General features: G+C 48.7%; 3 protein-coding genes and 1 pseudogene across 12 annotated transcripts; 1 reads left to right on the top strand and 3 right to left on the bottom strand.

The window, feature by feature from the left end:
• Nucleotides 1–30,699: 30,699 nt before the first annotated feature.
• Nucleotides 30,700–66,113, bottom strand: PPCDC (phosphopantothenoylcysteine decarboxylase). 8 transcript variants are annotated; one of them, XM_063698717.1, is made up of 6 exons: nucleotides 66,064–66,113; nucleotides 61,226–61,432; nucleotides 46,136–46,231; nucleotides 45,158–45,286; nucleotides 40,979–41,147; nucleotides 30,700–33,952 (listed from the first exon to the last, which is right to left on the bottom strand). In XM_063698717.1, the coding sequence occupies exons 2-6, from the start codon at nucleotides 61,409–61,411 to the stop codon at nucleotides 33,777–33,779; spliced, it is 756 nt and encodes a 251-aa protein (XP_063554787.1). In that variant the 5' UTR covers nucleotides 61,412–61,432; nucleotides 66,064–66,113; the 3' UTR covers nucleotides 30,700–33,776. The 8 variants fall into 8 exon arrangements, with proteins under 8 accessions (XP_063554787.1, XP_063554786.1, XP_063554788.1 ...); XM_063698716.1 differs by lacking the exon at nucleotides 66,064–66,113 and adding an exon at nucleotides 63,958–65,317; XM_004056539.5 differs by lacking the exon at nucleotides 30,700–33,952 and adding an exon at nucleotides 39,973–40,562 and having other exon boundaries at nucleotides 66,064–66,108.
• Nucleotides 66,114–66,417: 304 nt separating this feature from the next.
• Nucleotides 66,418–67,185, bottom strand: LOC134757270 (small ribosomal subunit protein eS17-like; annotated as a pseudogene).
• A 1,024-nt stretch (nucleotides 67,186–68,209) lies between these two features.
• Nucleotides 68,210–94,237, bottom strand: SCAMP5 (secretory carrier membrane protein 5). 3 transcript variants are annotated; one of them, XM_055363798.2, is made up of 8 exons: nucleotides 94,066–94,188; nucleotides 81,996–82,063; nucleotides 77,864–77,918; nucleotides 76,904–77,032; nucleotides 72,967–73,123; nucleotides 71,746–71,847; nucleotides 71,182–71,299; nucleotides 68,210–70,929 (listed from the first exon to the last, which is right to left on the bottom strand). In XM_055363798.2, exons 3-8 carry the CDS (start codon nucleotides 77,868–77,870, stop codon nucleotides 70,735–70,737), a joined length of 708 nt encoding a protein of 235 aa, XP_055219773.1. In that variant the 5' UTR covers nucleotides 77,871–77,918; nucleotides 81,996–82,063; nucleotides 94,066–94,188; the 3' UTR covers nucleotides 68,210–70,734. The 3 variants fall into 3 exon arrangements, with proteins under 3 accessions (XP_055219773.1, XP_004056582.1, XP_063554785.1); XM_004056534.4 differs by lacking the exon at nucleotides 81,996–82,063 and having other exon boundaries at nucleotides 94,066–94,237; XM_063698715.1 differs by lacking the exons at nucleotides 81,996–82,063; nucleotides 94,066–94,188 and adding an exon at nucleotides 92,432–92,451.
• A 37,242-nt stretch (nucleotides 94,238–131,479) lies between these two features.
• RPP25 (ribonuclease P/MRP subunit p25) lies at nucleotides 131,480–133,646 on the top strand. Its single transcript, XM_004056529.5, has one exon. It carries the CDS (start codon nucleotides 132,366–132,368, stop codon nucleotides 132,963–132,965), a length of 600 nt encoding a protein of 199 aa, XP_004056577.1. The 5' UTR covers nucleotides 131,480–132,365; the 3' UTR covers nucleotides 132,966–133,646.
• The last annotated feature ends 8,464 nt before the right edge of the window (nucleotides 133,647–142,110 follow it).

Below are 142,110 nucleotides of genomic sequence, written 5' to 3'. Positions count from 1 at the left end.
CCTCCCCATCCTTTTCTCAAATCTCATTGATTCACATGCCAACTCCTAAACCAATCTCTGCAAAGAAGACTAGCCTACACCAATCAGGATTTACCCCTTGAGCTGGGTAGAATAGAATGATTTTCCTGAGCCCCTGGGAGGAGTGGGACACACACACAAACGGTGTCTCTGCCAGCAAGAAAGAAAGAGGTGTACAGACAGAAACTTGATCTAGACAACAGCGACTGCCTCAGAGCCAGCGGCCCCAGAGGGTTAAGACAAAGAGTCCCTGTGCAGAAGGCAAAGATTTACTGTTAAGTACAATGGCTCCAAGGACATTTCCAAGGAAGTCAGAAGGATTGAGAGCTTCTCTCTGCCCACTTCCCATCCCCATCTCCAAGACAACTGGGCTGGACAGGTTGGAGACCTGCAGGCTAGCGCATAGCCACCCCTGGTTGGCCATGAGGTGGAAGCTAGCTCCAGAGCTGTTTATGGAGCCCATTTGAGGGCCTCCCATCCCTCCTCACATTTTAAAAATAAATTAGGACATTTTATTACATTTTCATAACTAATAAAATTAGCAGGCCGGGTACGGTGGCTCACGCCTGTAATCCCAGCACTTTGGGAGGCCAAGGCGGGCAGATCACCTGAGGTCAGGAATTCGAGACCAGCCTGGCCAACGTGGTGAAACCCCGTCTCTACTAAAGATACAAAAAAATTAGCAGGATGTGGTGGTGCGCACCTGTAATCCCAGCTACTCAGGAGGCTAAGGCAGGAGAATTGCTTGAACCCAAGAGGCGGAGGTTGTAGTGAGCTGAGATCGTGTCACTGCACTCCAGCCTGGGCGACAGGGTGAGACTCTGTCTCAAAAAAAAAAAAAAATTAGCAATAATTTATCTTTTTTTTTTTTTAACATGAGGTTTTGCTCTGTGGCCCAGGCTGGAATGCAGTGGCGTGATCAGTCACTGTAGCCTTAACCTCCCAGGCTCAAGCAATCTTCCCACCTCAGCCTCCTGAGTAGCTGCGACTACAGGCATGTGCCACCATGCCCAGCTAATTTTTTGATATTTTTGTAGAGATGGGGTCTCATTACATTGCTCAGGCTCGTCTCAAACTCCTGGGCTCAAGTCATCCTCTCATCTTGGCCTCCCAAAGTGCAGGATTACAGGCATGAACCGCTACACCTGGCTGCAATAATTTCTTAACATCATGTGATACCTTGTCTCATGTCACATTTCTCCAAAATTTGAGTTAGAGCGGCTTTGTTAAGACCATGATCTAATCAAAGATACGTATTTTAAAAATAGCTCTACTGAGGTATAATTGAAGTACAAGAAACTGAATTATTTGAAGTGTACACAAGTGTTCATAAGTGTTGACATAGGTGTGCAAATCATTACAATCAAGATGATGACCACGTGCAGGCCAAGAGTGATAGGTCACGCCTGTAAACCCAGCACTTTGGGAGGCCAAGGCAGGTGGATCACCTAAGGTCAGGAGTTCGAGACCAGCCTCACCAACATGGTGAAACCCTGTCTCTACTAAAAATACAAAAATTAACCAGGCATGGTGGCAGGCGCCAGTAATCCTAGCTACTTGGAAGGCTGGGGCAGGAGAATCTCTTGAGTCCAGGAGGTGGAGGTTGCAGTGAGCCGAGATTGCACCATTGCATTCCAGCCTGGGCAACAAGAGTGAAACTCCATCTCAAAAAAAAAAAAAAAAAAAAAAGATGACCACATCTATCAGCCCCAAAGGTGCCCTTGTACTTCTTTGTTAATTTGATTCTTCACCCACCCTGCTCCCAGGCAACCACTGGTCAACTTTCTATCACCACAGGTTAATCTGCATTTTCTAGAATGTCATCTTATATTTTTATTTATTTATTATTTTTATTTTATTTATTTATTTATTTATTTTTTAGATGGAATCTTGCTCTGTCGCCCAGGCTGGAGTGCAGTGGCACGATCTCGGCTCACTGCAATGTCCGCCTTCCAGGTTCAAGAGATTCTCCTGCCTCAGCCTCCTGAGTAGCTGGGATTACAGGTGCGTGTCACCACGCCCAGCTAATTTTTTATATTTTTAGTAGAGATGGCGTTTCACCATCTTGGCCAAGCTGGTCTTGAACTCCTGACCTCGTGATCAACCTGCCTCGGCTTCCCAAAGTGCTGGGACTACAGGCGTGAGCCACTGTTCCCAACCTATTTATTTATGTTTAGACATGAGGCATTGCTCTGTTGTCCAGGCTGGAGTGCAGTGGTATAATCACAGCTCACTGCAGCCTCAAACTCCTAGGCTCAAGTGATCCTCCTGCCTCAGCCTCCTAAGTAGGTGGGACTGTAGGCACACAAACCACACCTGGCTAACTTTTTCCTATTTTTTTTAGAGACAGGGTCTTCCTATGTTGCTCAGGCTGGTCTCAAACTCCTGGCCTTAAGCGATCCTCCCACTTCTAGGATTTTATATAAATGGAATTATACAGGATAAGCTCTTTTTTGTCTGGCTTCATTTACTTAACATAATTGTTGAGATTCATTCATTTAGGGATCCACACCATACACACTAGTTCGTTCTTTTTTATTGCTGAGTAGTATTCCATTGTGTGGATGTTCCACCATTTGTTTACCACCCACTTGTTGATGGACATTTGGATTATTTTCAGTTTGGGGCCATTGCAAATAAAGCTGCTATGAACATTGATGTATAGTCTTTGTATGGACATATGCTTTCATTTCTTTTGAGTAAATACCTAGGAGTGGAATGGTTGGGTCACATGATAGGTGAATAATTAATCTTTTTTTTTTTTTTTTGAGACAGGGTCTGATATTGTTTGGCTCTGTGTCCAAATCTCATCTTTAAAAGATGAGAGTCAGTGGTTCCAAGATGGCCGAATAGGAACAGCTCCACTCTACAGCTCCCAGCATAAGCAACACAGAAGACGGGTGATTTCTGCATTCCCAACTGAGGAACACAGCTCCTTGCAAGCAACGGAACAAAGCTGGATGGAGAATTACTTTGATGAGTTGAGAGAAGAAGGCTTCAGACGATCAGTAATAACAAACTTCTCCGAGCTAAAGAAGGATGTTTGAACCCATTGCAAAGAAGCTAAAAACCTTGACAAAAGATTAGACGAATGGCTAACTAGAATAAACAGCGTAGAGAAGACCTTAAATGACCTGATGGTGCTGAAAACCATGGCATGAGAACACCATGATGCATGCACAAGCATCAGTAGCTGATTCGATCAAGTGGAAGAAAGAGTATCAGTGATTGAAGATCAAATGAATGAAATGAAGCAAGAAGAGAAGTTTAGAGAAAAAAGAGTAAAAAGAAATAAAGCCTCCAAGAAATATGTGACTGTGTGGAAAGACCAAATCTACACCTGATTGGTGTACCTGAAAGTGATGGGGAGAATGCAACCAAGTTGGAAAACACTCTTCAGGATATTATCCAGGAGAATTTCCCCAATCTAGCAAGGCAGGCCAACTTTCAAATTCAGGAAATACAGAGAATGCCACAAAGATACTCCTCGAGAAGAGCAACTCCAAGACACATAATTGTCAGATTCACCAAAGTTGAAATGAAGGAAAAAATGTTAAGGGCAGCCAGAGAGAAAGGTTGGGTTACCCACAAAGGGAAGCCCATCAGACTAACAGCTGATATCTCAGCAGAAACTCTACAAGCCAGAAGAGAGTGGGGGCCAATATTCAACATTCTTAAAGAAAAGAATTTTCAACCCAGAATTTCATATCCAGCCAAACTAAGCTTCATAAGTGAAGGAGAAATAAAATCCTTTACAGAGAAGCAAATGCTAAGAGATTTTGTCACCACCAGGCCTGCCTTACAAGAGTTCCTGAAGGAAGCACTAAATGTGGAAAGGAACAACCAGTACCAGCCACTGCAAAACCATGCCAAATTGTAAAGACCATTGATGCTAGGAAGAAACTGCATCAACTAACGAGCAAAATAACCGGCTAACATCACAATGACAGGATCAAATTCACACATAACAATATTAACCTTAAATGTAAATGGGCTAAATTCTCCAATTAAAAGACGCAGACTGGCAAACTGGATAGAGTCAAGACCCATCAGTGTGCTGTGTTCAGGAGACCCATCTCACGTGCAGAGACACACGTAGGCTCAAAATAAAGGGATGGAGGTAGATCTGCCAAGCAAATAGAAAACAAAAAAAAAAGCAGGGGTTGCAATCCTAGTCTCTGATAAAACAGACTTTAAACCAACAAAGATCAAAAGAGACAAAGAAGGCCATTACATAATGGTAAAGGGATCAATTCAATAAGAGCTAACTATCCTAAATATATGTGCACCCAATACAGGAGCACCCAGATTCATAAAGCAAGTCCTTAGAGACCTACAAAGAGACTTAGTCTCCCACACAATAATAATGGGAGACTTTAACACCCCACTGTCAACATTAGACAGATCAATGAGACATAAAGTTAACAAGGATATCCAAGATTTGAACTCAGCTCTGCATCAAGCCAACCTAATAGACATCTATAGAACATTCCACCCCAAATCAACAGAATATACATTCTTCTCAGCACCACATCGCACTTATTTGAAAATTGACCACATAGTTGGAAGTAAAGCTCTCCTCAGCAAATGTAAAAGAACAGAAATTATAACAAACTCTCTCTCAGACCACAGTGCAATCAAACTAGAACTCAGGATTAAGAAACTCATTCAAAACTGCTCAACTACATGGAAACTGAACAACCTGCTCCTGAATGACTACTGGGTACATAACAAAATGAAGGCAGAAATAAAGATGTTCTTTGAAACCAATGAGAACAAAGACACAACATACCAGAATCTCTGGGACACATTTAAAGCAGTGTGTAGAGGGAATTTATAGCACTAAATGCCCACAAGAGAAAGCAGGAAAGATCTAAAATTGACACCCTAACATCACAATTAAAAGAACTAGAGACGCAGGAGCAAACACATTCAAAAGCTAGCAGAAGGCAAGAAATAACTAAGATCAGAGCAGAACTGAAGGAGATAGAGACACAAAAAACCCTTCAAAAAAATCAATGAATCCAGGAGCTGGTTTTTTTAAAAGATCAACAAAATTGATAGACCACTAGCAAGATTAATAAAGAAGAAAAGAGAGAAGAATCAAATAGACGCAATAAAAAATAATAAAGGGGATATCACCACCGATCCCACAGAAATACAAACTACCGTCAGAGAATACTATAAACACTTCTATGCAAATAAACTAGAAAATCTAGAAGAAATGGATAAATTCCTGGACACATACACCCTCCCAAGACTAAACGAGGAAGAAGTTGAATCCCTGAATAGACCAATAACAGGCTCTGAAATTGAGGCAATAATTAATAGCCTACCAACCAAAAAAAGTCCAGGACCAGATGGATTCACAGCCGAATTCTACCAGAGGTACAAACAGGAGCTGGTACCATTCCTTCTGAAACTATTCCAATCAATAGAAAAAGAGGGAATCCTCCCTAACTCATTTTATGAGGCCAGCATCATCCTGATACCAAAGCCTGGCAGAGACACAACAAAAAAAAGAGAATTTTAGACCAATATCTCTGATGAATATCGATGCAAAAATCCTCAATAAAATACTGGCAAACCGAATCCAGCAGCACATCAAAAACTTATCCACCACGATCAAGTGGGCTTCATCCCTGGGATGCAAGGCTGGTTCAACATACGCAAATCAATAAACGTAATCCATCATATAAACAGAACCAAAGACAAAAACCACACGATTATCTCAATAGATGCAGAAAAGGCCTTCAACAAAATCAAACAGCCCTTCATGCTAAAAACTCTCAATAAACTAGGTATTGATGGGATGTATCTCAAAATAATAAGAGCTATTCATGACAAACCCACAGCCAATATCATACTGAATAGGCAAAAACTGGAAGTATTCCTTTTGAAAACTGGCACAAGACAGGGATGCCCTCTCTCACCACTCCTATTCAACATAGTGTTGGAAGTTCTGGCCAGGGCAATCAGGCAGGAGAAAGAAATAAAGGGTATTCAATTAGGAAAAGAGGAGGTCAAATTGTCCCTGTTTGCAGATGACATGATTGTATATTTAGAAAACCCCATCGTCGGCTGGGTGTGGTGGCTCACGCCTGTAATCCCAGCACTTTGGGAGGCCGAGGTGGGCGGATCACAAGGTCTAGGAGTTTGAGACCAGCCTGGCCAATATGGTGACATCCCATCTCTACTAAAAATACAAAAATTAGCCAGGCGTGGCTGCTCGCGCCTGTAGTCCCAGCTACTCGGGAGGCTGAGGCAGGAGAATTGCTGGAACCCAGGAGGTGGAGGTTGCAGTGAGCCAAGATGTTGCCACTGCACCCCAGCCCGGGTGACAGAGTGAAACTCCATCTCAAAAAAAAAATGTACAATTATGTATTTTTTACTATAGTCACAAAGATGTGTAACCATCCCCACTATCTGATTCCAGAATATTTTTATTACACCAAAAGAAACCTGTATCTATTAGTACTCAGTCTTCACTGTCTCCTATCTTCATACCCTAGCAGCCACTAATCTACTTGCAGTCTCTAGAGATTTGCCTATTCTTGGCATTTCATATAAGTGGAATTATAAAATATGTGGCGTTTTGTAGCTGGCATCTTTCACTTAGCATGATGTTTTCAAGATTTATACAAGTTGTAGCATTATCAGTATTTCATTCATTTTAATGGGCAAATAATATTCCATTGTATGGATATATCACATTTTGTTTAGCCATTCATCAACTGATGAACATTGGCTTATTTCTGCTTTTTTGCTATTATGAATAACACCACTATGAATATTTGTGTACAAATTGTTGTGTAAATATGTTTCCATTTTGGGGGGCATATACCTAAGAATGAAATTGCTAGGTCATACGGTAACACTATATTTAGCCTTTTGAGGAGTTGCCAGGCTTGTCCAAAGCAGCTGCACCATTTCACATTCCCATAGCAATGTATGAGAGTTCCAATTTCTCCACATCCTTGCCAACACTTGTTATTGTCCATCTGTTTTATTATAGCCATCCTAGTATGTGTGATGTGGCATCTCCTTGTGGGTTTGACTTGCATTTCCCTGATGGATAATAATATTTACAATCTTTTCATGTGGTGTTGTCCATTGGTATATCTTCTTTGGAAAAATATCTGTTTAAATCCTTTGCCCAATTTTTGAGGTATTTGTCTTTTTAAGCTATAGTTGCTATTTTATATTCTGGATACTAGTCCCTGATCATATACATAATTTGCAAATAATTTACCTCATTCTCTGTGTTGTCTTTTTACTTTCTTGATAGTGTCCTTTGAAGCCAAAAGATTTCCATTTTGATGAAGTACAATTTATCTATTTCATCTTTTGTTGCTTGTGCTTTTTCTGTTGCATGTAAGAAGGCTTTGCCTAACCTAAGATCATGAAGTTTATGATTACGTTTTCCTCTAAGAGTTTTAGAGTTACAGCTATCATATTTAGGTATCTGAGCCATTTGCAGATCTGAGTTAATTTTTGTATATGGTCTAAGGTAGGGATCAACTTCATTCTTTTGCACGTAGATATCCAGTTGTCCCAACATCAGTGATTTGATGACAAGATATTTTTCTCCATTAAATTATCTTGGCACCCTTGTTAAAAAATCAATGGAATATAAACGTATGTGTTTACTTCTGGACTTTCAATTCTATTTCATTAATTTATATGTCTGTCCTTATGTCAGTACTACACAATGCTGATTGCTGCAGCATTGCAGGAAGTTCTGAAATCAAGAAGTGTAAGTCCTTCAATATTGTTCTTCTTTTTCAAGATTGTTTTAGCAGTTCTGGGTCTGCTGCATTTTTATACAAATTTCAGAATCAGTTTTTCAATTTCTGCAAAAAGAAGCTGGGATTTTGAAAGTGTACTACTACATTGTAAGTGTAGACAAATTTAGGGGGTATTGCCATCTTAACAATATTGTCTTCCAATCCATGAATACGGAATATCATTCTATTTACTTAAGCCTTCTTTAATTTCTTTCAATGTTTTGTAGTTTGCAGCATATGAATCTTGTGTGGTTTTTTTTTTTTTTTTTTTTTTGAGACGGACTCTAACTCTGTCTCCAGGCTGGAGTGCAGTGGCACAATCTCGGCTCACTGCAACCTCCACCTCCTGGATTCAAGTGATTCTCCTGCCTCAGCCTCCCGAGTAGCTGGGACTACAGGCATGCACCACCATGCCCAGCTAATTTTTGTATTTTTAGCAGAGGTGGGGTTTCACCATGTTGGCCAGGATGGCCTCCATCTCTTTTTTTTTTTTTTTTTTTTGAGATGGAGTCTCGCTCTTTTGTCAGGCTGGAGTGCGGTGGCACGATCTCGGCCCACTGCAACCTCCGACTCCCTGGTTCAAGCGATTCTCCTGTGTCAGCCTCCCAAGTAGCTGGGATTACAGGCATGAGCCACTGCGCCCGGCCAATTTATCCTTTTTTATGCTATTGTAAATGGAATTATTTTCTTAATTTCTGCAAGCTTGCTAAATTTATTATCTCTAATAGGTTTTTGTGGCTTCCATAAGATTTAATAATTATTTCCATAGAACAATTGTATTATCTGAGAATAGAAGTAATTTTACGTCTTTTTCAACAGTGATGCCATTTATTTCTCTCATTTTGGGGCAGGAAGGGAGGATCTAATTTGCGTGGCTATTATTTCCAGTACAATGTTGAACAGGTGTAGTAAGAGGAAAAATCCTTTCCTGCTGATCTTAGGGGTCAGACAGTTTCAGTCTTTCACCATTAGGTACTATATTAGTGCAGGACTTTTTGTAGATGATCTTTATCAGTTCAAAGAACTTCCTTTCTATTTCTAGCTTTCTGAGAATTTTTATCATATAAGGTATTGGATTTTTTTCAAATGCTTTTTCTGCATCACTGACCTGATTTAAAGCTTCAATCTTTTATTCTATTAATATGGTATGTAACATTGATTGATTTTCATATCTTCAGCCAACCTTACCTTCTTGGGAAAAGTCCCAATTGGCCATGTTGTAAATTCTTTTTCATATGTTGCTGTATTCAGTTTGATTCTATTTGTTTTGAAGATTTTTACATCTATACTGACAAAAGATATTGGTCTGTAGTTTTCTTCATTTTTGTCTGTCTGTTTTTTCTTGTGATGTCTTTGTTTTGGGTATCGGGGAATTATTGGCTTTGTAGAATGATTTGGAAAGTGTTCTCTCGTTTTCTAAGTTTTGAAACAGTTTATAAGGAATTGTTATTAATTATTCTTCAACTGTGTCATAAAATTCACCAGTGAAGTCATCTGTGCTTGGGCTTTTCTTTGTGGAGAGTTTTTTGATTATGTATATTGATCTTGCATACTGTGATCCTGCTAAACTTGCTTGTTAGTATTCCTGGTTTTGAAGTACGTTCTTACAATCTAGCAGTGTGAGTCTTCCTAATTTGTTCTTTTTCTCAAAATTTTTTGTGGATATTCAAGTTTCTTTGTATTACCATAAATATTTTAGAATCAACATATTGATTTTTATGAAAATCCTGCTGGGCTGCTGATTGGGATTACGTTAAATCTACTGATCAAGTTGGGGAGAATTGGGACTTTAAAATATGGATTTTTCTGTCTCCAGGTGGATAGTGTAAAAAAGCAAAAAAGAAAAAATATATATATTTTTTCCAACCCATTGCCTCTATTTAGGTCTTCTTTAGTGTCTCTTATCAATGTTTTGTTGTTTTCAGCATGTCAGTCTTGCATGTTTTGTTAGATTTATGCCAAGTATTCCTTGTTTTTTATGCTATTTAAAATGGCACCATTTTTAAAATTCTCATTTTAACTGGGCATTCCTAATATATAGAAACATAGTGATTCTTCTCTGTTGATCTTGTATCTTGTAACCTTGATAAATTTACTTATTAGTTGTAGCTGCTTTTTTGTAGATTCTTTGTGATTTTCTAAATAAACAATTATGTATTCTACTAACAGAGACAGGTTTATTTCTTCCTTTCCAATCTGTAAGCCTTTTATTTATTTTATTATATTTTTCTTGACTTCTAGCCCTGGTTAGGACCTCCAGTTGAAAGCGGAATGGGAGTGGTAAGGGTGAACATCCTTGCTTGTTCCTGAACTTAGAGTAAAAGACTTCGGTGTTATTTTTTGTTGTTATTGTTGTTGTTTTTTGAGACAGAGTTTCACTCTTGTCACCCAGGCTGGAGTGCAATGGTGCGGCCTCTGCTCACTGCAACCTCTGCTTCAGCCTCCCGAGTAGCTGGGATTATAGACATGCGCCACCACAGCCGGCTATTTTGTATTTTTAATAGAGACAGGGTTTCACCACGTTGGCCAGGCTGGTCTCAAACTCCTGACCTCAGGTGATCCACCCGCCTCAGCCTCGCAAAGTGCTGGGATTACAGGCGTGAGCCACCGCACCCAGCCGACTTCAGTCTTTCACTATAAAATACTACAGTAGATATAGGTTTTTTGTGGATGTCTTTCACTGAGTTGAGGAAGTGCCTTTTAATTCTTAGTTTGCTGAGAGGTTTTATCATGAGTAAATGTTGAATTTCTCCCATGTCTCTTAAATTCTTTTTCATATTTCACCTTATTACCTTTCCTTGTTGAATTCTTGGTAATTTCTTAAGCTCTACTTTTCAATTTACTATTCTGTCTTCACCTTTGTCTATTCAGCTTTTTCACTTGTCTTTTGAGTCTTTTTATTTTAATTATTGCAGTTTCATTTGTAGAAGTTTTATCTGGTTCATCTTTAAATATGCCTAATTAGGCTGGGCGTGGTGGCTCACACCTGTAATCCCAGCACTTTGGGAGGCCGAGGCAGGCGGATCACTAGGTCAGGTGATTGAGACCATCCTGGCTAACACAGTGAAACCCCGTCTCTACTAAAAATACAAAAAATTAGCCAGGCATGGTGGCACACACCTGTAGTCCCAGCTACTCGGGAGGCTGAGGCAGAACGGCCTGAACTCAGGAGGTGGAGCTTGCAGTGAGCTGAGATTGCGCCACTGCACTCCAGCCTGGGTGACAGAGCAAGACTGCATCTCAAAAAAATAAATAAATAAAAATAAATAAATAAATATGCCTAATATTATTCGTTTCTTTCTCATATTTTCAGTATCTTTTTTCACTTCATTAAATACATTAAAATACTTATTTTCTATTCTGTGTCTCATCATTCTATCTTATGCAGTATTTGTGGGTCTCACCCCACTATTTATTTATTGTTTCTGCTGACTCATACTCCTTGTGGTTTGTTTCCATATGAACTTATTAATTGTTAATTATGAGGTCATGTTTCTTGTAATTCTTTGTGGGAATTCTTTGAATCTGTGTTTAAAATATATTATTCCAGAAAGGCTTTTTGTTTGCTTTTGCCAGGCACCTAAAAGTACTTCCAACTCAGAACCACTTTAAACATTTTTTTGGCTTAGGGTTTTTCTGGTCATACAGGGAATATAATTTTGGGCTTTTCTCTGCATGAATGTTGGCTTTCAGACTTCCTTTTTACCCTGTATTGCTTCTCCAGCCACAACTAAGTGGATACAGCAAAGTCTTCTGTAGGTGAGTTTTTTTTCCCTGTCTCTCCCCTAGGGTATTGACTTCTGAGAAGTCCCAAATTTGGAGGAGAGGAAGGGTCCTACCTCCCAGGACCAGACTTCAGGCCTTTTCTCCTCTTTCCTGATTAGTTTTGGGTCCCCTAAAAGCAGAGCCTCAGACAAAGGTTTTTGTGTAATTAATTTGGGACGTAATCCCAGGGAGTAGGAGTGAGGGCTGGAGAGAGAAACAAATAAAGAGGGAAGCCCGGGACAAGGTCGCATTTTCAAGGGGACCTCTGATAGGTGCTTGATTCCATAGGATCTTCCAAAGAGTCTTATGAAATGGGAGATACAAAAAAGACACATTGAGTATTTGCTTGTGTCACTCATTGGTCAAGAGTGGCCTCACAGACATGAACTCCCCTGAACTTGGGGTCTGCGCATGCATACTGGTCCAGGGGATTCCCGAAAGCATCCTCCCTGTGTGACTCAGACAGGAAGGGAGGGGTGGGCCCCATGTGCCCAAGGTGAGGCAGCACCTGCATGAGGCCCACAGAACACTCATCACCTCAGCAGTGGCCAGAATCAGAACTGGGGCCAAGCGGACTGAAGTGGTGCCCAGGAGGTGCCTGGCACACTGGCCATTTACAATCCAGGGCCTCAGGAAGCACAGGCCCGGGTGCAGGCTCACCCTGATGGGGTCATGCTCTTGTTATTCTGGCTTCTGACTGGTTCCCTGTTTAACATCCGTTCATCTGTGCTTTCACACAGACATATTTGATGTTTTATTCAGCATTTTTAGGAAGGGATTTCTCTATTCAATTAGTCTGCATGTGTCTGGATACAGAAGTAAATAGTCAATATTTTCAAAATGCTTCTATATGCATTTTAATATTCCTTTAAAATTTTTCTGAGTATTGAAATCAAGCATCCCTTTCTGGAGTTCCTATAATCCACTTTTGTGCCCCTAAACAGGCCAGTCAATAATAACAACAACAACACGGCAGGTCCCAGCTTTTGAACACCTACTATGTGCTGCTGTTATTGACTATATTACATTTCTATATGCTATAAACCCAATAATAATTGACATTGTTTTATACAATTGCTTTTTACAATTAGTTAACAGAAAGAAGAAGAAATATGTATTTATACTGTCTTTTATACTTAATTACCAGCACTCTGTTTTTTCGTATGGTTTTTGAGTACTGTTGGGGGTCACTTACTTAAATTCTGAAGAACTTCCTTTATTATATCTTGTAAGGTAGGTCTGGTAGCAACCAATTATGTTTATTTTTGCTTATCTGGAAATGTCTATATTTCATTTTTCTTTTTGGAATCTAGTAATGGCAACAGTGACCCATCTAGAGTGGCCATTGCCAAGACACCAGCTGCAGCAGGGAGGCATGGTCCTCACCTCTTGCTCCACAGAGCAGGCAGGAGCCCTGCCTTCCTGGGCGTGGCTGCAGCCATCCTAACCAGACTGAAGACTCAGGCGTCCCTGCATTCTTGAGGGACTAGAAAGGCACCCCTTGCTTTGCAGGCTCAGAGGTGCCTGCTCCCACTGCCTGGCTTCTCCCTGCTGTTGGCACCCACTCCAATCTTGGAGCAATGTTGGGACCAAGCCCCGACACCATGAACAGCAGCAGGAAGTGGACCAATTCCTGGGCAGAAGAAAACAGGTCCCCGGTGAGGCCCCACCTTCAGGTCAGGGAAGGCCTGAAGGCTGGGGACCAGGCTGCCAATCCCACAGCTGGAGTAAGAACTGGTGCCTTTTCCAGGCCACCATGGCTGCCCATGGACCAATCATTGCACACTTCCTCCCCTCTGAGGCCCATAAAAGCCCCAGGCTCAGCCAGAGCTGAATAGACAATGCGATGACCAGCTGCAGAGAAGAGCTACCCTCTCCAGGGCCTCCTCTCTGCTAAGAGAAGCAGACATCAGAGTGACCTGCCTGCAGAGGGGAACCACCCTCTCCAGGGCCTCCTCTCTGCTGAGAGTTGAACACTCAACGGACGACCTGCCTACAGAGAGGAGCTACCCACTGTGGGTCTCCTTTGAGCTGTTCTGACACTTAATAAAGCTCCTCTTTGACTTGTTCACCCTTCGCTTGTCTGCATTCCTCATTCTTCCTGGACACAGGACGAGAACTTGAGCAAAGGTGCCACCAGCCACAGGTTTCTGGCCATAAAATCGAAACCCCAAATATCCCATAACACTAGTTTTCCTGGAAAAGACTGTTGGTTGACAGGTTATTTTCAGCAGTTTGAATGTGTAATCCCACTGCCTTCTTCCCTCCATTTTTTCTGATGAGAAGGTGGCTGTTATTGTTATTGGGATTCCCTTGGACATGACGAATCATTTTGCTCTTGTTTTCAGTGTATTCTCTTTGTCCTTAGCTTTCCAGAGTTTTAATAGAGTGTACCTGAGTGTGGCTCTCTACTACTTGGAGTTCCTTAAGATTCTTAGATGTGTAACTGAGTGGTTTTCATCATTTTTGAGAAATTTTCAGCCATTGCATCTTCAAATATATGTTGTCTTCTTTTCTTTTTCTCCTCTTTCTGATACTCCTATTGTATATATTTTGGTGTACTTCATGATAGCCCACATTTCTCTAAGGCTATGTTCATTTTTCTTCATTCCTTTTTCTCCTCGTTCTTCAGGTGGCATATTCTCTATCAATCTATCTTTAAGTTCACTGATTCTTGCTTTTGCCCGTTCAAATTGATTACTGAACTCCTCTACTGGATTTTTCATTTCAGTTATTGTAATTTCCAACTTTGGAATTTCCATTTTACTTTTTCTTATACAATTTCTATTTCTTTGTTGATATGCTCTATTTCATGAGACACTGTCATTATACTTTACTTCTTTGTCTTTTTTTTTAGACAGAGTCTCACTCTGTCACTCAGGTTGGAGTGCAGTGGCATGATCTCAGCTCACTGCAGCCTCCATCTCCCAGGTTCAAGTGATTGTTGTGTCTCGGCCTCTCAAGTAGCTAAGATTACAGGCATGCACCACCATGCCTGGCTAATTTTTTTTTATTTTAGTAGAAATGGGGTTTCACCATGTTTGCCAGGCTGGTCTCGAACTTCTGACCTTAAATGATCTGCCTGCCTTGGTATCCCAAAGTGCTGGGATTACAGGCATGAGCCACTGTGTGCACGCATAATTTTTATATTTTTAGTAGAGATAGGTTTTTGCCATGTTAGGCAAGCTGGTCTTAAACTCCTGGCCTCAAGCACTCTGCCCACCTCAGCCTACCAAAGTGCCAGGATTACAGGAGTGAGCCACCAAGCCTAGCTTTTTTTTTTTTTCCAGACAGTGTCTTACTCTGTCACCCAGGGTGGAGTGCAAAGGTGAGATCATGGCTCATAGCAGCTTCAAAATCCTGGGCTCAAGCACTCCTCTTGCCTCAGCCTCCCAAGTAGCAGAGACTACAGGCATGTGCCACCACATCTGGATAATTTTAAATTTTTTTTTTTTTGAGACGGAGTCTTGCTCTGTTGCCCAGGCTAGAGTGCAGTGGTGCGATCTCGGCTCACTGCAAGCCCCGCCTCCCAGGTTCATGCCATTCTCCTGCCTCAGCCTCCCGAGTAGCTGGGACTACAGGCGCCCACCACCACGCCCAGCTAATTTTTTGTATTTTTTAGTAGAGATGGGGTTTCACTGTGTTAGCCAGGATGGTCCCGATCTCCTGACCTCGTGATCTGCCCACCTCGGCCTCCCAAAGTGCTGGGATTACAGGCATGAGCCACCGTGCCCAGCCAATTTAAAAATTTTCTGTAGAGATGAGGCCTCTCTATGTTGCCCAGGCTGGTCTTGACTCCTGGCCTCAGGCAATCCTCTCAGCTCAGCCTCCCAAAGTGTTGGGATTACAGACATGAGCCACCATGCCCCTCCTTCCTTTACTTCTTTTTTCTTTTTTTGAGACAGTCTTGCTCTGTCGCCAGGCTGGAGTGCAGTGGTGTGATCTTGACTCACTGCAACCTCTGCCTCCTGGGTTCAAGCAATTCTCCTGTCTCAGCCTCCCAAATAGCTGGGACTACAGGCACACACCACCATGCCCAGCTAACCTTTGTATTTTTAGTAGAGGCAGGGTTTCACCATGTTGGCCAGGATGGTCTCGATCTCTTGACCTTGAGATCTGCCCGCCTCGGCCTCTCAAAGTGCAGGGATTACAGGTGTGAGCCACCACACCTGGCCTCCTTTACTTCAAGTGTGGTTTCCTTTAGTTGTTTAATAGCTGCTTGGAAGTCTTTGCCTGCTAAGTCTGACATTTGGACCCTCTCAAAGGCAGCTCTGTTGCCTACTTTCTTCTTGTGTATGGGTCACATGTTACTGTTTCTATGCATGTCCCATAATTTTTTGTTAAAAATTATAATTTATAATATACTTATATATAGTATATACATAGTTATATATTATGCTAAAATAATATATATTTATAGTATAAAATATATTAACGTTCGCCAGGCATGGTGGCTTGCGCCTGTAATCCCGGCACTTTGGAAGGTCAACGTGGGCGGATCACCTGAGGTCAGGAATTCAAGACCAGACTGGCCAACATGGTGAAACCTCATCTCTACTAAAAATACAAAAATTAGCTGGGCCTGGTGGCACCACCTGTAATTCCAGCTACTTGGGAGGCTGAGGCAGGAGAATTGCTTGAATCCAGGAGGTGGGAGCTGCAGTGAGCTGAGATCATACTACTGCACCCCAGCCTGGGCAACAGAGACTTTGTCTCAAAAAAAAATAAAATAAAATATATTAATGTTTCAGATAATAAATTGTAGCAACTCTGGATACTAACCACTACCCCTCTGCCACATGCACGCAGCTTCTTGTTTTTGTTGTTTGCTTATTTATTTAGTGGCCTGGCTGGACTATTTTAGGGAAGTTTATTTCCCGGCTGTGTGCAGTTTCTGACGTCATGCCTAAGAAGCCACAGCCTTGTGCGTGTGTACTGTCACCCTGGAATGACAATGGCTTTAAGATGGCTTTCTTTGTGTCTGTTCTTGAGCTTTCTGTTAACCTGTATATTAGTATCACACAACTGTTAGCCTCTACTAACTGCTGACTGGTTCCTCTATTGTTTTATAATCACTTGGGCATAAATTTCTCCACAGTCTGATCAAATTAAATTCAAGCCCCTTTGCTCTGTTGCCCAGGCTGGAGTGTAGTGGCACGCATATGGCTTACTCCAGCCTCGACCTCCTGGGCTCAAGCAATCCTCCTGCCTCAGCCTCCCGTGTAGCTGGGACCACAGGTATGTGCCACCGTCTCTGGCTAATTTTTTTTTTTTTTTGAGATGGGGTCTCACTTTGTTGTCCAGGTTGGTCTTAAACTCCTGGCCTCAAGTGATCCTCCCACCTTGGCCTCCCAAATTGCTGGGATTACAGGTATGAGCCACTGCATCTGGCCAATAAATGTTTATTTGCCATATGGCCTTAAGAAAAATTCCAGAGAATGTGAATGGTTGTTTTTAAAATTATTTTTCATCAGTTATGGTTGTTTTGTCTGCAGAGCTCCTCCTGCCAGCATTCCTGATGTCCTCTCCCTAAAATCTTCTCTTTAATCCTAGTGTTCTAAGATTTCACAATGATGAGCCTTGGTGAGAGATTTTGCTTTGTTTTATATACATTCATTTTGCTAGGCACTCAGTAGACTCTCAATTAAGCACTTCGGTCATTTCCGAAAACGTTTATTGTGTTTTTAACTCTTTATCCCCTATTATCTCTGTCCTCTTTTTCAGGAAGTTGAATCAGTCAGATGTTGAATCTCAGATTGATCTAATTTTCTTATTTTTTGTATCCTGTTGTTCATCTCTGAGTCTTTCTGTGTAACTTTCTGAAAGGTTTCCTTGATTTTATCTTTCTACCACTCTCTCACATTTTAAATTCTTGTTCTCTGATTGCTCCCCCTTCTATGGCATCCAGTTCCTGTTTTGTGGATGCAATATATCTTCCAATCTCTCTGAGATGATCAATTACAGTTTCTTCAACATTTTCTTCTGCTCTTTGCATCATCTTTGTTTCCTCTGAGTTCCATTTGTTCTGCTGTTTTGGCCTCTCTCTTACATGTTGGAAGCTTCCCTCAAATCTTTAGAGAAGCTGAGCATGATGGTTCATGCTTATAATCACAGCTACTCAGGAGGCTAAGGTGGGAGGATCACTTGAGGCCAGGAGTTCAAGACCAGCCTGGGCAACACAGCCAGACCCCATCTCAAAAAAAGTCTCTGGAGAGGGGCTCCTTGGTGTGGGACAGGACATCTCGCCAAGAAAGCATGCTTATGGCCCCTAGAGAGTACATTCCATGGAGGAGAAGGAGCCAGCCTTGGAGTTGGATACACCTGGCTCAAAATCCAGCTCCATATCTGCCTGCTTTTTTATTCTGATTGGATAACTCCCCTGAGCATCAATTTCCTTCTCAGTAAAATGAAGATAGTAAGACATCCTGTGGATCACACAAGAGCAAGCAAGCGCTTGTCAAAAAATAGACACTCCAGAAATGTTAACTTTTCAGCCTTCCCCTTTCAGAAGTTGAACTAAGGTACTTCAGTTCATCTAAGGTACTTACCACCTGCATTGACCATTGATGTTCATTTCTCTTCCTTCTCTTTCCCTCCCTCTTTGGCCTCATATGCTCAAGGCCATGCCTCTACCAATCATGGAGGGACAGACCATCTCTGATAATAAGACTTTGCCACCATGCTGCCTTAAGCAAGTGGTTAAGAAGACATATGTTGGTGTCTGGGATCCAAGGCCTGCATCGATCACCGAAATAGCAGATGTGATGTAAAAACAAAGATTTATCTAGCAGCCCCAAGCCTGGTGTGAGACCCCTATTTACTACAGTCAAAGAGGAGACAGGAACAATATGGTCTCCAGGACTCAAGAGTCCACCCAAGGGAAACCCTCCCAGTGACAACTGGGATCTGGACCCCAGAAAAGGGTTCTTTCTCTCCCCCTCAAAGATTTGGAGGGTTGTGCCTTAGAGCAGAGGAAGCATCTTCTAGTCTTCTGGCAGCCTGGAGACCTAGCTCTCCAAGACAGCTGTTGGACTTTATGCACCATACACCCATGCTGCCCTGCTTTCCCACCCACCTCCAGCCACCTGCCATCCCCATCTTGCTGCTCAAGTCTAGGCTGAGACTCTGTTCCTTTGGTGGTATCATCTCCCTAGCTGGGCCTTGCACCAAGGAGAGGGAAGGGACAGGTTCCAGGGAAAGGGGGAAGCCAGCCAAGGAGGTCTTACCCTCCAGGTGAGAAGCTATGCATTCTGACCTCTCCCAGAGCATTCTGCACCAGGCGCCTGACTTCAAAGGCTCCCCTAAGCACAGCCTGGCCCCATTCCTTCAGATCTCTGAGCCTGCCATGGTGGTCACTCAAGACAGGTGTCTCTGGGTCTGGGATGGGAGTCTGGGCAGAGCTATGCTGCAGCCTGTGTCCACTGGGCAGGGCGTCCATACAAGGAGTTCCACACTCCTGAGCCCTCTGCTAAGAATGTCTGCCTCCAGCCCTGTGCATATCATTCCTGGGGTGGCAGGTCACCTGAGCAGAACCAGCACACTGGGTGCTCAGGGATCCTGTGCGCTCTGGTGACCTCATCCTCCATCTCTGTCACCTCTCCCACATTTCTGAGGGACAACTGGGCACAGATTCTGGAACACTGTGAGTGAACTCTAAACCCCTCCATCGAATGGGCCTCAGGGGCACTTCCTACGAGGACTGCACCATGCTAGGTTGGCAGGGTGAAACAAAAACAGCAAACAGGAGGGGTCCCGGCCCTCTAGCTAGTTGGAATGTAAGGCAATTATCTGCCAAGTATCCCACAGTAAAGCTGTGGGAGCCTAGAGGACAGAGCTTTTTGGGAGAATGGGCCTGAAAAAGTTCTCGAGCTTGATCTGGGTGGTGGTTCACAGGTGTGTGCACCTCTAAAAATCCATCACGCAGGCCAGCCAGGTGTGGTGGCTCTCACCTGTAATTCCAGCATTTTGGGAGGCTGAGGTGGGCAGATCTCTTGAGCCCAGAAGTTCGAGACCAGCCCGGGTAACATGACAAAACCCCGTCTCTACAAAAATTAACTGGGCATGGCGGCACAATCTTGTATCCTAGCTACTCAGGAGGCTGAGATGGGAAGATCACCTGAGCCCAGGAGGTCAAGGCTGGGTTGCAGCGAGCAGTGATTGCACCACTACACTCCAGCCTGGGTGACAGAGACAGACCCTGTCTCAAAAAAAAAAAAAAAAAAATCCATCACGCTGTACACTTAAGATGTGTGCACTTTACCATATGTGTTATACTTCAATTTTTTAAAAAAACTGTAACTGGCCCTGGTCTCAGAACTCAGCAGAGAGTAGACAGGCCAAGCTGGGAGTGGAAGGTAGGCGGCAGGACCTCCAGGGAAGCCAGCTCTGGAGGCCCGGTGATGGCAGTGGGAAAGAGCCATGGGCATGGGTTGGAGCCATTACCAAGAAAGAAGGTGAGGGCCTGGGGACTAACATAACGTCAGAGACAGAGGCAGCCAAGAGTGAGAGGTCTGGGGTATGAGAGCCAGGGCAGCCTTCTGTTTGGGGAACACCCAGAGACGACTGGGAAGTCCCAGTATGCACACAGTTGAAGGGGAAGTGGAGGAGGGATGTGTTGACTTCTCAAGTTTCGAATAGGTGAGGACTGTATGGCTGACAGTTGGAGGGTCCAGAGCACCAGAACACACTCAGGACTCTGAAAGGCAGGCCCCCGGAGATAACTTCAGAGGGTGACTAGCAGCAGCCAGCCCATGGGCCTGAGACCACCACTATTCCCAACACCTGGTTTCCCCCAAAGCAGTCTGAGCAGAAAAAAGACCTGAGTCCACCCCAGACTAGCCTGGGTCAGCCCCACCATTTGTGAGGTCCAAAATCCTGTGTTTGGTGGACATGTGTGGTGAGTCTCCAGCACGAAGGTGGAAGGGAGGGAGCACACAGTAGATGCTCGAGCAATGGCAAGGACTGATTCTAGGCCACCCATGAAGCTAAGCAGGGGCCCTCTTCACACCTCTGGTCCTCCAGTGTCTCCTCAAACATCCCCAGAGCAGGAGGCTCACTCCCTCAGTCACTCCCTCCATTTCCATAAGCTCTAGGTGCCAGGACATTTTCCTTCTCTGGGGCTGAACTTTGCCTCCAGGTCATTTCTCAGAGTTCTAGGATAGACTCTTGTCCCCTGAGGCTGCTCTTCCCTGCTCATCCAGGCTGGCTTTTGCAAAGCCTTCAGCATGCTGGCTCTTCTGCAGATGTTGGGCAGCAGGGGCCCCAAAAGGACCACAATCCTTCAGATGCAGTCTGAGCCAGAAGGAGGAAAAATCACCTCCTTTGACGTGCATGCTATACCACTATTAATGCAGCCCAAGCTATTAGCTAAGGAGGCTACATGCAGTGTGTGGTTATCATTTAGCTGATGGGAAAAAGAGGGAGTTCTTGTTTCCCAAGTACCACCTTGGCTTCCCAGAGCCTCTCCATGATCCCCACCCAGTCCCTGCCTCATTGGGCCCCTACCCAATCTGCCCTCCTTCACCCACTGCACTCTGCCCCACTCACAAAACTTTTATGTGCCCCAGCCAGCTCTTCCCCTTCCCACGTTTGCACATGTAATAGCCTGGGTCTGAAATGCTCTGGTTCATCTTCCCCTGGCGAACTCCTGGTCACTCATCTTGCTTCCACTCACCTCCTCCAGGAAGTCTTTCCTGAAAACCCCTGTCCTTGCCTAAATTAGGCTCCAAGGTTATCCCCTCTCAGTACCCCGTACTTTTCCTCCATGGTGCTTATCGGGGTGTCTACTCTTCCTTACCTGTGGGCAGCTATCTCAGAAAGGCCCCTGAGGGCAGGGAGCATGTGGATTCTTTTCCCCACTGTGTCTGCAGCACTGGGCACAGTGCCTAGCACAGAGCACATGTACATACAGTAAAGATGGACTGAGTGGACCTGTAAATGAGGCATCCTTGTTGATCTGGTTATGCAAAGCCCTCGACTGCTACACCACTCCATCCTCCCCAGGCTGAGCGAGAGGATGCAGTGTCAAGAGAGTGTGCTTTGGGGCCGGGCACAGCGGCTCACACCTGTCATCCCAGCACTTTGGGAGGCTGAGGCGGGCGGATCATGAGTTCAGGAGATCTAGACCATCCTGGCTAACACGGTGAAACCCCATCTCTACTAAAAAATAAAAAAAATTAGCCGGGCATGGTGGCAGACGCCTGTAGTCCCAGCTACTCAGGAGGCTGAGGCAGGAGAATGGCATGAACCTGAGAGGCAGAGCTTGCAGTGAGCCGAGATCAGCCACTGCACTCCAGCCTGGGCAACAAAGGGAGACTCTGTCTCAAAAAAAAGAAAAAAATTCTGGCAGTTATTTGGCAGGGAGCCCTTGGACAGATGTAGTTTATTCTTTAGGGGTCTCCAGCTTGGAGTTACCCACCCCATGTTTACTGTCCAGCCCTGAAATTGGGTAGTCCACCATATATTATCCCAGCTGGGGTAGGGTGATGCCCTACTGTAACCTGTATTTGGTTTAGGGCAAAGATATTTATCTGCCTGTGAGATCTGTCTCTGATTTTTTAAATTTCCACAAGGTAAAACCTGGCAGGCATTAAATCTCATAGTCTGGGGTGCTACTGTTTTGGTCACATTAATCACCAACCTGACTGGGTAGAGAGGAGTCCGCTGCCAGTTTCCATTTTGACCTTCTGCTCTTTGTATATTAGCCCATCCCAGCCATGTTAATTTCCAGAAATGGGGCCAGCTCATGTTTTCTTTTTAGATTTTTCTTAGAGTTCACTTTAAGGGTTCCTTAAAGTTAAGAGTTAAAGTTAGACTTAGGCATTTTCCACTGATCTTTTTCCCTCCCTTCCGGGGTCTCTTTTACCAGTCCCTTGACTCGAATATAGTGAGTCCGCCTCCATTCAGCTGTTTGCAGGGCCATCTCAGTGGTCAGGGGCACTTGATAGGGACCTTCCCAGCTTGGGTGGAGCTTGTCTTATTTCCAAGTCATAATCAGCATGAAGTCACCAGGCTGGAAGTGGTGAACCACAAACTTAAGAGGTGGAGTTTGAGTTAGAAGTCTTTTTAACCTAAGGGATGACAGGGTGGAGGATATGGCCAGTATATAATTTCTTAAGAATTGATCCTTGGTTTCCATAGTAGGGAGATCTGTAGCTCTGCCTAAATACAGGAGCCCATATAATAACTTGTAAGGGAACAATCCCAAGTCTTTTATTGGAGCTGTCCTAATCCTGCAGAGTGCTATTGGGAGACATTTGGCCCAAGCATTTTAGTTTCTAAGATTAGTTTGGTGAGATGCTTTTTGAGAGTTTGATTCATTCTTTCTACCTTTCTAGAGGAAGGGGGATGCCAAGGGGTGTGATAATCCCATCTAATTTGTAAACCTTCCATAATTCCCCTTAACACCTTTGAGGTAAAGTGGCTCTCATTGTCTGAATCAATATTTTTCACCAGGCCAAATCTAGGTGCAATCTGTTCTAATATAATTTTGACCATATACCTGTGGTGGCTGTTGGGAGGGAAAAGGCTTCCACCCAGCTGGAAAGGTGATCTATGATCACCAGTAAATACTTTCGTCCTTCTACTTTGAGCATTTTTGTAAAATATACTTGAATGCTTTGAAATGGTCTTAGTCCGGGAGGTCTTCCTCCTGTGGCCTGTTTTCTAATTACTTTTTGGTTTATCCTTTGACAAGTTACACAATTTCCACATACTTGTTTAGTGAGGGTATAAGTCCCTATACACCCATAATTCCTAATGTTATAGGAGGCAGAAAGAAATTTAGGTAGACAGGGTAAAGTGAGTCCCCGGCAGAAAACTTTCCTTCTATTAAAAAGCAGCTCAGAAATAGCTCCCTTTCTAACCTCATGCAGTTCAAAGAAATTACTTCTCTTCTAACAAACGGCAGCCTGAAAGCTCAGCCTGTAAATCACAGATAAAGAGCTCAAGCACAGAAGGAGGGGGGTTGGGGGGGATCGAGATTGGGGGGAAGTCTCCTGGGTAATCACCAAACTTCACTCTCATACAATGGGCCCCAGTAAAAAGAGTGGGCCTTAATAAGCACATTCCTTTCCCTTTAGGCACACTAAGATAGGGAAGCTAAAAGTGGACTGGGGTGTGGGGGTGGGTGCCTGAAGCTGCAAGATACGTGGAACAGACACAGACACTCTCCCTTCCAGATAAGTGACACAATTAGGTAAAGGCTGATAGAAACTCTGCTCTAAACAGATAGCACATCTGGTCACAACCAAATCATTGGGCCCTAGGAGGATAAGACATCCCCTCCTCACTAGCCCCCTCCTCATTAGCCCATTTATGAAAACTCTGACATTTTTATTGCAACTTGGCAACCTGCTCAGGACCCCCCCTTCAACGCAGAGCTGCTCCCTCCCCCGGCCACGAAATTCCTACTCCAAACCCACTCCACCTGTGCAACCCCGATCTCCCCAGCTGCAAGACCAAGAATCCTGGCATCCACCCCAGCCAACAAGGCTGCCTCACTAAGTATTGCATTACACAGAGCCTGGGGTCCCCAGTGACTCCCTTTGTGTACTATAGACATTAGTTCTTTTATCAGGGGTTTACTCACACTAGCTCTCTCACACTGTCTACCTTTATTTCAGCTGTCTGCTCCTGCTCTGCAACTCCTGCCACCCCCCAACCTGCAGCTGCACTTCCTGGCCCACAAGGCCAGCTCTTAGTTACAAAGTTAACTTTTAAAAGGCTTTGCCTTACTGGGTTCTCTGAACTTAATCTGGAGTTTGTTTTTTTTTCATCTGATCTCTGGCCTCTGCAGGAATGCAAAGGGAGTTTTCTCTTTTTCTTGTTGAATCTCGAATGCCTTTGAGACATTTTGTGTCCTAGGAGTGGGCTCCTTGACCCCTTTAACTATCAGTTCTCTGAGGTCCTGCATTTGGGCCTGGTCCCTGGGATCATTATTATCCATTTGGGATTGACATTTGGAAGTTTTTTGTTCGACTGTCAAGACTTCTTGCCTAGGAGGGTGTTGCCTCTCCCAGATAGTCATGGCCACTCTCCTAATCATTCCCTTTTCTTCTCCTATGAACAGGATATTTAAGATAGACATCATTTCAGCCCAGGTGTAAAAGCTGGGTCCTATGAATTTGTCCAGTTGGTCTGCTAAACCGAGGGGATCTTCTAGGAGTGGTTTCATTTCCTTCTTGAAATTCCTAACATTAGTACTTGTAAGAGGAGCATTTACAAAGCCAATCTCTCCCTGTCCCACGAGAACTTCCCTAAAAGGGAACATGCTAGATGCCTGCTGTGTGGAAGGGATAGGGAAGTTTTCAATATCCCTCTTACACTGTTCTATTTTTTTTTTTTTTAATTTGGATAAGGATTTAAAGGAGTAGTTGGTTCAGCTTCCCCATGGTCTCCAGGTCTTTCTTCCTCTAACCCTCCTGCTGCCCCTTGATCTTCCTGTCCCCTATTTTGTGAGACATATGGAGGGGGCATGCATGACAGGGGGTCCCAGGGCTTTTCCCTGGGTGAGGGCTTTTTACTAGGCTCTTTTTCTTCTTCTTTGAAGGGAAACATGGGGGCTAATTCCTTGATCCAGCAGAGAGCATAACATCTCTTCTTGTGAGGATGGGGTTTTATCATTCACATAGAGAATTACAACTTGGCACACCCAATCCTCATCTGAGCCAAACTTGAGCCAAAAGCCTGAAGGCTTACAAATGGGGTCTTTGGGCCAGATAAAACAGCAATGCTTTATTATCTGTTGCTTTTCCTTGTCCCTGGTTCGAGGGTTGTCCCTCCAAACCTGCCACATTCTCCCCAAAGGACTATCTGGGGGAATGTCAGAGGAGTCTCTTTGGCTCCCTCTTTCCTTTGTCCCCTAGGCCTAGAATTCCTGTTTCCCATTTTCAGTCAGTCTCTGTGTCTGAGTTTCCCTGTGTACTCAACCCCCCTTTACTGGAGGTTTCTTGCACACCCCGAGAATCGCTTCATCTGTGTCCAGCCATTTCCCTCTCGGGAGAACAGAACCACGGATTAGGACTCCGCGCTCACTCTGTATCTAAGATACGTCTCAGTCACACACACACTCAACCGCCGAAAATGCCCAACCACCAAGGCAGTACTTACAGTCCAATTTTCCACCTTGGCTCACACACAAGGTTGCCTGGTTGCCACGATGACCGCTTTTCTCCCTGTGTCACCTCAACTGTCTCCTGAATAAGTCTTGGGTTTGTCTATGGCTTCTGTGGGGAGCCGGGATGCCCGACAGAGCAGGCCACCTAAATTGAGTAGGACATGTCTCCCCTCTTGGCCAGAGTCCCACTCCATGCAGGCACAGAGATCCCAGACAGGCCCCCAGGTTGTGAGAAACATGCTCACCTGTCCAAACCCAAAGAATGGACTTAGAGGCATGAAAAACAGTTAAAGTGAGACTTCTAATAGTGGCCTTGCAAGATCAGGTGTCTTGCAGGCAGGCACGCCTGGGACAGTCACAGCAGGTAATTTATCCCTTAGCACAGAAGTCCTTCCCCCAGTTCCTCATTGGTTGAGTACTATGGGGTTACAATCTTCCCGGATATTGCCTACGTTTTCTTGTCCCCCTTATAAGATTATACCCCATCCCCTTCCCCACTTAAGTTTAGATTTCCCAATAATGAAACTTTTTTCCCTTTTATGAGCTGACCCCTCCTCTATATTCTGTTCATTTATTGTGACCTTCTAGATGCATGAGCCCTGTGGTTTGTTACATTTTCAGGCTGGCTGCCAGTACTTAGATTTATCATGCCTTGAAAACTGACCACTTGAAATGTTTTCTCACAGGCCAAGCATGGTGGCTCATGCCTGTAATCCCAGCACTTTGGAAGGCCAAGTTGGATCGTCTGAACTCAGGAGTTCGAGACCAGACAGGGCAACATGGCAAAACCCTGTCTCTACCAAAAATACAAAAAAATTAGCTGGGCATGGTGGGACGCACCTGTGTTCCCAGCTACGGGGGAGGCTCGGGTGGGAGGATCACTTGAGCCTGGGAGGCGGAGGTTGCAGTGAGCCAAAATCACACCACTGCACTCCAGCCTGGGTGACAGAGTGATACCCCATCTCAAAAAAAGAAAAAAAATGAATGAATGAAAGGAGGTTGTGGATGTGTGGGGACAGTGGGATATGGGATATGGAAACTCCCTGTACTTTCCACTCAGTTTTGCTGTGAACTTAAAACTACTTCAAATAACCTTACTAATTAAAAAAATTAATAAATGAATGAACACATATGATCAGCCCTTGCTTATGCAACTTTGGCTTGCAGAGGCCTCAGGCCATTGTGCTTGTGTGAAGTACCGCAGGCAGACTTGTCCCCCTGAGAGCCAGCACTGGCCCAGGCCCAGGTGCGAGCAGGTGCTGTGATCCACCTGACTGGATGACTGGTGGCCTATTTCCTACCCATCTGCCTGTGATGTCATAAGTCAAGGTGATTCCAAAAGCCATCTGAGCTTTGGCCTGTGCCCTCCATTTTCTATGCTGTGGCCACTGGTCCACTCTGGAGGGTCAGGCTGGCTTGTGAATGGAGCAAGAACCCCTGAGGCTTACAAATTCTGCATGCATGCATATGCTTGCACACCTTCTGCTGCTAATCTGGAGTATTCCTGCATCCCAGACCACCACGATTCTCTGAGTTCCAGAAAGACTGAGCCAGGGCCATGGCAGAATCTATAGACCAGAGGGGACAGTCCTGGCTCCAGGATACCTGCCATTCGATGTATCAGTGTTCCTGTTCTCCAATCATAAAAATGGGGCAGCTCAGGGCATGACTTCTATCCTAGAAAATTCCCAGGCAAGCCTCTGCCTTGGTCACGCCTTCCTGGAAGCCCAGGACGATCCTTGTGGAAGCCTGGGGGGCCTCTACCCCGCCCTAAACCCCCACTACACACTCACCTTCTCTTGCAAGCCAGCCCTGGGAGAGGCTATACGGAGACTTCAGGGATTGTCTGGTGACTGGCCTGTCACCCTCCAAGACCCAAGCTTCGTTCCCTCCAGCTGGCCTCCTCCTCTGGTCTTCCTCCAATGGCCCTGGGCCTTGGAGGCAACATGACTCACAGAAAGAGCAAGGGCTTGGAGCCTGCCAGAGCTTCCTCACTTACTAGATGTGGGACCTTGAGAAAGTTAAGTAACCGGTCAGGCGCAGTGGCTCACGCCTGTAATCCCAGCACTTTGGGAGGCCAATGCAGGTGGATCACCGGAGGTCAGGAGTTCGAGACCAGCCTGGCCAACATAGTGAAACCCCGTCTCTACTAAAACTACAAAAAATTAGCTGGGCGTGGTGATGCGCACCTGTAGTCCCAGCTACTCAGGAGGCCGAGGCAGGAGAATCACTTGAACCCGTGAGGTGGAGGCTGCAGTAAGCCAAGACTGCACCCCCAGCCTGGGCAACAGAGCAAGACTCCGTCTCAAAAAAAAGAAAGTTAAGTAACTTATTTGAACCTCAGCGTCCTCATTTGTCAAATTCTTGCTCTCAGGAGAAATGGCCAGGGGACAACAATATCCACCTTAGGGTTGCTGTGAGAATTAAATTGTAAATGGTGGCCATTGCTTCACAGAGCATGGCTTCCTTCTGGTGCTCTGTGAGTAGTGACCATACATGCTGGTTTGCCCAGAACAGTCCAGTTGATGCCTATTGTCCTGGCATGTTAATTGCCCCTTTTCACTCTCAGAAGTGCCCAGTTTAGACAAAATACAGTCAGCCTGTGTTTCTTTCTATTCCTAGCTCAGGTCCAGCCTGTGTTAGCAGCACCACTATTTCTACTTTCCCCTCTAAGAGGCCATGCTTGGTTTGTGGTTAGGTTGCTGACACACCAGGGGTTTGGTCTAGGTCCTGCTGTTGGTCACACAAAAAGCCAATGACTGAGACACAGGATTGCCAAGGAAGAAGGCTTTAATTGAGTGTTGTGGCCAAGGAGATGGGAGCTCAGTCTCAAATCCATCTCCCTGGCTAAAATTAGGGGTTTGTACAGCAGGGAAGAAACGTAACAATGTAAGGGAAAACAGGAACTCCTGAGGGGTAAGGAAGCAATCATGATAATGAGGGGCCTGGGTCTCATTGTCTGGATGCTATGCTCTGTGAGTTTTAGTTCTTTCCTACTTTTTGAGAGGCCTGTTATCTCACTGTCTGAATCTGGTGAGTTTCAAGCTTTAAGACCAGATGTGTCAATTTCTGTTTATCAGGAAAAGCTGTCTATGGAACTATTGGGTCAATTTCAGTTATATCCTTCCTTCTGGGCCTCAGGTTCCTCTTATTATTATAATTTTTTAGAGATAGGGTCTCCCTACGTTGCCTAGGCTGGAGTCAGTGGCTATTCACAGGCACAATCATGGCACACTGTAGACTCAAACCCCTGGGCTAAAGCAATTTTCCTGCCTCAGCCTCTGAGTAGCCAGGATTGCCCGTGCATACCACCACACCTAGCACAGGTTATGTCTTTTTTTATTTTTTATTTTTTGAGACAGAGTCTTGCTCTGTCATCCAGGCTGGAGTGCAGTGGTACAATCTCTGCTCACTGCAACCTCCGCCTCCTGGGTTCCAGCGATTCTCCAGCCTCAGCCTCCTGAGCAGCTGGGATTACAGGTGCATGCCACCACACCTGGCTAATTTTTGTATTTTTAGTAGAGACGGGGTTTCACCATGTTGGTCAGGCTGGTCTCGAACTCCTGACCTTATGATCCACCCACCTCGGCCTCCCAAAGTACTGGGATTACAGGCGTGAGTCACTGTGCCCAGCCACTTTTTTTTTTTTTTTTTTTTTTTTGAGATGGAGTCTCGCTCTGTCACCCAGGCTGCAGTGCGGTGGCAGGATCTCCACTCACTTCAAGCTCCACCTCCCGGGTTCACACCATTCTTCTGCCTCAGCCTCCCGATTAGCTGGGACTACAGGTGCCTGCCACCATGCCTGGCTAATCTTTTGTATTTTTAGTAGAGACGGGTTTCACTGTGTTCGCCAGGATGGTCTCGATCTCCTGACCTCGTGATCCGCCCGCCTTGGCCTCCCAAAGTGCTGGGATTACAGGCATGAGCCACCGTGCCCAGCCGCCCAGCCTCTTATTTCTTAAATGGGAATAACAACGCCCATCTTGAAGGATGTTTAGGAGGCTTAAATGCAGGGTCTGGCACAGGCCAGGAGCCAGATAAACCTGAGTTCCCTTCCACAGCCTTCTCTCTCTTCCCTCCATCATGCCAGTTTCCCCCAAGCATGGCACACCAGAATTCAACTTCTCCCCTGCCAGGGGAGCAATTTCCAGAAGTTCCAGGTAACGTATCAGCTCCCAAGCCAGGGCCAGGCCATGGTCTCTTCTGAGAGGAGGAAATCTTCAGGGCCAGGAGCGGTGGCTTACACCTGTAATCCCAGCAATTTGAGAGGCTGAGGCAGGAAGACTGCTTGGGTGTGGTGGCTCTCACCTGTGGTCCTGGCTACTCCTCTGGTGGCTGAGGTGCGAGGAACACCTGAGTCCAGGGAAGTCGAGGCTGTATGTGAGCCATGATCGTACCACTGCAGTCCAACCTGGATGAAAGAGTAAGACCCTGTCTCTTAAAAAAATGTTATTTACTTTTTTTTTTTGAGATGGAGTCTCACTCTGTCGCCCAGGCTAGAGTGCAGTGGCACGATCTCGGCTCACCGCAACCTCTGCCTCCCGGGTTCAAGCAATTCTCTGCCTCAGCCTCCTGAGCAGCTGGGATTACGGGCACTCGCCACCACGCCCAGCTAATTTTTTATTTTTAGTAGAGACGGGGTTTCGCCGTCTTGGCCAGGTGGGTCTTGAACGCCTGACCTTGTGATTCATCTGCCTCGGCCTCCCAAAGTACTGGGATTATAGGTGTGAGCCACCGCACCTGGCCAAAAACATTTTTTAATTAAAAAAATTTTATGTCTGGTCAGGACCTAGTTAAAGTTAAAAAACTTTCTTTTTTTTAATTTTAAAGAGAGGGCCGGGTGCAGTGGCTCACGCCTGTAATCCCAGCACTTTGGGAGGCCGAGGCAGGTGGATCACGAGGTCAGGAGATCGAGACCATCCTGGCTAACACGGTGAAACCCCGTCTCTACTAAAAATACAAAAAAAATTTGCCAGGCGTGGCGGCCGGTGTCTGTAGTCCCAGCTACTTCGGGAGGCTGAGGCAGGAGAATGGCATGAACCCCAAAGGCGGAGCTAGCAGTGAGCCGAGATAGCGCCACTGCACTCCAGCCTGGGCGACAGAGCGAGACTCCATCTCAAAAAAAAAAAGAAAATTTAAAGAGAGAAAGAAAGGATCTTCAGCATCCATGTGTTCATGTTCAACTCATGTTGGCTGCTTCCAAGTCCATCGCTGTGGCTGGTAACATTGTTTTGCCTACACAGATGGAAGGCACCTTTGAATTCACCTTTGAACGCTCCTTCCTCTTCCAGGAATCCAGAGGCCTGAAAGGGAGTCTGCTGGGCCTCCAGTCCCTAAGGACCTGCTGTCTAGGCTAGCAGGCAAAGCATCACCATGTAATCTCAGCAGATAAAGCCACCATGAAATGAGCCCATTGCAGCAAGGGAATGACATGCTCCCAGATTCCACCTGGATTAGCTGCATGTCCTCCAAAAGCCCTGAAGCTCACATATCTGCCTCTTGTCCTCACACCCACCCACTCCCCACATTCCTTTGCTATGAGACAACTGGTAGTTCTTCTGGCCTGATCATTCCCATTGCCTTGCCGCAAGGGGTACCAAACCTGGCTTAAATATTGTAGAATATTGGTTCCACCAGGAAGCTCTCAGTGTAAACAACTTGTCAGTTATTGGGGTTGATTTCTTTGCTCAGAGGCAGTTGCGTGACACTTAGGATTTTCATCCTGCCCTAGAAACCACAATAGATGAAGGAAGGAAGCCATGAGCAGAAAAAGGTAATGAAGGAGCTGTCCAGTTGGGACTGAAAGGGCAGGCATCTGGGGATGTTGATGTGTGGTGGAAGGGGTGTTTCAACTGATCCCAAGGAGGTAAATGCAAATAAGGGTAGAAGTCCTGTGCAGGAGCCTGTTTGCAGGTAGCTGTAGGGCAGAAAGAGAAAACCCTAGCACACTGCACTGGCTGTGTGGCCCTCAGTTTCTTGTCTATGAAACAGCTACATATGCTAATTGACTCCATCGTGAAGCTGTTATGTGAGGAGGGTAAAATGAGATTAAAGAAACACTTTGCAATATGGAGAACATGTAACACGTACCCATAACCCAAGTCTTATCTAGGGCTCCACACAGTTCAGTCCTGCTCAGCTGCACTCAGAGAATCACACATTGCAAAGGGCTTTAAAAAGAACCTCAATCACAATTGTTGCAGTGAGCTGAGATTGCGCCACTGCACTCCAGCCTGGCGACAGAGCAAGATTCCATCTCAAAAAAAAAAAAAAGAATCTTGGCCGGGCGCGGTGGCTCACGCCTGTAATCCCAGCACTTTGAGAGGCTGAGGTGGGCAGATCACAAGGTCAGGAAATCGAGACCATCCTGGTTAACACGGTGAAACGCCGTCTCTACTAAAAATACAAAAAATTAGCTGGGCGTGGTGGTGGGCGCCTGTAGTCCCAGCTACTTAGGAGGCTGAGCAGGAGAATGGTGTGAACCCGGGAGGCGGAGCTTGCAGTGAGCCGAGATCGCGCCCCTGCACTCCAGCCTGGGCGACAGAGCGAGACTCTGGCTCAAAAAAAAAAAAAAACCAAAAAGATTCCTTCACTCCTCCGTTTGTTCCCATCTTCCCAGTTCTGTATCTCAATCTGTTTTTCTTTTTTTTTTTTGTTTGAGACGGAGTCTTGCTCTTGTCATCCAGGCTGGAGTGCAATGGCACGATCTCGGTTCACTGTAACCTCTGCCTCCCAGGTTCAAGTGATTCTCCTGCCTCAGCCTCCCGAGTAGCTGGGATTACAGGCGCCTGCCACCACCCAGCTAATTTTTGTATTTTTTAAGTAGAGACAGGGTTTTGCCATGTTGGCCAGGCTGGTCTCAAACTCCTGACCTTGTGATCCACCCGCCTTGGTCTCCCAAAGTGCTGGGATTACAGGCATGAGCCACCGCCAATCTGTTTTTCTAATCCCACACCACAAAGTGCCCAGGAACCACAGGACAGATTGTTTTTGTTTTTGTTTTTTTTTGAGATGGAGTCTCATTCTACTGCCCAGGCCTGAGTGCAGTGGTACGATCTCAGCTCACTGCAACCTCTTCTTCCCGGGTTCAAGCAATTCTCCTGCCTCAGCCTCCTGAGTAGCTGGGATTACAGGCATGCACCACCACACCTGGCTAATTTTGTATTTTTAGTAGAGACAGGGTTTCACCATGTTGGCCAGGCTGGTCTTGAACTCCTGACCTTAAGTGATCTGCCCACCTTGGCCTCCCAAAGTGCTGGGATTACAGGCATGAGCCACTGCGCCTGGCCACAAAGACAGATTGAACAATACTGTGAGATCAGGAGAGAGAAAAAAACTATACTATAATAAGCAAAGCAAAATTATTTTTCGTGGGTGGGGCTGAAGATTGCTATAAATCTTGCACCAACACACACATACAGTGTCATTTAGTCTCCCTCCCTCCACTGGCCACAAGGACAGTGGGTTGTTTTTTGTTTGTTTGTTTGTTGGATATTGTGTTTTGTTTTGTTTTTAGTACACACCACCTTTGGAAAAGACTGTGGTTTTTACAGTTTATAATGGTGTTGATTTTTCTTCACATTGTTACTTTTGTCACCCCTTTTCCAGAATCAGGGGTGTGGTCAAGGCCTTCAGCACAACCTAGATTCCCCTTCTCAGCATCCTGGCTTCCTCCTAGACTCCAGCTTCTCAATCCAGACCCAATTTGTTCTGCACATACCGCCCCGCTGATCTTGACCGCATGCCACACTCACCGTGTGCCTCCCCTACTGAACAGCTCCCAACCTCCCCAGCACGTGGAGCCGGAGTTCCTCCCTGGGTGTCCTACATCAAGCACATAGCAGCATGTCTTCACCCTTTGTATCCTTGGTCCTCCTGTAAGCCCCAGCCCAAGTTCTGTTCCGTCCAGGGGACCCATCCTGACTGCTCAATTCTGAAGTAGAGTCCATGCCACACAGTCTCACTTTCATTGTTTGCTGTTATTTGATCACTGTGAATCTTTCTCCTATAAGAACATAAGCTCCTTGAGATCAGGGATCTCAAAGGTTTATTAAAAGCACACAAGGATACTCAAAATTCATTTTCCTCTGTTAGCTTGTGACAAGAAAAGCAGACCCATTTCTACTCCAAAGGTCTTGATGAATATCTTCAGGCCAGGCACCATGGCTCATGCCTGTAATCACAGCACTTTGGGAGGCCAAGGCAGGAGCATCACTTGAGTCCAGGAGTTCATGACCAACCTGGGCAACATGGTAAAACCCCATCTCTGCGAAAAATAAAAAATTAGCCGGGCATGGTGTCATGTGCCTGTAGTCTCAGCTACTGGGGAGGCTAAGGTGGGAGGATCAATTGAGCCCTGGAGTTCAAGGCTACAGTGAGCTGTGATTGTGCTGCTGCACTGCAGTCAGCCCAGGTAACGGAGTGAAACCCAGTCTCAAAAACAAAAAGAAAATTTCCAGATGCCTCTGCCAAGTCTGTGTGTTTGTTTGCAGTAACTCCCTGCCATCATTTTTAAGAACTTCCAGATAAAGAACAGAAAGAGGCCAGGCTCACACCTGTAATCCCAGCACTTTGGGAGGCTGAGGCAGGTGGATCACTTAAGGCCAGGAGTTCAAGACTAGCCTGGCCAACATGGTGAAACCCCGTATCTACCAAAAATACAAAAATTAGCTGGGCCATGGTGGCAGGTGCCTGTAGTCCCAGTTACTCGGGAGTCTAAGATGGGAGGATCACTTGAGCCCCAGAAATTCAAGGCTGCAGTGAGCTGTGATTGTGCCACTACACTCCAGCCTGGATGACAGAGTGAGGCCCTGTCTTAAAAAACAAACAAAAAGAGCAGAAAAATCTTTTTATATTTTTATTTATTATTATTAAATTTTTTAGAGACAGAGTCTCACTCCTCACCCAGGCCGGAGTGCACTGGCATGACCATAGCTCACTGCAGCCTTGGACTCCTGGGCTCAAGCAATCCTCCCACCTCAGCCTCCTAAGTAGCTGGGAATACAGGCATGTGCCACCATGTCCAGTTAGTTGTGTTTCTTTTGGTAGAGATGGAGTCTCACTGTGTTGCCTAGGCCTGTCTCAAACTTCTGGTCTTAAACTAATCCCTCTGCCTTGGCCTCCCAAAGTGTTGGGATTACAGGTGTGAGCCACTGTGCCTGACCACAAGGAACTCTTTTTAAAATGTATTTATTGATTTTGTGGTAGATAGTATATTCATCTGGCCCAACAATTAAAAATGAAGTCACCTCCTATCTTTTTTTTTTTTGAGAAGGAGTCCTGGCCTGCCTCCTATCTTTGTTTCTCAGCCACTCAGTTAGTTCCCCTGCCAAGAGAAGAACAATAGACAATGTTTTTCTCTGTTTATCTTCTTAAAGGCATTTGATGCACACACAAGCCAGTAAGAATATATCCTCCTTTTCTTTCCCCACCCCCATTTTTTCTGCACAAGCATGCATGTGACATTCTTCTGCACCTTGCTTTTTCTGTTTAACAATGTACCTCAGAAATCTTCCCAAATCAGCTTCCTCAACACTTTGTTTTATGGTTGTGTAGAGTTCCAGTGTATGAAGGAACACTAATTTATTTATCCAATCTCCTGGCTGTTAGATAGTGAGGGTGTTTCCGGTCTTTTAGCACCATATGCGAGGCTGCAATAAATCTCCTGTTCAGACATAATGTCATACAACTGAGTGTATCTGTGGGACAAATCCCTAGAAGCAGAATTGCTAGGTCAAAGGATAAGGTGCATATGTAATTTTTTTTTTTTTTTTTTTGAGACAGAGTCTTGCTCTGTCACCTAGGTTGAAGTGCAGTGGTGCAATCTTGGCTGACTGCAACCTCCACCTCCCAGGTTGAAGCGATTCTCCTGCCTCAGCTTCCTGAGTAGCTGGGATTACAGGCATGCACCATCACACCCGACTTTTTGTATTTTTAGTAGAGACGGGGTTTCGCCATGTTGCCAGGCTGGTCTCAAACTCCTGAGCTCAGCCAATCTGCCCGCCTTGGCCTCCCAAAATGCTGGGATTACAGGCGTGAGCCACCGTGCCTGGCCTGGTCTTTCAGTACCATATACAAGCCTGCAATAAATGTTTATACATAATGTCATAGAAGTGAGTCTATCTGTGGGACAAATCCCTAGAATTAGAATTGCTGGGTCAAAGGGTAAGGTGCATATGTAGTTTTGATAGATACTCCCAGATTGTTCTCCAGTGAAGTTGCCATCAATTTACGCTCCTACCAGCAATGCATGAGGGCACCAATTCCCCACACCCCCGCCAGTCTAACAGGCAAAAGTTTTAGGTCTAGCTTGATTTGCACCACTCTCCTCATGAATGTGGCTGAGTAGCTGTTTAAGGGGCCCTTTGTGTGACTGGGTTTTTGGTTTTGTTTTTTGTTTTTAATGTGAATTCTTCGTATCTTCTGCTCACTTTTTAATGCGTGTTCTTGGTCTTTTTTTTCTTTTTCTTTTTTTTTTTTATTGAGACAGAGTCTTGCTCAGTCACCCAGGCTGGAGTTCAGTGGCATGATCTCAGCTTACTGCAACCTCCGCCTCCCGGGTTCAAGCAATTCTCCTGCCTGAGTCACCCAAGTAGCTGGGACTACAGGCATGCACCACCATGTCTGGCTAATTTTTTGTATTTTAGTAGAGACGGGGTTTCACCAGGTTGGCCAGGTGGGTCTCAACTCCTTGAGCTCAGGCAATCTACCCACCTCGGCCTCCCAAAGGGCTAGGATTACAGGTGTGAGCTATTGTGCCCGGCCCTTGGTCTTTTTATCATCAATGCATAGGAGCTCTTCATATATTAGGAGAATCAGCCCTTTGTTTATGAGCTGCAGATAATTTCCCCAGCATGTTGTCCTTTGACCTTGACTTTGGGTTGTTGCTCAGTGAACCTATTTTTCTATAGTCAAATTTATCAATCTTTGCTTTTGTGGTTGCTAAATTTTGTCTCTTGCACAGAAAGGAGCAGGAACCAATAGCCCCAACACACACACCACTTTTTTGATCAGTACAAGCTTGGAGTGACTTGCTGGGTTCTGTAAGGAACAGGACAACTCCCGCTCTCCAAGAGAACCCAATGTTAGGAGGACACAAAGTAAACTGACAATTACAATTCTGTTGTAATAAATAGTGGTGGCCGGGCACGGTGGCTCACTCCTGTAATTCCAGCACTTTGGGAGGCCGAGGCAGGAAGATCATGAGGTCAGGAGTTCGAGACCACCCTGGCCAACATGGTGAAACCCTGTCTCTATTAAAAATACAAAAAAAAAAAAAAAAATCAGGCCAGGTGCGATGGCTCACGCCTGTAATCCCAGCACTTTGGGAGGCCAAGGCGGGTGAATCACGAGGTCAGGAGATTGAGACCATCCTGGCTAACACGGTGAAACTCCGTCTCTATTAAAAATACAAAAAAAAAATTAGCCGGGCATGGTGGCGGGCGCCTGTAGTCCCAGCTACTCAGGAGGCTGAGGCAGGAGAATGGCGTGAACCAGGGAGGCGGAGCTTGCAGTGAGCCAAGATCACGCCACTGCACTCCAGCCTGGGCGACAGAGCAAGACACCGTCTAAAAATTTAAAAAAAGAAAAAGAAAATAAAAGCTGGGCGTGGTGGTGCATGCCTGTAATCCCAGCTTCTCAGGAGGCTGAAGCAGGACAATTGCTTGAACCTGGGAGGCAGAGTTTATAGTGAGCCGAGATCGCACCACTGCACTCCAGTCTGGGCAAAAGAATGAGATTCCATCTCAAAAAATAAAAATAAAAATAAAAATAAAAAATAATAGTGGGAAGCACCATGGCAACCTGGGCAAGGAGGCTGCAGTTGGCCAGGGAAGGCTTTCCAAAGGAGGTAGCACCCAGGTACATCCACAGGCATGTGTGGGAGTCAGTCTTGTCCCAGTAAAAGCAGCAGCATGTACACAGGCAAGAGGCCTCACCAGTTCAAGGTTGTCCAGTCTGGCAAGACAATAGGGAGCCCTTCAGGGTTGGCATGTGGTAAAGGGCAGTGCTAGAAGGGTAGGCAGGAGCCAGATCACAAAGGGCCAGGTGTGTACTGCCCAGGAGTCTGGGCCTGACCTGAGGCAGTGGGGAAGCAGTAGCAGCACCTGACCAGCGGGGTGCAGGAAGGGCTGGAGGCGGCCCAGGGTGGAAGCTGGGCCTTGGTTTGGTGGCTTCTGCCTCCCACCCAGCAGCATCCACAGCAGCCTTGAAGGGCTCATGGCTGCCACAAAAGAGTGCACATTTCAGACCCAAATGTTCTATTCTCTTAACTTCCAGAATTCTACAAAAAATCATCAGGGAGGCTAGAATCTTCTCTGAGAAACATTTCTCCCCAAGATGAAGGTAACTTCAAGTGCTTGGACCCCTCGTGGGGAAAGCAGTGATTGTCACTCCCCACTCAGCACCTCCTTGGCAGATGGGGCCAACTAAATGCAGCACCTGCTCCTCTTAGCTCCAGTCTGGCTCAGGGAACAGCTGGGCTCTTTAGGCCCAGCCCAGACCCATTCATCCAGACCCCCCCCTTCAAAATGGGCAGCAGGGATGCAGGACTGCTGTGGGTGGGAGATGGAGAGGCGAACCCCCAGGGACAGGGGCCTCCAGCTGGCCTGAGTCCACAGGGATGTATGTTCCCTTCTAGCCAACAAGGCGCAGTCCTGCTGAGCAGCCACAGCTGTTTTCAGAGCTCTGGGACAGTGGCCTGTGAACTTCCCTGCTCCCATGGCCTTTTCACACAGGCACTTTGTGGTTGATCTCCCTGGGTGACTGCCTTCCCTAAAACCCCTGGCATAGATCCTCGCCCACGATGAATACTCAGAAAATGGTATCAGTTTCTGTTAAAATTGGGAAGCGGCTGGGCGCGGTGGCTCACGCCTGTAATCCCAGCACTTTGGGAGGCCATGGCCAGCAGATCACTTGAGGTCAGGAGTTCGACACCAGTCTGGCCAACATGGCAAAACCCATCTCTACAAATAATACAAAAATAAGCTGGGCGTGGTGGCGGGCACCTGTAATCCCAGCTACTCAGGAGACTGACGAGGGACAATGGCTTGAGCCGTGATCGCGCCACTGCACTCCAGCCTTGGGGAAAGAGCAAGACTCCATCTCAAAAAATAAATAAAAATAAAATTGGGAATCCTCACCATTTACTAGTGGGTTGCTGAGGGAGAGGAAGGGCAATGTGGACAAGAAGGAATTTGGAAACCCTGTAAATGGACTTTTGGGACCATCTCCGGGTTTCAGTTACCCAGGTTCTCCCCATGCCCCATCCCCAAACGAGCCAAAGAAGTTGGTTCTTGATGCTACCATTTTAGTTATAGTTTATTTCGTGCCCTAAGGCAATTTTATCCCAAAGGGTCACCTGGTGAAGTCAAGTGCTGTTGAGATAAAGGCTGTGGAGGCTGCTGGAGCATTGATTCCAGCCAGCAGGCTTCCTGGTCCCCTCAAGGCACCTCTACTCTCAGTGCTCTCAGAGCCCACATGGGATGTCCCTCACACCTGGCCTGGAAGCCAGAGGGCAGGAAGCCAGCCTCAGCCTCAGCTCCAAATACGCAGACAAGCCCTCCCTGCTGCAGCCACACCAAATGGCAATTAAGTCAAAAGCTGGGTAGCAGAGGGTTTCTGGGCCAGAGTGCATGGTGTCTCTGGATCTACTTCCCTTGGTCATGTGTACTGGGGGGTAGGGAGGCACAGACACCCAGGCCCCTGCCTCAGGTCCAGCAAAGCTGAAAGGATGAGAACAGAGGAAACCAAGAAGCAGGCAAGAGGCCTGGGACCCAGGGCAGGGTCAACCCTCCTGGCTGCTTACCTGTCACTTGCATAAAGGGATGTGTCAACTTAGCATCCAGGATTTCCTTTTTCCCAAAATGAGACAGGGCATTGCAGTAAATGCTAGGAAAGCTCTCTGGCATATATGCGTGCCTAGTTTTAACTTCCATTGATTTGACATTTACTACGTTCCAGGCACTCAGTGGCATGGGTATTCTGCACACATAATTTCACTGAATCCTCTCAACAACTCCCTGAGGGTAGGATAACAAGATAGCTGAGGTAAGTGAAGGTCAGGAAGGCTAAGTCCTGAACCAAACTGCCACTGCTAGTAAGCGGCAGAGCTGGGATTGGAACTAGGGGCTGTCTGGCTTCAAATCTTTATCCTTAACCACCATGTTATACGAGGACTAAAGAGTGCCGGTGAGTTGTCAACCCAGACCCTTCCCCAGCCACACCTGGCAACACCCCCTGATCTCTGGGACCACAGTTGGGTTGTAGGGAAAGAATGGAGTCTCCTAAATGGTGATTTTTCTTTATTTCCCCGCACCTTCAATCTCATGGCATGGTCTGCAGGAAACCTCAGAGTCCTGCCAACTCGCAGGCTTCGCTGATTGCATGGCACCTGGGCACCCCGCCAAAGAGCTGAAACTCCCAAGGCTCAGCCAGGACTCTCCAGCTGTGGTGTTTCTAAAAATCGTTCTGGGTGAGATGTAGAGCTGAGTTTTCCCAGTCGCTCAGTCCTCCTCCCGTGAGGACAACACTGCTTGCTCTCCTGGCTTGCCTCACCCATCCAGGAAAAGGTGGGGAGGGGCTCTAGGCAGCGGCCTCTCCTGGTTGAAAGAAACTGAGACCTGGGCCTTCCGTCCAGTTTAACCTGGAGCAGTCCTGGCCCCTGGGCAGACTCAGAGCAGGCCCCCCATTCAGCAAATGAGGGTATCCTCCTATTTTGCCAACATCCATCTTCACCGACTTGGCCTGAACCCATTCTGAGTACAGAGGGACATCCATGACAGAAATCCCAGGTCAACTCTGCTGGAAGCCACTGTGCTGGAAGAGGACTTCTTTCACTTTGTCCATGATGGTCCCCACTTCAGCCATGGCCCCCAGACCTGGGAGCAAAATTCCGCTGTGGCCAGACAGGCCAACAGTGCCTGTAGCCCTGCAGACCCCTGCCCATTGCTCCGAGTGCTCCACCCAGAGCCCAAGGCCTGAGAGGGCAAGGTCTGTCTTTGCCTGAGCCAGACACATCAGATCTCTCGCGAGATCCTGGGACTCGTTCCAGTAGCCATCCTTAACTGCGTGTGGGCTGCATGCCAGGGACTCTACCAGGTACTTTACACATTCCATCCCATTTTACCCTACCAATCTGGAGGCAGGAATTACGATTCCCATTTTCCAGCTGAGAAAGCTAAGCTCAGAGAATGGTTTGCTAAGGTCATTAACAGGCCAGGAACTGAACTGAGATATGACCCCAAAGCTGAGCCCCTTCTAAAGCCCTGGGCTATAAGCCTGGCAAGACACCCACCTTCATCTCCGCACACCAGCTTCTTGGCCACACAGGGGATCTCGACATAGCCAAAGGCCTTGAGCTGGTCTACCTGCTGCGCTGTGATCGGGTGCTCCCACATGGCGGTGTTCATGGCCGGGCAGAAGAGCAGGGGCTTGCTGCGGTCCCAGGCCCGGATGACGCAGGTCTGTGAAGAAGGCCAGGGAAGTGGGGGTCTTGCTACTCTGTCTGCCACCCTCCCCGCCGCCCTCCAGACCCTGCAGCCAGCAGCCCAGCTGTAGGCTTGAGATGACTGGGCACAGCCTGCCTGCAGGGAGCTGTCTCATCCCTCAGGGGTGGGGGCTGTGTCTCCTCGCCTCTCTCCACCTCCCCACAGGCTCTGGCACAGGATCCTACAAACAGGAGGTGCTCAACCAACGCTCAGACCTCCAGCAGGTATCCCTGTGCCTAAGCCTCCTCCAGGTAGGCTCACACCTCCTGGGAAAAGCAACCCTGGGGAGCAGAAGGCAGGCTTTTTTGGTTGCACCAGAAAGCAAAGGACCAGGCTGCTCCTCAGGTGGGGCTCATCTACTTGACATCAGCTCTCCGAGGCCAACTAAAATCTGGCAATGAAAACATCTGCTGTTACCAAAACCTTCTCATGTATAGGATCTCATTAACCCTCACTGAGACCTTATAAAGAAGGTGCTGTCCCATTTCACAGATAGGGAGCTGCTCCCTGAGAGGTAAGCAGTCATCCAAGCCCACACCCGGACAATGGGCACCACCCAGGCAATGTTCCACTGCACAGCCTCACCATCTCCCAAATCCAGGCCGTCCCACCAAGCCACAGACCTGAGCAGTTGTGAAAGGAGCCATCCAGCTCACAGAGTCCTTTGTGCCATGGACTTTGAAATTACGTAGCCCTGAGTTCAAATCCTGGCTGTGCTCTGTATTACTAGCTGTGAGAAGCTGGACATGGGACTGAAGGCCAGGGCCTGGCTTCCTCTCTAGAAAGGTCCCTCCCTGGGCAGCTGTGAGGACTGAGGTGAGAATGGCTACAAAGCTCTGAGCGCAGGGCCAGGCACAAAGCAGAGGCTCCAGGGCAGTGACTCCTGGGCTTCCCACAGGCACAGGCTCCCTGGGCTGGGGGCCGCCTGGGGGAGAGAGAAGCTCCCAGTGCTCTGACTACTCCAGACACCTCTTCCAGGGCTGTGAGCCCCTCAGGGTAACAGGCTGGAAACCCCTCCCCTGAAGGGAAGCTCATCTGGGAAAAGAGCGAAGGAGTCCAGAGAACAATGCCCCGACAGGCCATGACCAGCACCTCCCCCAAGTCCCAGGGACAGGGAGGAAGCAGGACAGCAAACAGCCCTGGGACCTGGCTGCTTGCATCAGCCACCAGCATTAGTTTCCCACCAAGCCCTCTCAATACGGCAGCCGGGCTATGAGTGGACAGTTTCAGTCACACTTCCTCTTGGCTCCATGCCACCTGCTGCTTCTGCAGAAATCAAGAGCATACCCAGAAAAGTCGCTCCGCTGTGTGCAGGGCAGGAGCAAGGGCTAGGCTGAGCTTTCTAAGTGCCCTCAAAGCAAAGCACACCAACCAGGGTGAAAACCAGCACTCCAACTCCTCTCAGACAAGCCTCAGCTACTCTGAACCCACGAAAGCAGGCAGGAGGAGAAGAGAGCCTCGGTTCCCACGGTGACATCTCTTTGGCCAGTGCTGTGTTCAACATTTCAGGCTCTGCCCCTGGGAATTCACGTGGGCAGGGGAGAAGGCCTGGATCCCAGTCAGGAGACCAGCTCCTAGCCAGACTGGTGACCCAGAGAGATTGTCTGCTCTTTCTAGGTCCGACTGCCTGTTTAGCACAAATGGGCCAGGGCCTTAGTGGGCTAGAGGACAGAGGGACATGGGCCTGGAGGCCAGGAGCACAGTCACACCTAGCATGCTGCCCTCACAGCACCCCATGCCCTGGGCGCTGGAAAGGGAGGTCTGCGGAGGGAGGAGCAGGCTCAACTTCCTTTCAGGGATGTAGGGAGAAAACAGCTACAGAGAGAGGACACAGCCACAGGCCACCAATGCCCACACTTCAAACTTTCTAAAATTTGAGATTCCTTGAAAGTTTGTGACTTCGAGGGAAAACCTTTGAGGCAAATGATCTGAGGGCTGGTCTTGGGAACATGTTTCACTTCCCAGCCAACTCTGGAGGAGGGAAGCCCAGGGATTTCATGAAGTGATGGCAGCTTAGAAGGAAAAGGGGAAGCAGAGCTTGCAGGAAGAAGGAAAGCGCCCTTGCAGAGCTGGCCCAGGCCGGGGCTTAGCTCCCAGAGGCCAGTACTTTGTCACACCAGCTGCTGCTGACCCGCCAGCAGGGAGCCTGGAGATTTGGTGAGATGGTGCTGGCCACACACAACTCTGACCCAATTTGATGAGAGCAGCCAGGAAACTCAACTGTTCTAGCTGCAGCTGCCATGTCAGTTGTGGCACCAGTGCTGCTGGGAAGCCTTTTTGTTTTTTTGAGACAGAGTCTCACCTCTGTAGCCCAGGCTGGAGTACAGTGGCACAATCACAGCTCACTGCAGCCTTGACCTCCTGGACTCAAGCGATCCTCCCACCTCAGCCTCCCGAGTAGCTGGGGACCACAGGCATGCACCACCACACCTGGCTAATTTTTTTTATATGTTTTGTAGAGATGGAGTTTTACCATGTTGCTCAGGCTGGTCTCAAACTCCTGGGCTCAAGCAATTTTCCTGCCTCAGCCTCCCAAAGTGCTGGGGTTATAGGCATGAGGCACCATGCCTAGCCTTTTCCCTTTTTTTTTTTAACTAGAGACAGGGTCTTGCTATGTTGCCCAGGCTGGAGCGCACTGGCTATTCTGGCTATTCACAGGCACAATCAAGGGGCACTGCAGCCTAGAACTCCTGGGCTTAAGCGACCCTCCCACCTCAGCCTCCCAAGTAGCTGGGACTATAGGGAAAGCCTTCTTGATGACATTGCACCCAGGCTCTCTCTTCTCTGCACTCCCTACCCCTGCTCCTGGCCACACAAGTTGTTCTTCTGCTCACCCTGTGCTCTTATTCAAATGATGCTTAAATCACTGGCAGATTCTTTGAGGAGTGCCTTAAGAGCCCATTGACAAGTATACAAGAACACTAATCTGTGACCCCAAAAAACATCCTGTCCCAGCTTCATCATCCACCTTCTTCACCACATGAAACTCTGAAAAACTCCCAGCTACTCGCAAAAGTAAAACTGCTAGTTACCGCATACATGCAGTAAGTATTTACTGGATGTCTACCACAGGCCCAGCACTATGCAAGGTGGTGACTCCATAGAAAGGACTGACTGGGGTCATTCAGGACTGTACCCCTCACCAGAGGATACTCCCTTCCCAACGGCATGGGTGATCAAGCCTGGCATTCTCCTTCCAGCCTGGGAGCTCCCTGTGTCCTGTGAGGCTCTCAGCACAGACCCCAGTATAGTACGTGGTAGGCGAAAGCTCAATAAATGAGGTGGGGGGTGGCAATTAGGGAGAAGGAGGAGAGAAATCACACCCAAATCTTCCCAGGACGATCATATAAACAAAGGCAGCTCCCCTTTAAGGGCAACAGCTCCCTGGAGGCATCTTAGGCCTAGGACAGTGCCCGCTTTGGACAGCTGGACTTCCATTTCTCCCTACCACCCATCGGCTCTCGCCACTGCCCCGTCTTTCTCCCCTCTTCCCCTCTAAGCTTCCCCTAATATATAGGAAAGCTACAAGGGTGATAAAGTGTATATGAGCCATCTACGAAGTAGTGAACCCCCAATTACATTGCCCACGTGTATACCCAGATCTGCGGAGAAGGCAGAGCTGAAGCGGGAGGCGATGGGGCTGGGCAGAGACAGTGGAAGAGCACACCCAGGCAGCCCACGAGGAGGGACAAAGAGCAAGGAAGAAGGGTCTTCCTGTGGGCACCTGGCTGTGTGCAAGGGCAGGGGAGAGGGGGACACTCCTGGGGAGCAGTGGCAGGTCACACTGACCCATCAGGACCAGGGCTGTGCCCATGTGCTACAGAGAAGGTGAGAGCACTGGGGGCGATGTGGGGAATGGCGGAGCACGATCTCCCTGGGCAGACCGGGGCCCCACAGCAGCAGGTCTCCTTGTACAAGGATGTCTGCAGCTCAGCAAACTGGGTGTGAGGCCCAGGGATGGACGAGGGCACCAGGACATCACTCACAAGCAAGTTGTCACAGATGCCACTGGCCACCTTCCCCAGAGTGTTGGCATCAAGAGGAGCCACCAGCAGGAGGTCTGCCCACCTCCGCAGGTCAATGTGCAGAACTGGGTCAGAGCGGCTCTTCCACATCTGGCAGAGGGAAGAAAAAGGGGTCAGTGTGGAGGAAGCAGGATGCAGCGCCAAGGCAGGCCAGGTACGGTAACTCAGGAGACTGAGGAACCCACTGACCTGCCCTGCCCAGGCCAACCTCCATTCCCTCCTGCAGCTAAGCTGGCGAGCGCTAGCCATGGAGCCAGCAGCCGAGAGAACCAGGCCTGAGGAAACAAGTGCCCCTTGTCTCTCTGAGCTATTCCCTTCATGGTTTGGCTTTCAAGAGAACTGACATCTGGCAGGGAGCTCCCGGCCTGTCTGCTTGAGGCGGATGCTTGGGTTGTCCAAGCCAGTGGAAAGCTCCGGGGCAGTGAGAAATGGAGGGGGTGGGGGCGGGGAAGACAGGCCAGCCGGAAATGTTCTAGGCTAAGAATGTTTGAAAATGCCTGGCAGGGAACCCCTGTGAGGCCCACACTCAGCGTCTGGTGAATCAGCCAGTGCCCACCCATCCGCAGGGGAGATGCAGCAGAGCCCGGCGGCCGTGGGAAGTGAGGCGTTCTCTTCAGCCCTGACGCCAGGAGCCACGTGGACAAGGGTGGTGGGAACAGAGCTCCTCTGTGGTTTCATCAGCCCAGATAAGTACAAGGACACTCAACCTCAGGCAGCAGGCCAAAGCCCAGCTCTGCCTGGGCCGGGAGGAGACTAGGGCCTCCTGCAGGCCAGAAGCTAGACAGATGTTTTCTTCATTGCCTCTGCCCAGAGGGCCCTGACCACAGACTTGAGCCCAGCCTGTCTGTTCCAGCTGCCAGACCATAGGCCGTAGGGAGGACTGTTCTGTCCTGCTGGTGGAAACTCAATGGAACTCAGCCCAGGGGCCCCAGCACTGACCTCCCATTCATTAGCGTCGCTGTAGAGGGTGACAGGAATGTCCTGGGGGCTGTAGAAATGTTTGGCTCTCTCAGTTGTGACCACTGCTACTTCCAGCTGTCACCAAGAAAAAGGGGGTGGCGGGGAGGGAGGAAGAAACTGTTACCAGAGCCACAGGCCTGGAGGCCACAGGAGGGTCAGGGCAGGCAAGTGCTGTCTTCACAGGCTGGCTTTAGAGAGGACTTCCCTCCTTAGCTGCAAGCCTCATGTCTGCTTAGCTACTTCTGCTGTCACCCAAAGGTCAGGCCCTACCAGGTGTGGCTGTTTCACTTCCCTATCTGAGGGGCTGCTGAGGAATGAGTCACCAACTGCCCGTATATACAAAGCTGCAAGCTCCTGCCACTCGGGCAGAGGTAGGCCCAGTGGCAGAGGCACGCAAGTGACAGGAAAGGAAGTCAAGGCCAGGGCCGCAGAGGCCACAGCAGGCAGGAGGGGCCACCCAAGGAGGCTCATAGGTCCTGAGTTCTGTGCCACACAGCAGCTCTGCCCTCTGCAGGCCAAGGCGCTGGGGGCTGGGGCGTGGCATGTCCTCTGTGCATGCATGACCCGAAGAGAAAGCAGACAGTATCCCTTCACGTACTTCTAGGAACAAGTCCTCGTGGGCACAGGCTGCAGACAGGCTCCTGGAAAACCCAGCCTGTGTGTGCCCTACACTCATGGGGTGAGAATGAGGTTTACCCGGTGTACACTACCCACTCACTAAGAAATTACTAACGCAAACCAGGGCTGCCTGCAATCTGCTTAACAGAACACATGGCTGTGAGAAACAGCACCCAGGAGTGTGAAGGGCACTAGATGGGTTGGCTATCATTTGTAAAACAAGATTTTTTTTTTTTTTTTTTGAGATGGAGTCTCACTTTGTCGCCCAGGCTGGAGTGCAGTGGTATGATCTCGGCTCACCGCAACCTCTGCCTCCCAGGTTCAAGCCATTCTCCTGCCTCAGCCTCCTGAGTAGCTGGGATTACAGGTGCACACCACCACGCCTGGCTAATTTTTGTGTTTTTAGTAGAGACGAGGTTTTTCACCATGTTGGCCAAGCTGGTCTCAAACTCCTGACCTCAGGTGATCCACCCGCCCCAGTCTCCCAAAGTGCTAGTATTACAGGCGTGAGCCACCGCACCCAGCCTGTAAAACAAGATTTTAGACTAACGAGCTGGCAAAGTACAGGCGCCCAGAGGAAGTAGCTGTTGGGGAGAGGGGGGGTGTAGGGAACCACATCTTTGGGGGAAACCAGTGAATCAGGAGAGGACATTTGTTTCTCTGGACATTTATCCAGAAGAAAGAAAAGTCAAGGGTGACAAGGACAGAACCATCAACCAGCCAGAGCTATAGTCATGGGCCATGTCTGGGCCAGACCCAGCCTATAGACATGCTGTTTGGCCTACACAAGATTATTAACATTTTTGAGCCAACATGTCCAAGTTGGAAGATTTCGCATAGAAAATTCAATTTCCTGAGTTCTTGTGAAAAGCTGAAGGCTAGGCGCTGCTGGACACACATTCCTATGTGAGAGCGACGTGGTGCCCTAAGGCCTGCCTCTCACTCTGTAGGACGTGCCCATGCCAATTCCACCTTGTCCTCATTCCTCCTTACTGTCTCTCTGAGGCACCCCCTCCTTGCTTGCTTCCTGCATATTGTACAGGGCAGGGTGGGTGACACAGCGGCACAGCGCCTAGGAACAAAGCTAGGACCAAGGAGTAGAAGTCTCAGAGAAGAAGACTGAGGAAGAACTTCAGAAAGTCTGGCGTTCTGAGTTCTATTGACTTGTCCATTCTCCATCTCACTCCCCCTTAGGATCTACCATGCCCAGAACCTGCAAAAAAACCTCAAGGACCTTTTCAGAGGTCCATCACTTATTTATTTATTTACAGACAGAGTCTTACTCCATTGCCCAGGATAGAGTGCAGTTGAGTGATCATGGCTCACTGCAGCCTCAACTGCCCTGGGCTCAGGTGATCCTCCCATCTCAGCCTCGAGTAGCTGGGACTACAGGTGCATGTCACCATGCCCAGCTAATTTTTTGTATTTTCGGTAGAGACAGTGTTTCACCATGTTGCCCAGAATTATCTCAAACTCCTAGGCTCAAGCAATCCACCCACCTTGGCCTCTCAAAGTGCTAGGATTACAAGCATGAACCACCATGCCCGGCCTAGAGGTCATTTAAACCAAACCCCCACTGAATGCTGGAGTCTCCCTAGGATGGCCCTGAATAAGCCTTGCCCAGTTCTGAGTAAGATGGCAAATGAGCAGGGCTGCATTATCCCTCCCCGGAACCCAGTCCTGGAGATGCCACTGGGCCAGCACAGGTTGGGAGAGCAGGGCAGGGCAGGGCCATGCTGAAGGCCCTGTCTCTTTCGTGGGGAAGACACAAGATAGTGATGAGGTAAAGAAGAGGGCACAATAAGTTATGGTAACCATAAGAAGAGTAACCTTTACCTTTCAAACCCACAGAAGGAAATTCAATCTACACATAAAGGATACGAAAGGAGAAAAAGAAGCAGAGAGAATATATGATAAAGCATTTGGCCGGGAGCAGTAATGGGATTACGCTCATGCCTGTAATCCCAGCACTTTGGAAGGCCGAGACAGGCAGACTGCTTGAGCCCAGGAGTTCAACACCAGCCTGGGCAACATGGTGAGACCCCCATCTCTACAAAAAATACAAAAATTAGCCAGGCATGGTGGTGTGCACCTGTAGTCCCAGCTATATTCGGGAAGCTGAAGTGGGCGGATCCCTTGAGCCTGGGAAGGCAGAGGCTGCAGTGAGCAGAGATCAAGTTACTGCACTCCAGCCTGGGTGACAGGGTGAGACCCTATCTCCAAAAAAAATTAAAAAATAAAAAAATAAAAAGCAAGCAAGCATTAAATAAGACAGCATAGGTAAATCCTAATATAATAATAATTATAGTAAATATATAACAGGCTCATCTTCTGGATTAAAATTCAGATTCTCATCTTGGATGTTGTTTAATCCACCAATATCTTGTATAAAAAGATACATTTAAAGCAAAAGAACATATAAAGGTTAAATAAAAGAAAAAGCTTTTAGTTAAATAAGGTAAACTCTGCTCCCTCCCAGAAGCCCATTAAAATAAACGTAAAGTAATTTTTTTAAAAAGATCTAAACTCAGTGGCTCACGCCTGTAATCCCAGCACTTTGGGAGACTGAGGCAGGCAGATTGCTTGAGGCCAGGAGTCCAAGACCAGCCTGGGCAATGTGGTGAAACCACATCTCTAATACAAAAAAATCAGCCAGCATCGTGGCGCACACCTATAGTCCCAGCTACTCTGGAGGCCAAGGTGGGAGGATCAGTTGAGCCCAGGAAGTCAAGGCTGCAGTGAGCCAAGATCACGCCACTGCACTCCAGCCTGGGTGACAAAGTGAGACCTTGTCAAGGAATAGAAGAGAAGAGAAGAGAACGGCCGGGCACAGTGTCTCACGCCTGTAATCCCACTTTGGGAGGCTGAGGTGGGCAGATCACCTGAGGTGGGGAGGTCGAGATCAGCCTGACCAACAAGGAGAAACCCCATCTCTACTAAAAATACAAAATTAGCCAGGTGTGGTGGCGCATGCCTGTAATCCCAGCTACTCGGGAGGCTGAGGCAGGAGAATTGCTTGAACCTGGGAGGTGGAGGTTGCAGTGAGCTGAGATCGCACCATTGCACTCCAGCCTGGGCAACAAGAGTGAAACTCCATCTCAAAAAAAAAAAAAAAAAAAAGAAAGAAAGAAAAGAAGTAAATTCTCAAGAACAAAAAGAAGAGGAACCAACAGCAGTTAAGACGTGCCAATGCGCTTTCAGAAGATGGAAGCGAAAGGAAGCACTAGCAGAGCAGATCCTACAAGATCAGATTAGATTAGATGAGAAAAGAAAACATCCAAAGCCTACACAGTAACTGAGACACAAGCCAATTAGAGCCCAGGAGCCTAGGACTTGAGGCAGTGAGTACTACAAAGGTGAGCATGAGGCAGATAGCTGAATACAGGAGGACTTCCTGACCTGTAGAAGGAACAGCTAAAGTCCCCCCAGGTCTTCTTCCCACCCCAGGCAGCCAAACATACTACCCTTGCAGAGTTAGCACAACAGAGGTCAAAGGAGTCCTGGAGCAGAAGTGAGTATCTACAGACCAAACAGAGACCCAAGCCTGCTTCCCCTACTTGACCCTAAGAACGCAAGGTCAACCAGGCAGGAGACCGCTGATAGGGTCCTTCTGGAAAAAACAAATAACCCTGGGAGTAGGGAGATGTGGTAGGGAAGGAAACCTTCAGATATGGAATTCAGAGGTCCACCAACAAAACATTTCAATACCAGATGAGTACCAAGTCCCTGGCAGTGAAGACAGAGTTTCCAATCAACTTTTGGCACCCAAATAAGAATAGCCAAGGAGTATCAGATATCTGAGGAGAGTCCTCTAGCAAGAAAGAGATTACACAAACAAACAGAAAATAGAAACCCAGAGACAATGGAGGGAGAAGAAAACTTAAAGATGAGAGACTACACCCAAGAAACAAGAACATAACACTTTTTAAAATGAGTATTCAAGGAACAAAAAAGAACTCTTAGAAATTAACATTATAAACAGTGAAATAAAAAATTCAACACAAGTCTAAAAGAAATCTTCCAGAAAGGAGAAAAAAAAAAAAGATAAAGAAACGGATAACAGTAGAAAAAAGATGAGAAAATCGAATCAATTCAGTAGGTTAAAAAATCTGACGATTAAAGAGTTCCAGAGAGAACAGAAAAATAGGAGAAAATTACAAAAAAAAAAAAATTAAATTAAATTTCCCAGAAGTGACGAACCCACAGGTAAGAGCCATTTACTCTGCCTCCAGGGGTCGGAGAAGGCAACCCCACTGTTAGGTTCATGAAGAAACTAGAGCATCATGTCTATTGGTGCAGCCTGAGCCCACAGCAGCTCTTCTGGTGGCCACATCCCTCTGCTGATGTATGGAGTTTGCAATCAGCAAAAACTCAAAAAAATTCTTCTCATTCATGCTGCTACTAAGCCACAAGCGCCAGGCTGTATCTGAGCAGTTATTTTTCTGGTCCCAAATGCAGTCCCTCACATGTCCCTGGTAAACTTCCCCTCACCAGAGTTGGTCTGCTGTTTGCTCAGCCTACAGAGAGCTCCTGAGAGCTCAATCCTGTTGCTCCTCCTCTCAGCCAGCACCACCATCAGTAGCCCCCAGAGACACTAATCCAAATTATGAACAGAACAAAGTCAAGGGCAGAGGCCACCCACAATGTCCACAGGCGTGGGTGTGGCAGCAGAGCAAGGGGTGAGAAAGAACCAAGAAGAAACTCTTTCCAAGTTGGATCTTTCACTGGCTATAACATGCTGACAACATCCCCAGGTGGTCTAGGGAGAGGTCCTAGGATTCCATCAAAGGCCTCATCTAAATCGAAAAATACTTTGTCTACTATCCAAAACATAAACTAAAATCGATATGCCTTGTTCCTAGTGATCCCTATCTAGCTTTTCTTAGCACTTACAAGCCTCATCTGTAGCAATTTGTGGAGCTCACCTCCTTCACCTTTTTGATAAATGGACACTAGCCATCTCCTGCCCCTGGCCCCTTTGACGTTTCCCACACTTCCTGTAGGTCACCAACCACAGTACCCTAGCACCCCAGGAGAAAACTTCCCCAGGACAGAAGATGAATCACCCAGCCTCAGTTCAGGTCCCTCCTACCACCACAAGCTCAAAAGAGAAGATGAACAAAATGAGATCAAAGAATCCCCCCATTTCTTTGTTAAAAACAACAACAACAACAAAAACAGAGTCTCACTTTGTCATCTAGGCTGGAGTGCAGCGGCGCAATCTCGGCTCACTGCAACCTCCCAGGTTCAAGGAATTCTCCTGCCTCAGCCTCCCAAGTAGCTGGGATTACAGGCATGCGCCACCATGCCCAGCTAATTTTTGAATTTTTACTAGAGACAGGATTTCACCATGTTGGCCAGGCTGGTCTCAAACTCCTGAGCTAGGGCAATCCACATGCCTCTGCCTCCCAAAGTGCTGGGATTACAGGCATGAGCCACCACACCCAGCCCCTCCCATTTCTTCTTATCCTCTGCTAATGTTACCACTGGCCTCCAGCACCAGACACTGCTTCATTGTTCTTCTTCCAAATACATAAAACAGCCCTCTCGAGCCTCCTGAGTTTTGCCATAAGCTTCAGCTCACCCTGGGGGGCTCTGGACCACATTCTTCCTTCATCTCTTGTTACATGTCCTCCCTTCCACTTAACTGTTTTCCAGCTCCTTCAACAGAAGGCTTCAGGTAGCCAGAGACCACGTCTCTGCTAATACACTGCCTGCTTCTGCTCATGGGACCACCATCTTTCATTTCTAAGAGCTTCCCAACCATCCTGAACCATTTGCTACTTAAGAATGTCCCAGGTTCATCGCCTCTATTCTGAAATTTGGAAAGCTACTTCCTGAAGGTCTAGGTCCTCCACTCTCCCCAGCTCCCAAAACCATCTTCCAGTTTGCAAAGCGGAGGACCTTGCCTAGTGCTGGCCTTCAGAATCATCCCCAAATTGGGCGCCAGGCATGGTGGCTCATGCCTGTCATCCCAGCATTTTGGGAGGCAGAGACGGGCGGATTGCTTGAGCTCAAAAGTTTGGGATGAGCCTGGGCCAACAGGGCAAAACTCCTTCTCTACAAAAAAAAAATAATCAATCAATCATCAATCAATAAAAAAATAAAAAGAATCATCCCCAAATTGGTAATGCCCTTGATTCAGGGGTTCTTGCCTCCCTCTCAGCTCTACCCTTTCTTCTTTCCCTACACTGTCACTCAAGGTCTCAGAGCCTTTAGGCCCCCACTGTCCCCTGGGGAGCTCCACCCGGGGTCCTGTTAAGCCTCTCACCCTGCTTGAGATCTTCCCTCTAAGCTCTTTGCCTAACCTCTCAGAGGCTCCACACTCTCTAGCCACCCTCCCAGGTTACAGTCACATTGTTAGGGAGCCTCCTGGGGTCAAGGTCTTCACTAAGGAGTAATGCGAAGAGTATGTGATGGGCAGGTCCTTCCTGATGCCCCACCTCTGACCCACTGAAGCAGCTGACTCTCCTTGGAGGTGACCCTGACTGACCCCAGTGCTGTCTAGCAGGCCCAGACTAGTTTTTCTGGTTTTAGAGGGATGTCACTTGATCTGATTCATCAGCCCTATGGGCTTTGTTCTTTTATTTTCATTCACTCCACCAAAAGGTCCTGGGAGCCAAGGGCTGGGCCCTGTACACATTAAAATAAATAAATAAATAAATAAAACCATGTGTTATCTTCTATGATACTAAATAATTCTGACCGTTTACTCATTTACCTTGACCTTTTCCCAGCAAATGCCCTGGCAGGGCAGAAACTCCCTGAGGGCAGGAGCCTTCCTTGGCTTTCTCTTACACCTTTGTGGGTCCTGGTAGAAGCAGCGCTGGGCATTAAAAGAGAATCCCCCATATGCCACAGAATTCCTGAAAGGCAGCTCCCGGCTTGGTCCCCTGCTGACACCACTTAGAAAAAAGTTTTGTTTTTTTTTTTTTTTGGTTTTTTTTTTTTGAGACACAGTCTTGCTCTGTTGCCCAGGCTGGAGTGCAATGACACTATCTCGGCTCACTGCAACCTCTGCCTCCTGGGTTCCAGAGATTCTCCTGCCTCAGCCTCCAGAGTAGCTGGGATTACAGTTGTGCGCCACCACGCCCAGCTAATTTTTGTATTTCTAGTAGAAAGAGTGTTTCACCATGTTGGCCAGGCTGGTTTCAAAGTCCTGGCCTCAGGTGATCCGCCCACCTCAGCCTCCCAAAGTGCTGGGATTACAGGTGCGAACCACCACGCTCAGCCTACCTGAGAAAAGTTTTTATGGCTAATAGTTTTAAGCTGAATCTCTTTGTGTATGTGACTGAGGCTTGGACAGACCCTATTACATAAGCTGCCTGCATTTTATCTAGCATGTATAGCGATTCCTTCCTGAAAACAGTTGGCAAGTCTAGTTTCCTTTTCTTTGCTGAAAAGACATCAGGAATCCTGATTTGGGTCTGGTCAGGAGAAATGGAATCAGGATTTAGAGCGATACCTCCCGTTTCTACTTCAGGCCCCTAGTGTGGCCAGGCTACTTCTGGGGAAGATTATCAAAGGAACTCGTGGAGAGGCACTTTGCAGCCACAGGATGAGACAAATCCCATGGCCTGAGTCTCCACCGCCAAGCCCATTCCTGGCCTCTACCCACTAGAACCAAGAGCCAGTAGCACCACCATCCCTAAGTTAGGACAACCAAAAATGTCTCTGGACATTATCCAATGTCCCCTGGGAGGGAAAATCGCCCCCGTTGAGAACCACAACTCTACAGCATTATCCGTGAAGAGCATTTCCATCTCTGCAATGATGGGAATGGCCCTACCTGTGCCGTAGGGTGTGGCAGCACTGGCCATGGCCACTGAGCATCTGAGGTGTGACTGCTGTGACTGAAGAACTGAATTTTTTATTAAATTCTAATTAATTTAAATTTAAATTTGAATGTGGCAAGCAGCTGCCACATTCAAATTTACATTTATCGGATAGCACAGCTCTGGAATATACAAGAAAATTTAAATATATCAGATAGCACAGCTCTGGCATATACAAGAAAAGGAGAAGAGCCCAACTGGAACTAGCAGCTGAGTGGCTGGAGAGCAGGTGTTTCTAGTAGGGCGTGATGATGCCTCCACTGGAGACCAAGGAGGATTCTAAAGAGGAAGTGGTAGCCCCGCACTTAATCTGTGACAAGACAAGGAACCCAGGGCTTTGGTGGCCCAGTCCTCTGGGCCAGGACGCACAGCAGAGGACTCTGACGTTGGGTCTACCAGTGTTGACGATGGCATGCTCCAGATCTGTGCCCAGGTCCTAGCGGCCAGCTAAGAAGCTGACACTAACCTAAGCAGGGGAGTGGTGGGTACATTCTAGGACGAAGGATTCTTGGGGCCCAGTGCGGTTGGCACATGAGGCGCGGGAGCTGTGAAGGAGGTGGCCTCCTTAACAAAACCCACAAGGGAGTTCCGGTTGGCTCAGTGGGTTCCATGGCTCATGATGATGCCTCTACTCGGCAAACATTTACTAAGCCTCTTATATGGTGGGGGCAGGGCTGATAAGATCCAAGCTCTGGCCTCTGCTAGGGCTCAGTCTAACAGATAGGTGGGGTACAGGTAACCCCTAACTGCGAGGCAGACCAAGATAGGAATCCACAAATTCCACCATTCTCAAGCATTGGTGAGCTTGAGCAGAGAATGAGCTCCAGGTCTGAGCTCTTCAATTCACTCACTGATAGGACCCAGGAAACCTGGCCTCAAGCCCCCAGTTCTGCTAACTCACTCACTCCCTGGAAGGCCGTGGGCGAGACCCTCTTCCTCTGTCCCTGGTTTCCCCTTATGACCCATGCATGGGCCATTTAGACCACATGGTAGGGGTCCATCCAGCTCACCGTACCACCCCAGCCCTTCTGTGACCCTGACCTTTCCCACCTTGCTCTGCAGGAAACAGTCGTGCTCTCATCTGCCCCTGGGGGAGCTGGTGTTCTGGCTGTGTCAGCTCCTCATGCCAACCCTTCTGTGTGCTTCCCCAACTTCAGAAAATTCTCAAGAAGGAAACCAGGGAGGTGGTCTAGGGAGGCTCTGCACAGGAACGTTGTTCTGGGCAAGCAGGGAAGGACCCTGGGGTGCGGGACCCTCTGCCCAGAGGCCGACAGAGCTCTGTCCCTAGAGGAGCAGGCGACAGGGCTGCAGGCCAGAGGAGGAAGGGGCCAGCCAAGCAGGCAGAGGCACAAATAAAGGTCTCAGAGTTTCCACATCAGGACACAGAGCGGGCAGGTGGCCCCCATCCAGAAAAAAAAAAGAAATCCTCAAACCAGGCCTTATGTCTTCTGCTCTTTCCTCAGTGAGCACTTCAAAAAAAAGAAGCACAAACTTACCAAGAATGTTCCCCAATATTCCCACCAAAAGCCCCACTGACTTAAAACAAACAAACAAACACACACACACACACAAATATACACATAGGTTACAAATTAAAACTGAACAGAATGATACAAAAATGAAAAATGCAAGTTTCCCTTCCTCCACTGGTCCCCCTTCACAAGGGTAACCACCTCCAGAGGAAAAAACTGTGCGCAGTAACTCAGTATAAGAACACACAGAAGGAATCAGGCTGCATACCAGGGGTTGGCAAACCTTCTCTATAAAGGGCCAGATGATATTTTAGGCTTTGTCGTAATGATTTAACTCTGTAGTAGCACGAATGCAGCCATAGGCAATACGTAAATGAATGGGTATGGCTGTGTTCCAATAAATTGTCTTGGACATGAAATCTGAATTTCATATCACTTTTTTTCTGAGTCACAAAATACTATTTTTCTTTTGACTTAACCATTTAAAAATGTAAAAATCAGGCCAGGCACAGTGGCACATGCTTGTAATCCTAGCACTTTGGGAGGTGGAGGCAGACAAATCACTTGAGCCCAGGAGTTTGAGACCAGCCTCGGCAACATAGCAAAATCCTGTATCTACAAAAAAAATGCAAAAAAATTAGCAGAGTGTGATGGCACGCCTGCAGTCCCAACTATTTGGGAGGCTGAGGTGGGAGGACTGCTTGAGCCTGGGAGGTCGAGGCTGCAGTGAGCAGTGATCACACCACTGCACTCCAGCCTGAGCAACAGAACAAGACCCTGTCTCAAAAATAAATAATAAAAATTAAAATGTAAAAATCATTCTTAGCTGTAGGCTATACAAAAACAGGCACTGAGCCGAATTTGGCCTCGAGGGGTCCAGTTTGCTAGCTCCTACACTTTGCTTATTCTGCTTCCATCTTGAGGATTGCTCCCTTCAGCACAGAGAGAGCCACCCCATTTTTCTGAATCATTGCCAAGTAATCCACTGAGAGATTGTCCCATAAACCATAAGGGCACCACAGCTCTCTACTGCTGGATATTTTGTTTGCTTCCAATTTTGCTTTGAAATTATAAATAATGCTATAATGGACATCCTTTTACTTTGTAAATACACCCCACAGAGTTTAATCCTGTGGGTAAATCAAGGACTATGAACATGTTTTAATTTCTCTCAATATTGTCAAGTGGTCCTCCAGAAAGTCAGAATTTACTCCACACTACATATGAGCAGAGCCTTCTTTTCCTCACCCTCGACAGACCTGGATGTCCTGACAGACACCCTAGAAATGTATCCTTCTCTGAGCCAGAGGCCTGCTGCCTCCTTGAGTCGGGGGTTTTCTCTATCTTTAGAAATCCCCTTTTGGCTCTGAATTCTGCCGACACCTGCCCTGGCAAAAGCTAGGGCGATGTCTGTCTTCTCCTCCCAAGTTTGAAGGGTGTGGATGAAGGAGTTCAGGAAATGCCACCCCATAATATGCGGCTTTGGTATGCTGATTATTTCAAACCTGAAGGCACTGGGGAAAAAAAAAATGCAGGGAGGAACTTTCTCTGAACTTCTCTTATCTGCCTAAAGAGGGATTCCCCTTGTCCTGAGTCCCCCTCCCTGAGAAAGGAAGACTGACTTATTGACAATCTGCTGAGGCATCTTTTATTATCTGAGAGGTTTTTATCTGCCTAAAAGACCGTATAATTCCTCCCCTCACCCTCCCATAACTTGTGTCGCCACCATCCCCAGAAGCCCCAAGCCCCTATTTCCTTCTGTAGCTCAGGCTGCTATACAGGCTTCAGCCATCTCACCCTTCTGGGAATCTCATATTTTGTGGTACACCCATGTGCAGATATGTAACTAAATATGGTTTTCTCCTGTTGATCTTGTTTTTTGTTGTTATTGTTTTGAGATGGAGTCTTGCTCCGTTACCCAGACTGGAGTGCAGTGGCATGATCTCAGCTCACTGCAACCTCTGCCTCCTGGGTTCAAGCGATTCTCCTGCCTCCGCCTCCTGAGTAACTGGGATTACAGGCGCCCACCACAACCGGGTAATTTTTGTATTTTTAGTAGAGCTGGGGTTTTACCATGTTGGCTAGGGTGGTATCGAACTGGCCTCAAGTGATCCGCCCGCCTCAGCCTCCCAAAGTGAGCCACCGCGCCCGGCCCTGTTAATTTTGTTTATAAGTCAGTTGAACTCATAGCCCAGCCAAGCAGCCTAGCAAGACGGAGAAAGCCATTTTTGCCCCCCTGCATGGGCCAGGCTGCCAACCCCAGGGAAGAAACTGCCTGAGCTGACAATCCGGATTTTACTGCGACTCAATTACATGACAACTATGGAACTACAAAACCCCTGGCATCCTGAAGCTCCTGAGCCCCAGGACCTTCTCTCAGGCTGCCTTTGGGTCCTAGTCCTTTTTGCCCTCACATCTAGAATCTTCTAACACCAGTGCCAGAAGAGGCCCTGGAGATGGATCATTTGAGAACCTGCCCCTCCTTCACTGTGTGGATAAGAAAATTATGGCCAAAAAGAACTGACTTGCCCAGGGTCCCAGCATCAGAAATGTGCTCAGCTGCCTCTCTTGTGACACGGTTGCCCACCTGCCCCAACATACTCAAGGTCATCTCTGCTAGTGACTACTCTCCCTGACTGCTGGTGTGTGTGGCTTGTGGCTAATCCATGTCTCTCCACCACCCCTCACAGTCTCCCTGATTTGGCTACCTTGACATTAGCGGCTTTCCCGGGATGTCTGGACATACTGGTCAATCAGGAACAGTGATGGGCCAGATCTGTAGAATCCCCCAGCTCTCTGCAGCCCACACCCCAGCTGTTCATGTGCTAGACAAAATCTGGATGTACCTAAGGAAGTTCCGGAAAGCCTTGAGCACATGAACCCATGACTCAGCAGGCGAAGAGCTGAAAGTGACTGCTCCAAGGGACAATGATGCTCCTGCAGGAGATCCAGCAGGAGGCCATGCGGAGATCAGGGCCATCAGGGAGTGAAGGGGAGTGTGCAGGGATAGACGCCACCACTGGGGCCAACACAAGGCAATCCAGGGATTACCTTTGGATCCCAACACCTCACGAGGGCCCTAATAAGCAAGGCCAGGCTGGGAGAGCTGTCTCCCTGCAGATGAAAGGCATGGGCCCTCCACAAGAGCAGGTGAACTGTGGCTTCCATGGCTCTTCCCAGTGGGGTTGCCCCACACCATGTGGCTGGCCCAAAGGACGTGAACAAGGGGAAAAGACAGGGTGATGGCCAGGAAACACACACAACCGAGTGCTTCAACATGCCAGGCTCTGTGCTGAGTCACTGGCACAGGACCATTTTCATCTGTGACCCCTCCCACCCCAGCCAACATCTGAGGGAGCCTGACAAGAGTCTGGGGGATGGGCAGCAGGAATCAGCCCTGTTTTCAAATGGGAAAGGCAGGCTCCAAGAGGCTGAGTCGGGGAGCCCTCCCTCCCAGTTCAGTGCCCTCTGGCTGCCTCACTTTTGGCATCAACTCCAACCAGAGAGGGGAAGCCAAGTCCTGTTCCAGACATGGCCTGCCATCCCATGGGGCCCAGGCTAAAAGGCCCTGGGGTGGGCTGGAGCGCCTCCCTGCTCCAGGCAACCCTTTCCTCACAACCCCCCTCCCGCCAAACGCTGGCTGCGTGGGATGGGAGGAAGTGGTAGGGTTGCCATTTCCCTCCGCTCTGAGGCTGCCCATCTGTTTCCTGGGATAGGACTCCCCACCCCTATCCACCCCTAGTCCGGAAACTCACTTGCTCTGGGGCTATGGGAAAAGGGAACTGCATGACTCCCTCCCTCCCCAGGGGGTGGTGGCAGAGGCCTCCCACCCTCACGGCTCTAGCTGGCCAGCTCCTACCAATGCTTCTGGGTACACAGGGGGTGGCTGGGCCTAAGCAGCACTGCCCTAAAAGTGCAGCACCCAGTGTCAGAGTGCCACGAGACTCTCCTCCCTCCCCCACTCTGGCCTGGCTGTCATCCCTGGCTGGCAGCTTCATGGCTTATCCCAGCCCTGGGGGTGGGGTGATGGGGTGACTTTCTGGGTGGAAGTTGGTGGAAAGTAAAAAAGTGAAACACTTCCCAGCCCAGCCCCAGCTGATGGGACCACGTGGTCATCTGTGAGTAAGCACCGCCCCCTGCTGGACATGCCAGATACAGCCACTGCACCTTGGGTGCTCAGCTGATAACGAGAGGGAAAAGCCAGGCCTGGGGCCCAGCAACTTCACAAGACCCCACCAAAAACTAGGGCCCAGTAACACCAGCAGTGTCTAAGGCAACCTATAGTTCTATGTCAAATAAGTTTAAAAGAAGGGGCCAAAACCACAGGGGCTGGGCTGGGGTAGACAGGGAAGGCTTTGCACAGAATGTGAAAAGGCGAGAGAGGAGCAGAGAGGGCAGCCAGCCCAGCAGGGCCCAGCCACGCAAAGACCAAGGGGGATAAGACAGACCAACATAGGGCCCTGGAGGTGGAACTAGGAAGTGGGGCCACTCCCTGTTAGATTTCACGCTGTTTAAAGCCTTGAACTTCTGCACCAGAACCCCAATATAGAAAATAGATCCAAGTTGAGGGTCTGGCCAAGGACAGGGGCTGGAGTCCCTGACCCCAGCACACAGTCAGGGGCCCCTGGGGCAGCTCTGAACACCTGAAGGAGCAAAGTTTGAACCTAGAGCTTCAGGCAATGGGGTTTCAGAGCATTTGACTGACAAGACAACCATGGGGTCTCACGAGGAGGGAGAACACAGCCACAGTGTTCAAGGCGGAATGAAAGCAGGGGTGGGGGAGCCCAAGGCAGGAGAGGGTACTGAGAACTTGCTGCACTTCTCCAGCCAGCCCTCCTCCCACACAGGACTTCACGGATTCTCAGGGTTAATGTATGGGAGCCCAAACCCTCCGTTCACTGGGTCCTTTCCTAGCCTCCCCTCATGATCTGTCTGTACTATCTAATCTAGCCCCTGGTTACACTGGGCACTGGTCTCTGTCTCCTGAATCCTCCACAGAGCACCACACACACAGGACCTCCACAAGCATGATTAACATGATAAAGAAAAAGAAAATTGCATGTACTGCAGAGCAATGGGCCGTCCCCGGGAGCACCGGCCTCCCATGCCGGAGGCTGCCATGCTTATCTGGTGAGGATACTCACCCCAGGAATGTCCAAAAGCTTTGACACCAGAAGAGGCAACTTCAGGGCTGCGACACTCCCCGTGACACCCACAAGAACATGGAATTTTCTCTCCATCAAGGGTGCAGCAGCTGGACAGGAGGCCTTTGGTTCCATGTGGGGTCTGGTGGCTTCAAGTTCTGGGAGCCTGCCAGGCCTGGGCTCCATAAAGCTGTCGGGATTTAGGATCTAAAAGCAGAACAAGGGCCACCCCCTTCATTCATACAGTCGACCAGAATGTACGGAGCACCACGTATTAGGCCCCAGGCCAGAGGCTGAGGCAGCGGAAGGGATCAGCAGTCCTGGCTTCAGGGAGCACACAGTTTGATAAGAAAGTGAGACACCTTCCCCACACATGGGCCAGTCACAAGGGAATGATGCAGTGCTGTGGGGAAGGGCTGTACCAGGTGCGTGGCTGCTCAGGGTGACCATCTCTAGAAGTCAGAGATTGCATCCCAGAAAAAATGATGTTGGGGTTGAGTCCTGAAGGACGAGTTAGTTTTTCAGAGACAGGAAGAAATCACTTCAAAGGAAGGAAAAATCTTGCAAAGGTGAAGGTCCTGAGGAGGGTGGCAGGTTGGGGAACAGGGAGTGGCTTACTAGTGAGGCCGGAGTGTGATGGGGGGTGGTAGAGGGGCAGGAAGTGAGGCTGAAAGTCAGGGTGAGGCCAGAATGCCGTGGGCAGCGAGGGCCAGGGTGAGGAGTTTTGGTTTTAGAAAGATGGTGCTGGCACCTGGTGATAGTGTCAAAGGGACCCTGCTAGTGGAGAGACTGGAGGGCGAGAGGAGCTGCTGCGGTGGACTGGGCTGACTGGTGAAAGGAAGTGGCAGGAAGGGATGGGTTCCAAAGATGCTCGTGAGGTGGAACCCTGGGCAACAAGGAGGTTTGGGTGCTCCAGGGAGCCAAGAGATTTGCCTCTCTGTCCCTGTCCCTGTTAATCAAGATGGGCACCACTGTACAAATCAAAGCCCAGGAAGAAACCAGCATAAAGGGGATGCAGGCCACCCCAGGAGATTAGCTGGTTTGCTTCTTCCTCTGGCTCTCAGACATTGCTAGAAGTGTGTGCTCATGATAATATGGCTGATGGACACCAAAACCTACACGTGGCGGGTTGGGCCAGCAGAACGTGCTTCATCAGCAACCATCACTGAAGACCGATTACAAAGAACACCATGCAAAGGAATTGTGGAAAACACAGTAGCTGCCTCTGGGGAATCTGTAGGTTGAGTTTCAGAAGACAGGAATGACACCTGTCTGAAATTATTTGAGATCAGTCCTTCCCTGGGATGCACCTTTTTGGTGATCACAGACTCAATTAACACATCAGTTTCCTTGCCTCTCCCTCCACCAGCAAGCTCCCTGAATGTGTGACCGGGTCTAATTGCCAACCAGCAGTCCACTAGCCGGCAGTCCTGAACAGGTGCTGAATGAATAACTATACCCTCCAAGGCAGTGTGAGGCAGAAGACAGATACCTAGCCTGTGAATCAGAAGCCCTGGGCCCTGACCATGGTGTGCTCCTGACCTGGAGTGACCCTGGTCCAGGGTCATTCCCTCCCTGGACCTGTCCCTTCATCTGAAAAATGCAGAGGTAGGACCAGATGATCTCTGAAGCTCCTTCCAGCAGAAACTTTGAGTCAATACATGAAAGAGAGCAGTAAGGGGCTCTCCGTACAAGACAGAAGATCCTAGAAGATGCACTCAAAAAAGAATCAGCATGGCAAGGGAAACCCAGGCAGCTGCCCAGGAAGCAGCGCTGGTGAGTTGTCCAATGGCTACCTCCATGGCTGAGCATCCACAGGGGCCTATCTCCTCTTCACTCACAGGCCCCTTGGCTCTCTAGCCTCTCTGCCCAGGATTTGCCTTCAGCACTTGAGCACAACCCACGTGGGCTGAGGATCATGTTTGGCTGCATTATCCCACTTCTCAGCAGGGGTTAAGCACAGGCTGGTTCCCTAGGGCAAGATCACCCAAAGTTTGATTTGCCAGTAATCTCAATGTCTGCTCCACTGCAGGGCCCCAACCAGGGCAATGCTTGGCCAGAGTTGGAGAACTGAGTTTACCCCAGGGAGTGGGGAGCCCTGTTAGAATCTGACAAGGTACAGAGGGCCTACCAGCCAGCTTCTTCCCAGAACACATCATTGGTAGGTGATGGAGGTACATTCTTTATTCTCCAGGGAAACTTACCTGCCAGATCGCAAACCCTGACCCTGTCCCACCCTAGCCAACCGGTGCTAGGATAGGTAGATTCCTGCAAAACCAGAAGCCAAATTTTATCTCTGAGGCCCCTGAACCTCCTCCACATCAAGCTGATCTCATTCCTAGGAAACAGGTAAAGCAATCAGTTAAACTTGGGGCAGGAATCTGTATTAGTGACTTCAACTGCTTCCCCACAGCAGGCACTATAGTCCAAAATACAGTACTTAGCCTGCTTAGCAAAGCTGTGCTAAGGATCAAACCTACCTACTTTCCTAAAAAAGAGGGTGTGTGTGTATGTGTGTGCTTAATATACTTGAGGAATAGAAAGTGGATCATTTAACCAACATTTGGAGGTGAGGTCCAATCAGTTCAACCTGAGAATTCCAGGAAGGGTGACAGCTGGCAGGATTCCTTCGTTTGCTTGCAAAGAGGATCAAATTCCAAACCAGTAAGTCTATTACTCTAACCAGAACCTGTTGGAGTCACCTATTTGCACAGGAAGGGTAGCTGTATTACCTGACTTCCCCGGGCTCTGCTGAATTCACAGGAACTCCTGAGCAGCAAAAAGAGTTGGCAAGCGGGCAGGTTATAGGGCTACAGGCTTTGATCACTGAGCCTCAAGATCCCAGGGCACTAGCCAAGCAGGTAAGCCACACCCAGAAAAATGGCAGCTTCTCTATCCTCTAGAAAGACAGGGACAGACAGAGCAAAGAGCCTCAGCTTGTGATGTTTAAGTCTCCTCTGATGAGTTTAATTCAGGGCAGAGTTTTAGGTTTCAGGGATACCTGCCAGTCCCTATATGGGCAAAGGTGGAGCTGGCACAGAACCAGACTAAAGACAGAGCAAGGAAAGCAAGGCCAGACAGGGTACGTTCAAGCTCAATACAGGAAGGATGAGAACTGAGCCTAAGACAAAGCAGAACCAAAAAAGGGAAGTGGGTGGTGGGTAGGCAGGGATCCAAGATCCATTATGAGCCTGAATCCTTTAGCCTAACATCAAAGCCCCTCACTACCGGCCGCCCAGGCTTCTGCTCCAGTTTACACCTGTAATCCCAGCAATTTAAGAGGGCAAGGTGGGAGGATTGAGTGAACCCAGGCACTCGAGACCAGCCTGGGCAACATAGCAAGACCCCAGCTCTACAAAAAATTTAAAAGTTAGTCAGGTGTGGTGGCACATGCCTGTGGTCTCAACTACTTGGGAGGCTGAGGCAGGAGGATCGCTTGAGCCTAGAAGGCTGCAGTGAGCCACGTTTGTGCCACTGCACTCCAGCCTGGGTGACAGAGAGACCATTTCAAAATATAGTAATAGTACCACAATAAAAAAAAAAGTGTATAACTATTTACATAGCATTTACACTGTATCAGGTTTTATAAGTAATCTAGAGATTATTTAAATTATATGGAGGGCATGGTGGCACGTGCCTGCAGTCCCAGCTACTTGGGAGGCTGAGGTGGGAGGATTATCTGAGCCCAGGGAGTTCGAAGATGCAGTGAGCTATGATTGCACCACTACACTTCAGCCTGGGAGACAGAGTGAGACCCTGACTCAAAAAAAAAAAAGAAAAGAAAAAAGAGTATACGGGAGGGTGGTGTGGTGGCTCACACCAGTAATCCCAGCATTTTGAGAGGCCAAGGAAGGAGGATAGCTTGAGCCAGGAGTTTGAGACCAGCCTGGGCAACATGGTGAGACCCTGTCTCTACAAAAATGAAATAAAATAAAAATTAGCCGGGTGTGGTTGTTTATGCCTGTGGTTCCAGCTACACAGGAGGCTGAGGCAGGAGGATCCCTTGAGCCCAGGAGGTCGAGGCTGCAGTGAGCCATGTTCCTGCCACTGCACTCCAGCCTGGGTCACAGAATGAGACCTTGTCTCAAAAAAAAAAAAAAAAAAAAAAAAAGTATACAGCAATCCCCTGCGGATACTGAGGGATGAATGTATCTAACACACACACTCACACACGTGGGCTACTAGAAAGGCAGTGACTGCGAATTGCTACTTCCCAGCCACTGTGAGAGATGTGGAAACCCCTGCTCCAGGACACCCACCACTTCCCCAACTTGGCAACCTCTCCTGCTCACCATCTAGCACCTGCTTCCAAATACTTCAAGGACAGCAAGAAGTTCTTTTCTGACAAGATTTGGCCTCATTTTAAAATAGCACTCAGCACTTTTTGGCAGGCCTAGGGCTACTTCCAACATCCCATGGCTTTCCTTTTTTAATTTTACCAACTTTTTAAATACACTTTGTACTTTGGGCAGCCCGGGTAAGCGCTCAGTGTGAGGAGCTGACACGGCCATCATTTAAACTAGATTAAACGACACTGGACAAATAATCGCAGAGCAGCACAAAGTCGGGCTGGACGGGTACAGATGCAAACCCTCCACTCAGGGCTCGGGAGTCCCTCCTGCTCCAGGCGGCCCCACCCGTACAGCCGGGAAAGTGAGGTCGCACAGATGGACGGCCGCCTACCCACGCACAGTCGCAAACAGAGCTTCATGGGCACACAGGGGAAAGTAAGGACACACACAGACAGCCGTAGACCCACGCTCGCGGACACAGCTCCCCGAACCTCCCCTCCCGCGCCGCGGCGAGAACCCGGCTTCCCAACCCCTTCCACTGCTCACCCGCGCCAGGCGCGTCTCGGGGCCGCTCCCAAATATCGCGGTATTTCTGCCGCCCTCCCGCGGAATCTGACTGGCACGCCTCACGAGAGCACCGGGGGCGGGGGGGGGGTGTCGCGCAGCCTTCTGGGAGCTGTAGTCCACTTCTCTGCCTTCCAGGAGTTGTAGTCCACTGGGGAAATCCTGGAGCAAACCCTGGCTCCCTGTTCTTTGTATTGCTGGGACTCTCGATAGGGGCTGGCATAACTGTCCGACCTCCTCTCCTCAATCCTATCAGCCCCACACACACTGCTCGTTGCTTGGGGCCTTTTTTTTTTTTTTTTTTTTTTTGCTGTTGTCCCAGGTTTATTGAAACTATTACAGTATCTCAAAAAGATTCAAACAGCTTCCACGTGGCGTTTTGAAATTCATCCCCACTGTTGGCTGAGTGACCTGCAGGTTGGACAGTCTGCCAAAGTCCAAAAACATCGGCATTTCCTTAATGTCAGGTTCTGTTAATACTTCAATGATCTCCTGATCCAGGGCTGAGACCTCAGAAACATGATTATCTCTCCTTTCTCTCTTCTCCTCCTGCAACTTGATGCAGATACCTCTCACTGAGCGCTTCAAATCAGCTTCATCACATGCATGTTGTAGCCTGCTATCTTGTTGGGGAGCTGTTTTTTGTCTGTTTGTTTGTTTTTTTTTTTTTTTGAGACAGGGTCTGGCTCTGTCACCCAGACTGGAGTGTGCAGTGGTGCTATCTCCACTCACTGCAACCTCCACCTTTTGGGCTCAAGCCATCCTCCTATCTCAGCCTATGGAGTAGCCAGGACTACAGGAGTGCGCCATCATGCCGGACTAATGTTTGTATTTTTTGTAGAGACAGGTTCTCACTCTATTGCCCAGGCTGGTCTCAAACTCCTAGGCTCAAGCAATCTGCCCACCTTGGCCTCCCAAAGTGCTGGGATTACAGGAGTGAGCCACCACGCCCGGCCCTGGGGAGCATTTTGCTGGAAATAATGGTGATCTCCTTGCACATGTGCTTGTTTGTGTGGAAGTTGCTGCCCGGGTGTGTGTAGTACTTTATTATGATGAAGTATAGAAAAGGGCTATCTTCATGGTATTAGTGCGAATGGGGCCCATGTTGGCAGGTCCTTAGTAAAAGAGGGCTCGGGGCACTTAATATTTACCAAGCCTCTTCTATTTTAGGTGCACAGGATACAGAGATAAATCAGATGTGTCCCTGTTCTTGAGACAAACAGGGACACAGAAAATGACAGGGTAAGATCCTCCATGAGGAAGCAACACCTCTAGGCAGGAAAGCCTTCTTGAAGGGTGACTTGAAATGAACCTTGAAGGACAGCCAGGAGGTTAGATACAGGATCCCAATAGCGATCCAGGTGGAAGGCATCGAATGGGCAAAGGGAAGGCGGCAGGAGAACACACACTGGCGTGCTTCCCTGCCCCCTTCATTTTCTAGCCTTCACAGGCCCCAGGAACCTCTGTATTCATTGAGGTGGCTGAACCAGCTGCGAGTCCCCTGCCCTGAGCTGAGGTGGGGCCTCTGCTCTACCCCTGCCCTTGGCCACAGTGGACCATCTGGGCCAAACCATCCCTTACTCAGGGATCCAGCCGTGTCTTTTTTTTTTTTTTGAGATGGAGTCTTGCTGTGTCGCCCAGGCTGGAGTGCAGTGGCGCAATCTTGGCTCACTGCAAGCTCCGCCTCCTGTGTTCACGCCATTCTCCCACCTCAGCCTCCCGAGTAGCTGGGACTACAGGCGCCCACCACCTCGCCCGGCTAACTTTTTGTATTTTTAGTAGAGACGGGGTTTCACCATGTTAGCCAGGATGGTCTCGATCTCCTGACCTCGTGATCCACCCGCCTCGGCCTCCCAAAGTGCTAGGATTACAGGTGTGAGCCACCACGCCCGGCCGATCCAGGCTGCTTCTTCTACTTCCTCCTCCCAAGGCAGAGGGCCTAGGTGGCAATTTCATCACCTACTGAAGGCTGCCTCAGAGAAAGAGCCACACAGGGTTGTATGGCTCTAGGTCTCAGGGAATGACAGACCACAGATCCACCCAGCCCCCATACTTTCATGCCTCTGCCCCACAGCCTGCTGTGAGGCTCCACGCAAGTCCACCGGAAGACACATGACACAGCAGAACACACAGGGCCAAATGTTCCCCTTTATTATGGTTCACTCAGTTACCAAAGACAGACACATTGGCTCAGGCAGCTCAACTGCCAGCTGGGGAACATCCAGCTCCAGAAACAGGGAGCAGCAGCGGCACCAGGAGAATGGCAAAGCAGGTCACTGGGACCCCAGAACTGACCTGGGCCCTCCTTCACCCGACCCCAGGCCAGACCTTCCTACAAAGATGAATGTGTGCCCTGCCCCCACTTCTCATACTGGTTCTCTCCCCGGGAAAGTGCATAGTTGCCTGGAGATGCAGCATCCCAGGGCCTGAACAAGCTGGGCCACACACCGGGATCAGGCTTTCCCAAGGGTAGAGCCAGAGCGTGGCCATATAGGTCCAAGCCAAAGAGGCAGGTAGGACAGGAAACTGATTGGAGGTAACATCCAACAGGTCATGGGTGCTAGGCAGGGAGCTGGATCACAGGCCTCCTGGAGCTACCAGAGAGAGAAGGGAAAGGGAGCCAAAGTTCTGGGGTAGGGGAGAGGAAGGGAAAGGGAAGAAGGGCCTAGACCTAGGTACCTTTTCAGGTACCAGGGACTGTGACCATTGCTCCCTAGAGAGAAAATGGGAGAGGGGAGAGGCAATTATATTTTGTGCCCAAACCTAAAGGACCATCAGGAAGAGAATTTCCGGAGGCCCCTGGCTCAGGATGGCCTGTAAGCCTAGGTATTGGGTTCCAAGCTGAAGCCAGGCCAGAGTAGCCAAGTGGGGTTTGGATTTTTGTCCAAACAGCTCAGGCAAGCTTCTGGTGGGAGAAGGGAAAGTGGGAAATGGGCAGATGCTCTTTGGGCGAGAACCCACTCCCCTTCAGGCCCCGCACACAGCTAGAGCCTCTACCAGCCATGTTCTCACACTGCTTGGAACAGAACAGCCCCACGGGCCTAAAACCACTCTCCTGAAAGTGGTAGGGAGTTCCGACTGGGTGAGGACAAGCCAAGACCAAGGCCTGTAGGCAGAAGGGAGCAAGTTACCTTGATTTGGAAAACAAAACAAAACTAAAGCCAGAGAGCCTCCCCTCCCACCCTGCCTAACCTGAAATCCCATTCAGGCTATTGTGCTTGCAGCCAGGACTGGGCCTGTGCTTCTGCTTGGGCCCTGAGTTCAAGTGCCCAGAACTGCCCTGTGACCAAGAGCAAGCCAGGGTGGGGGAAGGCATGCTCCCCTCTCACTGGGCCCTGGCTGCCTTCTCCTCTGACCTTCCCTCCGTGCCTAGCCCTCTGAGCCCTGTCCCTTCTACCAGATCCAAACAGAACAGCTACTGCTCCCAGGAATCCAACGGTCACCGAGAGATACCCAGATGCCCCAGTGTGCTGGAGCCAGCCAGACCTTCCCCAGGGACCAATCATTACTGACATGCCCTCTGCTCCAGCTGTGCCTTTACATCTGACAACTGCCCAGCATGTCCCAGCTCCTCAGGGAAGGCAGTAAGGCAGATGCCACCTGGCACATGGTGGGGTCAGGGTAGGAGAATCAAGCCACAGCAGCTGGGGGCATGGGGAGGAGGCAGAGGGACATAGGCAGAAGGGCTCAAGGGGGCTCTGGGGAGAGAAGGAGGAGAAGGCAGGGGAGAGAAAAGACGAGCCTGCCCCTGCAGATCAAACTCTCAGGCCTAAGCAGACTCACCCCTGCATTTTCATCCCCTGGGGGTCAGGTACCCAGGTGGGCTCTGCATCCCCAGCTGTGTGCCCCTCCTACATCAGGGGTAAGGCCCAGCTCCCCATCAGCTTCCTTGAACTGTAAATCAGATTAGATTTGGGGATCTGGGCTCAGTCTCAGGAGCAGATAAAACTGGGACACTCAGCCTTGGGGAAGACAAAGAAAAGCCATATAGGAAAGAGATAGACAGACCATAGGCAAGGGAAGATAGCACAGGGAATGTGACATCAGGGAACAGATGAGGGAGGAGGAGGCTGAAGGAGGGGAGGCCTGGAGGGATGAAAAGAGCAAGGGAATATCCCTGGCCTGTACCCACCCTCCCACCCACCACCAAGAGTGCTAAGTACTGTTACTTCCCAGGAAGACTGAAAGTAGAAACAGTTCCAGCTCATAACCCTAGGAAGGGGCCAGTCTTTCTGCTATGCATCCCCTGGCCCCGTGTGGGGTCCCTGGGCCAGGGTCAGAGGGGCCAGAGGCAAGAGGGGCAGGTGGAGGGTGGGGGTGGGGGCCGGTTTAGCTCTAAACACACATCTAGCACCACAACAAGAGACCTCCACTGCACACTATTTCACAAGGGGACACAGACACAGCTACTACCGCACGGGACAGCTCCACGTGCAGCCCACAGCTGAGTGCCAAGAGCAGAATCTGAAAGGTGGGGGCTGGGGGACAGACATATACATATATATATATATATATATAAACTCTGGTCCTTTGTACAAAGTAGGGAAGCAGAAAAGGGAAGGGGGAACCCTGCTTGGTAACCACAAATGACAATGTGGCTTGAGCCCCCTGTCCCAATGGCGCCAGCTCTGCCACCTGGTAGGCGTGGCTGGTTCACATCTCATTGGAGTACGTGTAATTGGGGGTGGCAGAATACTGAGTCTGAGGCTGATTCATGGCACCCTGGGCTGCCCCCATGGCTGCGTTCTGGGCTGCCTGCTGCACGTGTGGATTCTTCCAGGCCCCTGTGGTCCACTCCTCCTGAGCTTTGCTGAAACTCCCCCCACTTCCCCGGTAAAATTTATGAACCTGTAGGAAAAAGAGCGTAAAGAAGGGTTAATCAAAGAGAAAAGGCAGCCCATCCAGGAAGTAGATGGGACCCATCTGTAAAAAAAAACAGTGCTCCCTCCCCATGAATGCCTCTGTAGGAGAGTCCTGCAGGCCATTCCAGAGTGAGTCCCTTGGAAGACCTCGGGATCCACTTGTAACTTGGAGGAGGGCTTGTTTCAGAACACGGCCCCTTCCCAAAGCCACCTTCTCACCCTTGAGGGGACCACGTACCATGCTGAGGGCGATGAAGGAAAAGACGGCCATCACTGTGAACATGACAGTGGGAATTAGCATCACCACCGCCGAGCCAATGTTCGTTCCGAAGAAGGAGATGGTAGCAATCCAGCCGCTGCAGGAAGAGGCCAGTTTGGGGCTGCGGGCAGGATAAGAGGTGCCCAGGAGCCCCCCGCTAGAGGAAGGGACCATCTCATTGCCACAGGGAGGAAACATATCACTGGATGCAGAGGGACCATCTTACTGATACCCAAAGAACCTGTGCCAGTGGCTCAAGAAGACCCCATCCCTGTGGCTCAGAGGTGTTCTTCAGATACAACACTTTCTTCCCCCAGGTTTTCCTATAATCCCTGACACCCCTCAGCCCCCAAGAAACCACTGCCAGGTTCTCCTTCCCTCTGATGCTATGGTTGTACTACTACACTATCCCGAATCCTCTCACTCTCCCAACAACCCATCACTCAGGCCCCATAGGCTAGGCAGCTTAGCACACAAAGGTAAGCAAAAGATACACCCCCAACACCACCCCTGCCAGCCCCAGGCCACACCCCTGCCTCTTACCAGACGCCCCAGCCTGGGATGCCCACGGCCTGGATGATGCTGATGACCAACTGAGCCATGAAGGTAAAGAAGAATGCCATGAAACTGAAGGAGCTGTCAGTCCTGCGGCAGAGGAGGTGGTTCCCGTCACCTGGGCAGAGGGCCAGGGCTTCCCTGCCTTCAAGGCCCCCAAGCCCTTCCAAGTTTAAGTGCATAATGGACAGAAGACATTTAAGGGCCTTAATTGAGAGGTCAAAATGGGGTAGTTCTACCCATACATCTTTGCAAGTTTCCACGTGGTAGACCTGTGTGTTGCAACATTACACAGGGAGGGATTTCCTCATGAACAGACCACCCACTGGTACATGGATGGACGGCCTCACTGGCATAGAAATAGATGGCTCCATTGAGGCAGGAATAAACAGTCTCATTGTCAAGGGGATGGACAACGACACCAAGACAGCTAGCTCCACTGGTACATGGATGGATGGTCTCATAGGCTCAGAGATAGAAAGTCTCATTGGCACTAGAATGGACACCCTATTGGCACCAAAACAGTAGCTAATTGGCACTTAGATGGATGGCCTGATTGGCACAAAGAGATTTAAGGCCCCATTAGCATTGAGATGGATATTCTACTGGCACCAAGACAGATAGCCTTGGTACCCTGATGAATAGTCACATTGGCACAAAGATTGAAAATGCCATTTGGCACTAGGTAGACACCCACTGGCACCAAGACAGCAAGCCCCACTGATATGTGGATGGGTGTTCCCTTTGGCACACAGTTGGATGACCTCATTGCACATGAACAGTGTCAATGGTACATGGCTGGCTGGTCCCATTGGCACACGGATAGACGGTGTCCTTGGCACCAAGTCGGCTAGCCCCACAGGTACTAGGATGGGCAGCTCCACCAAGACAGGCAGCCCCACAGGCAAAATTTAACATGCAGCTGCCTGAGGAAGGGGATGACAGAAGAAAAAATAGGCCTGGTCTCTCTATATTTCCCCCACCCAAGGGTAGAGTGAGGTGGAAAGGAACTAACTCTCAGCCCTCTCACCTCAACCTGGCACCCCCAGAAAGCCCAAGCCCTACCTAGCAATCTGAGCCAAAGGTGAGCAAGGGAAAGTGAGTTTGGGGGAGGGTAAAAAAAAAAAAAGAAGTGAGAAAAGATATGGAGAAGAGACAGGGGAGACGGGCAGAGATGGCTAGGCACTGCGGATAGCACCAACCACTTACTTGAAGGCCTTGTAAATGGGCCGAAACCAGCAGACGTAGGAGCAGGGTGTGAAGAGGATGAGCCAGAGAAAGGCGAGGCCAAAGTTGGTGGCTCCCCCGCCTCCGATCAGCCACGCGAGACAGCCCACCAGGTTCACGGCCAGCGTGACGCTGTTCACTGCAGGCCCAGGAGCACATGCACACATAGAGACAGACACCCAGGCCCATAGAGAGACACATGAGCACCCGGATATGGGCACACACACACCAGTAACGCAACAGAGACCCATAATCAAGCCAGGCCAACAGTGCAGACAAGCACAGAGAGATGCAGACACATTCACAGATTCACACCCACACAAAAGACCCACAACCCGTACCAACAAATACATACAGAGACACATGAGACACACATACACACACAGAGGAGTAAAGACTGTAAGAATGCAAGCTGGGAGCTCGAACCAAACCCCACCCCTCAACCCCAGCACCCACTCCTGAGAAATCTGGAGAGCACAGCCTCCAGAACCCAGAGCTTCTGCCCAGCAAGCCCCTTTGAAGGGCCCCAAAGCCTCAGGGTGGTAGAAATGCTCTTGTCCTTGTAAGAATGGCTTCAGCCCCTGACCCTCCCAGACTCACAGCAATCACCAAGCCCAAGACATGGGAAACCGACCTTACACTTTCTCTTTCGAGATATGGGCATGGAAAGGGAAAAATAAAAGGCATTGTGGAAACATCTCTTCTAGCCATTGTGCCATCTACCTTGCACTTAAATGGGGCAGGCATTGGCGGCTGGAATCTCAGTCTTTATCTAATCTATTTCTTTTTTTTTTTTTTTTTTGAGATGGAATCTCGCTCTGTCGCCCAGGCTGGAGTGCAGTGGCGCAATCTCGGCTCACTGCAACCTCCACTTCTCAGGTTCAAGCGATTCTCCTGCTTCAGCCTCCCGAGTAGCTGGGATTACAGGTGCCTGCCATCACGCCCAGCTAATTTTTGTATTTTTAGCAGAGATGGTTTTTCGCCAAGTTGGCCAGGCTGGTCTCGAACTCCTGACCTCAGGTGATCCACCCGCCTTGGCCTCCCACAGTGCCGGATTATAGGTGTGAGTCACAGTGCCCAGCTATCTAATCTATTTCTTAGATAACACTCATGCCAGCTCCTTGAAGAAGTCTTCCTTTCCTACTGCAACCTCATCATCCCCATCCCTCTGACCTTCTACAGACCTGGGCTGCTCTCAAGGTTCCCCAGATATAAATCCCAGCCCATCAACCAGACTAAAAGTTCCCCAAGAACAGGACCCAGGCCCCCCCTCCTCTGTCCCCACCTCATCTAGCTGAACTAGGAGGCACAGTGTCACTGAGTCACGGCCAGCAGGGACCTCAAAGATTTACAGATAAAAGTGATGCTGGTACTAACACACATGCGGGTCTGTGCAGCACATCATTATCTAACATCAGGGCACTCCCTTCCTTGAAAACAAAGCTAAGTCCACAAAGACCTGCTGAATAAACAAAGGAAGGAGGGCTCAACCGTGGCCTCAAACAGCCAGGCATCTGTGGTCCTGTCTTCTGAATAGAACCCTTAAGCACCTCAAGGGTTATATACATTTCCTTGGGAGTAAAGCACCTGCGGGTGCCTAGTGAGGACTTAAGGAGATATTTATAGCCCTTAAATCCAGCTTCTGGATGAGATGTTCCCAGAAGTTGAGTTCCCAGAGCCCAGGTCAGACACAGTGACCTACAAGCCTGGCCTGACCACCGTGTCACCCATCTCAGGGCCCCACATGAGTGGGCATTTCTTCCTGTACATTTCAGCTGTATTTCCTCTATCCCTGTTCATTGCCCCAAAATCTCCTAGAGGCTTGGTGTTAAAACTGATTTTATTTGCTCTTTATATAGAAAAGACACTAACCTATTATACTGGTTAACATCTCTCCCCAGTCCAACCTGCCCCAGCTCCCTTGCTCAAACACCTCTGCTGCAATTATTCTGCTTCCTCTCTGGAATGGATACCCATGGGCTCAGCCCCTCTCTCTCTCTAGCCATCAGCTTCTTTCTGTCTTCACTCTTCTCCTTATCCAGCTTAGATTCCACAATTGATTACTCATTTTCTTATTCCCTCCCCTGCCCTGCCTTCTGGCCACACTCACCCTAGATGAACATAATTCTCATCTGTACCTGAGCTGAATGTTGCTAAGAAAAAAGGGGACCCCATGAGGAAGACTGTAAATTCACATCAGCCAACGTCAAATGAACCTTGTGTGTGGCCCAGAAATCTTAGGGGCCAGGTTTCTTTGGAGAGTGTCCTCACTCTCCGTCGACAAACATGGCCTCGTTGTGAGCCCACTCTCCACACTACATCATATTTGATGGAAAAAATGGAAGCCATCAGAGGTAACTTCCTCATTTGCTTCCCAACATCTACAGACTTACCCACACCTGTCCCATCCCCTCTTCTCTCAGGTTACATGGTGGGAGATCCCTTCTTCACTCAAAGGCCAAGCCAGGCCTTGAAACTAAGTCTGTCTGCCCCATCCTCTTCCTACCATGCCATGAGGGACCTGCTGCAAAGACAGCATATTTTACCACCTTGCCGGCACATGCAAGCATCTGCCCAGGTAGGCAGCTAAGTGCAGGCCTCACTCAGGGCAGTGTCACATATAGCAGAACCCAACTGCAGTCACATTGCGGGTATCTTGGGCTCCTGGGGCTCACACCCAGCACAGGATAGCCAGCTTGCCTTCCCCTCACATGCCTAAGAGGTACCTTCCAACTAGCCTCAGCACAGCCAAGTCCCATCCCCCAAGAAGACACCTTTCCCACCCCCTGCTACAGATCACCAGAAATGAGGCCTTTACACTCTCAGCCTTAAAACCTTAGAACATTGATGCTAAGGTTTTCTAAATAAAGAATTCTAGATTATTTAATTATTTTTTTAGAGGCAGGCTCTTACTCTGTCACCCAGGGTGGAGTGCAGTAGCATGATCATAGCTCACTGCAGCCTTGAACTCCTGGGCTCAAGTGATCCTCCCACCTTAGTCCCCTGAGTAGCTAGGACTACAGGCATGTGCCACTATTCCCAGCTAGTTTTTTTAAAGAGATGGAGTCTTGCTATGTTGCCCACACTGGTCTCAAACTCCTAGGCTCATTGGATCCTCCTGCCTTGGCCTCCTGAGTAGCTGGGACTACAAGTGTGAGCCACCACACAGGCCTAATTTTTTATTTTCTGTAGAGACAGGGGTCTTGCTGTGTTGCCTAGGCTGGTCTTAAACTCCTTACCTCAAGTGATCCTCCTGGCTCAGCCTCCCAAAGTGCCGGGATCACAGGTGTGAACCACTGTGCCTGACATTAGACTCTTACAGGTATAGACCACCCAACACAGAGCTGCATGGAACCACAGCAATCGCCAAGCCAATACTCTCTTCCTACAAATGAGGAACCTGCTGCTTGGCAAGCACAGTGACCAGGCAAACTTGATCCCACAGCTCCCAACTCCCAGCTGAATCCTCCTCTCTTTGAGCACTCTTCCAGAGAAAGCAAGACAAATAAGGCTTTGAGGGAAGGATTCCTCTCCAAATCCAGAATCCTGAGGTCCTGACAGTCCCCAGAGGTTCCCTGGAAAGTTACTCCAGTGGAAGGGAAAGGGGAAGCAAGAAGACAGGGATTACATTGCAGAGAGGGACCCCCGTCCAGATGCTCTGTGAAAGGAGGGTGGAGGGGAAGGAAGGGAAGAGAGGCCTAGAAGGGGGAGGTTGAGGGAAACTGAGGCCCAGTCGGGGAGGTGGCCCATGGAAGAAGCCTCTGGGAGCCTGGCAGGGGAAGACTTATGGTCCATGCATATGCCACAAGTGGGACTGAAGGACAGTCAGGCCTGTGGGCACCCCACCCCGCTGCCCAGCACGCCCAGTCTTCCTGCCTCCTCCAGCCACCCTGGCCCACCCCCATCCCATGGCACTCACACATCCAGAGGTAGTAGAGGCGCTTGGTCATGCTGAGATGCTGGGGAGGAATATCTGCCTCGAAGTCTTGGTAGAAACATGGCTTCAGCGGGATGAATTTGGGCAATGGTGGGAAGTTGTTCACTTTCTCTGTGGATGAGACACATTGCACAACATCACCTCCAGTCTTCCACCCGACAATCCAAGACGCCCATCCTTCCCCTGACTGTGCTGCCCCATTGGCCCCTGTGGCCACCGGCCACTCTGCTTTCCCCACCCAGCCGTCCCTACCTCCCCGGGTCAGCTGTGATGATCCCAAAGTAGCCAAAGGCCCTGAGACAGTGTCACTCAGAATAAAAAACAATGTCACCTTGACAGACAGCATTTATTGTTTTTTAATTCTGAGTGACACTGTTTCAGGGCCTCAAGGTACCACCCTCTCAGTGGGGGCAGCTCCAGGCAGAAGAAGCAGGATGCGTGAGAATCTACAGACGTGGGTTCCAGCCTCCACTCAGCATTTGTGCTCTGGGGCAAATCATCGCCCCTCTCTAGACCTCAGTTTATTTGCTGGAGTGGGGGCTGGGCTACACGGTCCCTAAAGTTCCCTCCAGCTCTGGCATTCTACACCTCTGAGCCTTCTGAACCAGACATAAAAGGCCTCAGAGTATTAGAAAGCAATAGAGACAGAGGGGAGGAGGGCTGAGCCACTCACGCGGCTAACCAGGCAGATGGACAGTAAGACAAGGACATCAAGGTGCTCAATTCCTGGTCCATAGGACCAAAGATCTGACAGAGGGCTAGACAATGTCATGTTGAAGTTCTCAGACAGGCCTCAGTGGAGAGAGTGGGGAAAGCTTGGGGACAGTAAGATGGAAAGAACCTGGCCTCCAAAGACTAGGGGAGATAAGGGAACCAGGAAGAGGGCCATCCACGCTATGCTCACTGTCATGTCCTACCCACACAGCCTGCCCCTCTCCTTACCTGCCATGATGTTACCAGCCGGCCCAGTGGCCTGCCCACACCTCTTTGTCCTGAACTGGAAGGAAAGAAAAGCCAGAGAAGGATGAGATCAGGGCCACACCCAACCCAGTCCCTCTCTACTCCCCATCTGGGCTGCAAGCTCCCCATGACAGGACCCAGCACATACTCCCACAGTGCCGTGAATGCAATGGAGGCAGCTCCCCTCCTCCCAGAGCCACCCTTCCACCAGCTGCATCTTACCAGCTGCTCCCGCCCTCTGCTTCAAGGCACAAAATCTACCCTCCGAAAACCCCATCCAAGGGTAAGAAAGGAACCTGGGAGGGGATCCCATACAGAGAAAGCCAAGTGACATTCTATTCCTTGACCTTGAATTACAGACTGAGCCTCGGCCTTGGTCACAGGCTAGCCTCCCTTTGCTCCTTTTGCCTTTGTTCATTTATTAGGACACTTATATGGTGCTGGAAGAGAGAATGAGCGAGACAGATGTGGTCCCTGCTCTCCCCATGAAACAGTCAATCACCTCTGCAGTAAATCATACAAAAGGCAAGCACAGCCACCATGAAAACATACACATCATGTCACGGTGATCTAATCTGGTCTGGAGAGGCAGAGAAATTAAATTTTTTTAATTAAAAAAACTTTTTTTGAGACAGGGTCTCTCTGTTGCCCAGGCTGAAGTGCAGTGGTACAATCCCAGCTCACGGCAGCCTCAGCCTCCCCAGGCTCAGGTGATCCTCCAAGCTCAGCCTCCTGAGTAGCTGGAACTACAGGCATGCACCACCATGCCCAGCTAATTGTTATATTTTTTTGTAGAGATTGAGTTTCGCCATATTGCCCAGGCTAATTTGAATTCCTAGGCTCAAGCAATCCACCTGCCTCAGCCTCTCAAAGTGGTAGGATTACAGGCATGAGCCACTGCACCCAGCCTCAGGGAAATTAAATACAAGTGGTAGTAAAAACCTGAAGCATGAAGAGGAGTTCCCCGGGCAAAACAGCCTTCTAGGCAGATGGGAAAGCATCGTACAGGGACAGTTCCTTACTAGGAAGGAGCTTCACATTTTTTTTTTTCTTAGACAGGGTCTCACTCTGTCACCCAGGCTGGAGTAAAGTGGCATTCCTGGGCTCAAGCCATCCTCCTGCCTCAGCCTCTTGAGTAGCTAGACTACAGGGACAGACTACCATGCTAATTTTTTAATATTTTGTAGAGAGGAGGTCTTGCTGTGTTGCACAGTTGGTCTCAAATTCCTGGCCTCAAGCAATCCTCCCGCTTTGGACTCCCAAAGCACTGGGATTATAGGCATGAGCCACCCATCATAAGGGAAAGAAAGCCACTATGGCCAAAGCAGAGTGCAAATGAGGGGGCAGCAGATGAGGCTGGAAAGGCAAGGTGGGCAGGATGTGCTTCCTGAGACCCTTAGGAGACAAGTTTGAAGGGGTCTTGGTTTTAAGCAGTAGGGGAAAGGGAGCAATTGGAAGACTCCCTGCCCACTTAACCCCGAGTGGATGGTGGAGACCCATCATGACAAGCCTATGTGAGACGAGGCGGAGGTTCCAGGGGAGGACGAGCAGCTGTGCTAGGGACATACAGGGTAGAGACGCTGGGGGACACCTGGACAGGGCGTCTTATAGGAATCTGGAGGGTACAAACATGCTCTGCTCCTGGGAGTTCAGCAGGAGGCCTGGCTGACCCATGCTAAGTAATCACTGGCAAGTTAAGGCCAAGGAAACCAAGCAGCAATCACCTTGTTAGAACAGTGACTTTGGTGGACATTTATATAGTCAACAGCAGAAAATGGTCCACGACCAAGTGCTAAGGCAATGCAACATTTAAAAGCTAGGCAGAAATTTGCTTAAAGTTTTGGAACAGGAAAAACTAAATCTATGGTGTTAGAAGTCAAGATAGTATTACCCTTGATGGGGCAGCGACTGGGGGCCCGGCATCTGTTCTTGGTCGGGGTTCTGGATACACAAAGGTATGGATTTTGTGAACATTCTCCAAGCATACAGTTACAACTTGTGCAATCTCCTGTGTGTTAGACTTCCATGAGAAGTTTGCTTTAAAATAAAAACTTCAGGCTGGGCGTAGTGGCTCACACCTGTAATCCCAGCATTTTGGGAGTCCGAGGCAGGAGGATCACTTGAGCCCAGTAGTTCAAGACCAGTCTGGCCAACACAGTGAGACTCCATCTCTACAAAAAATAAAAAATTAGGCAGGCACAGTGGTGCGTGCCTGCAGTCCCAGTTCCTCAGGAGGCTGAAGTGGGAGGATTGCTTGAGTCCAGGAGGTAGAGGCTGCAGTGAGCCATGATTGCACCACTGCACTCCAGCCTGGGCAACAGAGCAAGACTGTCTCAAAGGAAAAAAAGCACACACACACACACACACACACACACACACACATACACACACAAACTTCTAGCATTCCAGTCAAATTCTTCTGGACCTGATTAAAAGATCGGGCAATTACAATCTTCGGACTCTTTTGTGATATGGGATCAAATACAGATACAAAAACCCAGTAACATCTACCACAAAAAAAGAAGAGAAGGGCATGATAGAGACAATCAGGAAATGATACCCATACACAGGTGCATTAATTGCGGCACTGTTTTGAATAACAAAGGATTAGAAACCATCAATAGGGGACTGATTAAACCAATGGTAGTCATACAATGGACTGTTCCGCAGCTATTTTTAAAAATGCTTTGCAGCTGTTAAAAATTTTAAAAAGAGGAAGCAGTTCTCTGGGTACTGATATGCAAAAGTCTCCAAAAAGATGAGTAGTTAAAAAAAGCAAGATGTACAACAGTATGTATGTTATACCTTTCATATTTAAAAAAAAGAAGATAATAAGAATATATTTTCCTTTTAACCTAATAATCCTGCTCCTGTTAGTCATTTACCCAGATATAAGAAATGACAAACACACACGTTATTCAACATGACACTATTTGCATTAGCAAAATGCTGAAAGCAACCTAAATGTGACTATTTGAATATACGAGGTGCATCATACAATAGAATATTATACAGATGTAAAAAAGAGGCCAGCCATGGTGACGGTGACTCACACCTGTAATCCTAGCACTTTCAGAGGCGGAGGCAGGAGGATCACTTGAGGTCAGGAGTTTGAGACCAGCCTGGCCAACATGGTGAAACCCCATCTCTACCAAAAAAATACAAAAATTAGCCAGGCATGATAGCATAAGGCTGTAATCCCAACTACTCAGGAGGCTGAGGTGGGAGAATCGCTTGAACCCAGGAGGCGGAGGTTGCAGTGAGCCAAGATTTCGCTGCTGCACTCCAGCCTGGGTGACAGAGTGAAACCATGTCTCAAAAAAAAAAAAAAAAAAGAATAAAGATGAGCTCAGTAAACTGCTGTGGAATGCTTTCCAGGATATATTAAGTAAAAAAAAAAAAAAAAAAAAAAAAAAAAGCAGAGCACAAAAAGTGTAAATCATATGCTACCCCTTATGTAAGAAAGGGGAAGTAAGAATGCACATATGAATTTGCTTATTTTTGCAAAAAAAACACAGGAAGAATCAACCAGAAAGTAATGAAATAGTCACCTACATAACGGAAGGGCTAGGATGAGTAGAGAGACTTCCATTCTTTATATACTTATTAATAAGTTTTTTTAATATACTTGTACACATAAAATGACTTCCATATTTCAAAAACTTAAACCAAAAAGAAAAGCACTCTAAAACTGAAACAAAAACAAATCGTGCTAACTATACTTTAAATTGATAACAATCTCACAGACAAAAAAAAAAAAAAAAGAGCCCAAGTAACTTTTGATCACAGTAATTCTGTGTTCTCTTAGAAAGATAAATCTCAAGGGCAAAAATAACTGCAAACAGGCCGGGTGCAGTGGCTCGTGACTGGAATTCCAGCACTTTGAGACACCAAGGCAGATGGATCATTTGGGCCCAGGAGTTCGAGACCAGCCTGGGTAACACAGCAAGACCCCGTCTCTACAAAAAATACAAACATGGCCAGGCATGGTAGCTCACGCCTGTAATCCCAGCACTTTGGGAAGCCGAGGCGGGTGGATCACGAGGTCAAGAGATCAAGACCATCCTGGCCAATATGGTGAAACCCCGTTCTCTACTAAAAATACAAAAATTACCTGGGCGTGGTGGCATGTGCCTGTAGTTCCACCTACTCGGGAGGTTGAAGCAGGAGAATTGATTGAACCTGGGAGGCAGAGGTTGCAGTGAGCCGAGATCGTGCCACTGCCCTCCAGCCCGGCGACAGAGCAAGACTCCGTCTCAAAAAAACAAAACCAAAACAAAAAAAACCATTAGCGGGACATGGTGATGTGCGCCTGTAGTCCCAGCTTCTCATGAGGCTGAGGTGGGAGGATCACTTGAGCTCAGGAAGTCGAGGCTGCAGTGAAGTGTGATTGCGCCACTGCACTCCAGCCCGGGCGGCAGAGCAAGACCCTGTCTCAAAAAAAGAAAAAGAAACTGCAAACAAGTCATGAATTTTAGCAGGTTTACTCTTACTGCTGGTACTGCTGTGACGACTCTAAAGCTTTGCCTGTATACTACAGGAGAGGGCAAATGAATCAGTGTGCTGATTATTTGGGGAAGGTGGGTTCTCATTGTAGGAGGAGATACAATACAGACCGCGGAAAGGTAAGAAAGAGCCTTGTGGTGTTGGATTCAAAGCAGAGGTATCAGTATGAACACAGAATTTTAAAAATATATATGGCTGGTCCCAAGCCAGGAAAAGGAAATACAAGGTTAGCCTGGAACATCTTGTGGTATCATAAAGAAGAAAGTACTCAATAACTAATGGAGGCAAGTCAAAAGGACACAAGAACCAGTCTGAAAGGGCTACCACCAACCAAATTTGGGACAATTAGACTATCAAAAGTAATAACCACGTGGATTTTTTTCTCTCTTTTTTTTTCTTGAGAGAGAGTCGCGCTCTGTTGCCCAGGCTGGAGTGCAGCAGCATGATCTCAGCTCACTGCAACCTCCGCCTCCTGGGTTCAAGCGATTCTTCTGCTTCAGCCTCCCGAGTAGCTAGGATTACAGGCACCCGCCACCACACCCAGCTAATTGTTTTTTTTTTTTTTTTTTTGAGATGGAGTCTCGCTCTGTCACCCAGGCCAGAGTGCAGTGGCGTGATCTCGGCTCACTGCAAGCTCCACCTCTCTCCTGCCTCAGCCTCCCGAGTAGCTGGGACTACAGGTGCCCGCCACCACACCTGGCTAATTTTTTTGTATTTTTTTAGTAGAAACAGGGTTTCACCGTGTTAGCCAGGATAGTCTCGATCTCTTGACCTCGTGATCTGCCCGCCTTGGCCTCCCAAAGTGCTGGGATTACAGGCATGAGCCACAGTGCCCGGCCAATTGTATTTTTAGTAGAGACAGGGTTTCACCATGTTGGCCAGGCTGGTCTTGAACTCCTGGCCTCAAGCCATCCACCCACCTCGGCCCCCCAAAGTGCTGGGATTACAGGCATGAGCCACAGTGCCCGGCCCACATGGATTTTTTTTTTTTTATTAATCCATGAGTCCAAAGTGACATTATTATTTTATTTTTTAAAAGAGAGGTAGTGCCTGGCTCAGTGGCTCACATCTGTAATCCTAGCACTTTGGGAGGCCAAGGCAGGAGGATCACAAGGTCAGGAGTTCGAGACCAGCCTGGCCAACACAGTGAAACCCTGTCTATACTAAAAATACAAAAAATTAACTGGGCGTGGTGGCGGGCGCCTGTAATCCCAGCTACTCCGGAGGCTGGGGCAGGAGAATACCTTGAACCCGGGAGGTGGAGGTTGCAGTGAGCTGAGAGCACGCCACTCCACTCCAGCCTGGGTGACAGAGCTAGACTCCATCTCAAAAAAACAAAGCAAAAAAAAAAAAAAAGCGAGGCCGAGGCGGATCACTTGAGGTCAGGAGTTCCAGACCAGCCTGGCCAACATGGTGAAACCTTGTCTCCACCAAAAAATACAAAAAATAACCAGGCATGGTAGCACGTGCTTGTAGTCCCAACTACTCGGGAGGCTGAGGCAGGAGAATTGCTTGAACCCGGGAGGCGGAGGTTGCAGTAAGACGAGATCGTGCCACTGCACTCCAGCCTGGGCGACAGAGTGAGACTCTGTCTCAAAAAAAGAAAGAAAGAAAGAACATCATGTGCCTCCTGCTATGCTGTGCACAGAAGGACTCAAGGTCATGTATGAATACTGTTGCCAAAAAAAAGGTTTAATCTGAAAATAATTATGAAAAAACAATCCGACAAATTCAGATTGTGGGAAATTCTACGAGACAAATGTTAATGTCATGAAAGACAGAAATTGGCAGGGGGAATTTATCTAAATTAATGGAGACAAAAGAGGCATGCAACCAAATGCAATGGGGAAGCCTGTCAGAATTTTTTTTTTTTTTTTGAAACGGAGTTTCGCTCTTATTGCCTAGGATGGAGTGCAATGGTGCAATCGTGGCTCGCCGCAACCTCTGCCTCCCGAGTTCAAGCGATTCTCCTGCCTCAGCCTCTGGAGTAGCTGGGATTACAGGCATGCGCCACCATGCCCAGCTAATTTTGTAGTTTTAGTAGAGATGGCGTTTCTCCATGTTGGTCAGGCTGGTCTCGAACTCCCGACCTCAGGTGATCTGCCCGCATTGGCCTCCCAAAGTGCTGGGATTACAGGCGTGAGCCACCGCACCAGCCCGGATCTTGGATTTTTTTTTTTTTTTTGAGACAAGAGTCTCACTCTGTCACCCAGGCTGGAGTGCAGTGGCACAATCTCAGCTCACTGCAAGCTCTGCCTCCCAGGTTTAAGCTATTCTCCTGCCTCAGCCTCCCAAGTAGCTGGGACTACAGGCGCACGCCACCAAACCCAGCTAATTTTTGTATTTTTAGTAGAGACTGGGTTTCACCATGTTGGGCAGGATGGTCTCCATCTCTTGACTTCGTGATCCGCCCAACTTGGCCTCCCAAAGTACTGGGATTACAGGCGTGAGCCACCATGCCCAGCCAGGTCCTGGATTTTAAAATCACAGCTATAAAGGACATTTTTAGGACAACTAGAGAAACTTGAATATAGGCTGCATAGTAGATACTACTATTCACTATTAAATTTCTTGGGCATTGTATGTGTGCATGTTTTTGTTTCTTTCTTTCTTTCTTTTTTTTTTTTTTTGAGACAGGGTCTCACTCTGTCACCCAGGCTGGAGGAGTGCAGCAGCACAATCACAGCTCACTGCAGTCTCAATCTCCCAGGCTCAAGAGATCCTCCAGTCTCAGTCTCCTGAGTAGCTGGGACTACAGGTGTGTGCCATCATGCCAGCTAATTTTTGTATTTTTTGCAGAGACAAGGTTTTGCCATGTTGCCTAGGCTGATCTTGAAGTTCTGGGCTTAAGAGATCCACCCGCCTTGGCCTCCCAAAGTGCTGGGATTACAGGCGTGAGCCACCATGCCGGCCTGTAGAACACCTTTGTTCTTAGAAGACACACGCTGGTCTTTAGAAGCAGTGTCTGGTCTGTAACTTCCTTTCAAACGGTTCTGCGAAAAAATTTTATACATATACATAAAGCAGAAACAGGCATGGTGGTGTGTGCCTGTAGTCTCAGCTACATGAGGAGCTAAGGCAAGATGATCACTTGTGCCCAGGTGTTCGAGCCTTCAGTGAACAATAACGCAAGATCCTGTCTCTAAAAAGTAAAAATAGGCCAGACGTGGTGGCTTACGCCTGTAATACCAGCACTTTGGGAGACTGAGGCGGGCGGATCACCTGAGGTCGGGAGTTCAAGACCAGCCTGACCAACATGGAGAAACCCTGTGTCTACTAAAAATACAAAATTAGCCGGGCATGGTGGTGCATGCCTGTAATCCCAGCTACTCAGGAGGCTGACGCAGGAGAATAGCTTGAACCCCGGAAGCGGAGGTTGTGGTGAGCAGAGATCACGCCATTGCTCTGCAGCCTGGGCAACAAGAGCGAAACTCCATCTCAAAAAAAAAAAAAAAAAGTAAAAATAAAAGATAAAGCAAATGTTGCAAAATGTTAATAATTGATGGGAGAAGGGTATACAGTTGTTCACTGCATTATTTTATTTATTTATTTATTTTAGATAGGGTCTCACTTTGTCACCCAGGCTGGAGTGCAGCGGTGCAATCATAGCTCACTGCAGCCTCGAACTCCTGGGCTCAAGCAATCCTCCCACCTCAGCTTCCCAAGTAGCTGGGAATACAGGTGTGAGCCACCATGCCCAGCTAATTTTTTTATTTTTTGTAGAGACGAGGTCTCGCTACATTGCCCAAGCTGTTCTCAAACCCCTGGGCTCAAGCGATCTACCCGCCCTGGCTTCCCAACGTGCTGAGATTACAGGCATGAGGTCACTGTGCCCAGCCCATTGCCCTATTCTGTAAACTTTTTTGTAGCTTTGAAATTTTTCAAAATAAAAAGTGGGCGGAAATATACATATCTGTATTTGACAATATATGCACAAAGAATCTCTGGAAGGATATCAAGAAAAAAATATGGTAATTGTGGCTCTCTGGGGAACAAAGGAACTGAACGGATATAGAGTAGGTGGGAAGCAGAATATTTACTATATAACTTTATACCATTTCCATATAATTGATGACATCATCAGTTTTAAAACAGACCATTATTTTATTGACCAAAAGTAAGAAAAAACATTGCGAATTTGCAGGCCGGGCACCATGGCTCACGCCTGTAATCCCAGCACTTTGAGAGGCCGAGGTGGGCGGATCACTTGAGGTCAGGAGTTCGAGACCAGCCTGGCCAACACAGTGAAACTCTGTCTCTACTAAAAATATAAAAATTAGCCGGGTGTGATGGCGTGCGCCTGTAATCCCAGCTACACAGGAGGCTGAAGCAGGAGAATTGCTTGAGCCCAGGAGGCAGAGGTTGCAGTGAGCTGAGATCGTGCCACACTGCACTCCAGCCTGAGTGACAGAGCCAGACTCAATCTCCAAAAAATAAAAATAAAAATGCCAATTTGTAACTGTAAGATGCCAGAAATTTTAAAACACAGACATGAAAATGTTTTCAGAAATATCAAAATGTTCATCTTAGAACTGACAAAATTTGGAACATCTTTGTGAACTGTAAATCATATATAAATGCATTACCTATTCAAAAAAATAAAAAGTCAAGAAAGTTAAGCAGAAAAAAAAAAAGGCAAGCAGAATAGGATAGTTGGGGAAGAATGAGAAGGAGCAGCTGATGAGGCACGAGGAAAGCCCAGAGAGCGTGGAGTCTCCATAGCCAGGGGCAGAGATTGGACAAATGTGATAATGCCACTGAGGGCTCCCATGTGAAAGGATGGCACTACCGGGACTAATGCGTTCATGACACTAACAGCATCGAGTCAGCTGTGAATCCAGCAAGAATCGTTTTGGTGGTGACAGCAGTGATAGAGAAGCCTGGCTGACAATATACAGAGAGAATAGAGATAGGGTACTACCTGGGTAGGATATGGGGGTAGGGAGAGGGCCCAGGGAGGGCTGCAGCTGGGGGTCATTTTAGATGGAAATAAGCCAGAGATGTGTAGGATACATAGAAAGGTTGCAATTACAGTAGAGACAGATGTTACCTGATAGACAAAGCCCGTGAAGAGGGAGACACAGGGGCACCAGTGCAAGGAGGTGGACAAGCCTTGATCCTAATAGGTGGGAAGCCGAACAGGATCCAAGCAGATGCAGGCAGGTTTGAGGTCTTAGATGGGCAGCGAGAGCATCCTGGATGTCTGCTTCAATTTTCTGTTTTATTATTTTATTTTCACAGGCATTCAATTTTGTTTTATTTTTTATTTGAGACAGGGTCTCGCTCTATTGCCCAGCCTGGAGTGCAGTGTTGCAATCACAGCTCACTGCAGCCTCAACCTCCTACACTCAATCCATCCTTCCACCTCAGCCACCCAAGTAGCTGGGACTACAGGTGCGTGCCACCATGCCTAGCTAATTTTTTTGTTTTGTTTATTGGTAGAGATGGGGTTTCACCATGTTGCCCAGGTTAGTCTCTTTTTTTTTTTTTTTTTTTTTGAGACTGAGTCTTGCCCTGTTGCCCAGGCTGGAGTGCAATGGCATGATCTCAGCTCACTGCAACCTCCGCCTCCTGGGTTCAAGCGATTCTCCTGCCTCAGCCTCCCGAGTAGCTGGAATTACAGGCATGTGCCATTGCACCTGGCAAATTTTTTGTATCTTTAATAAAGACGGGGTTTCACCATGTTGGCCAGGCTGGTGTCCAACTCCTGACCTCATGATCCACCCACCTCAACCTCCCAAAGTGCTGGGATTACAGCCATGAGCCAAGGTGCCTGGCCGCCTAGGTTAGTCTTGAACTTCTGGACTCAAGAGATCCACCCGCCTCAGCCTCCCAAAGTGCTGGGATTACAGATATGAGCCACTGCACCTAGCCCAATTTTCTCTGTGATAGAGGAGACAAGATGAAGGTGAGAGGGAGGAGATAAGCGTACAGGACCCAGCTAAATCAAGGAGCAATTCTGACACAGCCTAAGCACTCTGGGAGAGCAGACTCAGAAAGCTGTGGTAACACAGAACACCTCCCTGGTCTGTCTTACAGGAGTCAAGGATGGCTTCATAGATATTGAAGCTGAATCTTTTTTTTCTGGAGTCTCGCTGTGTCGCCCAGGCTGGAGTGCAGTGACGCGATCTCGGCTCACTTGCAAGCTCCGCCTCCCGGGTTCACGCCATTCTCCCGCCTCAGCCTCCCGAGTAGCTGGGACTACAGACACCCGCCACCACCCCCGGCTAATTTTGTTTTTGTAGTTTTAGTAGAGACGGGGTTTCACAGTGTTAGCCAGGATGGTCTCGGCTAGTATCGATCTCCTGACCTCGTGATCCGCCCGCCTCAGCCTCCCAAAGTGCTGGGATTACAGGCGTGAGCCACCGCGCCCGGCCTGGAGCTGAATTTTTAACAAGGAATAGGGAGTTGGCCCGGGAAAGAGAATCAGGAAAGCAGGTGTGAAGGTCAGAAGAGCAATAGCACGGCATACTTAAGGAACAAAAGAGGCAGAGGAAGGATGAATCTCAAAGTGAAGGGAGCAAAGGAAAGGCAAAATGGAGTTGAAAGGTAAATGGGGCTAGGTCATCCCGGCCTTGAAGGCCATGGGCAGTATTTGGACTTTGTCCTCAGCGTCACGGGAGCCACTGAAGGATTTTATTCTTCTTCTCTTCCAAAAAAAAAAAAAAAAAAAGGCTGGGTGCGGTGGCTCACGCCTGTAATCCTAGCACTCTGGGAGGCCGAGGCGGGCGGATCACGAGGTCAGGAAATTGAGACCATCCTGGCTAACACGGTGAAACCTCGTCTCTACTTAAAAAATACAAAAAATTAGCCAGGCATGGTGGCGGGCCCATAGTCCCAGCTACTCGGGGGGCTGAGGCAGGAGAATGGCATGAACCCAGGAGGCAGAGCTTGCAGTGAGCTGAGATTGTGCCACTGCACTCCAGCCTGGGGGACAGAACAAGACTCCCTCTCAAAAAAAAAAAATGGCCTTAAAGGTTTTTTAAATATGCCTAGTCCAGTGGCATGTGCCTGTAGTGCCAGCTACTCAGGAGGCTGAGGTGGGAGGATTGTGTGAGCCCAGGAGTTGGATGCTACAATGAGCTATGATTGCACCTGTGAGTATCACTGCACTACAGCCTGGGCAACATAGTGAGACCTCATCTCTAAACTAATTAGTTAATTAATATGTTGCTTTTTAGCTATATGTAAAAATATATGCAATTAAAAAAAATCTAAGTGCATAAAGTAGAAAAGTCTTCCCAAAATCCACCTTCTCAGATGCCACCCCTTTAACATCTGATCTTTAGGTTTGGTGGATTTTGTTGGCTTTCATTTTTAACGTATATAGAATCATATATGACAAAAATGAGATCATTCCACACATCCTGTTTTATAACCTGTTTTTTTCCACTCAACAATATCTCATGAAAGTTTTTCATGTTAATGAATACAGATCTATCTCAATCTTTTTAATGACTGGTCGACTGGGTCAACAATATCCATGGCCATGAAGCAGTCAGGTGACAAGTTGATATGGCAATCAGGAAGTGTTTTATTTTATTTATTTATTTTTGAGACAGCGTCTCTCTCTGTCAGCAGGCTGGAGTGCAGTGGCGCGATCTCGGCCCACTGCAACCTCCGTCTCCTGGGTTCAAGCAATTCCCCTGCCTCAGCCTCCCGAGTAGCTGAGACTACAGGTGCACACCACCATGCCCGGCTAACTTTTGTGTTTTTTTATTTTTGTTTTTGTTTGGTTTGTTTTTGTTTTTGTTTTTGTTTTGAGATGGAGTCTCGCTCTGTCGCCCAGGCCGGAGGGCAGTGGTGCGATCTCGGCTCACTGCAAGCTCCGCCTCGGGAAAACATGGGGGTGGTTCCACCTCCCCCACACACACCCCAACCACCCTCTACATGAGCAAAGGGCCTGGGGAGAGTAGTCCAGTTTGGAATACTCCTCCCATGGAATAGAAAGGGGAACTGATGGGAATGAGGAGAGGGGTTTCTATAAGTGATGAAGGGATGGCTGAGACTGGAGACCCTTCCTGGCAGCTCGGGTGACACACAGGCAAAGTGGCAAAGTGGTTGAGGGCATGGAGTTCAGAAAGAACACGGAAGAGGCAATTCATGAGATGGAGAAAATGGAGGTGTCTGAGAACTAGAGGTCTCCTTGAGGTCAGAGCACATAAAGCATTAGTTGGACTGTGGTCGGAGAGAAATACTAGAGTTTAAGATTTCAGAGGTGGCCACATGCCAATGAGGACCACATTCAGATGTAGTTGGTTAAAATGGTGACTGAAAGAGGCACTACCTCCCCTGAGACAATGGGACATGGAGTGGGAGACCGTGGTCCAGCACTAAAGACCTCCAGGAAAACAAGGAAGCAGAGGGAGAGGAGAAAACAACTAGAACATAGGGGCCTCAAAGGAGGAGTCTCCTCCCTAACCGGGCTCCAGCCTAACCCCTGTCCCTGGTCCCAGACAATCTCCCAAAAGTCTGCTTACAGTTCCAGATAAGTCAGTGCAGCAAAGTATGAATAATTCAGAGCAGAAACCAGAGCACAGGGCAAAGCTGCCTTGTTTGTATATAAAGGTTAGGGCAGAGAGAATCTGGGGCTTGAGAGGGTGGTAAAAGACTAGGGTCACAGAAATGGAAGGCTCCAGGCTTCTCTGCCCTTGTTTCCAGGAAGCCTTTGAAATGGGGGGTGGGGGGGTTGGAGGGGAAGACAGCAATCACTGGCCTCTGCAAACCAAAGTTCTTTTTTTTTTTTTTTGAGATGGAGTTTCACTCTGTTGCCCAGGCTGGAGTGCAGTGGCACGATCTCAGCTAACTACAACCTCCTCCACCCAGGTTCAAACTATTCTCCTGCCTCAGCTTCCCTAGTAGCTGGGATTACAGGCGTGCACCACCATGCCTGACTAATTTTTGTATTTTTACTAGAGACACGGTTTCACCATGTTGGCCAGGCTGGTCTTGAACTCCTGACCTCAGGTGATCCACCAGCCTCGGCCTCCCGAAGTGCTGGGATTACAGGCATGAGCCACCGCGCCGGCCAAACCAAAGTTCTTAGACTACAAAACAGAAGAATTAGCAATCTGCTCAACTGATAATCTTTTATAATGGGGATGAGGGCTACATATCCCCCCAAAGATGTAGGCCTAGGGAAACGCCTCCTTAATTATCAATAAGATAGCAGATACTACCTGAATTTTGTTCATGAAACCCTGACTATAATGTATTCCATTCCTTATTGTGAAGCTAGGACAGAAGCCCCCACAGTGGGGAGACTGAGGCCTCTGGCAGCAGACGAGGGTCAAGCCTGGCTTCAGATCAGGCCAGAGTCCTAGGGCTAACTCCAGGGCTCCCTGCTCACCAGTATGGGCCCCTCATCCCTGGCACAGAAATGGTGATTCCTTTTTGCTGCCCAGAGCCAACCTGCTAAGATGGAAGTTTCCCCCTCCTGCTCTACCTCCACTCCCCTCATCCCACTCCTAGCCCCATCTTCTGCCCTGAAATCCCAGAACTACGAATAATCCTCAGAAAACAGCAGTCTCCTGGCCATGCTGTCCCTGTCCTACTGATGACTGTTCAGTAGCCTCCTACAGATCTTTGCCTGGCATTCAAGGCTTTGTGCCAGTCAGCTACAAACCTCCCTCCCACCACCTTTGGCTGCTCACAGGTTGACCTGCCTCCTACACTCCCAGCCTCATGCAGGAGATCATCTCTAGCCGCCCCCTCTGCTTCCAGTGCCCCTAAACTGGCAGCACTATCAGCTCCTCTAAGTCCTGCTACCTTCTCACATCCCACCCCTTCTGGGAAGCCTTTCCAAAAATCGCTGCTCCGCATCCCGCTGCATACATTTTGAGTCAGTCATTGGGCACTAAGTGTTCACGTCTTCTCCCATAATCTCTTCCTCACTCCCTCCTGGATGGAGTTTCCAGGAGGGACCCAGCACAGAGCACAGTCAATCCATATACTTGCTTAAGACTTGGACACTCTCCCAATGGGTGGGAGGGAGGCAATTAACGCCCTCCCCCAATCAGATTAAGCCCAAAGCTGCTGTCAAACCTGCTATATCACACTTCCTCCGGGAAACCTTCCGAAACTCCTGGCTGGCAGCAGGGAAGGAAGTGCAGCCTGTAAAGGAAATGCTGTGGGGGGCAAGGGGTGGGGATAGGGACAGGGAGGCAGAGGGATGGGGGAGGAAAGGAAAAGGAAGAGGGAGAAGAAAGGGGGGATGCTCTAAACTAGAACAAGGAGCATCCTCAAGGGAGGTCACTACTTAGTCCTATTATTTCATCCCTAGAGAAAGGTGCTAGAAAGAGACGCCCAGAGAGGGGAGGTGACTTGGGGAACTTGCTTGGAGGTGGCCACTCAGGAAACGGTTAAAGAAACAGCCACAGAGCCCAAGGTCTCTCTCTAGAACTCCCCTCCTGGGACCCCACTAACTCTCCAAGGGGTTTGCTAAACCTAAGACCCTCTTTCAGGGGCCCATTCACCAGAGACAGCCCCCTCTCAGCTCTAGAGACTTTGCCCTAAGGCTCACCAAGCCCAGAACAAACCTAAGTTAGCAAGACCTGTGTAGCCCCAAACAAAATCTCTCTGCCAATCATGCCCCTGCAAGAACCATCTCCCTCTTTCAGAGCCCTGCTCTGTGAGGCAGAACGTGTAGGGGACAGGTTGCAAATTTCTCCAGACTCCACCACCCCATGGGCAGTCACATGGCTGAGCTCCCAGGCTCAGCCCCCAACAGCTGTGCTCGTTTTCATCCCTGTGCCTTTGCCCATACATTCTCCTGGAATGCCCTCTCTTGCCTCTCCTCCCACCCAAATCCCATCACCTCTGGAAGTCTCCTATTCGCTAGCTGTCGCCTCCCTTTCTCTCTGTGTCCCTGGGAAAGTCTGCCAGGCCCTCACTGATCTCCCCTTCGGGAAGCTGGGACATTACCTGTTTAAGCCGCCTGTGACAGTGAATGCTCAGTCCGAGTCTCTACTTGGTTCCCCCAACCCACAGACCAGGAGCTCCCCGAGGCGGGGGACAAGGATCGGTTCCCAAATACCTCACCTCCATCCTCATGACCTCCGGCCAGCGTTGAAATGAGCCAAATCCGGCGCCCCCAACTCACCACCCAAAGCCCTGATGGAGCCCGCCTGGTGGCCTGGGCCAGCGCGCCCGTCGCCTCGCAACCCTGGGGCGGCTGAGGTCCGCTATCCAAAGGTCGGCCGCCCAAGGGAGGTGAGGGAAGTCAACCCGGGTCCACCTGCAGGCGCTAGTTGGAAGGAAAGGCCCAAAGGAAGCCACGGGCACCCTCTTCCAGTCGCCCCCATCCCCGGCTGCGCGCGCCATCTCTAGAAGGCCGGTTTCCAGGGAACGCCAGGTGGGGCTGGGGGGTGGGATGGAGGGCCCAAAGCTCAGGCTCCAGATCCAGGGTCTGACGTCACCCAAAGGCCCAGTTCCCTCTGCGGGAGCCACAGATGGGAATGGGGGGGCTTGGGGGGCCTGGGTGCGCCCTGAGCGCTCTCCCCCAGCCCCAAACAGTAAAGGTCACCTCCACTCCCACCTCTCCAGCAGTTCGGCCTTCTTCCTGCATCCAAAGGTGAAGTGTAGGAGGAACAAAGCTGCAGCCAGCAACCCCCACCTCTCTCGCCCCGCGCCCAGCTTCCCTTCAAAGCTCTCCTCCCAGCCTTCATGCCCAGACTCACCTGCCGCGGCCGTTCGGCTGCCGAAAGGCCGCAGCGCTGCGCTGAGCTGCGCTGCACCCGAGCGATGCGGCGCGGAGCCGGCCGCGAGCCGCTCCGGGGCTGGGGGCGGGGAGCGCGCGCGCGCGCCCGAGGCCTTCTCTGCGCGAGCCCGCGCCGCCACTGCCTGCAGCAGTCACTCTCGCGAGACTTCCGCTCTGCTCCTAAGGCTGCTCCTCCTGAGCTCGCGAGAAGGACTACCCGGCCGCCCCGGCATCTTCCAGGAGCTGTCCGAGGTGCTAGTTCCCGGGCCCCGGCCGGATCAGGTGGTTGACGGGCACCTCAGGGACAAGAGCATGGCGTGTAGGTGGAAGGAAGAGACCCAGAGATGGGAGCCTGGCACCAGCAGCCAGAGCCTCAGCTTCCATGTCTGTAAACTGGGGAGAATAACCTCCTATACCTATGCCAGGAGCCTCTGGGACGTGCCAGAAAGGAGTGAGAAAGAGCTGAGAGCAGGAGAGTGTGGTGACTGCGGAAGGTCCTTCAGATCTGCAGGCGCAGGGGGAAAGAGAGAACAGAGGACGGAAGATCGGAGATGATATTCAGAGAGGCAAGGACACAGATCCACGGAAAGAAGACATAGGAGGACGAGAAAGAAGAGCTGCAAACAGAGACAGAGACACACGGAGAGAGAGACTGAGATGAGAGCTCAAGGCCTGGAGAGAAAAAAGACATGGAAAGATAAGATAGGTCAGGGACCATAAAGAAGCAAGAAAGAGGCAAGAAATAGAGACAAATTACGCAAAGGAGCAGAGAGAGAGAGAGAGAGAGAGAGAGAGGAGAGGCTTAGAAAAAGAAAGAGACTCAGAAAAAGGAATGAAAGAGACAGTGATATGCAGAGATGAACACCAAGAGAGAGTAGAGGCAATGGGTAAATGTTTAAAAACCCAGAGCTTTGGAGGGTTGAGAGAGACCCACTTGGAGAGATGGGCTGGGAGTGAAGACAGGATTTTATTGTGATTGGTGTTTACACAGTAAACCTCCGTGGGATCTCTACAGCCAGGTCCAGGGCCACTGTCTGTCCTGCCAGCCAATTGCTCCTTCCCCCACACCATACACCCACCCTCCACCCCCCACCCACACCATCCTAGGCCTGGAAGGGGGCCTCAGTGGGTGGGAGACACTGCAGGGATTCTTTGCCTAGAATAAGGGCCCATTGTCTGGCTCCAGCCTGCCAGGAGTGGGGCCTCACTCCCACAGCTGGCATGAAAAGGGGGTGGCAGTGAAAAAAGGCAGACAAGAACTAGTGTGGCAGAGGGGAAAAGGAGGGAGAGAGCCTCGGTGCCTGGGAAGGGCTGAGCAGGAAGCATCATCCTGCCACCAGGCCAACCAGGAAGGAACGGTCCTGGGCTTCGGGGCAGGACAACTGGGTTCTGTGTCAGTCCTGTCCCTGGTTGACCCACATGCTCTCTCTCCCTGCTATAATGCAAGCCAAGGCTGGTTTACAGAGCTGTGGAAAGGAGCCAATGAGATGACAACTGGGAACCTGTCGAAGTTATCAAGTGTGGCTGCTACAGGGAAAATGTTGGGAGTCCATGTGGGCCTCAGGAAAGATATAGGGGTTCACATAGGCCTTTAGGAGAGAGATCTGAGGTCCACACTGGGATCCACAAGGAAGATGTTTGGAAACCACATGGAATTTATAGGAGATATCTTATGGTTCATGTAGGTCCTACAAGGGAAATATTGGGGTTCCCATCTGATGACCACGGACAATTTTTCTCCACTCAGAAGAATCAGAAGGGTCTCCTATTTGATAAACAACTAATGTAGGAAGAGTGAGCAGGTCCAAAGCCAGAAGCCCACCTTTGTCCCAGTAGATTGTACCTTCCCTATTTAGGTAAATGGAAGGGAACAATGATCATTTAAACAAACGTTTACTTAATAGGCATTTGCTGGTTACCTATCATGAGAAGAAGCATACAGCAGTGGTTAAGAATATAAACCTAGAAGGCAGACCTTGCCCCTTCCCTGCAGTGTGAATTTGAGCAAGGTACTAATCCTCACTGAACCTTAGTTTTCCACATATGTAAAATAAGGATGGTGATAATGGGACCCGTGTCTTAGGGTTCCTGCAAGGATGAAATGAATTAATACATGCAGACACATGTAACATATGGGACTGCCTGGTATACAGTAAGTATTTAATGATCTGTAAATAGATGGATAAAACAATTTTTAAAAATTAAAAATAAAGTATTTAAGCCAGGCACGGTGGCTCACGCCTATAATCCCAGCACTTTGGGAGGCCAAGGCAGGCGAATCACTTGAGGTCAGGAGTTCGAGACCAGCCTGGCCAACATGGTGAAACTTCATCTCTGCTAAAAATACAGAAATAGCCAGGCATGGTGGCGTGCACCTGTAATCCCAGCTACTCAGGAGGCTGAGGCACAAGAATCCCTTGAACCCAGGAGGTGGAGGTTGCAGTGAGCCTAGATCACGCCACTGCACTCCAGCCTAGGCGACAGACCAAGACTTCCTCTCAAAAAAATAAATAAATAAAGTATTTAAAGGTGCTAGCTCAAACTGCGTGGCAGGCACTGGAGACATGTCTTTGTTTTAGTGGAGGGCAGGGGTGAGAGAGCCTGTGCCAAACCATGCAGTAACACATTTCAAGCTTCTTTGCAGATGTGGAGAATGTCACATCTGCTCATATGCCATTACTCAAAGCAAGTCACATGGGTAAGCCCAAAATTAATTCATGGGGGTCAGGGAAGTATGCTACCCATACAGGATGCCACATAAGTCACATGACAAATGGTGGGGACATTTAATCCCGTTGCAGAGGGAGCAAGTAACTGGGAACAGAAACCCAATCAATCAATGTCCCACAGGGCCAGCTCCAGGCTGCTTATCTTTCCCTGCCTAGCTATGCCTGAATGAGGCATGGCCATCCAAGAGTCTCTGGGAGAATATTTACGTTACAGGCCAGTAAACAAATAAAAATAGAAGTATTTACTGAACTTTTAATGTCTGAGTGAAATGCTAAACTGCATGACCATCCTAAGAAATAAGTGCTATTGGGCCGGGCGCAGTGGCTCACACCTGTAATCCCAGCACTTTGGGAGGCCAAGGCGGGTGGATCACAAGGTCAGGAGATCGAGACCATCCTGGCTAATACGGTGAAACCCGGTCTCTACTAAAAATACAAAAAATTAGCCGAGCATGGCAGCGTGTGCCTGTAGTCCCAGCTGTTGGGAGGCTGAGGCAGGAGAATGGCATGAACCCAGGAGGCGGAGCTTGCAGTGAGCCAAGATCCCGCCACTGCACTCCAGCCTGGGCGACAGAGCAAGACTCGGTCTCAAAAAAAAAAAAAAGAAAGAAAGAAATAAGTGATACTATCCATATTCTATAGATGAGCCAAGTGAAATTCAGAGAGGTAAAGTGATCTGCCCAAGGAAGTTGGATGGATAGATCTAAGAAATAAAAGAACCACTATCTTTAGGCTGGGTATCCCCAGAGGCAGACACTGAGATAAGGATGTTCATATAAATGGTCCATTTGAGAGATGATTCCGTGGAGCACTAGTAGGAGAGAGGGGGAGTGAAACAAACAAATGAAGAAAAGCAATATAGGGTGCAATAATTAGCAGGTTACCACTGTGGACAAATGGGGCTTGATTGTATTGGGCATCTCTGGGAGAGTGAAGAAGACAAGGTACTCATCCCACTGAAGGAGTGATGACACTGATGGTTTCTTCATTAGTTGAGAGCTGTTCCTGGCACCTCCAGCCTGCCGGTGTGCCTTCTGAGCAGAAAGCACCCTCAGGCAGAAAATCCCAGGGGCTTATAGTAAAAAAACATCAGGAGTGGCTAAGGGGGTATGGGAAGGGCACTGTGTCGTGACATCTACAGCCAGGACCTAAACCCATCAGCCTGGCTCCTGAGCCATCTTACGTCACCTCCATGATAATCCTGTTAATCACATTATTATCCATGCTGTTAGTCCTGTGGAAGTTTACAATATGGAGTCTTCTTTCTTAACAAAGAGCCTCCCCTGACTGGCGCGGTGGCTCTTGCCTGTAATCTCAACACTTTGGGAAGCCAAGGTGGGTGGATCACCTGAGGTCAGGAGTTCAAGACCAGCCTGGCCAACACGGTAAAACCCCGTCTCTACTAAAGATACAAAAATTAGCCGGGTGTGGTGGCGGGCGCCTGTAATCCCAGCTACTTGGGAGGCTGAAGCAGGGAAACCGCTTGAACCCGGAAAGCAGAGGTTGCAGTGAGCCGAGATTGTGCCATTGCACTCCAGCCTGGGGGACAAGAGTGAGACTTCATCTCAAAGAAAAAAAAGTTTTTTAAATTAGCTTGACATGGTAGCATGGTAGCATGGTAGCATGCTCCTGTAGTCTTGGTTACTTGGGAGGCTGAGGTGGAAGGACCACATTAAGCCTGAGATATTGAGGCTACAGTAAACCATGTTCTTCAACCACTGCACTCCAGCCTGGGCAACAAAGTGAGACCCTGCCTCAAAAAAAAAAGAAAAAAAAGAAAAAAAAAGAAAGAAAGAAAAAGAAAGAAAGAAAGAAGAGAAAGAACTTCCTGCTTCCCCCAGTCTCCCCCATGCTCCTGGTCTTGTGAGATGCCACCTCCTTGACACTTAGCATGTATGCTTGATTGCACAGCACCGAGCATACAGGGACCCACATACTTGCTACAGAGCCACAGAAATGTCAGATCAGCTCATCCAGCAGTGAGCAACCCTGAGGCTCAGAGAGCTCACCCTAGACCTCCCTGAACAGTGCTTCTCCTCCTTACACTGCTCCACACTGCCCTGTCCCTGTGTTTGTCCCTTCTCGCCCAAACAGACTGGAAGCTTCCCAAGATAATCCACAGATTGCAAGAAGATACTTGCAAATCATATATATGAAAAGAGACTTGCGCCCAGATTATATGAAGAATTCTTACAACTCAATAATAAAAAGACAAATAACCCACTTAAAAATGTACAAAAGATCTGAAAAGAAATTTCTCCAAAGAAGATTTACAAATGGCCAATAATCACGTGAAAACATGTTCAACATTATTAGTCATCAGGGAAATGCAAATCAAAATCACAATGAGATACCACTCTATATGTACTAGGATTACTATAATTTAAAAGATAGATAATAATAAATATTTGCAGGGATGTAGGGAAATCAGAACTTTCATACACTGCTGGTAGAAAGTAAGATAGTGCAGTCACTTGGGAAAACAGTTTGGCAGTTGCTAAAAAATTTAAACTTTTTTTTTTTTTGAGATGTAGTCTCGCTCTGTCTCCCAGGCTGGAGTACAGTGGCGCTATCTCGGCTCATTGCAACCTCCGCCTCCCAGGTTCGCGCCATTCTCCTGCCTCAGCTTCCTGAGTAGCTGGGACTACAGGCGCCCACCACCATGCCCGGCTAATTTTTTGTATTTTTAGTAGAGATGGGGTTTCTCCGTGTTAGCCAGGATGGTCTCGATCTCCTGACCTCATGATCCGCCCGCCTCAGCCTCCCAAAGGGCTGGGATTACAGGAGTGAGCCACCACGCCCGGCCAAAATTTAAACATTTTAAAACAAGTTATCATTTGACCCTGCAATTCTACTCCTAGGTATATACCCAAGAGAAATGAAAACATATTCACAAAATGGCCAAGAATATTTATTATGATTTTATTCCTAGTAGCTAAAAACTGGAAACAACCATCAACAAGAGAATGAATAGACAAATCATTGCATATTCATACAATGGAATATGACTTAATAATTAAAATGAATAAACTGCTGATACAGCACATGGATAAATCTTAAAAACATTATGTTGAGCAAAATAAGCCAGACCAAAAAAATGCAAACTATATGATTCCACTTATATAAAGTTCAAGAACAGGAAAATTAATGTGATGGAATTCAGAATAGTGGTTGCTGGTTGGGGAGGTGTGTGGATTGAATGGAAAGGGGCAAAAATAAAAGTTGTGGGGAGAGTGGTGGGTGATAGAAATATTCTTGATCTTGGCTGGGTGCGGTGGCTCACGCCTGTAATCCCAACATTGTGGGAGGCCGAGGCAGGCTGATTGCTTGAGGCTAGGAGTTTGAGACCAGCCTGGCTAACATGGTGAAACCCCATCTCTACTGAAAATACAAAAATTAGCCAGGTGTGGTGACATGCACCTGTACTCCCAGCTACTTGGGAGACTGAGAGGGACCACCTGAACCTGGGAGGCAGAGGTCGCAGTGAGCTGAGATCATGCCACTGCACTCCAGCCTGGGTGACAGAGCGAGACTCCGTCTCAAAAAAAAAAAAAAAAAAATTCTAGATCTTGTTTAGAGTGATAGTTACAAGTGTATGAAATTATCAGAACTCAGCTGGGCATGGTGGCTCATGCCTGTAATCCCAGCACTTTGGGAGGCCGAGGCAGGTGGATCACCTGAGGTCAGGAGTTTGAGAGCAGCTTGACCAACATGGTGAAACCCTATCTCTAATACAAATACAAAAATTAGCTGGCTGTGGTGGCAGGCACCTGTAATCCCAGCTATTTGGGAGGCTGAGGCAAGAGAATTGTTTGAACCCAGGAGGCAGAGGTTGTGGTGAGCCAAGATCACACCACTGCACTCTAGCCTAGGTGACAGAGCAAGACTCGGCTCAAAAAAAAAAAAAAAAAAAAAAAAACAGAACTCATCAAACTGAAAACTTAAGATAGGTGCAATTTATTGCATGTGAACTAGAACTCAGTAAAGTAATGTCATTTTTAAAAATTGGGGGGAGGCCAGGTGATGTGGCTCATGCCTGAAACCCCAGCACTTTGGGAGGTTGAGGCAAGCAGATCACTTGAGCCCAAGAATTCAAGATGAGCCTGGGCAACATGGTGAAACCCCGTCTCTACAAAAAAAAAAAAATCATTCTGGCATGGTGCCACATGTTGGTACTCCCAGCTACTGGGAAGCTGAGGTGGGAGGATCGCTTGAGCCCCAGCAGTTAAGGCTGCAGTGAGCTGTGATGACACCACCGCACTCCAGCCTGGGTGATAGAGTGAGAACCTGTCTCAAAATATATATATATGGATCCCTGGGGCAGCCTGAGTCTAGGGAATAAGGACCCCACCTTCTACCTCTTGCAATATATCTAAAAAAAGACTTGCATTTAGAATATACGAAGAATTCTTACAACTCAATAATAAAAAGACAAATAATCCACTTAAAAATGCACAAAGGATCTGAATAGAAATTTCTCCAAAGATTTACAAATGGCCACCCTTCACTGCTTCCCTTCCAACAGCAGGGCCTCCAATTGAACACCTGGGGGCACCCACGCCCACAGAGTTAGTTCTCCACCAGCTAGGTGGCTCTGTCCACAGCTGGAAGTGCTGGGGGCTAGGCAGCCCGCTGGCCTGCACACAAGCCAATTTCATTGTCACCTCTTGCAGCTTAGCCAGGAGTTCTTAACACAGAATCCAGAACACTGCCCACTTCTCACTGGTTGAGTTAAATCAGAAGTAGTGAGCTGGGCTCAGTGGCTCACACCTGTAATCCCAGGACTTTGGGAGGCCTAGGTTGGTGGATCACTTGAGCCCAGGAGTTTGAGACCAGCCTGGGCAACATGGCAAACCCCATCTCTACTAAAAATACAAAAATTAGCTGGGTGTGGTGGTGCACACCTGTAGTCCCAGCTACTCGGGAGGCTGAAGGGGGAGGATCACTTGAGCCAGGGAGGTCAAGGGTGCAGTGAGCCATGATCGTGCACTGCACTCAAGCCTGGGCAACAGAGTAAGACCCTGTCTTAAAAAAACAAACAACCGCAACAAAAACAAAAACAAAAACAAAACACACACACACACACACACACACACAGGAACAGTGCGGCCAGGAGTGCCCATCCAAATCTGCTCCAATTAACTGCCCAGAAAGAAAAAATGCCCTCCACAAGTCCCAGCCTGGGCCTGGCCCTGGTGAGCACTAACCCCAGCACTGGCCAAGCCTCTGGATGCCAAATCCACAGGACACATTCCCGTCCTCGCCCACCTGACCACTTGGATACAATGCAAAGCCAGTCTTGCTTCCACTTCCACTGTTTCTCTTCCTTCTGACACCCTCTGCCCTGGCAACCTTGCCCCCTCCCAAGTCCTCAGCTACCTCCGTGGTGCTGAGTGTTCCCAAAGCCGTGTCTCTGATCTGGATTCTCTTCTGCACTCCAGCCCCATCCCAAACCAGAACGCTACGTCTTTTCCCTATAAGTGTACCTCCTTCTGTGACCCTGCCCCCAAAGATGACTCTATCATCAGTAATAAGACATGGGTATATCATGTACCTCCTAGTAGGATTCACTGATCTGTGTGATATTTGTGCATAAAATGTGTAACCTCAATCTTTTTTTTTTTTTGACAGAGTCTCACTTTGTCATCAGACTGGAGTGCAGTGGCATAATCTTGGCTCACTGCAACCTCCACCTCCTGGGTTCAAGTGATTCTCCTGCCTCAGCCTCCCAAGTACCTGGGATTATAGGAGCCCACCACCATGCCCAGCTAATTTTTGTATTTTTAGTAGAGATGGGGTTTCACCACGTTGGCCAGGCTGGTCTCGAACTTCTGACCTCAAGTGATCTGCCCACCTTGGCCTCCCACAGTGTTGGGATTAAAGGCGTGAGCCACCATGCCCGGCCAACCTCAGTCTAATCATGAGAAGACATCAGACAAACTCCAGTGGAGGGACATTCTACGAAATAACGGATCAGTGCTCTTCGAAAACGACTGCATCAGCCCTCAATCACCCATGCCAGACTCCTGGAAGTTAAGTCCTTTCAATTCCGCTCCCCCATATCTTTGGAATCAATTTTCCTTTTTTCCTTCTCCACATCCACTACCTTATTTCATCATCTCTCACCTACGTGACTGCAGTATCTTCCCAAAAGTATCACATCCTCCAGTCTTTCCCTACCTGACACCCACTGAAGCCATTCTCCTTCAAGCAGCCGCGGGGATCTTAATCATGTCACTCCCTACTCAGGCCCCTCCTAAGGCTCCCCACAGCTCCTAAGAACTCACACCCTCTCCCGGGCTTGGCTCTCAGCCCTCCTGGCCTTAGCCACGGCCACTTCTCCAGCCTTGTCTTTTGCACACTCTCCCCGACAGGCACTCCAGCCACCCAGAACTGCCTGCAGATCTATGTATTCAGATTCTCTTTCACCTCCTTGCTTTTGCTCATGCGGTTCCTTCTGCCTAGAATACCCTCTCTTCCCATCACCTGACTCCCATCTTTGTCCCTTTGTCCAGAAATGTTTACTCTTCTTAGATCGAGGGTTCAGAAAACCCTTTCCAGTACAGGCTGCTCTTTCTCCACTCTCCAGGTGCTCCAGGAGGAGCACCCCATGGCCACTGCCCTCAGGCACATCATAACCTGTTGTGGGTTTTTTGTTTTGTTTTGTTTTTGGCTTGTTTTTGTTTTTGTTTTTGTTTTTGAGATGGAGGCTCGCTCTGTTGCCCAGACTGGAGTGCAGTGATGTGATCTTGGCTCACTGCAGCCTCTGCCTCCTGGGTTCAAGTGAATCTCATGCCTCAGCCTCCCGAGTAGATGGAATTACAGGCGTGCACTACCATGCCTGGCTAATTTTTGTGTTAATAGTAGAGACAGCATTTTGCCATGTTGACCAGGCTTCTCTTGAACTCCTGACCTTAGGTGATCCACCTGCCTCAGTTTCCAAAGTGCTGCGATTACAGGCGTGAGCCACCGCACCCGCCCTGCCTCCCATTGTTTCTGACGACAGCTGGGCCTTTGCTCATGTTTTTCCTTTGGCTGGCTGATTCCTACTCATCCTTTGAGTGCCTACATAAATCTCACTTGCTTTGAACACCTCCCTACCTCTACTTGGTCTCAGTTCCTTCCCTCCCTGCCACCCAGTGCTGTATTGTTACCTCGGTTCCTGACTCCCCATGAGACTGTGAGCTCAGGGGCAGGAGGGAGAGTCAGCCCCACCATGATGGTATTGCTTACCATCACCCCAATGCCAGTCTCCGGGAAAGGAGTCCTTGGCTTAGTGATGTGTTCGTAAATGTTTAACAACCAGCTCTTTAGGGAAAAATGTGTGTGTGTACGTGTATGTGTGTGTGTGTGTATTTACATATATATGTGTATATATATATAATGTGCAAATATATTTACTATAAATTTTACTGATAGAAAGGATGCTTAACACAGAACTTACACATAATATACAACTCCCTTTATTGTAAATTCCATATAACCAATTGATTCTGACAGAATGCTGTCATTTTTTGCTGAACTCATATCTATGATTGCAGTTGATGAATGAGTATAGGTATTTCACAAAACAATAACTCAGTGGGCTGGGCACAGTGGCTCATGCCTGTAATCCCAGCACTATGGGAGGCCGAGGCAGGTGGATCATGAGGTCAGGAGATCCAGACCATCCTGGCTAACACGGTGAAACCCCATCTCTACTAAAAATACAAAAAAATTAGCCGGGCATGGTGGTGCATGCCTATAGTCCCAGCTACTCAGGAAGCTGAGGCAGGAGAATCACTTGAACCCAGGAGGTGGAGGTTTCAGTGAGCTGAGATTGCGCCACTGCACTCCAACTTGGACAACAGAGCGAGACTCTGTCTCAAAAAAAAAAAAACTCAGTAACTCAAGCTCTGTATCTGTAGTGTTGGCTAATTTCCATGGCGTAAATATTTCCACTGGAGCTGATTTTGAGTTAATAACACAATGCCACTGAATGCAGAGTTGGGCAGAGATGCACCATAGCACACCATTATGCAGTATTTCCACCATACAGATGCAAGAAGCAGAAATTAACTCCAAGAGCATGAATAGTAGTAAGATGTAGGAAAGTTATTAGAAAGTAATGAGTTTTGAATTTTCATTACCTTTGTTTTAATATACTTTACTTAATTGTAAGTTTATATAATTACTTTTTTATTTTTTTGAGACAGGGTCTCACTTTGTTACCCAAGTTGGAGGGCAGTGATGTGATCTCAGTTCACTGCAACCTCTGCCTCCCAGGCTAAAGCGATCCTCCCACCTCAACCTCCTGAGTAGCTGGGATTACAGTGCCCACCACCACATTCGGCTAATTTTGGTTTTTTTTTTGTTTTGTTTTGGTGGTTGCTGTTGTTGTTGCAGAGGTTGGGTTTCACTATGTTGCCCAGGCTGGTCTCAAACTCATGGGCTCCAGCGATCTGCTTGCCTTGGCCTCTCAAAGTGCCGGGATTACAGGCATGAACCATTGCACCTGGCCTTTATAATTACATTTTAATAATGGCAATGTGTAACAACCAGCCCACAAAATTGAAAATTTAACAGTTGGTTTTCCTGAGCCTATACGAGCTTCTTCTAGCACACTACTGCTTGGACACCTGCCCCCAATTTCCTCTCCAAGCCCAATCTTGCTGCCAGTCTAGTAGACTTCTGAGTTCATAGGATGACTCACCCAATACCTGGGGTTTGTGATTCCTCCTCAACTCCAGTGACCTTTGTCTCTCCTTCAGTCACCCACCTGCTCCCCTGGCCTCACCAGAGGTTTTGTCATCACCAAAAACTGTTTCACCCACTGAATCACAGTTTCCTCTCTTGCTTCTTGACTACAGCCTCCTCTTGTTCCAGCCCTCTCAATACCCCCATGCATGTCCTTCCACCTTGAAGAACACAGGTCTCCAACCCCTCACTTAGTCTCTGTTTATTATTGACTTCCTCCTGATACCTGGAACGTCCCTCCTCCCTGCCTTTCTTCTACTGGATTGACACTTGACACTCGAGACTTTCACCCAGGTGTATAGTAATTACACAATAAAGCAATTCACACTTACTATTATTTCAGTAGAAGCTTTCTTATTTGATGCAATTGAGACCAGAAGTTGGTCAATTAAGCAAAAAAAAAAAAACAGTAAGTTTAAAAGGATCATTAAAAATGATATGTGAGTCCGAGGCAGGCGGATCACGAGGTCAGGAGATTGAGACCATCCTGGCTAACACAGTGAAACCCCCGTCTCTTACTAAAAATACAAAAAATTAGCCGGGCGTGGTGGCAGGTGCCTGTAGTCCCAGCTACTTGGGGGGCTGAGGCAGGAGAACCCGGGAGGCGGAGCTTGCAGTGAGCAGAGAACAAGCCACTGAACTCCAGCCTGGGCGACAGAGCGAGACTTTGTTTCAACAACAACAAAAAAGATATGTGGGCTGGTCCGAGTGCAGTTGTGTTTACAAGTATTTGATTATAACTAGTTACAGATTTCTTTGTTTCCTTCTCCACTCCCACTGCCTCACTTGACTGGCCTAAAAAAAAAGTGATACGTATTTGTACATTTTGCTTTAAGGTAAAACATATAAATATATACTAACTCGCCAATCTTTTGATGTAACGCCAAGGCTTTTTCTTTGAGTATGGGTTTGCTGATTGGAATTCCATATTTCTTTTTCTTTTTCTTTTTTTTTTTTTTTTTTTTGAGAGGGTCTCCCTCTGTTGCCCAGGCTGGAGTGGCAGGACCATGGCTCACTGGAGCCTCGAACTCCCAGGCTCAAGCAATCCTCCCACCTCAGCATCCTGAGTAGCTGAGCCTAGGGGTGCCGCCACCATGCCTGACCAAGTTTTTATTTTTTGTAGAGAGGGGGTCTCACCCCAGCGTCTTGAACTACTGGGCTCAAGCAATTCTACGGCCTTGGCCTCCCAAAGTGCTGAAATTACAGACATGAGCCACTGCACTTGTCTTTTTTTTTTTTTTTTTTTTTTTTTTTTTTGAGACGGAGTTTCACTCTTGTCGCCCAGGCTGGAGTCTCCGCCTTCCAGGTTCAAGCGATTCTCCTGCCTCAGCCTCCTGCGTGGCTGGGATTACAGGCATGCAGCACTATGCCCGGCTAATTTTGTGTTTTTAGTAGAGACAGGGTTTCTCCATGTTGGTCAGGCTGTTCTCAAACTCCCGACCTCAGGTGATCCACCCGCCTCGGCCTCCCAAAGTGCTGGGATTACAAGCATGAGCCACCACATCTGGCCCCCCCTTTTTTTTTTTTTTTCTTGAGATGGGGTCTTGTTCTGTCATCCAGGCTGGAGTGCAGTGGTGCAATCATAGCTCACTGCAGTCTCAAACTCCTAGGTTCAAGTAATCCCCCTGCCTCAGCCTCCTGGCGTATTTCTTTTCTTGCATAACAATACCCATGACAAATTGTCTAGATTTCCACATCCTATAAAGTGCCTAAGTGCTTTAGGATTCTTGCAAAGCAAGATTGAGAATGGCCTTGAAGAACACCATTTCTCAATCCTCAAATGGTCTCTTTATCAGCTTCCTCCTGATCCCTGGAACATCCCTCTGCCCTGCCTTCCTTTTCCTTCTACTGGATCTACGCTCAAGATCCAGTGTGAGTGCAGACTCGGGTTTCCCCAACCTTTTCCGGTAGTCTTTCCAAATCAAATAGCTACTTTGTAAGTTTGTATTTTTTACTTTTTTTTTTGAGATGGAGTCTCGCTCTGTCGCCCAGGCTGCTGGAGTGCAGTGGTGTAATCTCGGCTCAGTGCAACCTCTACCTCCTGAGTTCAAGCGATGCTCCTACCTCAGCCTCTTGAGTAGATGGGATTACAGTCACGTGCCACCACACCCAGCTAATTTTTGTTTTTTGTTTGTTTGTTTGAGATGGAGTCTCACTCTGTCTCCCAGGCTGGAGTACAGTGGCGCAATCTCGGCTAACTGCAAGCTCCGCCTCCCGGGTTCACGCCATTCTCCTGACACAGCCTCCCCAGTAGTTGGGACTGCAGGCGCACATCACCACGCCTGGCTAAATTTTTGTATTTTTAGTGGAGATGGGGTTTCACCATGTTAGCCAAGATGGTCTCAATCTCCTGACCTCGTGATCTGCCTGCCTAGGCCTCCCAAAGTGCCGGGATTACAGGCGTGAGCCACCGCACCCGGCCTGTTTTTGTTTTTTGAGATGCACTCTTGCTCTGTCGCCCAGGCTGGAGTGCAGTGGCGCCATCTTGGCTCACTGCAACCTCCACCTCCCGGGTTCAAGCGATTCTCCAGCCTCAGCCTCCCAAGTAGCTGGGATTACAGGCACCCACCACCACACCTGGCAAATTTTTGTATTTTCAGTAGAGATGGGGTTTCACCATGTTGGGCAGGCTGGTCTCAAACTCCTGACCTCAGGTGATCTGCCTGCCTCGGCCTCCCAAAGTGCTGGGATTACAGGCATGAGCCACCGCGCCCAGCCTATTTTTATTTTATTTTATTTTAAAGACAGGGTCTTGCTCTTGTTGCCCAGGCTGGAGTGTAGAGGCATTATCATGGCTCACTGCAGGTTGCCCAGGCTGGTCTCAAACTCCTGAGCTCCTGCCTTAGCCTTCCAAAGTGCTGAGATTACAGGTGTGCCAAATGTACCATCTTAACCATTTTTAAGTGTATGATTCAGTAGTATTAAGTATATTCACATTGTTTTACAACAGATCTCCACAACTTTTTCATCCTGCAAAACTGAAACTCCATATCCATTAAACAACTCCCATTTCTCCCTCCCTCCAGTCCCTTGCACTGTCGCCCAGGCTGGAGTGCAGTAGCACAATCACGGCTCACTGCAGCTGAAATATCCTGGGCTCAAGCGATCCTCACACCCCAGCCTCCTGAGTAGCTGGGACTACATGCTCGCTCCACCACACCCAGCAAATTTTTGTATTTTTGTGGAGATGGGGTTTCGCCATGTTGCCCAGGCTGGTCTTGAACTCCTTCGCTTAAATGATCTGCCCGCCTCAGCCTCCCAAAGTCTTAGGATTACAGGCATGAGCCACCACACCCTTATTTGTCTTTTTGTAAAAAGACCTCGTTTGTCTTTTTGTGAACAGCTTTTTTTTTTTCTTTTAAGCAAATACCCTTTTCAAAACTTTCTAAAGCAGTCTACTTGGTTTTCATAGAAATAACAACTCACTTTCCTTCTGTGTCCATATTTCTATGGTTTAGTTATGGCTTAGTTAAATTATGTAATTACAGTAGCACCTGCAACAGGCATAAACAGATTTGGGGATGTGTTAGTCCAGGTCCTCAGAGAAGGTGGGATCCCAGGATAAAATTAAATATGCAAGATATTTATTAGGAAACCAACTGTTAGAGAAAATGAGGAGGGGCTGGGCATGGTGGCTCATACTTGTATTCCCAACACTGACAGGCTGAGGCAGGATTGCTTGAGGCAGGAGTTCCATATTAGCCTGGGCAAGATCCAATCTCTATTTAGCCATAGCAAGATCCAATCTCTATTTTATTTATTTTATTTTATTGTAATTTATTTTATTTTATTTATTTTGAGACAAAGTCTCACTCTCTCATCCAGGCTAGAGTGCACTGGCATGATCTCAGCTCACTGCAACCTCCGCCTTTTGGGTTCAAGCGATTCTCGTTCCCCAGCCTCCCGAGTTGCTGGGATTACAGGCGAGCCCCACCATGCCCAGCTAATTTTTGTATTTTTAGTAGAGATGGGGTTTTGCCATGTTGGCCAGGCTGGTCTTGAACTCCGGGCTTCAAGTGATCCACCCAACTCGGCTTCCCAAAGTGCCCACCTCTATTTCAAAAAGAGAAAGAATGAGGAGGGAGCTAAGAAAGATTGGGAGAGACATCAGAGCATGATAGAAGTCTGACTCTTGAGTGCAGAAGAGAGGGAAGGAAAGAAGTTAATGGACACCTCTTAAACTGCAGTGCAGCTCTAAGGAAAGTTTTCAGCAAGTCCACTGCGGCATCCTTCACTTAAAGTCACCCATCTTTCACCCTTCTCCCAAGAATGAGACTGCCTTAGTATCCCATCCATGCTCAGTCATTAGCCGGGAGCAGTCCATGGAAAATCTGGCCTCGGCATAAATGCGGTGATGCATTTCAGAGGCAGCAGCTGGAGTCCTTGGTTAATTATACTTCCTGCAGTCAGAGATTTGAGAAGCCATTCTCATGGCTGCCACAGGTAACAAACATGGCTGATTCTTTGCATATCAAGTATGGCTTAAGCTTGGCTGCATATAACAGAAAATGCAAATATTAAATAGCAATGCCTTAAACAAGATACCTCTTCTTGTTCTCACATAATGAGAAATCCAAATAGGTGACTTGGCTCAGTGACTTTAAGATACAGGGTAGAGGTCTCTGAAATTCTCTTGGTCTTTTCCTGAGAAGTTTTTTTTTGGGGGGGTGGCGGGGGCACGGGGAGACAGAGTCTCACTCTGTCATCCAGGCTGGAGTGCAGTGGCGTGATCTCGGCTCACTGCAACCTCCACCTCCCAGGCATCAAGCGATTCTTCCACCTCAACACCCCAAGTAGCTGGGACTACATGCTCATGCCACCAAGCTCGGCTAATTTTTGTATTTTTTGTAGAGACCAGGTTTCACCATTTTGCCCAGGATGGTCTCAGACTCCTGAGCTCAAGCAATCAGCTTGCCACGGCCTCCCAAAGCACTGGGATTACAGGTGTGAGCCACTGTGCCCAGCTGCCCTCAAGAGTTTTGAGAGGGCTTCTCAACTCCAGCCATCATGGCTGCATTGCAAGAAGCTGGAAGAAGGAAGGGCAAAGGGACAATGGGCATGCCAGCCGAGTCTGCATCCCCATTTAATTAGCTCCCAAAAGCCCTATCCAACCATTTCTGTTTATCTCCCATTGGCCTAAACTGTCGTACAGTCACTCCTATTTGGCATGGAAGGCTGGAAAATACCTTTTAGCTGGGCACATTGCCTCTGCCAATCAAATCAGGGTTGTATTAGTAAGGAAGAAAAGGAGAATGGATGCTGAGTAGGGCACCAGTGGTGTCTGCCACACTAGGGAGCAGCCTGTTACCAAGTGAGTGCTTTCAAGTGGCTTTGAGCTGCATTTCATGTGCTGGCTGTAGAGGCAACGGAGAGTTCAGCTCCCCCGGTGACTCAGTGCCACGGTGGGGGAGAGGGGGCAGGGATGCACACACACACTTGGTTGTTTTCGTCTCACTGAAATGTGACCTCCACAAGCAGGAAGAACTTTTGTGCTGTTCACTGCCATATCCCCAGCACCCACAACAATGCCTGTCATGTGATACAGACAATTAATATTTTGAATGAATTAACATAGAAAATTAAGCTCAGGGCTTTAAAACAAACAAAATAAATGAATAATGATTCATTATTGTATTCCACATTGTACCCTATGCATCCTCTTAATAAACTCCTATCACCTATTGTCCTTCAATGTGGAACCTGCAAAAAGCCCACTAGGGATAATTCTTCCCCGGTATTGCCCATTCTATTCACTCTCTGCAGGCAACCTCAACCTCTTCAGGGAGATGCATTTACTAATGTACTCCTGTATCCCTTCCTCCTTCCTACCTGTCTCAGAGGAAGAGATGTCTCCCCTCCCTCCTCACAGGCTTAGGCCAGCCCCACAACTGTGCTCTGATTCTCATCACTTCTTATCTCCTCAGGGGTTTTGATCTATCAATTACCCTTTTTCCTCAGTGCTATCAACTTCTCCTTGTTTCTTTTATTCATCCTTCAAGCATCTCCCAATAGAAACAACAAAAAACTGTTATCCCTCTGTTCACCCAAGTCATTCTTTTACTCCTACGCCTGGAATATATCAGCCATTCCCAAGGCGGTAAGTACCCACTATGTGCTAAAGATTGTTTGATAAATCAGAGTTCTTGGTTATTAAATGTGAAGAAGTCACCTCTAGCTAACGTGAGCAGAAATGGTATTTAGAAAATATAAAACTAGCTCTCCCATTCTGACTCAAGATCCATTAGTCATAACTCTGGTCATTACCTGGCCTCCCATGGCCCTTGCCTAGGTCTGTAATCACTCAGAGGATGTGATTGCCAGGCCCTTTAACAGTTTGTGTCTGGTTTATCCATCTGTCTCTTGTGCGCTAATTGGCTATACATCAGCCTCTCTTTTGTGAGTTGTTAATTTTGTGACCTTCATACTTTAATAAGAAAAAAAATTACTTTCCCTGCTTGGCTTTCAATTTTAGAAACTGAAGCTAATATTCACCAGTGTCATGTTTTTCATTTTTTTTATTTCAAGGATCTGGATGCTGTATTCTATTATTATTATTACATGCAACTTACTCTTTGAATATGTGTTCTTGTGGGGGAGAAATATATATATAAAATATACATATATATGTTATATATAATATATAACATATATATGTTATATATGTTATATATATTATATATAACATATATAATATATATAATATATATAATATATATATGTTATATATATTTTATATATTATATATGTTATATATATTATATATATTATATATAATATTATATATATTATATTATATATGTTACATATAATATTATATATATTATATTATATATGTTACATATAATATTATATATATATTATACATATATTTATAAAGTTTGCTCAAAGCCTTCAGTCCTTTGCAGAGCAGCAAGCTGGATGCCACTGTGGGGCTCTAAGAGTCCTGAATTCTTACTGGGTTGATGAAGATTCCACATAAACATTTTTTGATGTTATCCTCATTGATCCATTCCATAAAGCTATCAGAAGAAATCTTGACACCCAGTGGATCACCAAACCAGTCCACAAGCACAGGGAAATGCGTGGGCTGACACCTGCAGGTTGAAAGAGCCATGGCCTTGGAAAGGGCCATAAGTTCCACCACACTATTGGTGGTTCTTCCCCTGAAGCTTGGAGAAGGCACAATACTCTCCAGCTCCACCGTTACCACTGGTATAACTAAAGTTTATAAAATTCATACCTAATAAACAATCTACAACATCAAAAAATAAAAATAAAACAACAAACAGTCAATATTAAACATGACTGTTCCTGGAGCATTTTTGGTCATCTCTGAACCCAGAGATTGCTGCACTGAGATTATTCCTCAAAGAGTGCACAGGCATCATGTTGTTGGACTCCTTTGCATACATCAACTCTTCCCTGGGTCCAAGTCTCTCAGCCTCCTTCCAATCCTCACCTCTTTTATATATATTTTTTAGACAGAGTCTCACTCTATTGCCCAGGCTGGAATAGCATGATCCGAGCTCACTGCAACCTCTGCCTCCCAGGTTCAAGCGATTCTCCCACTTCAGCCTTCCAAGTAGCTGGGACCACAGGCGCATGCCACCATATCCAGCTAATTTCTGATTTTTTGCAGAGATGGGATCTTATCATGTTGCCCAGGCTGGTCTTGAACTCGTGGGCTCAAACGATCCTCCCACCTCAGCCTCCTGAGTACCTAGGACTACAGACCCAGATCATCGTGCCTGGCAAATTTTTTTTTTTTTTTTTTTTTTGAGACAAGGTCTTGCTCTGTCACCCAGGTTGGAGTGCAGTGGCGTGATCTCGGCTCACTGCAACCTCTGCCTCCAGAGTTAAAGTGATTCTCAGGCTTCAGCCTTCCAAGCAGCTGGGAACTATAGGCATGTGCCACTACACACAGCTAATTTTTGCATTTTTTATAGAGACAGGGTTTCACCATGTTGCCCAGGCTGGTCTTGAACCCCTGGGCTCAAGCAATCCACCTACCTCAGTCTCCCAAAGTTCTGGGATTACAGGCATGAACCACTGTGCCTGGCCAATTTTTTTATTTTTTATAGAGAGGGGGTCTCACTATGCTGCCTGGCTGATCTTGAACTCCTGGCTTCAATCAGACCTCCTGCCTCAGCCTCCCAAAGTGCTAGGACTACAGGTGTGAGCCACCACCCCGCAGAAATATTTATTATTAATTCATTCATTTTTGGGTTTTTTTTTGGAGGTTTTTTTTTTTCTTTTTCTTTTCTTTCTTTTTTTTTTTTTTTTTTTTGAGACAGGGTCTTGCTCTGTTGCCCAGGCTGGCTGGAGTACAGTGACATGATCACGGCTCACTGCAGCCTTGATCTTCTGGGTTCAAGCAATCCTCCCACTTCAGCCTTCCCTAGTAGCTTGGACCACAGGTGTGCACCATCACACTCGGTTAATTTTTGTATTTTTTTGTAGAGACGAGGTCTTACTTTGTCGCCCAGGCTGCTCTTTAACTCCTGGCCTCAAGCATCTGCCTGCCTCAGCCTCCCAAAGTGCTAGGATTACAAGCGTGAGCCACCACACTCAGGGAAAACATTTATTATTAATTCATTTTTTAAAATTAATAAACTCAGCCAGGTGAGGTGGCCCATAATCTCAGCATTTTGGGAGGCCGAGGCAGGTGGATCACTTGAGGTCAGGAGCTTGAGACCAGCCTGGGCAACATGGTGAAACCCTATCTCTACTAAAAATACAAAAATCAGCTGGGTGTGGTGGTGCACCCCTATAAGCCCAGTTACTCGGGAGGCTAAGGCAGAAGAATCGCTTGAACCAGAACCAAGGAGGTGGAGGTTGCAGTGAGCTGAGATCATGCCACTGCAATCTAGCCTAGGCAACAGAGTAAGACTCTGTCTCCAAAAAAAACCAAACAAACAAACAAAAAAATTAATAAACTCATTACACGATAACATAAAAAACATTTTATTTAAATTAGTTACATTAAAAAAAACAGTGAGAAGAGTGGCATCATTTTATAATTTTGCAGATCTCTTTAATGTCTGGCTTAATAGAAGACAGCTGGATTCCCATATCTGCTCCTTTCCTTTCCCTCCTTTCCTTTCTGCCTCTCTCCTCTTCTCCCTCCCTTCTTCTCCTCCCCTTCCCTCCCTTTCTTTTCTTTTCCTTTCTTTGTTTAATAAAAGAGATGAGCTGGGGCGCAGTGGCTCATGCCTGTAATCCCAGCACTTTGGGAGGTCAAGCTGGGTGGATCACCTGAGGTCAGGACTTCGAGACCAGCCTGACCAACAAGGTGAAACCCTGTCTCTACTAAAAATATAAAAATTAGCTGGCGGTGGTGGCAGGCACCTGCAGTCCCAGCTACTCAGGAGGCTGAAACTGAAGAATTGCTTAAACCCGGGAGGCGGAATTTGCAGTGAGCCGAGATCACGACACTGCACTCCAGCCTGGGTGATGGAGTGAGACTTCATCTCAAAAAATAAAAATAAAAGAGATGAAGTTCTGCTATGTTGCCCAGACTGAATTGAACTCCTGGACTCAAGCAATCCTCCCATCTCAGCCTCCCAAAGTGCTGGGATTATAGGCATGAACCACTGTGCCTGGACCATATCTGCTTCTGCATTCGATCTGTTGAAACATCACATGCTCTACAGCCTTTGAAAAACTCCACAGTACACTCATGAAAAAATAAGAATGAAAAAGGCAAATGATATTTCCATATATTTATAAAAATAGTCTTGACCCACTTTGGGAGGCTGAGGCAGGTGGATCACCTGAGGTCAGGAGTTCAAGACCAGCCTGACCAACATGGAGAAACCCCGTCTCTACTAAAAATATAAAATTAGCCGGGCATGGTGTTACATGCCTGTAGTCCCAGCTACTCGGGAGGCTGAGACAAGAGAATTGCTTGAACCCAGGAGGTGGAGGTTGCGGTGAGCCAAGATTGTGCCATTGCACTCCAGCCTGGGCAAGAAGAGCAAGACCCCATCTCAAAAAAAAAAAAAAATAGTTTTGACCTTGCAGATCCTCTCACACAAAAGGGTCTTGAGGACCCTCAAAGATCCTGGATCACACTTGAAGGACCACACTTTATAACCACTGTTCTAGATCATGTCCTAGGCATGGGTTACTGACTTTTCTCACCCAAAGAAGCCTATCCTTCGTTCACTCCACAAACATTGATTTGAGCACTTACTGAGTACCAGACACGTTCTGGGTGCTGGAAATGAAGCTAGGAACAAAACAAGGGTCCCTATCCTCCTGGACAGCTGACATTCTAGTGGGAGGAGACAGATAATAAACAATAAGCAATTACAGTTATGCCAGATGATGGTAAATGCCATGAAGAAAAAACCAAAGAAAGGAAAAGAGATGGAAGGAGGGGACTGTTATATTAGGATGGTCGGGTGGGCTCTCTGAGCAGGAGACATCTGAGTAGAGACTGAAGGCTACAAGGGAGACAGTCAGGGAAATACCAGGGGGACCCACATTCCTAGTGGAAGGAGCAGCCAGCGCAAAGGCCCTGCAGAAGCGTGTTCATCACGTTTGAGGGAATGCAAGGAAGCTGGCGCGGCTCAGGCAGAATGGATGACGGGAAAGGTGTGGGGAATGAGGCCGGAGGAGGGAGGAGTGCTCAAGTTCTGGGTATACTTTGAACGGCTATTGATGATTTCATTGAATTAATACTTCTCTTTATTATTACTTTTTTTTTTTTTTTTTAGACAGAGTCTTGCTCTGTCACCCAGGCTAGAGTGCAGTGGCACGATCTTGGCTAACTGCAACCTCTGTCTCTTGGATTCAAGTGATTCTCCCACCTTAGCCTCCTGAGTAGCTGGGATTACAGGCGTGCACCACCACACCTGGCTGGTTTTTGTATTTTTTATAGAGATGGGGCTTCACCATGTTGCTCAGGTTAGTCTTAAACTGAGCTCAAGTAATCTGCCCACTTTGGCCTCCCAAATGCTGGGATTGCAAGCATGAGCTACCATACCCAGCATTAAATCATTAAAAAATAATAATAATAATAATAATAGGCTGAGTGTGGTGGCTCACAGCTGTAATCCTAGCACTTGGGACCATTGCTGTGGTCATTTTTAAAATTTTTTTTAACTTTTTTTTTTTAGAGATAAGGTTTTGCCATTAATTCAGCCTCAGCATTCAAGCTGAAACCTCAGACATTATGGAGAAGAAACAAAGCCATCTCCAATGTGCCCTGCCTAAATTCCTGACCCACAGAATCTGTGAGCATAATAAATAATTGTTTTGGCCAGGCGCGGTGGCTCACACCTGTAATCCCAGCACTTGGGAGGCCGAGGTGGGTGGATCACCTGAGGTCAGGAGCTTGAGACCAGCCTGGCCAACATAGTGAAACCCCATTTCTACCAAAAATACAAAAAAAATTAACCAGGCGTTCTGGCACAGACCTGTAATCCCAGCTACATGGGAAGCCGAGGCAGGAGAATTGCTTGAACCCGGGAGGTGGAGGTTGCAGTGAGCCGAGATCGTGTCATTGCACTCCAGCCTGCACAACAAGAGCGAACCTCTGTCTCAATAAATAAATAAATAAATAAATAAATAAATGTTTTACACAACTAGATTTTTGATAATTTGTTAGGCAGCGGTTGATAACTGGAACAAAGGCCCCTTAGCATCCTATGTGAACATTCTAAAGTACTAATCTAATCAAGATAGGCCTGATTAAAATCCTGCAATGACTCCTCAGGCTAAAGTCAAAGCTGGTGAGCACTACAGGATATTAAAAGAGATCTTAGGGGCCGGGCGCCGTGGCTCACACCTGTAATCCCAGAATTTTGGGAGGCCGAGGCAGGCGGATCACGAGGTCAGGAGATTGAGACCATCCTGGCTAACACGGTGAAACCGTCTCTACTAAGAAAATACAAAAAAATTTAGCTGGGCGTGGTGGCGGGTGCCTGTAGTCCCAGCTACTAGGGAGGCTGAGGCAGGAGAATGGTGTGAACCCGGGAGGCTGAGCTTGCAGTGAGCCGAGATGGTGCCACCGCACTTCAGCCTGGGCAACAGAGCGAGACTCCGTCTCAAAAAAAAAAAAAAAAAAAAGAGATCTCAGGGCCAGGTGTGGTGGGTCACGCCAGTAATCCCATCACTTTGGGAGGCCGAGGTGGGCAGATCACCTGAGGTCAAGAGTTCGAGACTAGCCTGGCCAACATGGTGAAACCCCGTCTCTACCAAAAATACAAAAATAAGCCAGCTGGACGTGGTGGCACACGCCTGTAATCCCAGCTACTCAGGGGGCTGAGGCAGGAGAATCACTTGAACCCAGGAAGCGGAGGTTGCAGTGAGCTGAGATTGTACCACTGCACTCCAGCCTGGGCAACAGAGCAAGACTCTGTCTCAAAAAAATAATAAATAAATAAATAAAAGAGATTTCAGACCAAGCACAGTGCCTCACAGCTATAATTCCAGAGCTTTAGGAGGCCAAGGTGGGAGAATCACTTGAGGCCAAAAGTTCGATACCAGCCTGGGCAACATAGCAAGCCCCTGTCTCTATAAAAAAATTCAAAAATTAGCCAGCATGGTGGCTCATATTTGTAGTCCCAGTTACTCAGGAGGCTGAGTCAGGAGGATCCTTGAGCCCAGGCAATCAAGGCTGCAGTGAGCTATGACTGTGCCACTGCACATCAGCGTGGGCAACAGAGTGAGACTCTGTCTCCAAAAAATAAAATAGGTGGGGCGTGGTGGGTCACGCCTGTAATCCCAGCACTTTGGGAGGCAGAGGAGGGCAGATCACTTGAGGTCAGGAGTTCAAGACCAGTCTGGCCAACATGGTGAAACCCTGTCTCTACTAAAAATACAAAAAAGGTAGCCACGCGTGGCGCCATGTGCCCGTAATCCCAGCTACTTGGGAAGCTGAGGGAGGGGAATTGCTTGAACCAGGGAGGTGGAGGTTGCAGTGAGCTGAGATCACGCCACTGTACTCCAGCCTGGGCAACTGAGCAAGACTCTGTCTCAAAAAAATAAAATAAAATAAAATAGGCCAGGTGCGTTGCTCATGCCTGTATTCCCAGAACTTTGGGAGGCCGAGGAGGGCAGATCACTTGAGGTCAGAAGTTTGAGACCAGCCTGGCCAACATGGGGGAACCCTGTCTCTACTAAAAGGGTGTGGTGGCATAGGCCTGTAATCCCAGCTACTAGGGAGGCTGTGGCAGAAGAATCAGTTGAACCCAGGAGGCAGAGGTTGCAGTGAGCCGAGATTGCACCACTGCACTCCAGCCTGTGTGACAAAGTGAGACTCCCTCTAAAAATAAAATAAAGAGATCTCATTAATCACCTGGTCTTCTTTTCCGGCTAATTTTTTTTTTATTATTAGTAGAGATGGGGGTTTCACCATGTTGGCCAGGCTGGTCTCGAACTCCTGACCTCAGGTGATCCGCCTGCCTTGGCCTCCCAAAGTGCTGGGATTACAGGTGTGAGCCACTGCACCCAGCCAATCACCTGGCTTTCTTCCCTTCAGGTTAGGAACTAGGCAGCTTTGGGATTCAGGCTGATGGGTGGAAACAATCCCAAAGTAGGATCACCTGAGGTCAAGAAGTCGAGACCAGCCTGGCCAACATGGTGAAACCTCGTCTCTACTAAAAATACAAAATTAGCCAGGCATGGTGGTGCACACCTATAGTCCCAGCTACTTGGGAGGCTGAGGCAGGAGGCTTGAACCTGGGAGGCAGAGGTTTCAGTGAGCCAAGATCGCACCACCGCACTCCAGCCTGGGCAGCAAAGTGAGACTCTGCCTCAAAAAAAAAAAAAAAAAGAAAGAAAGAAAGCCCCTGCATTTCCAGGTGAATTCCCTGAAAGTTTCAAGTAGAAGTTGCAACCTTGGCCCAGAGCAGTGGCTCACGCCTGTAATCCCAACACTTTAAGAGACCGAGGCAGGAGTATTACTTGAGCCCAGGAGTTCCAGACCAGCCTGGGCAACATAGTAAGACCCCTATCCCTACAAAAAAAAAAAAATCTAAAAATGAGGTGGGAGGATCACCTGAGCCTGAGAGGTTGAGTCTGCAATGAGCTGTGATAGTGCCACTGCACACCTGCCTGGGTGACAGCAGTGAGACCTTGTCTTAAAACAAAAAAAAAGTTGTGCTGGTCATGGTTACTCATGCCTGTAATCCCAACACTTTGGGAGGCTAAGGCGGGTGGATCACTTGAGGCCAGGAGTTTGTGACCAGACTGGTCAACATGGCAAAACCCCGTCTCTACAAACAAAACACAAAAATCAGTTGGGCATGGCCGGGCACGGTGGCTCACACCTGTAATCCCAGCACTTTGGGAGGCCGAGGCGGGCAAATATCCTGAGGTCAGGAGTTCGAGACCAGCCTGGCCAACATGGTAAAACCCCTACTCTACTAAAAAAAAAAAAAAAATACAAAAAATTAGCCGGTATGGTGGTGGGCACCTGCAATCCCAGTTATTCGGGAGGCTGAGACAGGAGAATTGCTTGAACTCAGGAGGCAGAGTTTGCAGTGAGCCCTGATTGCTCCACTACACTCCAGCCTGGGCGTCACAGCAAGATTCTGTCTCAAAAAAATAAAATTTAAATTAAAAAAATAAAAGGAGGCTGGGTGTGGTGGCTCACGCCCGTAATCCCAGCACTTTGGGAGGCTGAGGCGGGTGGATCACAAGGTCAGGAGTTCAAGACCAGCCTGGCCAAGATGGTGAAACCCCGTCTCTACTAAAAAATATATATATACAAAAATTAGCCAGGCATGGTGGTGGGCGCCTGTAATCCTAGCTACTTGGGAGGCTGAGGCAGGGAATTGCTTGAACCCAGGAGATGGAAGTGCAGTGAGCCGAGATCAGGTCACTGCACTCCAGGCTGGTGACAGAGAGATACTCTGTCTGAAAAAAAAAAAAAAAAAAAAAAGGAAGTTGCAACCTTGGGCTAAACTGACCTACAGATACGTTGTTTAAAAGCATGAGCTAGGCCAGGCACAGTGTCTCACGCCTGTAATCCCAGCACTTTGGGAGGCTGAGGCCGGCAGATCACAAGGTCAGGCGTTTGAGACCAGCCTGGCCAACATGATGAAACCCCGTCTCTACTAAAAATACAAAAAAAAATTAGCCGGGCGTGGTGGCAGGCACCTGTAGTTCCAGCTACTCTGGAGGCTGAGGCAGGAGAATGGCGTGAACCCAGGAGGCGGAGCTTGCAGTGAGCCAAGATTGCGCCACTGCACTCCACCCTGGGCGACAGAGCGAGACTCCGTCTCAAAAAAAAAAAAAAAAATTAGCCGGGCGTGGTGGCGGGCACCTGCAATCTCAGCTCCTTGGGAGGCTGAGGAAGAAGAATCGCTTGAACCTGGGAGGCGGAGGTTGCAGTGAGCCGAGATCGTGCCATTGCACTCCAACCTAGGCGACAGGGTGGGACTCCATCTCAAAAACAAAAAACAAAAACACATGAGTTAGTTCATGTGGTAGATTGTCTGCAGAGATGGCTGTCAACAGTTCCTCCCATTCCTGTATATACATGTCAGGCCTTTCACCAAGAGGTACAGTTTATTTCCTTATCCCTTGAATCTGGTCTAGACATGTATCTTGGTTTGACCAGTGGAATGTAGAGGACATGATAATGTGCGACATCTAGGTCTAGGCCTTACAAAGACTGACAGCTCCCATTTTCACTGTTTTGGGATCAAGCCACTCAAGAAAGAAGCTTAGGCTAGAGTCCATGAAAAGAGAGGCCCAGCCAGCACCCCCAGCCTTCCAGCCACCCCAGCAGAGGCACTAGACATATGAATGAAGCCATCTTGAGTGTTCTGACCTCTATCAAGCTCCCAGCTGAATGAAGCCATGTGAGTGACCACAGCCAGTATTAAGTGGAGCAGAAGAACTAACTGCCCAGCTGAACCCAGCCAAAACAAAGTCATTAGAAATAATACATCATTGGCTGGACATGGTGCGTCATGCCTATAATCTCAGCCCTTTGGGAGGCATAGGTGGGCAGATCACTTGAGCCCAGGAGTTCAAGACCAGCCTGGGCAACATAGTGAGACCCCATCTCTTTTTTTTGTGTGAGATGGAGTCTTGCTCTGCTGCCCAGGCTACACTGATCTCAGCTCACTGGAACCTCCACCTCCTGGGTTCAAGCAATTCTCCTGCCTCAGCCTCCCGAGTAGCTGGGATTACAGGTGCCCACCACCATGCCTGGCTAATTTTGTGTTTTTAGTAGAGACAGGGTTTCACTATGTTGACCAGGCTGGTCTAGAACTCCTGACCTTAGGAGATCTACCCTCCTCGGCCTCCCAAAGTGCTGGGATTATAGGCGTGAGCCACTGCACCCAGCCCATCTCTATTTTAAAAAAATATATAATAGTAAAAAAACACAAATAATACATCATTGCTATTTTAGCCACTAATTAAGGTGATGTGTGATTTTGTGTGTGTATGTGTGTGTGACAGGAGTCTCGCTGTGTTGCCCAGGCTGGAGGGCAATGGTGCAATCTCCACTCACTGCAAGCTCCGCCTCCTGGGTTCACACCATTCTCCTGCCTCAGCCTCCTGAGTAGCTGGGACTACAGGCACCGGCCACCACCACGCCCGGCTAATTTTTTGTATTTTTAGTAGAGACGGGGTTTCACCGTGTTAGCCAGGATGGTCTCAATCTCCTGACCTCGTGATCCGCCCGCCTCAGCCTCCCAAAGTGCTAGGATTGCAGGCGTGAGCCACCGCGCCTGGCCTGGTGATTTGTGATTTTAAGGTGATTTGTTACTCAGCAATAGATAACTGAAACAGTCGACAACATTTAAAAACCTGAAACTGGCCCACATGGCATGTGCCTGCGAATCTCTTGAGCCCAGGGGTTCAGGTCTGCAGTGAGCTATGACTGCACCAGTGCACTCCAGCTCTGGTCAACAAAATGAGACCTTGTCTCTAAAAGAAATTTAAAAATAAAAAATAGGCTGGGCGCAGTGGCTCACTCCTGTAATCCCAGCACTTTGGGAGGCCGAGGTGGGCGGATCACAAGGTCAAGAGATGGAGACCATCCTGGTGAAACCGCATCTTTACTAAAAACACGAAAATCAGCAGGGCGTGGTGGCATAAGCCTGTAGTCCCAGCTACTTGGGAGGCTGAGGCAGGAGAATCGCCTGAACCCAGGAGGCGGAGAGGTTGCAGTGAGCCAAGGTCGTGCCACTGCCCTCCAGCCTGGGCAACAGAGTGAGACTCTGTCTAAAAAAAATTAAAAATAAAAAAATAAAAAATAAAAACCTGAAACTGTCACATAAAAACATGAGTTTGGGGGCTTCTTTTTTGAAAACACTGGACCTGTGTAGCTCACTTGGACTTCAGGGCAGAATCTTTTTCTTTTCTTTTTTTTTTTTTTTTGAGACGGAATCTGGCTCTGTCGCCCAGGCTGGAGTACAGTGGCGCTATCTCAGCTCATTGCAACCTCCGCCTCCCGGGTTCGCGCCATTCTCCTGCCTCAGCCTCCTGAGTAGCTGGGACTACAGGCGCCCACCACCAGGCCCGGCTAATTTTTTGTGCTTTTAGTAGAGACGGGGTTTCACCATGTTAGCCAGGATGGTCTCGATCTCCTGACCTCGTGATCCACCCGCCTCGGCCTCCCAAAGTGCTGGGATTACAGGCGTGAGCCACCGCGCCCGGCGCAGGGCAGAATCTTAAAGGTGTGCCCACAACCCCAGTGAACGAAGATCTGTGGTTACAAGAAGACAACTGCTTCATCAGAGGGAAGAGTTCTGCCTGCTCCTGTGACTTCTCCCACAGCAGAAATGATGAGAGCTGGTGACATCCAATCATAACTCTATTATCTTTCCCAAGGCAGGTTCATCAGGCAGGTCATTCATCAGCAGGTACACATAATTTCTGGGAAGAGAGAGATAGAGAGTTCTCCCAGGAATTTTGCAAACAAAATATGTTCTCTTTCCTTGTTGAAATGTATAAAATTTATATTCTGGGAGAATACATACAGGGTGCTTTGTGATTTACTTCAGAGTAGAAGGCAGGCACACTTGATTTACTTCATCGTTGGTTCAAGAGAAGGAAAACAATTATCTGGTTGTAATTATCCTCGTGGCCATAAAGGGAATTTGACTAAGTGTCTCCTGGAATTGAGAGGAACCCCAATTCATCCAGCTTGATTTGGGGGCTCTGTTCCAGGCTGGCAGGCTGGGGGATGGAGGTGTCAAGCGTAGCATGTGAAAAATGCTGTTTCCACTCTCACCACCATGGGAAGGTGGGAAAGGAACAACTGTCAGGAAGAGAGGTGACCCAGGAAAAAGGGAACAATTTCCTGGCTTCTTCCCAGTACTCCAGACCCTAGGGGACTCTACAGCAAGGAAATTACATTGTTTGTCATGAGCCTGACTCAACCGGATGTGAAGGAAGAAGGGTTCTATCTATGTAACATTCAGAAAAGCTGACACAGACAACTCTCATTGAAATGAAGCAGAAAATGTTCAATCACACACAATCAAAATAAAACCACTGGGCCTGCAGTCCTGCCTGTCAATGAACAGCTGAGGCCCAGCAGTGCTGGCTGCCACATGGAAGTCAACATCCCCCTTCTGCCTCCCTGTGTTTTTTTACCCCATCCCCCCACCACCACGGGTTTCCCTACAAGCTTTAATACTCAGTAGCTGAATCTATAGACAAGGGATTTAGCCTATCTCTGAAATCTGGGGTGACAACTCCATGGAAGTACTGGGGTATAACCTAAGACAATCATTTTTTTGTTTTTTGTTTTTCGGTTTTTTGTTTTGTTTTGTTTTGTTTGTGCTCTGTCTCGCTCTGTCACCCAGGTGACACTACACTCGCTCTGGAGTGTAGTGGCCCAATCTCGGCTCACTGCAAACTCTGCCTCCCAGGTTTAAGCGATTCTGCTGCCTCAGCCTCCGGAGTAGCTGGGATTACAGGTGTACGCCATCATGCCCAGCTAATTTTTATATTTTTAGTAGAGATGGGGTTTCACCATGTTGGCCAGACCTGTCTCAAACTTCTGACCTCAAGTGATCTGTCCGCCTTGGCCTCCCGAAGTGCTGGGATTACAGGCATAAGCCACCTCGCCCGGCCTAACCTGAGCCAATTCTAAGAGATAAGTACTATTGTCATTGTTTCTATTTCACAGGGAAAGAAATCGAGGCACAGAGACGTTCCATAGCTTGACCAAGGGCACAGCTAGTAAGTGGCAGACCTGGGATTCCAACACAGGCAGTGGAGCTCTAGAGTCCAAACTCGTAACCACCCCATTAGCTGCTTCTGGGTGTCAGATGGGCAAGCATTTTCTGAGTTGTAAACAAAAATCTCGGTCGGGCGAAGTGGCTCACACCTGTAATCCCAGCACTTTGGGAGGCCGAGGCAGGTGGATCACGAGATCAAGAGATGGAGACCATTCTGGCCAACATGGTGAAACCCCATCTCTACTAAAAATACAAAAATTAGCTGGGCATGGTGGCATGCGCCTGTAGTCCCAGCTACTGAGGAGGCTGAGGCAGGAGAATCACTTGAACCCAGGAGGTGGAGGTTGCAGTGAGCAGAGATCACACCACTGCACTCCAGCCTGGTGACAGAGCGAAACTCCGTCTCAAAAACAGACAAACTTCAGTGCACCCTGAAGGGCATATGATATATTTCTAGGGAAGCAGACCCAACCAAGCTCCCTATCTCTGCCCCAGGTCAGTGCTGGAGAAGGACCAGCCCTGATGCCTTCCACACCAGGCAAATGCAAAGCAGAACACGCCCTGGAGTGCTGTGCCCTTCATTATGGATAGCCAGGGAGGTCTTGATAGCTGGTGGCTTTCTGCCCTGCCTTCCCTTCCTCCTGCAATGGTCTAGTGCCATGGTTAAGAGCAGACACTGGAGCCAGACCATCTGTCTCTGGATCTGGCTCTAATTTACGTATGAAGTCGGTAGCAGCTACCTCATAGTGCTTGTTGTATGTGATGAGTTTGTACATGTAAAGTGCTTAGGATAGTGTCTGGCACATAGTATGTGCTAACTAAATGTCAGCTGTAATTGATAATGATTCCTCACTTTATCAGCTCTATATCTTCCTCCCATCCCAAGGTTCTCAAGCATCCTGATTATTTTGTTTTGACCAATTCCCATTTTGGAGGGACCTTATCTTCAGAGGACAAAACTGATCCTAAGGAGGGAAGCAATAATGGAGGATTCTGGGCATCACAGCAGGCTCTTGGGAAGTCTTTCAGGAATAGGAGCTCTCCTGGGAACACTAATGTTGCCCAGGTGAGTGGCTTTTTGCTGCACTTGCCTCTAGAGTCTGGAAGGAAGATAGGGGAACTAGTGGCAGCATCCCGTCTTAAGGAGAATGAGAAGGAGGTCCCATGGATGCTTTTGCCTCTCCTCTCCTTTCCCCTTCCACAGACACCTCTCCTCATTCATTCTAGGCCCCACACACCCCTCTTCCTCTCAGGAGTCCGGTGACTTGGCCTATCTGCTAGGAGAGCAATTGAATTTCATGCAAGATTAATGGTTCTTGTCCTCAAATGGCATCACTCACTGGGTCTGCAATGCAAACCCCCGTTCCCCATCTGTGGGGCCAGAGCCAGCACAAGAGGTAGAGTGGCCTGAAGGCAAGAGGCTTGGCCAATGGTAAGTCTCCTGGGTCCTGTCCTGACTGGCTGAAGGAGAAAAGCAATACCTAGAGCTGAGCCATGGTGAGGAGGTTGGACCGAGGGTGAGATAGAGAGCTGAGAAGGAGAGCTGGAATCAGAGCATTACCCCAGGGCCTGGGATTCAGTCTGACAGAAGAGATGCCTGGCCTGGGCAGAGGCTCTTGTATGGCAGAGCCCTCTCCCTGTCTCCCAGACCACATTCACTTCCAGGCATCATCACCCAGCACTATTACATTTACAGAGAGCTCTGATACCCATAATCCCACTCAATCCTCAGGAGAGCATGTGGGGTGGTAACTGCTGTTATGTCTGTGAAAACAATCTCAGAAAAGTTGTCAATCATGCATTCACTTAAACATCTATTAAGTGCTTGCTGTATGCCGGGAAATAAACCTAGCTCTCCTGATTCAAGGTCAGTGTTCTTTCCACGTGTTTGCTTCAATATGTTGACTCCTTCTTTCGTCTCCTCCTAAATTTGCCTCCCAAACACTCCCCTTCTGTTGCGATTTTTTTTTTTTGAGATGGAGTCTCATTCTGTCACCCAGGCTAAAGTGCAGTGGCGCAATCTCGGCTCACTGCAACCTCTGCCTTCCGGGTTCATGCCATTCTCCTGCCTCAGCCTCCCAAGTAGCTGGGACTACAGGCACTCGCCACCATGCCCGGCTAATTTTTTATATTTTTAGTACAGACCGGGTTTCACCGTGTTAGCCAGGATGGTCTCGATCTCCTGACCTTGTGATCCACCCGCCTTAGCCTCCCAAAGTTCTGGGATTACTGGCGTGAGCCACCGCACCCGGCTCTGTTGTGATTTTTGAAATGCCTACAGTTCTTTGATACCCTTCCCTTCAGGAAATGGAGTCTGAAACCCCTCCTTTTGAATGTAGGCTGGGCTACCTTCCAACTAATATAATAAACTGGAAATGATGGCGTGCAACTTCAGAGGAGGCTGGCCCATAACAGGCACTGCAGCTTCCTGCTTATTTTCTCTGTCCCTCTCTTTCTTTGTCTCTTTCTGATCACTTGCTCTAGGGGAAGCCAGCTGCCAGGTCATGATCAGACCAGTGGAGAAACAGAGGCCTCTGACCAACAGACATGTGAAGTAAGTTTGGGAGTAGATCCTCCATGCCCAGCTGACATCTTGACTGCAGCCTCATGACAGACCCTGAGCTAGATGAGACCTCTTTAAGCTGTTCTTGGATTTCTGACCCTCAGAAATTGTGTGATCTCACAATAATAAATGATTGTTGTTGGGCTTTTGTTTGTTTGTTTGTTTGTTTGTTTTGAGACAGTGTCTCGCTCTGTTGTCCAGGCTGGAATGCAGTGGTGCAATCACAACTTACTGCAGTCTAAACTTCCTGGAGCCACTGCACCTGGCCAAATGTTTGCTGTTTTAAGCTGCTGAGCTGTGGGGTAATTTTTATGCAGCAATAGATCACCAACACATCTTTTCCACTATGGAAACACCCTCATCTCCCAAAGCTAACCCCTTTGGGCAGTTTGAGTCATTTAAAAGTTTATTTTTCTCATACATTCAGCTGAGATAGTAAAGGGAGTCAGAATTCTGGGTTCAAACATCTGTGGTTGCTTCTTTCTAGCTGTGGTACATAAGGCAAGTTATTTAACCTCTCTGGGTCTCAGTTTCACATCTGTCAAACAATGATGATACCTTCCCGGAAAGGAAGAGTGTGGAGATTAAACACATCTGACCCAATGCTGGGCACTCAGTGGGTGCCTGCTAAATCTGAGTTCCCTCTGGCCCTGCTAATTTTCTTTTTTGTTGTTGTTGTTTTTGTTTTGTTTTGTTTTGTTTTTGAGACGGAGTCTCGCTCTGTCGCCCAGGCTGGGGTGCAGTGGCACAATCTCGGCTCACTGTAAGCTCCGCCTCCCGGGTTCAAGCCATTCTCCTGCCTCAGCCTCCCAAGTAGCTGGGACTACAGGCGCCCACCACCACGCCCAGCTAATTTTTTGTATTTTTAGTAGAGACAGGGTTTCACTATGTTAGCCAGGATGGTCTCGATCTCCTGACCTCGTGATCCGCCCGCCTCTGCCTCCCAAAGTGCTGGGATTACAGGTGTGAGCCACTGCACCCAGCCTGGCCCTGCTAACTTTCTAATTCCTGACTCTACTTGCATGCTCCCAAGACCCTGCCCAAAGAGGCTGGGACTAGGATCAGGGGTTTTAAGAGCTCCTCATCCTCCTCCTGCAACAAGAGACAGAGGAGAGGGGCTGTACCAGCGATCCCCCTCCAGTGTGAACATGAGAGATCTGTCCACAGGAAGTAGGGTGTGCTGCTGGAAAGGTCCCAGGGAACCTTAACAGATATGTATTGGCTAGGCTTGGCCTCTAGCCCAACTACCCCAACACCTCCTCCCAGGGTGAAAGGAGTCTAGCTTGCCACTCACCAGTTCACTGTGAGTGAAAACTGCTATTTTTTCTGAGTCTTTCCCAATTTCTTTTCCTTTTCACCAGTTTTCTTTCCCCTAATCCCTTTAAATTTTTTTAAATTCACAAATAATATATGAAAAATAATAACAGCCAACATTTCCTGAGAACTTAGCAGCCAAGGTTCCAAGACGGCTGTGTCTCATAATCACTCTGTGAGGTAGATTACTATAATTAGCCCCATTTTACAGATGACAAAGCCAAGGCAAATGGGTTAAGTAAATTGTCCAAGGTCACACAGAGGCAGAAAGAAGCTAATAGAAGCTGAAGCTTCAGGGTCAGTAGCTCATTTATACAAGCTGCTCCAAGACTCTGTATTCATATTTAATTGTCCTTTTCTTAAAGAAGGTAATGAAAACTTCATGCGGTAACAAGAGGTCAGTGTGCTGTTTTCTTGCAGATATTTTAAAAATACATTTACATCTATAAACACACGGAAATAAATGCTCCCCTACTCTGTGTATGGCTGGCACCCAGCTCCTTTAACACAACGTCTTCACTGACTCCACTTTTCTAACCATTGTGTGGTGTGCACCACTGATGCTCTACTTTATTTACCAGCCTTTCTGAGGTTGAGCCCTGTGCCCCCCTCCTCTGACTCTGGCCCCTCCCTGGGGTTCCCACCCTCTTCGCAGCTTTTTCTCCCTTCGCCCTGTCCCCTACGCTGTTTCCCCCCTCATACAGCCCCTTTCCCTGTGTCCTCACTACTTCATGCCCCAATTCCTTCCTGCCTCCCGCGTTTCTCCTCTCTCCTCGCCACCCCGCCCCGTCCTTCACCGCCCACCCTGTTTTCCCCGCTCGCTGCCCGCTCTCTCCCACTCCAGCTTCCTCCAGGCCTGCCACATTACCCTAATTCACAGCACCCCATCCTTCCGCCCTCACTCCCCGCATCTCCCGCCCCCACCCCCTACACCCCTCCACGGCCAGGAGGGAGCGCACAGCCGGCGGGCTGCGACGCGCGCTGACAGTGTAATGAATGGCTTCAGCTGTAATTAGCGACCCCGCGGCTAATCACGATGTACATTTACATTTTAAGTGCTGCAGAGGGAGCGCGGGAAGGGGAGGGGACCGGCAGGAGAGGATGCAGCCCTTTTCGGCGTTCTCCCTTCACGGACTGTGGAGAGCAGTGAATGCGAGTCTTCTACATCCGACAGCAGTTTAGGAGGTTGGGGACGGCTGGGTCCTCGAGGGCCAACCTGGCCGGACGCAGAACCGCCCCGTCCTCGCCCTACACAAACCTGAAGCTCCCAGGACCCTTTCTCCAAATGACAGAACTCCGCCCAATCCCTTCCAAGTGATCGTGCAGCCCAAACTTGCATACTCCCGGGGACGGAGAGCTCGCTCCTTCCACAACCAGCCTGTTCCAACGTAACTTCCAGCCTTTCGGGGGCTTTTTCTCAGGGCCTGACCTTACGCAGCCCTCGGTTCTCCACGCCCCGCTACGCGCTGCGGACAGTCTTTGTTTCTTCCCAAGGCTGCTGTGCCTCTAGCCCCCACCGCTGTGTGGGGCCCATGGAGACTGGAGCGAGACCGAAGTCCCGGTTCGGAGCATACCCCGAGGGTTCCTGATCCCACCAGGACACGGGGAGGGGGTCAGCCATTCACACATTGCGGTGCCAAGGTCCAGGCGCCGCAGCCACTCCCAGGAAGTGGTAAGAGGGTAAACCCCGGTTCTGAACAGCAGGGACCGAGGGCCGCTCCCAAGAAGTGATAAGGGGGTAAACCCTGGTTTTGAACAGCAGGGACCGAGAGCTGCTGCAGATGCCCAGAGGGCGAGAAGAGCGGGAGGAGGGAGAAGAGCGTCTGGCAGCCCCATCTCCAACTGAGGCCCAGCAATCCAAGGCACCGTCATGCCCCCAGCACTTTCCCGGTTGCCCGCCCGCCCCAGCTCTCTGTGTCCTTCCCCGCCACGCCCCGTCACAGTCCCCTGGCTAGGACCAGATCTGCCGCCCTCCCTCAGTCCTGACTGCGTAGGGCGGGTGGAAGGAGGACGGGCGAATCCCGAGAGCAGTTTTAGGGAGGGTCGGGCCTCTTCTCAGACCCCCTCCCTTCCATCAGTAGTCGTGACAGCCCCCAATCTCATCTTTCTCTAATGCTTCTCTCACCTGGCAGGAGACCCCAGGCCTCTCTTTCGGTCCCGTGGAGTTTCCGCCGGAGAGGCATCCAGTAGTTCCATAATGCCCCCAGGGCTTCAACTCCCCACCTTCCTCCCTTCTTTCTCTCTTTTATTTTAAGTCTTTAATTTTTGTGGGTACATAATAGGTGTCTATATTTAGAGGGTACATGAGACGTTTTGATACAGGCATGCAATGCATAATAATCACATCCTGGAGAATGGGGTATCCCTCCCTTCTCTTTTGTATTTTATTTAATTAATTAATTTATTTTTTGAGACAGAGTTTTGCTCTGTCGCCCCGGCTGGAGTGCAGTGGCGTAATCTCGGCTCACTGCAGCCTTCAGCTCCCGGGTTCAAGCGCTTCTCCTGCCTCAGCCTCCCGAGCAGCTAGGATTACAGGAGCGCGCCACAACGCCGAGCTGATTTTTGTACGTTTAATGGAGACGGGGTTTCACCATGTTGACCAGGCTGGTCTTGAACTCCTGACCTCAAGTAATCCGCCCACCTCTGCCTCCCAAAGTGCTGGGATTAAAAGCGTGAGACACCGCGCCCGGCCCCTCCCTTCTCTTTTTTAAAACCTGCGTTCACCTAGCCTCCTTTCGAAAAGGACCCCACTGGATCTCAAGGGGCCAATGTTGCCTGAGCGAATTCCGCCTGGGAGGAAGGGGGCGGCCACGCTGGCAAGGCATCTTGCCTGGCTCACCCTAAAGCGCGCAGCTCTAAGGGTGGGCTCTTGGGCATGGGTGGAGCGAGCCTACCGCCTTTTCAGAAGAGGTCACGCCCGCTTCCCCACGCGCCTCGGGGAACAGCCTGGCCCAAAGCCTCACTCCTCACGTCCCAGGGGTGGACGGGGGTCCGGGAGCCTCGAGCTCCGGGCAGGCGTGCCGAGGCTGAAGTCTGGGTCTCCCGCGCCCCGCGAGGACCACGCCGCGACGTAATCGCCCGCGGGGAGACGCGGAGTGGAGCCGCAGCCAGCTCCTCCCGCACTCTGCTGACCGCGCACTAGCTGTCCTTGAGGCAAGAATACTTGGGAGAGGAAAAAAGGTGGGGGTGTTCCCCGGGGCGGGGGAGGAGGGGCGAGGCCCCAGCAAGCCTCTTGGAAATCTCTCCCTGGGAGGGGACGAGGGGCGGCCTTCAGTTGCAAATGGGAAGGGCTCGGATACCGGATTTGAAGCAGTGTTTGCACCGCAAGCGCAGCTTTTATTTAGACTGCCGGTTTGTGAGGGTTGGCTCTCAGAGCGCTGATGGCGATTATAGTGGAACTTCACCTTCACCTGCTCATGCGCCCCGCAGCGCGCCCGCTCCCACGCCCGCGTAGCTGAGGACCCAGACTCGCCAGGAAAGGCTAGTGAGGCTGGGGCCCGGGCGGGCCGGGCCGGGCCGGGTCAGGGGAGGGGCCTGGCGGCAGGGGCGGGGCCTCAGCTAAAGGCGCGGAGCACCGGGCGCCGAGAGCGCTGAGTAGAGCGGCGCCCGCTCGAGAGAAGTGAGGCCGAGATCGCGCCGTCCCAGCCCGCCCGCCGGCGTCTGCGCTGCTCCAGCGCCCTTACCCCTGCTGGCCCTTGCAAGGCGCGACCGGCGGCCATGCAGCCCCGGGGCTGAGGCCACCCCATGGCAAAGCCGGCGGTCCCGGCGACGACGGCGCATGGAGAACTTCCGTAAGGTGCGCTCCGAAGAGGCGCCAGCGGGGGGCGGGGCCGAGGGAGGCGGCCCGGGCTCCGGCCCCTTCGCAGACCTGGCGCCGGGCGCGGTGCACATGCGGGTCAAGGAAGGCAGCAAGATCCGGAACCTGATGGCCTTCGCCACCGCCAGCATGGCGCAGCCAGCCACGCGCGCCATCGTCTTCAGCGGTTGCGGCCGGGCCACCACCAAAACCGTCACGTGCGCCGAGATCCTCAAGCGCCGCCTGGCGGGCCTGCACCAGGTCACGCGGCTGCGCTACCGGAGCGTGCGCGAGGTGTGGCAGAGCCTCCCGCCTGGGCCCACGCAGGGTCAGACGCCTGGCGAGCCGGCCGCTAGTCTCAGCGTACTTAAGAACGTGCCCGGCCTCGCCATCCTACTTTCCAAGGACGCGCTGGATCCGCGACAGCCCGGCTACCAGCCCCCGAATCCCCATCCTGGTCCCTCGTCCCCGCCAGCCGCGCCAACGTCCAAGAGGAGCCTAGGGGAACCCGCAGCTGGAGAAGGCTCCGCGAAGAGATCGCAACCCGAGCCAGGGGCTGCGGACGAGGATCAGACGGCCTGAAACTCCGGACTGTGGGCCACCTAGTCCGGCAGGATCTTCCGCCAGCGCCTCCACCTTCAGATGTACCTCCAGCCTTTCACTCCTCGGTCCTCCGGAGCCCACAACCTGGACACAGCTCCTCAAGACAGGTAGCATGGACCTTAAGGCGACAAGAGAGGGGCCCCAGGAGTGGCAGGAGAGGATCCCCGACCACCCTAGGGAAACTTCGTGCGGTGATTGCTGCTTATGCCCGTGTTGCGTGAAGACACGGAACTTCACCTTTTCTGGGACCTTCTTTGGGGAAGAATGGTGGACAGTGGGATTCTGGAAACTTGTTTGGGACCCCCAAGGGTTAAAGCCACCCAGCATTCACGAAGAGCACCTTAAGTATGGAAGCTGAGAAGAGTTATTGGAATCACCCCCACCGTTGACAGAGGAAGGCAGGGGGTGAGAATTAACTGCTTGAGGGTAGGAGAGTCTGAGATGTGGGGGCCCTATTCCGCTTCCCGCCCTGGGACAGTTTTCCTTTCTAGTTTTCTTTCCCCTGCTTCAGAGGAGCATCTCTGAGGGTTCTAGCTCTTTTAACACCCCTTTTCCCCCTGCTGGCCCAGAGGGAGACCCAGGACTGAACTCTCCAGGCCTCCTCCCCTGAGCCCTGCAGCTGGCTGGAGTCTTGCTTCCAATAAAACAAGCACAAAAATGGCTCTGTCCCCCATTTTTTTTCTAACCACCCGCCTGTGCAGAGACAGCTCTCGCCTGGCCCCTTGTGTCTCCCCTCCCCTCCAGCCTTGCGTCCTGAGTCTTTGGAGTCTTCAGGGTCAGGCACAGAGACTGAACAGCTTCAAAATGGTGCAAGGCACTGCCCAGTCCCTGGCTTCTTCCTCTCTCCTCCCCCACTCCGCCCTCCCAGGCTGGCCCTGGCCTCAGGGGCTGTTGCAAATGGGGGCCCGTGTCCCCCTGTACATCGCCACTAAGGGAAAGGGAGCGGTACATTGTTTTTCTGGGAGGGGAAGGAAGGAGAGCAGCGATGAACTCTCCTGGAGGTCACTGCAAAGGGTGGCAGACCCTGCTGAGGTCCCTGAATCTGCAGCCTCCAGACAATAAACTGAACCTTACCCAGAAGGCTGGCACAAAGCCCCCAGCTCTGTGGGTAGGATCTCCCCTTCACTGCCCTCTCTCTGAGAAAGGACAGCACACCCTTGGGAAAGGGGGAGGAGAGAGACTGAGCACAAATCCACTGCTGGAAATTACTATTCAGCAGAGAAGCTGGGTCTTGGGCTGTGAATCACTGCAGGCCTCCTGATAAGCTGCTGCCTCCAGCCCTGCACAGCTGTCTGTTGAGAGATAACAGCCTCATAAGCTTCTCTGCCCAACTCCAAGCCAGCTGGGGGGTGGGGGTGCTGCTGTGTGCTGGAAGAGCTCTGGTGAGTTGGGGGTGGCATACAGCCCCAGGATCTCAGAAGCAGATCTCATCCCATGCAACTCAGCAGCACCCCTGGAAAGGGGGAGATGCGGAAGAATGTATTTATAAGTCATTTTGCTGGCAGAACCCTGAAATAAATCCTGTTGGTGACAAGAGATACGTTCTGTGGCTGACTGGAGGGGCTCTTAGGGAGGTTTCCCTCCCCTGCAGTATCTCTGCTTCAGCTTTGGAGTGAGCTTTGTCATCCAGACTTTGTCCCTCGTTGCTCTCCCCAAATTCCTGCTCTTGATGAGTCCCTGGAGAGGGCCAAGGGGTTTGGGTTTGCTTGTCTGACCCTCTCAGGGGTGGCCCAAGAAGCATGGAAAGAATGTAAACTGTCCTGACAAGATGGCCTAGCTTCTCCTGGACTTCAGCATCTAAAGGCAGTGATAAAACTTGGACAAGGTCCTGCATGGTAGAAGCTTAAAGGAGACTGGTCTTGGTTCTGAAAAGGGTCCAACTTTCCAAGACAACAAGTGACTGATTGCCGGGTTACCAGGACTATGAAAGCAGGGCCTGAGGCCGGGCATGGTGGTTCATGCCTGTAATCCTGTAATCCCAGCACTTTGGGGGGCCAAGGCGGGCAAATCACGAGGTCAGGAGTTTGAGACCAGCCTGGCCAACATGGTGAAACCCTGTCTCTACTAAAAATACAAAAATTAGCCAGGCGTGGTGGCGGGCGCCTGTAATCCCAGCTACTCGGGAGGCTGAGGCAGGAGAATCGCTTGAACTCGGGAGGCGGAGGTTGCAGTGAGCCGAGATTGCATCACTGCATTCCAGCCTGGGCGACAGTGTGAGACTCCATCTCGAAAAAAAAAAAAGAAAGCAGGGTCTGCTAGTCTTGTCACGGAGATAAGGCTGCAATGGATTTCTTTTTTTATTTTTATTTTTTTTGAAACGGAGTCTGTCGCCCGGGCTGGAGTGCTGTGGTGCGATCTTGGCTCACTGCAACCTCTGCCTCCTGGGTTCAAGCGATTCTCCTGCCTCAGCCTCCTGAGTAGCTGGGATTACAGGCGTGTATCCCCACACTCGGCTAGTTTTTGTATTTTTAGTAGAGAAGGGGTCTCACCATGTTGGCCAGGCTGGACTCAAACACCTGATCTCAGGTGATCCACCCGCCTCGGCCTCCCACAGTGCTGGGATTACAGGCATGAGCCACCACGCCTGGCCTCTCTTTTTATTTTTTTTTTAATTTTAATTATTATTATTATTTTTTTTTTTTGAGAAGGAGTCTTGCTCTGTCACTAGGCTGGAGTGCAGTGGTGCAATCTCAGCTCACTGCAACCTCCACCTCCTGGGTTTAAGCGATTCTTCTGCCTCAGCCTCCCAAGTAGCTGGGATTACAGGCATGTGCCACCACGCCCAGCTAATTTTTGTATTTTTAGTAGAGACGGCATTTCACCATGTTGGCCAGGATGGTCTCAATCTCTTGACCTTGTGATCTGCCTGCCTTGGCTTCCCAAAGTGCTGGGATTAGAGGTGTGAGCCACCACGATTTTATATATATATGTATTTTTTTTTTTCGCCCGGCTGTAGTGCAATGGCACGATCTCAGCTCACCGCAACCTCTGCCTCCCAGGTTCAAGTGATTCTCCTGCCTCAGCCTCCGGAGTAGCTGGGATTATAGGTGTGCACTACCATGCCCGGCTAATTTTTTTATTATTAGTAGAGATGGGGTTTCACCATGTTGGCCAGGCTGGTCTCAAACTCCTGACCTCAGGTGATCCACCCGCCTCAGCCTCCTAGAGTGCTGGGATTACAGGCATGAGTCACTGCTCCCGGACTCTTTTTATTTTTTTATTTTTTATTTTGAGACGGAGTCTCACTCTGTTGCCCAGGCTGGAGTGCAGTGGCACAGTCTTGGCTCACTGCCACCTCCGCCTCCCAGGTTCAAGCAATCCTCCAGCCTTAGCCTCCTGAGTAGCTGGGATTACAGGCGTGGGCAACCATGAGCAGCTAATTTTTGTATTTTTATTAGAAACGGGGTTTCACCGTGTTAGCCAGGCTGGTCTTGAACTCCTGGCCTCAAGTGATCCACCCGCCTCGGCCTCCCAAAGTGCTGGGATTATAGGGGTGAGCCACCGCCCCCGGCCTGCAGTGGATTTCTCTTGATGGGTCAGAAAAGTTCCCTTCCAGCCCAGAAACCTATCCTGGGGGTAGAGAAGAGAGGAACATGTTTATCCAGCATCAGAGCATTAACCTTCCCCCAAGCAGGTCATGAAACACTTTCTTTTCTGCACTCCCGCCCCACCCCGGCAAGTTTGGTTCCCAGGCTTTCAGTAGGTGTGCTGACTCACCAATGGAACCCAGCACGCATGAGCACCCCATCTCTGCCCTACTGATTTCTGGCCCCACTGACCTAGGAGCAGGCTCCAAAAGAAGGTGACAGATGTTCTTCTACCCGCCCCCTACCACCAAGGCTGAAGTGGGAACCTCAGAAGTCCTGGGATAAAGGGAGGGGTGGCTAGGGGAGCACCTCAGAGACAAGGCCCACTTCAGGAGCCGACTAGTGGCAGAGTGGGAGAGTCCCTCTTGTGAAACCCCATTTTTCCAATAGTGGTCTCTACCCAGGAGCTTCCTGGACCCAGCCTGGTGCTTGCCTTGGCCCCACCCAGGGACACTTCCAGACTAGGAGTAGCAGTGAAGTCTCACACCTAGAAAACTTAGGCCACAAAAACAAAATCCATTTGGAAACATAAAAGTATATAATGCAAGGCCCAGAGCGCATGGTCGAATGGGTGATGGACTTCCACCTGAGCCTTCATTCATTCAACAAGTGTTCATTGTTGTACCAGGACCAAGTCTAGGAATGGGCTGGGGCTGGGTGTAGAATCACAGCATAATCAGACATTGTACCTCAAAGAGGGCCGAGTCTTGGCCAGGTGTGGTGACTCATGCCTGTAATCCCAGCACTTTGGGAGGCAGAGACCGGGGGAGGGGGGGGTCACCTGAGGTCAGGGGCTTGAGACCAGCCTGACCAATATGATGAATACAAAATTAGCCAGGCATGGTGGCGGGTGCCTGTGATCCCACCTACTTGGGAGGCTGAGGCAGGAGAATCGCTTGAACCCAGGAGGTGGAGGTTGCAGTGAGCTGAGATGTGCCATTGCACTCCAGCCTGGGCCCATCTAGCACAGTGTGATGATAGAAGATGGGAGCTCTGAGAAGGGGAACTTACCTTGCCCAGAGGTGCTGATGGAGCTGGTTCTCCAAGGATCAGGAGTTAGCCAGCTGACCAAGACTGGACAGGGAGCTCCAGGCAGAGCATAGAGAGCGGGTATGTATGATGCTGAGGCTGCCACAGGTGTCTGATGGATAGAGGAGATGGCAGAGGGTAACGTGTAGAGATGCAGGTGAACTAGAGTGCTAGGTGGGAGCCAGGTCACAGGGAAGTGAGGAAGCCACTGGGAGCCAGGGAGTGCTCTGAGCCCAGGTCTGACTGGTGTTTGAGAAGGATCCCTCTGACACCTGTGTAAGTGGGAGTGGATCGGAAGGGGGTCTGATTAGACCCTAGAGACAATGCAGGGATAAGAGATGAGACATCAGCAATGCGGAGGGAGATGGGAGCAGATGTGAGAGCTACCCAGGCTAGGTAGGATTTCACTGCTATTACAGCCAGGAAATGGGAGGGTTCTCCTTGAGCATTAACCCTGCCTGGCCAGGACTTGGTCTGCCTTTCTGGCACCCCAGGGGACGTGCTATGTCAGGACCAAACAATGGAGTGATTATTTTTTGTGGGAGGTGGGGGTACCCAGCTTCAAATTGGTAAATCTTTAAGAGCTGTTGTCCATTGCCATGAATCTGCCAGAGTGTATTCACTGCACTGTTAGGGGCATACCTGGGCCAGACACACACACTGCCCACCCCCACCACCCCTTGCCCTTCATCTCCCAAGCTGATTAGTTCAGTTTTGGTCATTGCTATGCCCACTGACCACTAGGTGATGCTCTCGTCCCTCTATTTCACTGAGATGTTGAAACACTCACAGGTCTCCAAGAGAATGGTAGAAAGGCAAAGGAAAGGAAGGAAGGGAAGGAGAATGAAAGGAGGAAAATGCAGCCACAGGAGGGTCTCCTCGAAGGCATCAAGTTTCTTCCTTTCAGAGCACAGATACTGGTTTATAAGTGTGTCCTCATTAGTCTTATCTTTTGGCTATTGGTCACCCTACTAACCCATGAGCCCGTGATTGACTGGATCCTGCCTCCCTTGCTCCTTGCCCAGCTCCTGGCACATGAGAAGCTCTTAGAGAGTTGTTGATTGAATGGACTTGCTGTTGGCCAGGCACAGTGGGTCATGCCTGTAATCTCAGCATTTTGGGAGGCCAAGGTAGGAGCGCCGATCACTTGAGCCCAGGAGTTCCGAGTCTAGCCCTGGCAACATAGTGAGATACCATCTCTACAAAAAAAAAAAAAAAAAAAAAAAATTTTAAATAGTTGGATGTGGTGGTGTGTGCCTGCAGTTCAGTTACTCAGGAGACTGAGGTGGGAGGATTGCTTGAGTCTGGGAGGTCCAGTCTGCAGTGAGCCATGATCACTCCACTGTTTCAAACCAACAAAAGACTTTCTGAGCCAGGTTTCTGAACTGTTCTGATGTCACATTACAATTCTTAACCATCCAACCAATGGCCAAAGCTGCCCCTATCTCTTCCACAGCTTCTCATCCCATCTGAGCCCTTGGGTACCCCTGCCTTTGGAGAAGCTAGGGTCACCATGGCAATTGGGTTTGTATATTCAGCTTGAGGATTCCAGTGTTGTTTCTGACACCTGAATATTATAGGTGCTATGAATTGAATTGCGTGCCCCCCCACCAAGACATGTTGAAGTCCTAATCCCTGATACCTTATTTGGAAACTCTGGCTTGGCATGGTGGCTCATGCCTGTAATCAATCCCAGCACTTTGGAAGGCCGAGGCAGGTGGATCACCTGAGGTCAGGAGTTTGAGACCAGCCTGGCCAACACTGTGAAACCCCATCTCTTCAAAAATACAAAAATTGGCCAGGCGTGGTAACTTATGCCTGTAATCCCAGCTATTCAAGAGGCTGAGGCAGGAGAATGACTTGAACCCAGGAGGTGGAAGTTGCAGTGAGCCACCAGATTGTGCTACTGCACTCCAGCCTGGGTGACAGAGTGAGACTCTGTCTCGAAAAAAAAAAAAAAGAAAAATGGCTGGGCACAGTGGCTCACGCCTGTAATCCTAGCACTTTGGGAGGCCGAGGCGGGTGGATCACCTGAGGCTGGGAGTTCGAGACCCGCCTAACCAACATGGAGAAACCCTGTCTCTACTAAAAATACAAAATTAGCCGGGCATGGTGGCGCATGCCTGTAATTCCAGCTACTCGGGAAGCTGAGGCAGGAGAATCCCTTGAACCTGGGAGGTGGAGGTTGCAGTGAGCCAAGGTCAAGCCATTGCACTCCAGCCTGGGGAACAAGAGCGAAATTCTGTCTCAAAAAAAGAAAAGAAAAAGAAAAGAGATTCAGCAGATTTAATAAAGATCTAAATTAAGAAATTAGGATGAGGTCATATTAAGTAAAATGGGCCCTTAATCCAATACACTTTAATTCAATGAGGAGTCCTTATAAAATAGAGACAGAGATTGATTACACAGAGGGAAGAATACCATGTGAATATGGAGGCAGAGGTTGGATTTATACACCTGCAAGCCAAGGAAGGTTGCAAATGACAGAAGCTAAGAGAAAGGCATGGAACAGATACTTCCCTAGAGTCTTCAGAGAGCATGGCCCTGCCCCACTTGATCTCAGACTTCTACTCACCAGAACTGTTAGAGAATAATTTTTTTCTCTAGGCTTTTTTCTTTTCTTTTCTTTTTCTGCGATGGAGTTTCGCTTTTGTTGCTCAGGCTGGAGTAAAATGGCACGATCTTGGTTCACTGCAACCTCCACTCCCAGGTTCAGGTGATTCTCCTGCCTCAGCCTCCTGAGTAGCTGGGATTACAGGCACCTGCCACCACGCCCAGCTAATTTTTGTATTTTTAGTAGAGATGGGGTTTCACCATGTTGGCCAGGCTGGTCTCGAACTCCTGATCTCAGGTGATCTGCCCACCTCGGCCTCCCAAAGTGCTGGGATTACAGGTGTGAGCCACCGCGCCCGGCCTCCTCTGGGTTTTAAGCCACCCAGCCTGTAGTACTTCATTATGGCAGCTAGGACTCTAATCCAACAAGTGTTCTCACAGCCTTCAATGGGAATAGGGAAGAAGAATGTGGGGTGTTTGCCAAGGCCCCTGTTACCAGAATTTCCAGCCCTGCGTGGTGGGAAGGTCTCTACTTTGCAGCCTTGTGCCAACAAACGTTATGTCTGATGTTGTATGGAAGAGATCATAGGCTTTGGAGGAAGTCAGTATGACTGAGGCTTTGGGCAAGTTAATTCTTCTCTGAGCCTCAGTTTTCTTGTTTGCAAAATAAACCAGATTGCTGTGGAGAAAAGGGAGATAATACTACCGGAACTCTCAACCTTGGCTCATTGTCAGAATTGCTTTGGACAGTTGTTAAAAATACAGATTACTATCACTTCTCCACCTTTTGGCTAAAATCAAGTGTAAAAATACGGATTACTGACCAAGCTTGGTGGCTCATGCCTGTAATCCCAGCACTTTGGGAGGCCAAGGTGGGTGGATCACTTGAGGTCAGGAGTTCAACCTGGCCAACATGGTGAAAACCCATCATTACTAAAAATACAAAAATTAGCTGGGACTTGATGGCATGGGCCTGTAATCCCAGCTACTCAGGAGGCTGAGGTGGGAGGATTGCTTGAACCCAGGAGGTGGAGGGTGCAGTAGGCTGAGATCGCGCCACTGCACTCCAGCCTGGGCAACAGAGTGAGACTCCATGTTATAAAAAAAAAAAAAAAACCGATTACGGATTTCAAAAATTAACTGGGCATAGTGGTATGCACCTGTAGTCTCAGCTACTGGGAAGGCTGAGACAGGAGGACTGCTTGAGCCCAGGGGTTAAAGGCTGCAGTGAGCCATGTTCACACTACTACACTCCAGTCTAGGTGACAGAACAAGACCATGTCAAAAAAAAAAAAAAAAAAAAACCCAGCACAATGGCTCACGCCTGTAATCCCAATACTTTGGGAGGCCGAGGTAGGCAGATCACCTGAGGCTAGGAGTTTGAGAACAGCCTGGCTAACATGATGAAACCCTATCTCTACTAAAAATACAAAAAAAAAAAAAAAAATTAGCTGGGCATGGTGGCCAGTGTCTGTAGTCCCAACTACTTGGGAGGCTGAGATAGGAGAATCACTTGAACCCGGGAGGCAGAGGTTGCAGTGAGCCAAGATCGTGCCACTGCACTCCAGCCTGGGCACAGAACTAGACTCCGTCTCAAAAAAACAAAAACAAGCCAGGTGCGGTAGCTCACGCCTAAAATCTCAGAACTTTGGGAGGCCAAGGTGGGCGAATCACTTGAGGTCAGGAGTGAGAGACCAGCCTGGCCAACATGGCGAAATTCTGACTCTACTAAAAATACAAAAATTAGCCGGGTGTGCTGGCAGCCGCCTGTAGTCCCAGCTACTTGGGAGGTTGAGGCAGGAGAATCGTTTGAACCCGGGAGGCGGAGGTTGCAGTGAGCAGAGATCATGCCACCCCAGTCCAGCCTGGGCAACAGAGGGAAACTCCATCTCAAAAACAAAACAAAAACAAAAAAAACAAAAAAGAAAACAAAACAAACAAAAAAACAAAAAACA

The sequence above is a fragment of the Gorilla gorilla genome, chromosome 16 (assembly GCF_029281585.2).
Source record: "Gorilla gorilla gorilla isolate KB3781 chromosome 16, NHGRI_mGorGor1-v2.1_pri, whole genome shotgun sequence".
NCBI lineage: Eukaryota > Metazoa > Chordata > Mammalia > Primates > Hominidae > Gorilla > Gorilla gorilla.
The sequence above is the reverse complement of the archived record's forward strand: the minus strand, read 5'-3'. Positions and strand labels throughout refer to the sequence as shown.

Coding starts and splice junctions, on each gene's coding strand:
- RPP25 (XM_004056529.5), top strand. CDS start 132,366: ATGGAGAACTTCCGTAAGGTGCGCTCCGAAGAGGCGCCAGCGGGGGGC.
- PPCDC (XM_063698717.1), bottom strand. CDS start 61,411: ATGGAGCCCAGGCCTGGCAGGCTCCCAGAACTTGAAGCCACCAGACCC. Junction 45,287..46,135: donor GCGACGCTAATGAATGGGAG/GTCAGTGCTGGG, acceptor TCCCTCTGCCAG/ATGTGGAAGAGCCGCTCTGA. Junction 33,953..40,978: donor GCTGGTGTGCGGAGATGAAG/GTGGGTGTCTTG, acceptor TATTTTTCGCAG/AGATGGGGTTTTACCATGTT.
- SCAMP5 (XM_004056534.4), bottom strand. Junction 73,124..76,903: donor CCTCTACTACCTCTGGATGT/GTGAGTGCCATG, acceptor CTGGGCCTGCAG/TGAACAGCGTCACGCTGGCC. Junction 71,848..72,966: donor CCCATTTACAAGGCCTTCAA/GTAAGTGGTTGG, acceptor CCTCTGCCGCAG/GACTGACAGCTCCTTCAGTT.